Source organism: Hyperolius riggenbachi, chromosome 1, assembly GCF_040937935.1.
Source record: "Hyperolius riggenbachi isolate aHypRig1 chromosome 1, aHypRig1.pri, whole genome shotgun sequence".
Classification (NCBI taxonomy): Eukaryota; Metazoa; Chordata; class Amphibia; order Anura; family Hyperoliidae; genus Hyperolius; species Hyperolius riggenbachi.
In genome coordinates, this window is record NC_090646.1 from 193089335 (window position 1) to 193233513 (window position 144179).

The following is a 144179-nucleotide window of genomic DNA, read 5'->3' on the forward strand; positions in this document are numbered from 1 at the left end:
TAACGTCTTACTGTGAAAGCAGCCTAAGGGTAATATCCAGGCTATACAAAAAAAAATATCTACTTACCCAGGGCTTCCTCCAGCCCCTGGCAGCCGCTATGTCCCACGCCGCAGCTCCGCTCTCAGCCGCCGACCCGGGGTCGCCGCCGGTGCAGAGACTGACCTCGCCGGGTCGTCCTCTACTGTGCCGCTGTCAATCAAGTCCACGTTGTCCAGCCTGGGCAATACATTCCGTCAACGTGGACTTGATTGACAGCGGCGCTCGTGCAGGCGCAGTAGAGGTTGACCTTGCGAAGTTGACCTCTGCACCGGAGCGGACCGGGAGCCAGCGACTGGGAGCGGAGCTTCGGAGTGGGACATAGGAGGAAGCCCCGGGCAAGTAGATAATTGTTTTTTTTAATATAGCCTGGACATTACCTTTAAATGATTGTTACGTATAAAGCTTTACTTACCTGGGGCTTCTTCCAGCACCTAGAAGCCTGTGTGTCACAACAGATCCACAGAAAATGGAGACTGTATATTACACTACATGGTGAGTTTTTTCAAATTTAAAAGTGTGAATTAAAAGAAACCCAAATTGAAAAAAAGAAAGTTTCACTTACCTGGGGCTTCTACAAGCCTCCTGCAGCCACCCTGGGCCTGCTCTGTCACAGATTAATCCTCCAGTCCCGCTGCCACTTAGTTTCATTCTTGCTGACTGGCCAGTCGATGGCCACTGCACCTGTGCAGCCTTGGCCGTGCGCGTCCTCAATCGCCGGGAGCGTCCCAGCGCATGTGCAGTACAAGATTTTCGCAGTGGCCATCCACATGGCTGAGTCGGCAAGAAAGTGGCAGCGAGGGACCAGACACTCAATCTGTGACGGTGCAGGCACAGGACGGCTGCACTGGGCAGGTAAAAGCTCCAGGTAACTGAATTTTGTTTCAATTCAAGTTCCCTTTAATTCACACATTTCAATATGAAAAAAAAAACATGAAGGGGGGGGCGCAATTTCAGTACTTGCCATAGGCGCTATCTTCCCTAGATACGCCTCTGCACTGATCACAAGCTCCGCCCCCCGACTAGGAGCCATTTGCCTGCACTGCATCCGATGCAGAGAGGAGACCACATTAGCTTGAGGGTAGCTAAGAGCAGAGGAGGCCGGAGTAAACCTTTACCAAGAGCCAGCCTGCCTGGGAGGAGAGAGGGAGCACTTTCACTGGCGGATGAGAACTGCTGGAAGCTGGTAACTTGTGAAACATTCTAGTCTGCCTGCCTTGTGCTGCCAGTGTGTATATGTGATTAATATTGGCTGATAGGCACCTGCTGAAGGGGGGCTCTTGGTGCCCAGTTGCCCCCATTTTTTACTTTTCAATAAAAGTGCCCCAGTCCCGGCTGTAATAAGCTCTGCCCACCACTAGGAAGCTCCTCCTCCTTGACAGGTTGGCTTGACCTACCTTCTCCAGCACCCGCACTGGCCTCACCTTTCCTTCCCCCAACAGCACCTCTCCTGTAGTGATGGCACGAACTGTCCGCCAGCAAACGGTTCCTCATATAGCTACTTCTGTGTCGGCAAGTTGCGGCAGTAGTACGCTGGCCTGGCGACTCACCTCCTTAATTACGCGGCCAGAAGGGCTCTGTGCATTCCCACTACATAGTCGTGACTACGCACGACGCACAGAGCTCTCCCAGCCACTGGCACGCGATTAAGGGCCCGTGTCGCCAGGCCAATGAATCTGCATTACTGCCGCAACTTACATGCCCGAAAATGGCTAGTTTTTAAATGCTTGCGCCCTACTGCCGCAGCTCGTTCGCCCGCCCGGAAGTAGCTAGAGAGTGAACTGTTAGGTGGAGAACAGTTTGTGTCATCACTTACTCTCTTGTTCCCAGCAGCACCTATAGTGATCTCACCCAGTACCCACACCTAGCAACCACATGACGTGTGCACCCACATATGTACGTGCGCTAGTCAACACCCATATGACACCCAATACCCACCCATAGCCAGCACCCACATGACACCTTGTACTAGCACACAGATCCCACATGGTACTGAGCATCTGCACTCACCACTAGGCATGAGCTCTGCAGAGTTCCGGCCTTTGGATTCCTAATTTCAATTAAAACTTGTGGGCCACAAATTACTCTTGTCACCGCTTATACCTGATGCCCTCCATGTTGCGTTTCATCGAATTCTGTTTCTCCATTGCTTCCTCCTTAAAAACCCGGAAGGTGGAAGTAGTGGAGAGACGTGGAACGAGACATAGAGCGCACTGGCTATTGGTCGTTGACGAGGGTAAGTTGGCTGGCCCCCTGTTAGATTTTCCTGTTAGATTTTTTGTTATAATGCATAATTAGATTATTGGCTGTAGAGAATGGTCATTATCTCTGGTGCATTGTCTTCTGTTTATCTCCTGCTGAGTAGAACAATTCCTAATAGCTCGGCAGATAGATGCTAAAGGCTAGTAAACACGCTGAACTGCAGGGAACGAGGGGTCCGTCAGACCCTCCCGCTGGGTGGGCGTTCCAGCGACAGTAGAGCGTGTGTACAGTCTGTCTGCAGACTGATAAGGCTGTTTCTGAACCATCCGCTCAGCCTTATTCAAAACATTCAGCCCCCAAATCGCTGCAAAATTGCTTTTTGAAAACGGTTTTGCAGCACTTCTATACATAGCATTGAGCCCCCAAAATGCTGCATGTCATGCGATTGTGATTAACCCTAATCGCAGTCGCACTAGTGGGTTCCCCACTATTTAAATACATTGGCAAAGAGTTTTTTTTCTTTTAAATCGCCGGCGATCTAAAAACGCTGCCAAAATCGTGCAAGTGGGTCCTAGCCGGAAACATGGCCCAAAAGCCTTGCGCACAAACCTAATTTTCAATTAATCATTCGCCCTCTAATAGGATTAGCATTGTCCAAAGTTCTCATTGAGGTTTGGGAACACACTAGGCGATGCGTGAAGGGTTGCGTTTTGCTGCATATGAGTTAATGCGTTTTATTAGCGTTTTGAGTGCGTTTTAATTGCATTAGCGTTTGCATTTTGCACATGAGTTTTTCTTGCGTTTTACTTTGCTTACATAGAAAAGTGCGTAACTTTAACTGCGAGTGGTCCTGTGAAGTATTGTTACCGTGTTGCTTCACTTGCGGCTACCACGATGTTCATATATGTAGTTGTAACTATGTAAGTTAACATAGTAGCGGCTACAAGTGGAGTATTACGGTAACGATACTTCACAGGACCACCTGCAGTTAAAGTTACGCACGGTAGGCAAAGCGGGCGCTCCTTCACATTAAGCTGCTCAGCTATGGAGCACAGCTTGATGAATCAGGCCCAAGGGTACACAGAGTTTGTGCCAAAGTAAGTGCTTAGCTTCTGATTGGAGGAAGCTAGCGGAGGTGGGGATCGGCGGGAGGAGCCTGTAATGGAGGAGAACGATGATTGACAAGCAACAGGTAAATACAGGTCCTGTTAAGATTTAAAAATTCTGCCTCAGGTTCTCTTTAAAAATGGATTTTGAAAATCTAGTTCCACTTTCATGCTTTCCTCTGCACTGACTGATATAAGTGACGCGGTTGCTATGGGCAGCTTCCCTGCACTGGCTGATATAACTGATGCAGTTGCTATGGGCATCATCTCTGCCCTAGCACTGACTGATGTAACTGATGCGGTTGCTATGGGCAGTATCTCACCTTGCAGTTGCTGCACCGCCACTGCGCCACATGCATTATAACAATAATATTTATATAGCGCTTTTCTCCCTGGGGACTCAAAGCGCTGTCCTCAATATGATTACATAAAGTACCAGTATGAGCTGCTGGCCGGTGGGGAGAGCACACCTGTCCGCTCAGTGAGAGGGCCCTGCAGCCACACTACAGAGGCAGTATCAGGAAGCTTGGAAGGCTCCATTCACCTGTAGTGTTGGGGTTGGTGTGAGCAGCACAGGCAGCCTGCTGTGGACAGTAGTTCTTCCCTGCAGTGACCTGATGTACCCAGCAGTCACCTTGCTTTGATGATTAAACCCCCTATTGCACTGTGTTTACCTAAGCAGCCTGCCATGTGCAGCGCTGTCTACGGCCACCTGCATCCATTTACAGCAGCCCTGTCCCTTCCAGCAGCCTAACTACTGTATTCCTCACACTCACAATATACACAGGTTCTCACAGCCCTCCCATAGAACTGGCTCCTAACAGCATCTATTTACAGTACAGCAATAAGACATTCTATAGCGGCCACATGGGGGAGCTCCACACACAAGTGCAATGGACATTTTACAGTACCGGCCACAAGAGGGAGCTCTGCACACAATGCTGCCAGCTTACATACGGGCTCCTGGTTTCTGGCTGCTCCGTGATGCCTCCAGAGGGTAGATGGGATTCTCGTCCTCGTCGGGCTGTGCAGAGCGGAGACTCGTCCACCTCCTCCGGCTGTCGGTAGCTCGAGCGTGCTGTGTCCGCGGAGGTCTGTGTCCGGTTCTGCTGCTGATGTAGATGCCTCGCACTGGTGACGTAGGGTTGTGCATCTCGCTCACCTGGCTATATGTAATGTATCCAATAACATTGCGTACTATACTGTAATAGATATGTTATATACTAGGCATAGCATACAGTATGTTGTCAGTCTGTGTAAATGGCGAGCACAGCTTTTTATTAATTTCTGCAACTAGGTGTACTTTATGCTGCTACTGTGGACGTATCATTCTGCTGGACTATCCTTACACTGGTAACACAGTCCACTTCAGTTTATAGGAGGGCTGTAACTCTGAGCTCACCTCCATCTCCTCTGGGCTTTTATTTTCCCTGTTCCCTAGTTATCAATGCTGGTTCAGCTGTACCACACTGCAGCCCTCAGATCCCACTTGTATAGCTGCTGAAGCTGGCAAGTATGATGAGTTGTCCAGATGCTCACCGCTCCCCTTATTCTCGTTTCTGACACCTCGGGTACCTGTAATTGCCCTGTGGCCCCCGTCTTCCAGTCGGCTTGGTTGGGATCCAGTGCGACTGCGATGGCCGGGCTGTAGGTGTGGCCGAAAGCGCTCTGCGCATGTGTGTGACATCACGCACATGCGCAGAGAGCTTTCATCCATGGTTGCCCGGCCAGCACAGGTGCACTGGATGCAGACCAGAAGACGGGGGCCACAGGACAATTACAGGTACCCGAGGGGGCAGAAACAAGAACGTGGGGAGCGGTGAGCATCAGGACAGCTCACCATACATGCCAGCTCCTCCAGTTTCTCATCTTCTTTTGGGCTCTGGTATCCTTTAAGGCCTCCTTCACACTGGGAATCGCAAAATCACTAGCGTTTTGCAAAGTGATTTTTCCGCCATTTTTAACTGTACAGGAAAGCAATTCTGGCGCAATTGCATTTTGCGATTCTATAACATAGAAACATAATCACTCCAAAATTGTTAAAAAAAATGCTGCATGCAGTGCTTTTGTGACTTCATCAAATCGCTGGAGATCGCTTACACGTTACACTGCAGTATCGCTTTTCAAAATGCTAGCGATTGCCAGCAATTGAAAAAGCTGCTGAAATCGCTATTAATGCGCTCCAGTGTGAATGAGGCCTTACAGAGGCCTCCTGACCTGAATCTTGGGCCTGTCACCTGGTATACTGATGCGGCTCGATTGATAAGATCAGACAGGACGGATCTCCCCACGGCCGATTCCCTGCTCGCTCCCCGCAAGGGGACAATGGCAGGGAATTGAGCGGAAGATAAGCGGCGCGGGGACGAGCGGGAATTGATTCCAGCACATGCACGGCAAGCGGGGACGCGGAAGAGACGATCCGCCGGCTAATCGAGCCGCCGGATCGCCGCCTCATCTACACGTGTAGATGAGGCTTAAAAGCTGATGCAAAAGATATTACAATTAGGGTTGTGTTAATTTGCAAAGTTCAACTCACATCTGTAATAGTAGATATAAAAAAAACAGATGTTATAAAATTTGGCAATGTCTGTCAATCAGAGGATTGAATAAAAAAAGTCCCTCCCCCTCCACATAATCTAAAGGTTTGTGAAAAAGCTATTCTGCAGAAGCAAAACATTTACATGCCTCTGGGCTCCCACACTCCCCTCCTTTCTGTTGATGTACAGAGGAGCCCTGGCCAGTATGGTAGCATTTAGTTCTGCTCCACATGCACACGGTAATTCCCCTAACTCTTGCGCCTGGACACTATGATTTCCCATCAGAAATTGCGGCCCACAGGGGGAGGTTAGTGTGAGGCAGAGGAGAGGGGGAGGTTAGTGCGAGGCAGAGGAGGGGGGTTAGTATTAGTCATCAGAGAAGGGAGGTTAGTGTATGGCAGAATAGATGGGAAGCTTAGTGTTAAGCAGAGGAGGGGAGTTTAATGTTAGAAAGAGGAAGGGGGGTTTGTGTTAGACAGTGGAGAGGTTATGGTAAATGTTACGCAGCGGAGAGGGGAGAGGTTAGTGTTAGGCAGAGGAGAGGATGAGGTTAGTGTTAGGCAGAGCAGAGGGGAAGGCTAGTGTTAAGAAGAGGAGAGGTAGAGGTCAGTGTTAGGCAGTGGAGAGGTGAAACTTAGTGTTAGGCATTGGAGAAGGGGAGGTTAGTGTAAGGAAGAGGACAGGGGAGGTTAGTGTGAGGCATCAGAGATGCTGCATGACTCAGTGATGTGGGCCAGCACTAGGGCTGTACAAGAGGTCAATACTCCAGCAGCTCACCAGCATCACTCCTCTGTATGGACGGCACTGTGGGTGGGTAGTATCGAACTGTAATGTCAAATGAATATCACAGCTAGTTGTCACACACTCTTACATTTCAGTGGGAGGTAGGGTGTCTGGCTGTGTGTCCATGCCTCAGAAAAAATCCAGGAATCCAGGAGAAACTAACCGTGACAATAACCCACCTCTCGCTGGTACCCATGCACTCTCCAAAAGGCAATATGGCATATTGCAATGACATACACTAGTCCAGGAGAGATGAGAAGAGGATCTGTATTGTGAGTGTGGCAATGCTGGCCCACAGTAAAATCCTACTGGGTTTCACAAGCAGGGAACAGTGACTGTAATCAGTGGCGTAGCTACAAACCTCTGGGCCCCGATGCGGAATCTGGATGTGCCCCCCCCCCCACGGCAACAACAGCCCCCCCCTCCCCCGGCAACACCCGACGCACACACATATCAAAATCCCTATAGCCAGCTATAGGTCCCCCCAGTATAGGTAGCCAGGCATAGGTAAGCCAGTATAGTTGCCCCCGGTATAGGTGATAGGCAGGCGCCGTCGGTATAAGTTAGATAGATAGGTACCCCCAGTACAGGTTAGCTAGGTGGGTGCCTCTAATATAGGTAGCCACAATAGTTGCCCCCAGCGTAGGTTAGATAGGTAGGTGCCCCCAGTATAGGTTAGTTAGGTAGGTGCCTCCAATATAGGTAGCCAGTTTAGTTGCCACCTGTATAGGCTAGCTAGGTGCCCCCAATACAGGTTAGATAAGTAAGTGCCCCCCAGTATAGGTTAGATAGGTAGGTGCCCCCCAGTATAGGTTAGATAGGTAGGTGCCCCCCATTATAGGTTAGATTAGGTAGGTGCCCCCCAGGATAGATTAGGTAGCTGCCCCCAGGATAGATTAGGTAGGTTCCCCCCCAGTATAGGTTAGATTAGGTAGGTGCCCCCCAGTATAGGTTAGATTAGGTAGCTGCCCCCCAGGATAGATTAGGTAGCTGCCCCCGGGATAGATTAGGTAGGTGCCCCCCAGTATAGGTTAGATTAGGTAGCTGCCCCCCAGGATAGATTAGGTAGCTGCCCCCCAGGATAGATTAGGTAGCTGCCTCCCAGGATAGGTTAGATTAGGTAGCTGCCCCCCAGGATAGATTAGGTAGCTGCCCCCCAGGATAGGGTAGATAGGTAGGTGCCCCGTCCCCATAATGGAGGGGGGAGCCGCAGCCGCGGGGAGGGCAGCCCGACCTCTCCCTCCCTTCCTCTCCCCGCCCCCCCCCCCCCCCCCCTCAGATGCAGAGTGAGCGGCTCACGGAAGCGCTGTAGGCAGAACTCACCTCCGTCCCTGCGTTCCAATCGCCGCTGGTCTCCTCCCGCTCTGCATAGATGCTGTTACACACGCAGCTTCCTGTTTAGCCGGAAGCAGTGTGTATCAGCTTCTATGCAGAGCCAGAGAGGAGATCAGCGGCGATTGGAACGCAGGGAGGTGAGTTCTGCCTACAGCGCTTCCGTGAGCCGCTCACTCTGCATCTGAGGGGGGGGGGCCCGGGGAGAGGAAGGGGGGGGGAGGTCGGACTGCCCTCCCCGCGGCTGCGGCTCCCCCCCTACCAGCTGGCACGGGCTGCATGGCCCTCCAAACGGAGATGGGCCCCTCCCCGTCTCCTCAGGAGCCGGGCCCGGTCGCCAAGGCGACCGCTGCGACCGCGGGCCCTACGCCCTTGACTGTAATAGGAATGCTTAGAAACCATTTATGGCATACAGACAACCATGTCATTTTATTAGGCAGAACTTTAAACATTGTTATGACTTTGCTTTATGCTGAGTTGTTCTCTTTACATGACTTTAGTTCTGCTTTAATAACATTTATTTTTCAACAGTAATGTTTTGTAGAATCAGAAGCAGCAGATAAATGGGAGAAAAAGAAAAGAGAAAATCTGCGTTCTACTACAGTAAGTGCTATCAGTAGGTGCACAGCAAGTAAGGTGAGCAGCAGTTATAACTGGGCCCTTGAGTCACATGGCCCTGAGGGCAGCTGCAAACGTCTCTGTAGTTATTCTCTTGCTCAAGTGCTGTTTCTTGTTTGAGGTATGAGGGTGTCGCTCCACATCCTTGTGGACTTAGTTACATACTTCCTGACTGTGTTACATTTTATTGTCTAAATTATGTAATGGGAAATATAGCTCTCCTGTTATACATACAACTATGTTCAGCAATGTGTGCGTTCTTCAGCGAGCTTATTCATGAATCAGTGTGACGAGGGATGGATGCTTCGTCAGGGATTTAGTGCTTGACTACTAATTAACAGATGTGGTTTTCAACTGTAGTGCTATAGCTTTTCCCCATTCCCCCTATTGTTTGGATAAAACCACTGTATATTCCGGCGTATAAGACGACCCCCAACTTTTCCAGTTAAAATATACATTTTGGGATATACTCGCCCTATAAGACTACCCCTCTTGACTCTTGTTGTATACTGTACTGTATGTACTGGTGCTAAACTGTATAAAGAGGTACAGATACTGGTGCTGTACTGTATGTGGTACCCCGTATACAACAACCAACCAATCACGGCAAGCTATGTACTTCACCGGCAATTGGCTGGTTGTTGTATATGTTACGGCCAGAACCAGAAATCTGGCTGCTTCGGGTTCTGGACGGTCAAGACGCAAAGTGGCCATGCCTTTGCGGCCAATGTTAGAAATGAAAAGATTCCCGGCCACATAAGTGCATTTTGTGGTCTTCTCGCTGTGGCCAAATGTATCCAAGGGGGTTAATTTAGTTGATTTCTCCGGTGGCAATGTGATCACATGAAGCCGCCTCTTCGGCTCTGCCTCCTCCCCTCCCCCTCCCCTATGCAAGTTTGGCAGCCGGGGACACGCCTGTCCCCCAGAGTCGTTTGTAGTGGCAGGGAATCCTGCTGTTCCTTCCTGCAGAGCGTGTGCTGACAGAAGCCATGTCTGCAGCCTTCCCGCTCTGCTTTCCTGCCGCTACGAACGATCGGGGACGCAAGTCTCCTTGGCTCTCACAGCTGTATACGAGAGAGGCAGGGGGAGGAGGCACAGCCGAAGAGGAGTCTTCATGTTATCACATTGCCGCCGGAGGAATTGACTCCCTTGGATACATTTGGCCGCAGCGAGACAGCCACAAAATGCACTTATGCGTCCGGGAATCTTTTCATTTCTAACACTGGCCACAGGGGCACAGCCACTTCGCGTTTTGACCAGCCAGAACCTGAAGTGGCCAGACTTTGGGTTCTGGCCGTAACATATACAAAGCCTGCTTGGATTGGTCAGCTATCCCTGTCTCCAAGACTATCAGAGTGGTAGCGCAAACATGCCTCTTTCACTCGTCTGGACTGCCCTTGTGTACTATTACCTCCTTCTCTGCCTCTTAGATCTCGCACATGCGCGCTTGTGCCGCTTCACTGCAGTCCTCAGGAGTGAGATATGAGAGGCAGAGAAGGGGGTGCGGTAATGGGATACAAGGGCAGGCCAGACGGGTGAAAGAGGCGTGTTTTTCTGGGCACAGCGCCACTCTTTTTTTTTTTTTTTCCATCACTCGGACGCCTACAGCTTGCTCCACCCTTCACTTACAAATTCCCAGTGAGGTGCCCCCTCACCTCGTCATCGGGACCGCGCTAAGTCACTTCTTTCCAGGAATCCTGGTGAGTGAATTTTCTTCTACCATACTTGTACAGCACCGCCCTTGCTGCTTTCATACAGTTGCTGCAATACGGTGGGATGAGGCCGTGGATGTTTTTGAGCTCCCCCCACCGCATGTGGCAATCTCAGATTTTCCAGTCTGGCTCTGAAGTTTCAGCATCCACCCTATAAGACAACACATAGTGTATAAGATGACTCCCGACTTCTGAGAATATTCTGTAATTATTCTTAAAGAGTACCTCCAGTATGTCTTAGTGATGCATAATTGGGGGGAGGTGTCTCAGGGCCAATTACTTTTCTGATCAGATGTAATTCATTCAGTCAGGTAAGCGCTCCGCCCCGCTCGGAAATGCGGACGTGGTGGGTCCTGCCCACCCCATTTGCGTTGCCAATGCCGGCTGAAGTTTCTGAAGAGCTTCAGAAGACTTCAGAAACATGGCCACAACTGCATTGCAAAGGAGGGGAACGATGCGTCACCCGTGTAAGAATTAGAGCAAATCAGGTAAGTAATTACCCTGCCATCTCCCCAATTGTGCATCATAAGGACAGAGCTTGACATAACAGGCTCTTTAATGAAAGCATTTTTCTCAACCTGTAACTTTTCTCCCAACTCGCTTGCCTCCCCCCAACCTTCCTGACACCCAACCTTAACCTTCTCCCTTGACCTGACATGTTAACTTTACCTTCTCCTTAACCCTTTCCACTCGGAGTTCTTTCCTAAAGGAAGTCGTTTCTGCTCTGAGTTTTTTTTTTTTAAAGAAATGCGCTCTCCCTCTTTCTCTCTCTCATCTTAACATGGAACGTAACACCGTAACATGGTTTATCTTATTTTAAAGAACACATTATAACGTTTAATTTGATACCTTATTTGGACAGTTTGGCATCTTCTATTGGCTGGTAGCAGAGGAGAAAGCCAAGGTATGGTAAATTGGAAAAACAGTTTCCTGGGTGTAATCTGGGCCTGCGTGAGCAAGTTTCGCAATAATTGGTGGTTTTATGCACACCACCCAGGGTCTTACTGTCCCTACACACAATGCAGTCGTTGGTATTTCGATTGGGCAGATTAGCAATAAAATACTGGCTACTATTTACACCCTCCCCCAGTCCATCCCATAGGATGCTATTCATTCTGTGTGCAACTTTGCAGGCAATCTGCAAAAAAAAAGCTGCAATTTAATCAGCAAGGAATCTGCAGAAAGGAATCTGCAGATTCAAATCACGAACTATTTTTTATTTAGAAAAAAACACACACACAAAAAACAGCAAAGAAACTTGCTGCCGGCCGGGAACGCAGATTTCCGGTATGGGGCTGGGGGGCACTGACAGTGTTACATGCCCACTACAGTGGGTTACAAAAGTATTCGGCCCCCTTGAAGTTTTCCACATTTTGTCACATTACTGCCACAAACATGCATCAATTTTATTGGAATTCCACGTATTCCACGTGAAAGACCAATACAAAGTGGTGTACATGTGAGAAGTGGATCGAAAATCATGCATCATTCCAAACATTTTTTTACAAATAAATAACTGCAAAGTGGGGTGTGCGTAATTATTATGAGTCAATACTTTGTAGAACCACCTTTTGCTGCAATTACAGCTGCCAGCCTTTTAGGGTATGTCTCTACCAGCTTTGCACATCTAGTGATTTAAATCCTTGCCCATTCTTCTTTGCAAAACAGCTCCAGCTCAGTCAGATTAGATGGACAGCATTTGTGAACAGCAGTTTTCAGATCTTGCCAGATTCTCGATTGGATTTAGATCTGGACTTTGACTGGGACATTCTAACACATAGATATGTTTTGTTTTAAACCATTCCGTTGTTTAAACCATTCCATTGTTCCATTGTTGCCCTGGCTTTATGTTTAGGGTCATTGTCTTGCTGGAAGGTGAACCTCCGCCCCAGTCTCAAGTCTTTTGCAGTCTCCAAGAGGTTTTCTTCCAAGTTTGCCCTGTATTTGGCTCCATCCATCTTCCCATCAACTCTGACCAGCTTCCCTGTCCCTGCTGAAGAGATGCACCCCCCGAGCATGATGCTGCCACCACCATATTTGACAGTGGGGATGGTGTGTTCAGAGTGATGTGCAGTGTTAGTTTTTCGCTACACATAGCGTTTTGCATTTTGGCCAAAAAGTTCCATTTTGGTCTCATCTGACCAGAGCACCTTCTTCCACATCGTTGCTGTGTCCCCCACATGGCTTGTGGCAAACTGCAAACGGGATTTCTTATGCTTTCTGTTAACAATGCCTTTCTTCTTGCCACTCTTCCACAAAGGCCAACTTTGTACAGTGCATGACTAATAGTTGTGCTATGGACAGAGTCTCCCACCTGAGCTGTAGATCTCTGCAGCTCGTCCAGAGTCGCCATGAGCCTCTTGACTACATTTTTGATCAGCGCTCTCCTTGTTCGGCCTGTGAGTTTAGGTGTATGGCCTTGTCTTGGTAGGTTTTACAGTTGTGCCATACTCCTTCCATTTCTGAATGATCGCTTGAACAGTGCTCCGTGGGATATTCAAGGCTTTGGAAATCTTTTTGTAGCCTAAGCCTGCTTTAAATTTCTCAATAACTTGATCCCTGACCGGTCTTGTGTGTTCTTTGGACTTCACGGTGTTGTTGCTCCCAATATTCTCTTAGACCTCCTCTGAGGCCCTCACAGAGCAGCTGTATTTGTACTGACATTAGATTACACACAGGTGCACTCTATTTAGTCATTAGCACTCATCAGGCAATGTCTATAGGCAACTGACTGCACTCAGATCAAAGGGGGCCGAATAATTCTGCACACACCACTTTGCAGTTATTTATTTGTAAAAAATGTTTGGAATCATGTATGATTTTCGTTCCACTTCTCATGTGTGCACCACTTTGTGTTGGTCTTTCATGGGGAATTCCAATAAAATTGATTCATGTTTGTGGCAGTAATATGACAAAATGTGGAAAACTTCAAGGGGGCTGAATACTTTTGCAACCCACTGTAAAAGGTGCATAATGATCAGCGGTTTGCGGTAGTCCCGCATAGCGGGACATACGAGCGCATCGGGTTTTTGCGTATGATATCTAACCTTCTCTTTCTCCTTTATATTTAAACTCTTACTGACACTTAACCTTCTTACCTTAAAGCCTCTACACGGTACAATTTTCCATCAGATAGACCATAGTTTCTCAACGTGTGGTACGCGTACCCCAGGGGGTACTTCTGAGGGTTCCAGGGGGTACTCGGGCTTGATATACTTAACCAAGAATAACAAATTTAGAGTTTTAGAAAATGATAATTCTTATTTGAACAAAGCCAAGTTAGTATATTAGCTAATTATAAGCAATAGTAAAAGCTTGGAAATGGTTTAAAACCAATTATAATGTACTACGATTAAATATATATTTGTCAAGGGGTACTTGTGATAATGTTTACTATGCTAGGGGGTACTTCGTGAGTATATGGTTTTGAAAGGGGTACATACCAATAAAATGTTGAGAAACACTGAGATAGACGGATCTATTAGATAGAGCTAATAAGAAATTGCATCGTGAGTAGACGTCCAAATTGTTTCAGATCAATTTTGCGATAGATTTTGTTTTGATAAGTACCCAAAATCTATTGCAAAATCTAACGCAATCCGATTGGACCGGTTGGAAATTATCTAATAGATCCGATCTGATGGAAATTGGACTGTGTAGATGAGGCTTTAAAGCTAACCTCTCCTTCCCACATCTCTTCAACCAGGCAATATAAGACTAACCCCAAAGACAGATGAAGGGAAAATGAGGTCCTAGATAAGATACCAGCTTTGCCACCTAGCTATTTTAGTAAAGCCAGGTGGGGAAAGGGGTCACAGATGACAGCCAGGCCCGCAGACACACCCCAGATTTTAGGCATCTGCCTAGATTGTCTTGCGGACTGACTGTGCCTAATCGTGACTGATAACACTAACCAATATTTATCTTTCACCATCTTTAGTGCTGGAAGTTTCATCTATGTACTATAATAACTGAACCCAATTGCCAAAAATAGCCCCAGAGGCCAAAAGGGGCATTCTTCTATATAACTGCTGAACACTGGCTGCATAGCCATTGTGTCAGCACCAAAATCACTGACATCAATTTTAACTGAGGCTCAGTGTCCTCAAACAAATATCATTAATAACTGGCGGCCGTGTGTACTATCCTTCATGTTTCTGTACATTCCTGTGTACAATCGGTTTCCTGGCTGCAAGTGACATTCTCTCTGCAAGCACACTGCTGGAAATACAAAAGCATGAAGTTAACCCAGGGTGAGAATGATATGGAGGCTGCCATATTTATTTCCTTTAAAACAATACCAGTTGCCTGGCTCCCCTGCTGATCTATTTGGCTGCAGTAGTATCTGAATTACACTAGAAACAGGCATGCAGCTAATCTTGTCAGTTCTGACAATAATGTCAGAAACACCTGATCTGCTGCAAGCTTGTTCACGGTCTATGGAAGAAAGTATTATGCTGGGAATACATGGGTCGATCCAGCGGCCGATTAGCCGCCGGATCGACCCCAGTCGCGTCCCCGCTGATCGATTTCTGCTCGTCCCCCGCCGGCGCTCCTTATCAGCCGCTCGATTCCCTGCCATTGTCCACTGGTGGGGGTCGAGCAGCTTGATCGGACCAGCTGAATATTATCTACTGGCCGGATCAGCTGCTCGATACATGGTACAGAAACGTACCGTGTATCCCCAGCATTACAGGCAGAGGATCTTCAGGGGAGCCAGGCAACTGGTATTGCTTAAAAGGAAATAAATATGGCAGCCTCCATATCACTCTCACCTCGGGTTCACTTTAAATGCAGATGTAAATTAAGCCAAAGAGGTTTTTTTTTTTTTTTTTTTTAAAGTCTGTCCGATGCTGTTTATCCGTTATGTTTTCCAGTGTTCTCCCCTTCTCCTCAGTGTTTGCTTTGTAAAGGCTCCTATTTATCTAGGTCCTGCTACATCCAAAGATGAATAAGGTGGCTTCAGATGGACAGCTTTTCTGGTCTAAAGGTCAATTTATCACTCCTGTAGAGTAACTCCTTCAGTTCCCACGAGTGACAGAGATTCCTACAATTTAAAGCAATTCCCGAAATGGGCTGAAAAATAAGTTATCCTCATCTATGGAGAGGGAAGGTTCTGGATTCAGTAGAGTCCTCCCGGTTCTCCCCTAGTTCCATTGGCAGGCCCGGATGAAGTTCTTAGTCCAGCTTGGTCCTTCCAAAGATGAGTGGATTCATACTGCGCATGCGTGATTACAGGTTCGTGCATGCACAGTACGGATGCACCTGTCTATGAAAGCACTGCCAAGGATTCCTGAAGGTGCAGAAATTCAACGGAAGACAGCGGTGGAACGAGGGCACAGAGAGAAGACCAGGAAGGCTCTATGGCAGAGGTCCCCAAACTTTTTCGGTCAAGGGCCAGGTCAACATACTTCAGACTGCTGGGGGGCCGGATCATACATACAATTATGTTTAAAAACATTACATTGAATCTAGGTATTGATTACCCTAAATCATGCCTGGAGGTGAACTCCCAGCAGCAACCATTCAGTCATGAAGAACGTCTTTGTGCACCAATGAAGCATACCCTGGTGACAACATGCCATCCAGTTGGACAGCAGTGTCACCTGATGCAGAATTGGATTGAAAGCCAGCGAATGACTGCTCACTGGCTTCTACAGTATGTGGATGGGTGGTATCAGCGCTGCTATTCTATATGCGGGCCACTGATATTTAAAGGTGCAGTGGGCCACATCTATAAGTTTTGGTTTGGGGGGCCAGTGAAAAAGCCCGGGGGGCCGCATTTGGCCCACAGGCCTTAGTTTGAGGACCACTGCTCTATGGGATCAAGACCCTTCCCTCTAGATAGAGGAGTATCTACCTCTAACTTTTTTCAGCTCACTTCAGTAAAGTATTACTTTAATTACCTGTACTTACAAAATATCCAGGAATCACCTTCATTCCTTGGAATTGAAGACATGACTCTATGAGAGTGAGGCAATGACTTCTAGAATGGAATAAGGTGTGTAGGTGAGGCTACCTTCTTTTTCTGTCGATATTCAGTTTTAGCTAATCAGCTCAAAAATATCTACAAAAATGAGTGGGGTATAATGATACAGCAAGTGTGGATAGGAAGAGGGTGATGGAGCAGAGTGTTCTGTACCTGTAGTTTGGCACCCAGTATAACAAGTTAGAACTCTTTACTGAAAAAAATCATGCAACACCATCAGGAAGAGCAGCTGACTTAGAACAGAGCGAATACAGAATAAATACAGGAGATAACAAGCCCATACAGATTACCATCTTATTTTACACACAATGAAATTTTGAGGTTGTTTTACTATACTGCGGTTTAAGATAACTATGTTGTTAAACCTCTATCAGAGTGAAGACTTCACGAGTAGTGCAGACCAAGCCGTCTTAATCAGGAATCTCAGTCTCCAGGGACAGCTGAAAGAAGGTAAGGCAATGTCGCTCAATCCCAGGCGATTACTGCTGTGACACCCCTATGGCCCAATGCAATAATACTGGTGTAGTGTTCTGTCTCTTAGCAGAGTGTGTGCCCATGAGCACACTCCAGCATACCTGTACATCATGAAAGGCTGTGAACTACATGATTTATAATGATAGAAATAAAATGATGTATATCAGTGGAGTTAATTCATTCAGAAATCATACATGATTGTGTCCTTAATAGCAGAAGTAACTAAGATCATTTTTCTTGCACAGTACAATTAGATTCCCATTAGGGGCGGCCGCGTGAAATTATTAATTGAGATAGTGAAGATAATCTTATTTGTGTCTTTTGAAATCACTTTCAGCATGTGATGTGCTGGGATGTATGCTGGTAAGGGATACGGGGGATATAGGGACTGTCATGTAATTCCATGGGGTGATGCTTGCAATGATGCATGAGTTGATTCTCAGGGCACAGTAAGTTGAGTACCGTATATACTCGCAAGCAAGCCGAATTTTTGACCCCCCAAAAGTGGGCCAAAAGTTGGGCAGTCGGGTTGCTTGCGAGTCATGTTGATCTTCCCCCCCCCCCCCCTCCCCTGCGGCCGCCGCTGCTATTAGCTTACCCGGCTGCTTCCTCTATTCCCCTCTCCGTCTCCTGCACGGGGCGTATAAACAATTCACAGCAGCTCGCCCCACGTCGGCTGCTGTGAGATGATGGAGGAAGCTGTAGGGAGAGCGGTTCCCATAGTAATGGCGATACACATTGCCGCTACAGGAAGCCGCTCTCTCTACAGCTTCCTCCGTCATCACACAGCAGCCGCCGTGGGGCGAGCTGCGGTGAATTATTTACACGTCCCGTGCAGGAGACGGAGAGGGGAATATTGGAAGCCGCTGGGGAAAGGTAATAGCAGCGGTGGGTGGGAGGGCACTACCTACACATACTGGGGCGCTATACTGGGCACTATCTACCTATACTGGGCACTATACTAGCTATACTGGGGCACTTTACTAGCTATACTGAGCACCATACTAGCTATATACTGGGGCACTTTACTAGCTATACTGGGGCACTTTACTAGCTATACTGGGCACTATACTAGCTATACTGAGCACTTATACTAGCTATACTGGGCACTACACTAGCTATACTGGGCACTTTACTAGCCGTACTGGGCACTTTACTAGCCGTACTGGGCACTTTACTAGCCGTACTGGGCACTTTACTAGCTATGCTGGGCATTATACTAGCTATACTGGGCACTATACTAGCTATACTGGGACACACTGGGGGGAATCACGCGGCCAGCATTTCCTACCCCCGGCTTATATGAGGGTCAATCATTTTTCCTGGTTTTTCAGGTAAAAGTTGGGGGGTCGGCTTATATGTGGGTCGGCTAGCTTGCGAGTATATACGGTAATCTTTACGCTTCAACAAAAAGTATGTCCAATAAACAGAAATATTGTTTTGGGGTGGCCGATAAAGACCACCTTAGCTGGAAATACACACCGCGTGTATCCAGCGTGTGTACAGTGCTCGTCCCCCAACATGCCTAAGCGACCCTCCAGTGCATTGTTCTCCCCACTCACCCCACCGTCAGGAAGCCACTCCATCGTATACCGCACGTCATTCCTCCACCCACCTCCATAGTAACAGGAGCATTGCTAGCCTGAAGGCTAGTGATGCGTCTGTACAGCATAGAGCCCCGAACTGTCACCAGTGGGATTAATCCCGATCCCTGGTGAGCAACAGTCTTTAGAAGAAAATAAGGTGGTCCACACATTTGACGTATCTTGAAATCCACAAGGATCACATGTTTCAGAGATCTAGTCCTTAATCATAGTCTTTAAACAAACGCAGAACATTTATATTGTGCTTTTCTCCTGGCGGACTCAAAGCGCCAGAGCTGCAGCCTCTGGAACGCACTCTATAGGCAGTAGCAGTGTTAAGGTGGCCACTAACTGTCCAATTTCTAGTGAAAAATCATTCGAGCGATAAGAAATTCTGATCGGACGAAAAATCGTTCACTACACCATCAACTAACCAATCATCGCTTCCTATCTATCACAACCAACAAGAAAATCCAAATTTTGGTTCGACAAAAATTCAATTGGATGATTTTTTTAATAATCGTTCATTATTGATAGTTCCCATCAACTGAGATTACTTACAACCAATCCGATCAGAATTTCTGATCGCTCGAACGATATTTCGCTAAAAATTGGACCGTTAGTGGCCACCTTTAGGGAGACTTGCTCAGGGTTTCCTACTGAATAAGTGGTAGCAGAGCCGAGATTAGAACCCAGGTCTCCTGTATCAGAGGCAGAACCCTTAACCATTACACTATTCAGCATCTCTTCTCTCTTTAGAAGAGATGCCACATTTTAAGGGTAAAACACAATAATTAATATTTAATTAACATGCAAAGTACTTTAAGTATAAGAGGCTTAAGGTCTACAAAACTGCAGAGAACTTCCCTGGACATGAGTGGGGGAGGAAAACAGCCCATAGAAAGGGCCAAAGGATAGTGAGAATGGTAGACAAACACCAAAGACCTCTGCAAAACAGAGGCAAGGGGGAGTCCAGGGTCAGGGTTTATCAGTGTCTGATTACATCATCTGCCACTTTTAATGGCATAAGACACAGAAGGACTCCATGTTTGAAAGCAAAATAGAAGTATCCTAAGTTAGAATTTGCTCAAATGTATATTAACAAGCTTTTTGACAAATTACTTGAGTATTATGTTCACAAATGAAAAAAATAAGCTTTCAAAGACAAGAACATCATGCATACTGTGAACATGGAGGAAGCCTGGTTACATTGTGGAGCTGTTTTGCTGCATCTTGCACTGATTCTGTGGATGAGGGAAGAAGGAAACTGAAAGAATATAAAGACAATCTTCCATCAATCTTTTCCTTTACCTGTCTCATCTTCCATCTGCTTTCCTAAAATGAAAAACTGGCATGAATACTTTTTATTTTACAGACTCACCTGTGCTGTCTTCTATCTTCCCTTTCCTTTACTCAGTCTTCCATCTCATCTTCTGTCACCTTTCCTGAAATGAAACACTGACATGCAGACAATTTTTTGTCAGACTCACCTGTACTGCCTTTTAACATCCTCTGCTTTTAACCCAGTCTTCCACGCCGCCTTCTATCACATTACCTGAAAAGAAACACTGACATACAGATTTCTTTTCTCTCAAACCTACCTTTACCTACCTGTGCTGTCTTACATCAACTTTTTTGTTTACCCATCTTCTCTCTCATCTTTTATCACCTTTCCTGAAATGAAATAATGACATGCAAAGTATTTTTTCTCTCGCTTAGCGTCGCAGTCTTCCATCAATCTTTTACTTTACCTGTCTTCTATCTCAACATCCATCTCCTTTCCTGAAATGAGAAACTGATATGCAGACTTTTTCTTTTACAGACTCACCTGTGCTGTCTTCTATCTTCCCTTTCCTTTACCCAGCCTTCCATCTCAGCTTCTGTCACCTTTCCTGAAATGAAACACTGGCATGCAGACAATTTTTCTATCAGACTCACCTGTGCTTTATTCTAACATCCTCTGCTTTTATCTCAGTCTTCCACGCTTCCTTCTATCACATTTCCTGAAATGAAACATTGACATACAGATTTTTTTCTCTCTCAAACCTACCTTTACCTACCTCTGCTGTCCAACATCAACTTTTTCGTTTACCCAGTCTTCTCTCTCATCTTTTATCCCCTTTCCTGAAATGAAATAATGACATGCAAAGTATTTTTTCTCTCAGTTACCTTTGCAGTCCTCCATCAATCTTTTCCTTTACCTGTCTTCTATCTCAACATCCATCTCCTTTCCTGAAATAAGAAACTGACATGCAGACTTTTTCCTTTACAGACTCACATGTGTTGTCTTCTATCTTCCCTTTCCTTTACCCAGTCTTGCATCTCATCGTCTGTCACCTTTCCTGAAATGAGACACTGACATGCAGACAATTTTTCTATCAGACTCACCTGTGCTGTATTCTGACATCCTCTGCTTTTAACCCAGTCTTCAATGCCACCTTCTATCAACACATTTCCTGAAATAAAAAAAAATGACATGCAGACTATCTTTTACAGACTCACCTGTGCTGTCTTCTGTCTTTCCTTTACCCAGCCTTCCATCTCAGCTTCTGTCACCTTTACTGAAATGAGACACTGACATGCAGACAATTTTTCTATCAGACTCACCTGTGCTGTATTCTAACATCCTCTGCTTTTAACCCAGTCTTCCATGCCGCCTTCTATCACCTCCTTTCCTGAAATAAAAAGAATGACATGCAGACTTTCTTTAGCAGACTCACCTGTGCTGTCTTCAATCTTCCCTTTCCCTTACCCAGTCTTCCATCTCAGCTTCTGTCACCTTTTCTTGAAATGAGACACTGACATGCAGACAATTTTTCTATCAGACTCACCTGTGCAGTATTCTGACATCCTCTGCTTTTAACCCAGTCTTCCATGCCACCTTCTATCAACACATTTCCTGAAAAAAAAACTGACATGCAGACTTTTTCTTTTACAGACTCACCTGTGCTGTCTTCTGTCTTCTCTTTCCTTTACCCAGCCTTCCATCTCAGCTTCTGTCATCTTTCCTGAAATGAGACACTGACATGCAGACAATTTTTCTATCAGATTCACCTGTGCTGTATTCTGACATCCTCTGCTTTTAACCCAGTCTTCCATGCCACCTTCTATCAACACATTTCCTGAAATAAAAAAAAATGACATGCAGACTATCTTTTACAGACTCACCTGTGCTGTCTTCTGTCTTTCCTTTACCCAGCCTTCCATCTCAGCTTCCGTCACCTTTCCTGAAATGAGACACTGACATGCAGACAATTTTTCTATCAGACTCACCTGTGCTGTATTCTGACATCCTCTGCTTTTAACCCAGTCTTGTATGCCGCCTTCTATCAACTCCTTTCCTGAAATTAAAAGAAATGACATGCAGACTTTCTTTAACAGACTCACCTGTGCTGTCTTCTGTCTTTCCTTTACCCAGCCTTCCATCTCAGCTTCTGTCACTTTTCCTGAAATGAGGCACTGACATACAGACAATTTTTCCATCAGACTCACCTGTGCTGTATTCTGACATCCTCTGCTTTTAACCCAGTCTTCCATGCCGCCTTCTATCAACACATTTCCTGAAATTAAAAAAAAATGACATGCAGACTTTCTTTTATAGACTCACCTGTGCTGTCTTCAATCTTCCCTTTCCTTTACCCATCCTTCCATCTAAGCTTCTGTCACCTTTCCTGAAATGAGACACTGACATGCACACAATTTTTCTATCAGACTCACCTGTGCTGTATTCTGACATCCTCTGCTTTAAACCCAGTCTTCCATGCCGCCTTCTATCAACACATTTCCTGAAATAAAATGACATGCAGACTTTCTTTTATAGACTCACCGGTGCTGTCTTCAATCTTCCCTTTCCATTACCCAGCCTTCCATCTCAGCTTCTGTCACCTTTCCTGAAATGAGACACTGACATGCAGACAATTTTTCTATCAGACTCACCTGTGCTGTATTCTGACATCCTCTGCTTTAAACCCAGTCTTCCATGCCACCTTCTATCAACACATTTTCTGAAATAAAAAAAAATTACATGCAGACTTTCTTTTATAGACTCACCGGTGCTGTCTTCTATCTTCCCTTTCCTTTACCCAGCCTTCCATCTCAGCTTCTGTCACCTTTCCTGAAATGAGACACTGACATGCAGACGATTTTTCTATCAGACTCACCTGTGCAGTATTCTGACATCCTCTGCTTTTAACCTAGTCTTCCATGCCGCCTTCTATCAACTCCTTTCCTGAAATAAAAAGAAATGGCATGCAGACTATCTTTTACAGACTCATCTGTGCTGTCTTCTGTCTTTCCTTTACCCATCCTTCCATCTCAGCTTCTGTCACCTTTCCTGAAATGAGACACTGACATGCAGACAATTTTTCTATCAGACTCACCTGTGCTGTATTCTAACATCCTCTGCTTTTAACCCAGTCTTCCATGCCGCCTTCTATCAGTTCCTTTCCTGAAGTAAAAAAATGACATGCAGACTTTCTTTTATAGACTCACCTGTGCTGTCTTCAATCTTCCCTTTCCCTTACCAAGTCTTCCATCTCAGCTTCTGTCACCTTTCCTGAAATGAGACACTGACATGCAGACAATTTTTCTATCAGACTCACCTGTGCTGTATTCTGACACCCTCTGCTTTTAACCCAGTCTTCAATGCCACCTTCTATCAACACATTTCCTGAAATAAAAAAAATGACATGCAGACTTTCTTTTATAGACTCACCGGTGCTGTCTTTAATTCTCCCTTTCCTTTACCCATCCTTCCATCTCAGCTTCTGTCACCTTTCCTGAAATGAGACACTGACATGCAGACAATTTTTCTATCAGACTCACCTGTGCAGTATTCTGACATCCTCTGCTTTTAACCCAGTCTTCCATGCCGCCTTCTATCAACTCCTTTCCTGAAATTAAAAGAAATGACATGCAGACTATCTTTTACAGACTCACCTGTGCTGTCTTCTGTCTTTCCTTTACCCAGCCTTCCATCTCAGCTTCTGTCACTTTTCCTGAAATGAGACACTGACATACAGACAATTTTTCTATCAGACTCACCTGTGCTGTATTCTGACATCCTCTGCTTTTAACCCAGTCTTCCATGCCGCCTTCTATCAACACATTTCCTGAAATTAAAAAAAAAATGACATGCAGACTTTCTTTTATAGAATTACCTGTGCTGTCTTCTATCTTCCCTTTCCTTTACCCAGCCTTCCATCTCAGCTTCTGTCACTTTTCCTGAAATGAGACACTGACATGCAGACAATTTTTCTATCAGACTCACCTGTGCTGTATTCTAACATCCTCTGCTTTTAACCCAGTCTTCCATGCCGCCTTCTATCAACTCCTTTCCAGAAATTAAAAAAAAATGACATGCAGACTTTTTTTTATAGACTCACCTGTGCTGTCTTCTGTCTTTCCTTTACCCAGCCTTCCATTACAGCTTCTGTCACCTTTCCTAAAATGAGACACTGACATGCAGACAATTTTTCTATCAGACTCACCTGTGCAGTATTCTGACATCCTCTGCTTTTAACCCAGTCTTCCATGCCGCCTTCTATCAACTCCTTTCCTGAAATTAAAAGAAATGACATGCAGACTATCTTTTACAGACTCACCTGTGCTGTCTTCTGTCTTTCCTTTACCCAGCCTTCCATCTCAGTTTCTGTCACCTTTCCTGAAATGAGACACTGACATGCAGACAATTTTTCTATCAGACTCACCTGTGCTGTATTCTGAATCCTCTGCTGTTAACCCAGTCTTCCATGCCGCCTTCTATCACCTCCTTTCCTGAAATAAAAAAAAAATGACATGCAGACTTTCTTTTATAGACTCACCTGTGCTGTCTTCTATCTTCCCTTTCCTTTACCCAGCCTTCCGTCTCAGCTTCTGTCACCTTTCCTGAAATGAGACACTGACATGCACACAATTTTTCTATCAGATTCACCTGTGCTGTATTCTGACATCCTCTGCTTTAAACCCAGTCTTCCATGCCACCTTCTATCAACACATTTCCTGAAATAAAAAAAAAATGACATGCAGACTTTCTTTTATAGACTCACCGGTGCTGTCTTCTATCTTCCCTTTCCTTTACCCAGCCTTCCATCTCAGCTTCTGTCACCTTTCCTGAAATGAGACACTGACATGCAGACAATTTTTCTATCAGACTCACCTGTGCTGTATTCTGACATCCTCTGCTTTTAACCCAGTCTTCCATGCCGCCTTCTATCAACACATTTCCTGAAATTAAAAAAAAAAATGACATGCAGACTTTCTTTTATAGACTCACCGGTGCTGTCTTCAATCTCCCCTTTCCTTTACCCATCCTTCCATCTCAGCTTCTGTCACCTTTCCTGAAATGAGACACTGACATGCAGACAATTTTTCTATCAGACTCACCTGTGCTGTATTCTAACATCCTCTGCTTTTAACCCAGTCTTCCATGCCGCCTTCTATCACCTCCTTTCCTGAAATAAAAAAAAATGACATGCAGACTTTCTTTTATAGACTCACCTGTGCTGTCTTCAATCTTCCCTTTCCTTTACCCAGCCTTCCAGCTCAGCTTCTGTCACCTTTCCTGAAATGAGACACTGACATGCAGACAATTTTTCTATCAGACTCACCTGTGCTGTATTCTAACATCCTCTGCTTTTAACCCAGTCTTCCATGCCGCCTTCTATCAACTCCTTTCCAGAAATTAAAAAAAAATGACATGCAGACTTTTTTTTATAGACTCACCTGTGCTGTCTTCTGTCTTTCCTTTACCCAGCCTTCCATTACAGCTTCTGTCACCTTTCCTAAAATGAGACACTGACATGCAGACAATTTTTCTATCAGACTCACCTGTGCAGTATTCTGACATCCTCTGCTTTTAACCCAGTCTTCCATGCCGCCTTCTATCAACTCCTTTCCTGAAATTAAAAAAAAAATGACATGCAGACTTCCTTTAACAGACTCACCTGTGCTGTCTTCTATCTTCCCTTTCCTTTACCCAGCCTTCCGTCTCAGCTTCTGTCACCTTTCCTGAAATGAGACACTGACATGCACACAATTTTTCTATCAGATTCACCTGTGCTGTATTCTGACATCCTCTGCTTTAAACCTAGTCTTCCATGCCACCTTCTATCAACACATTTCCTGAAATAAAAAAAAAATGACATGCAGACTTTCTTTTATAGACTCACCGGTGCTGTCTTCTATCTTCCCTTTCCTTTACCCAGCCTTCCATCTCAGCTTCTGTCACCTTTCCTGAAATGAGACACTGACATGCAGACAATTTTTCTATCAGACTCACCTGTGCAGTATTCTGACATCCTCTGCTTTTAACCCAGTCTTCCATGCCACCTTCTATCAACTCCTTTCCTGAAATTAAAAGAAATGACATGCAGACTATCTTTTACAGACTCACCTGTGCTGTCTTCTGTCTTTCCTTTACCCAGCCTTCCATCTCAGCTTCTGTCACTTTTCCTGAAATGAGACACTGACATACAGACAATTTTTCTATCAGACTCACCTGTGCTGTATTCTGACATCCTCTGCTTTTAACCCAGTCTTCCATGCCGCCTTCTATCAACACATTTCCTGAAATTAAAAAAAAATGACATGCAGACTTTCTTTTATAGACTCACCGGTGCTGTCTTCAATCTTCCCTTTCCTTTACCCATCCTTCCATCTCAGCTTCTGTCACCTTTCCTGAAATGAGACACTGACATGCACACAATTTTTCTATCAGACTCACCTGTGCTGTATTCTGACATCCTCTGCTTTAAACCCAGTCTTCCATGCCGCCTTCTATCAACACATTTCCTGAAATAAAATGACATGCAGACTTTCTTTTATAGACTCAGCGGTGCTGTCTTCAATCTTCCCTTTCCCTTACCCAGCCTTCCATCTCAGCTTCTGTCACCTTTCCTGAAATGAGACACTGACATGCAGACAATTTTTCTATAAGACTCACCTGTGCTGTATTCTGACATCCTCTGCTTTTAACCCAGTCTTCCATGCCACCTTCTATCAACTCCTTTCCTGAAATTAAAAGAAATTACATGCAGACTCTCTTTTACAGACTCACCTGTGCTGTCTTCTGTCTTTCCTTTACCCAGCCTTCCATCTCAGCTTCTGTCACTTTTCCTGAAATGAGACACTGACATACAGACAATTTTTCTATCAGACTCACCTGTGCTGTATTCTAACATCCTCTGCTTTTAACCCAGTCTTCCATGCCGCCTTCTATCACCTCCTTTCCTGAAATAAAAAAAATGACATGCAGACTTTCTTTTATAGACTCACCTGTGCTGTCTTCTATCTTCCCTTTCCTTTACCCAGCCTTCCATCTCAGCTTCTGTCACCTTTCCTGAAATGAGACACTGACATGCAGACAATTTTTCTATCAGACTCACCTGTGCAGTATTCTGACATCCTCTGCTTTTAACCCAGTCTTCCATGCCGCCTTCTATCAACTCCTTTCCTGAAATTAAAAGAAATGACATGCAGACTATCTTTTACAGACTCACCTGTGCTGTCTTCTGTCTTTCCTTTACCCAGCCTTCCATCTCAGCTTCTGTCACTTTTCCTGAAATGAGACACTGACATACAGACAATTTTTCTATCAGACTCACCTGTGCTGTATTCTGACATCCTCTGCTTTTAACCCAGTCTTCCATGCCGCCTTCTATCAACTCCTTTCCTGAAATAAAAAAAAAATGACATGCAGATTTTCTTTAACAGACTCACCTGTGCTGTCTTCTATCTTCCCTTTCCTTTACCCAGCCTTCCATCTCAGTTTCTGTCACCTTTCCTGAAATGAGACACTGACATGCAGACAATTTTTCTATCAGACTCACCTGTGCTGTATTCTGAATCCTCTGCTGTTAACCCAGTCTTCCATGCCGCCTTCTATCACCTCCTTTCCTGAAATAAAAAAAAATGACATGCAGACTTTCTTTTATAGACTCACCTGTGCTGTCTTCTATCTTCCCTTTCCTTTACCCAGCCTTCCGTCTCAGCTTCTGTCACCTTTCCTGAAATGAGACACTGACATGCACACAATTTTTCTATCAGATTCACCTGTGCTGTATTCTGACATCCTCTGCTTTAAACCCAGTCTTCCATGCCACCTTATATCAACACATTTCCTGAAATAAAAAAAAAATGACATGCAGACTTTCTTTTATAGACTCACCGGTGCTGTCTTCTATCTTCCCTTTCCTTTACCCAGCCTTCCATCTCAGCTTCTGTCACCTTTCCTGAAATGAGACACTGACATGCAGACAATTTTTCTATCAGACTCACCTGTGCTGTATTCTGACATCCTCTGCTTTTAACCCAGTCTTCCATGCCGCCTTCTATCAACACATTTCCTGAAATTAAAAAAAAAAATGACATGCAGACTTTCTTTTATAGACTCACCTGTGCTGTCTTCAATCTTCCCTTTCCTTTACCCAGCCTTCCAGCTCAGCTTCAGTCACCTTTCCTGAAATGAGACACTGACATGCAGACAATTTTTCTATCAGACTCACCTGTGCTGTATTCTAACATCCTCTGCTTTTAACCCAGTCTTCCATGCCGCCTTCTATCAACTCCTTTCCAGAAATTAAAAAAAAATGACATGCAGACTTTTTTTTATAGACTCACCTGTGCTGTCTTCTGTCTTTCCTTTACCCAGCCTTCCATTACAGCTTCTGTCACCTTTCCTAAAATGAGACACTGACATGCAGACAATTTTTCTATCAGACTCACCTGTGCAGTATTCTGACATCCTCTGCTTTTAACCCAGTTTTCCATGCCGCCTTCTATCAACTCCTTTCCTGAAATTAAAAAAAAAATGACATGCAGACTTCCTTTAACAGACTCACCTGTGCTGTCTTCAATCTTCCCTTTCCTTTACCCATCCTTCCATCTCAGCTTCTGTCACCTTTCCTGAAATGAGACACTGACATGCAGACAATTTTTCTATCAGACTCACCTGTGCTGTATTCTGACATCCTCTGCTGTTAACCCAGTCTTCCATGCCGCCTTCTATCACCTCCTTTCCTGAAATAAAAAAAAATGACATGCAGACTTTCTTTTATAGACTCACCGGTGCTGTCTTCAATCTTCCCTTTCCTTTACCCAGCCTTCCGTCTCAGCTTCTGTCACCTTTCCTGAAATGAGACACTGACATGCACACAATTTTTCTATCAGATTCACCTGTGCTGTATTCTGACATCCTCTGCTTTAAACCTAGTCTTCCATGCCACCTTCTATCAACACATTTCCTGAAATAAAAAAAAAATGACATGCAGACTTTATTTTATAGACTCACCGGTGCTGTCTTCTATCTTCCCTTTCCTTTACCCAGCCTTCCATCTCAGCTTCTGTCACCTTTCCTGAAATGAGACACTGACATGCAGACAATTTTTCTATCAGACTCACCTGTGCAGTATTCTGACATCCTCTGCTTTTAACCCAGTCTTCCATGCCACCTTCTATCAACTCCTTTCCTGAAATTAAAAGAAATGACATGCAGACTATCTTTTACAGACTCACCTGTGCTGTCTTCTGTCTTTCCTTTACCCAGCCTTCCATCTCAGCTTCTGTCACTTTTCCTGAAATGAGACACTGACATACAGACAATTTTTCTATCAGACTCACCTGTGCTGTATTCTGACATCCTCTGCTTTTAACCCAGTCTTCCATGCCGCCTTCTATCAACACATTTCCTGAAATTAAAAAAAAATGACATGCAGACTTTCTTTTATAGACTCACCGGTGCTGTCTTCAATCTTCCCTTTCCTTTACCCATCCTTCCATCTCAGCTTCTGTCACCTTTCCTGAAATGAGACACTGACATGCACACAATTTTTCTATCAGACTCACCTGTGCTGTATTCTGACATCCTCTGCTTTAAACCCAGTCTTCCATGCCGCCTTCTATCAACACATTTCCTGAAATAAAATGACATGCAGACTTTCTTTTATAGACTCAGCGGTGCTGTCTTCAATCTTCCCTTTCCCTTACCCAGCCTTCCATCTCAGCTTCTGTCACCTTTCCTGAAATGAGACACTGACATGCAGACAATTTTTCTATAAGACTCACCTGTGCTGTATTCTGACATCCTCTGCTTTTAACCCAGTCTTCCATGCCACCTTCTATCAACTCCTTTCCTGAAATTAAAAGAAATTACATGCAGACTCTCTTTTACAGACTCACCTGTGCTGTCTTCTGTCTTTCCTTTACCCAGCCTTCCATCTCAGCTTCTGTCACTTTTCCTGAAATGAGACACTGACATGCAGACAATTTTTCTATCAGACTCACCTGTGCTGTATTCTAACATCCTCTGCTTTTAACCCAGTCTTCCATGCCGCCTTCTATCACCTCCTTTCCTGAAATAAAAAAAATGACATGCAGACTTTCTTTTATAGACTCACCTGTGCTGTCTTCTATCTTCCCTTTCCTTTACCCAGCCTTCCATCTCAGCTTCTGTCACCTTTCCTGAAATGAGACACTGACATGCAGACAATTTTTCTATCAGACTCACCTGTGCAGTATTCTGACATCCTCTGCTTTTAACCCAGTCTTCCATGCCGCCTTCTATCAACTCCTTTCCTGAAATTAAAAGAAATGACATGCAGACTATCTTTTACAGACTCACCTGTGCTGTCTTCTGTCTTTCCTTTACCCAGCCTTCCATCTCAGTTTCTGTCACCTTTCCTGAAATGAGACACTGACATGCAGACAATTTTTCTATCAGACTCACCTGTGCTGTATTCTGAATCCTCTGCTGTTAACCCAGTCTTCCATGCCGCCTTCTATCACCTCCTTTCCTGAAATAAAAAAAAATGACATGCAGACTTTCTTTTATAGACTCACCTGTGCTGTCTTCTATCTTCCCTTTCCTTTACCCAGCCTTCCGTCTCAGCTTCTGTCACCTTTCCTGAAATGAGACACTGACATGCACACAATTTTTCTATCAGATTCACCTGTGCTGTATTCTGACATCCTCTGCTTTAAACCCAGTCTTCCATGCCACCTTCTATCAACACATTTCCTGAAATAAAAAAAAAATGACATGCAGACTTTCTTTTATAGACTCACCGGTGCTGTCTTCTATCTTCCCTTTCCTTTACCCAGCCTTCCATCTCAGCTTCTGTCACCTTTCCTGAAATGAGACACTGACATGCAGACAATTTTTCTATCAGACTCACCTGTGCTGTATTCTGACATCCTCTGCTTTTAACCCAGTCTTCCATGCCGCCTTCTATCAACACATTTCCTGAAATTAAAAAAAAAATGACATGCAGACTTTCTTTTATAGACTCACCGGTGCTGTCTTCAATCTCCCCTTTCCTTTACCCAGCCTTCCATCTCAGCTTCTGTCACCTTTCCTGAAATGAGACACTGACATGCAGACAATTTTTCTATCAGACTCACCTGTGCTGTATTCTAACATCCTCTGCTTTTAACCCAGTCTTCCATGCCGCCTTCTATCAACTCCTTTCCAGAAATTAAAAAAAAATGACATGCAGACTTTTTTTTATAGACTCACCTGTGCTGTCTTCTGTCTTTCCTTTACCCAGCCTTCCATTACAGCTTCTGTCACCTTTCCTAAAATGAGACACTGACATGCAGACAATTTTTCTATCAGACTCACCTGTGCAGTATTCTGACATCCTCTGCTTTTAACCCAGTCTTCCATGCCGCCTTCTATCAACTCCTTTCCTGAAATTAAAAAAAAAATGACATGCAGACTTCCTTTAACAGACTCACCTGTGCTGTCTTCAATCTTCCCTTTCCTTTACCCATCCTTCCATCTCAGCTTCTGTCACCTTTCCTGAAATGAGACACTGACATGCAGACAATTTTTCTATCAGACTCACCTGTGCTGTATTCTGACATCCTCTGCTGTTAACCCAGTCTTCCATGCCGCCTTCTATCACCTCCTTTCCTGAAATAAAAAAAAATGACATGCAGACTTTCTTTTATAGACTCACCTGTGCTGTCTTCTATCTTCCCTTTCCTTTACCCAGCCTTCCGTCTCAGCTTCTGTCACCTTTCCTGAAATGAGACACTGACATGCACACAATTTTTCTATCAGATTCACCTGTGCTGTATTCTGACATCCTCTGCTTTAAACCTAGTCTTCCATGCCACCTTCTATCAACACATTTCCTGAAATAAAAAAAAAATGACATGCAGACTTTCTTTTATAGACTCACCGGTGCTGTCTTCTATCTTCCCTTTCCTTTACCCAGCCTTCCATCTCAGCTTCTGTCACCTTTCCTGAAATGAGACACTGACATGCAGACAATTTTTCTATCAGACTCACCTGTGCAGTATTCTGACATCCTCTGCTTTTAACCCAGTCTTCCATGCCACCTTCTATCAACTCCTTTCCTGAAATTAAAAGAAATGACATGCAGACTATCTTTTACAGACTCACCTGTGCTGTCTTCTGTCTTTCCTTTACCTAGCCTTCCATCTCAGCTTCTGTCACTTTTCCTGAAATGAGACACTGACATACAGACAATTTTTCTATCAGACTCACCTGTGCTGTATTCTGACATCCTCTGCTTTTAACCCAGTCTTCCATGCCGCCTTCTATCAACACATTTCCTGAAATTAAAAAAAAATGACATGCAGACTTTTTTTTATAGACTCACCGGTGCTGTCTTCAATCTTCCCTTTCCTTTACCCATCCTTCCATCTCAGCTTCTGTCACCTTTCCTGAAATGAGACACTGACATGCACACAATTTTTCTATCAGACTCACCTGTGCTGTATTCTGACATCCTCTGCTTTAAACCCAGTCTTCCATGCCGCCTTCTATCAACACATTTCCTGAAATAAAATGACATGCAGACTTTCTTTTATAGACTCAGCGGTGCTGTCTTCAATCTTCCCTTTCCCTTACCCAGCCTTCCATCTCAGCTTCTGTCACCTTTCCTGAAATGAGACACTGACATGCAGACAATTTTTCTATAAGACTCACCTGTGCTGTATTCTGACATCCTCTGCTTTTAACCCAGTCTTCCATGCCACCTTCTATCAACTCCTTTCCTGAAATTAAAAGAAATTACATGCAGACTATCTTTTACAGACTCACCTGTGCTGTCTTCTGTCTTTCCTTTACCCAGCCTTCCATCTCAGCTTCTGTCACTTTTCCTGAAATGAGACACTGACATACAGACAATTTTTCTATCAGACTCACCTGTGCTGTATTCTAAAATCCTCTGCTTTTAACCCAGTCTTCCATGCCGCCTTCTATCACCTCCTTTCCTGAAATAAAAAAATGACATGCAGACTTTCTTTTATAGACTCACCTGTGCTGTCTTCAATCTTCCATTTCCCTTACCCAGTCTTCCATCTCAGCTTCTGTCACCTTTCCTGAAATGAGACACTGACATGCAGACAATTTTTCTATCAGACTCACCTGTGCTGTATTCTGACATCCTCTGCTTTTAACCTAGTCTTCCATGCCGCCTTCTATCAACACATTTCCTGAAATTAAAAAAAAAATGACATGCAGACTTTCTTTTATAGAATTACCTGTGCTGTCTTCTATCTTCCCTTTCCTTTACCCTGCCTTCCATCTCAGCTTCTGTCACTTTTCCTGAAATGAGACACTGACATGCAGACACTTTTTCTATCAGACTCACCTGTGCTGTATTCTAACATCCTCTGCTTTTAACCCAGTCTTCCATGCCGCCTTCTATCACCTCCTTTCCTGAAATTAAAAAAAAAAAATGACATGCAGACTTCCTTTAACAGACTCACCTGTACTGTCTTCAATCTTCCCTTTCCCTTACCCAGTCTTCCATCTCAGCTTCTGTCACCTTTCCTGAAATGAGACACTGACATGCAGACAATTTTTCTATCAGACTCACCTGTGCTGTATTCTGACATCCTCTGCTTTTAACCCAGTCTTCCATGCCGCCTTCTATCAACACATTTCCTGAAATTAAAAAAAAAATGACATACAGACTTTCTTTTATAGAATTACCTGTGCTGTCTTCTATCTTCCCTTTCCTTTACCCAGCCTTCCATCTCAGCTTCTGTCACTTTTCCTGAAATGAGACACTGACATGCAGACAATTTTTCTATCAGACTCACCTGTGCTGTATTCTAACATCCTCTGCTTTTAACCCAGTCTTCCATGCCGCCTTCTATTAACTCCTTTCCTGAAATAAAAAAAAAATGACATGCAGACTTACTTTAGCAGACTCACCTGTGCTGTCTTCAATCTTCCCTTTCCCTTACCCAGCCTTCCATCTCAGCTTCTGTCACCTTTCCTGAAATGAGACACTGACATGCAGACAATTTTTCTATAAGACTCACCTGTGCTGTATTCTGACATCCTCTGCTTTTAACCCAGTCTTCCATGCCACCTTCTATCAACACATTTCCTGAAATAAAAAAAATGACATGCAGACTTTCTTTTATAGACTCACCGGTGCTGTCTTCTATGTTCCCTTTCCTTTACCCAGCCTTCCATCTCATCTTCTGTCACCTTTCCTGAAATGAGACACTGACATGCAGACGATTTTTCTATCAGACTCACCTGTGCAGTATTCTGACATCCTCTGCTTTTAACCCAGTCTTCCATGCCGCCTTCTATCAACTCCTTTCCTGAAATTAAAAGAAATGACATGCAGACTATCTTTTACAGACTCACCTGTGCTGTCTTCTGTCTTTCCTTTACCCAGCCTTCCATCTCAGCTTCTGTCACTTTTCCTGAAATGAGACACTGACATACAGACAATTTTTCTATCAGACACACCTGTGCTGTATTCTGACATCCTCTGCTTTTAACTACAATCAGAGAAAGAACATGTGTGCATCAACCAAGTGAACCTGACAAATCTGGCTTTGCAAATTTGGCCTATTGGCTAATCACGAGACATTGCTCATGCAAATAAACATTTGCTTTCGCATGCCTAAATATGCAGGGTCAAAACCAAAAACCGCAAAACAATCGCCCTGCGGGAATTAGTTCATGCTATACAGCACTATCCAGGGGCGCCACGAGGAGGCTTCCCATTGCCCCCATACAACCGGGGGGCCGCGGGGGTCCCAGGCACTCTCACCGCCTGGAACCCACACAGCGGCACCCCGGAGGCGGAGGCTGGGGGGTGCAAGCGATCTCCCCAGCGTGGCCAGCGCCGGGAAGAGCCGCCCGCACACACCTCCCAAGATTAAAAACAGGCACTTACCTCAACGTCCATTGCGTTCTGCTGTATGCGCATAACCTGGGCGCGACACATAAGGGGCGGACAGGCGCAAATAGCCTGCTCCAGGGCTCTCACCTCCTAAAACAAGCCACTCACTGCCTGCCCTCAGAAAAAAGAAATGCAATGCTAACTACAATCAGAGAAAGAACATGTGTGCATCAACCAAGTGAACCTGACAAATCTGGCTTTGCAAATTTGGCCTATTGGCTAATCACGAGACATTGCTCATGCAAATAAGCATTTGCTTTCGCATGCCTAAATATGCAGGGTCAAAACCAAAAACCGCAAAACAATCGCCCTGCGGGAATTAGTTCATGCTATACAGCACTATCCAGGGGCGCCACGAGGAGGCTTCCCATTGCCCCCATACAACCGGGGGGCCGCGGGGGTCCCAGGCACTCTCACCGCCTGGAACCCACACAGCGGCATGAGCAATGTCTCGTGATTAGCCAATAGGCCAAATTTGCAAAGCCAGATTTGTCAGGTTCACTTGGTTGATGCACACATGCTTTTTCTCTGATTATAGTTAGCATTGCATTTCTTTCTTCTGAGGGCAGGTAGTGAGTGGCTTGTTTTAGGAGGTGAGAGCCCTGGAGCAGGCTATTTGCGCCTGTCCGCCCCTTATGTGTCGCGCCCAGGTTATGCGCATATAGCAGAACGCAATGGACGTTGAGGTAAGTGCCTGTTTTTAATCCTGGGAGGTGTGTGCGGGCGGCTCTTCCCGGCGCTGGCCACGCTGGGGAGATCGCCTGCACCCCCTGGCCTCCACCTCCGGGGTGCCGCTGTGTGGGTTCCAGGCGGTGAGAGTGCCTGGGACCCCCGCGGCCCCCCGGTTGTATGGGGGCAATGGGAAGCCTCCTCGTGGCGCCCCTGGATAGTGCTGTATAGCATGAACTAATTCCCGCAGGGCGATTGTTTTGCGGTTTTTGGTTTTGACCCTGCATATTTAGGCATGCGAAAGCAAATGCTTATTTGCATAAGCAATGTCTCGTGATTAGCCAATAGGCCAAATTTGCAAAGCCAGATTTGTCAGGTTCACTTGGTTGATGCACACATGCTTTTTCTCTGATTATAGTTAGCATTGCATTTCTTTCTTCTGAGGGCAGGTAGTGAGTGGCTTGTTTTAGGAGGTGAGAGCCCTGGAGCAGGCTATTTGCGCCTGTCCGCCCCTTATGTGTCGCGCCCAGGTTATGCGCATATAGCAGAACGCAATGGACGTTGAGGTAAGTGCCTGTTTTTAATCCTGGGAGGTGTGTGCGGGCGGCTCTTCCCGGCGCTGGCCACGCTGGGGAGATCGCCTGCACCCCCTGGCCTCCACCTCCGGGGTGCCGCTGTGTGGGTTCCAGGCGGTGAGAGTGCCTGGGACCCCCGCGGCCCCCCGGTTGTATGGGGGCAATGGGAAGCCTCCTCGTGGCGCCCCTGGATAGTGCTGTATAGCATGAACTAATTCCCGCAGGGCGATTGTTTTGCGGTTTTTGGTTTTGACCCTGCATATTTAGGCATGCGAAAGCAAATGCTTATTTGCATGAGCAATGTCTCGTGATTAGCCAATAGGCCAAATTTGCAAAGCCAGATTTGTCAGGTTCACTTGGTTGATGCACACATGCTTTTTCTCTGATTATAGTTAGCATTGCATTTCTTTCTTCTGAGGGCAGGTAGTGAGTGGCTTGTTTTAGGAGGTGAGAGCCCTGGAGCAGGCTATTTGCGCCTGTCCGCCCCTTATGTGTCGCGCCCAGGTTATGCGCATATAGCAGAACGCAATGGACGTTGAGGTAAGTGCCTGTTTTTAATCCTGGGAGGTGTGTGCGGGCGGCTCTTCCCGGCGCTGGCCACGCTGGGGAGATCGCCTGCACCCCCTGGCCTCCACCTCCGGGGTGCCGCTGTGTGGGTTCCAGGCGGTGAGAGTGCCTGGGACCCCCGCGGCCCCCCGGTTGTATGGGGGCAATGGGAAGCCTCCTCGTGGCGCCCCTGGATAGTGCTGTATAGCATGAACTAATTCCCGCAGGGCGATTGTTTTGCGGTTTTTGGTTTTGACCCTGCATATTTAGGCATGCGAAAGCAAATGCTTATTTGCATGAGCAATGTCTCGTGATTAGCCAATAGGCCAAATTTGCAAAGCCAGATTTGTCAGGTTCACTTGGTTGATGCACACATGCTTTTTCTCTGATTATAGTTAGCATTGCATTTCTTTCTTCTGAGGGCAGGTAGTGAGTGGCTTGTTTTAGGAGGTGAGAGCCCTGGAGCAGGCTATTTGCGCCTGTCCGCCCCTTATGTGTTGCGCCCAGGTTATGCGCATATAGCAGAACGCAATGGACGTTGAGGTAAGTGCCTGTTTTTAATCCTGGGAGGTGTGTGCGGGCGGCTCTTCCCGGCGCTGGCCACGCTGGGGAGATCGCCTGCACCCCCTGGCCTCCACCTCCGGGGTGCCGCTGTGTGGGTTCCAGGCGGTGAGAGTGCCTGGGACCCCCGCGGCCCCCCGGTTGTATGGGGGCAATGGGAAGCCTCCTCGTGGCGCCCCTGGATAGTGCTGTATAGCATGAACTAATTCCCGCAGGGCGATTGTTTTGCGGTTTTTGGTTTTGACCCTGCATATTTAGGCATGCGAAAGCAAATGCTTATTTGCATGAGCAATGTCTCGTGATTAGCCAATAGGCCAAATTTGCAAAGCCAGATTTGTCAGGTTCACTTGGTTGATGCACACATGCTTTTTCTCTGATTATAGTTAGCATTGCATTTCTTTCTTCTGAGGGCAGGTAGTGAGTGGCTTGTTTTAGGAGGTGAGAGCCCTGGAGCAGGCTATTTGCGCCTGTCCGCCCCTTATGTGTCGCGCCCAGGTTATGCGCATATAGCAGAACGCAATGGACGTTGAGGTAAGTGCCTGTTTTTAATCCTGGGAGGTGTGTGCGGGCGGCTCTTCCCGGCGCTGGCCACGCTGGGGAGATCGCCTGCACCCCCTGGCCTCCACCTCCGGGGTGCCGCTGTGTGGGTTCCAGGCGGTGAGAGTGCCTGGGACCCCCGCGGCCCCCCGGTTGTATGGGGGGCAATGGGAAGCCTCCTCGTGGCGCCCCTGGATAGTGCTGTATAGCATGAACTAATTCCCGCAGGGCGATTGTTTTGCGGTTTTTGGTTTTGACCCTGCATATTTAGGCATGCGAAAGCAAATGCTTATTTGCATGAGCAATGTCTCGTGATTAGCCAATAGGCCAAATTTGCAAAGCCAGATTTGTCAGGTTCACTTGGTTGATGCACACATGCTTTTTCTCTGATTATAGTTAGCATTGCATTTCTTTCTTCTGAGGGCAGGTAGTGAGTGGCTTGTTTTAGGAGGTGAGAGCCCTGGAGCAGGCTATTTGCGCCTGTCCGCCCCTTATGTGTCGCGCCCAGGTTATGCGCATATAGCAGAACGCAATGGACGTTGAGGTAAGTGCCTGTTTTTAATCCTGGGAGGTGTGTGCGGGCGGCTCTTCCCGGCGCTGGCCACGCTGGGGAGATCGCCTGCACCCCCTGGCCTCCACCTCCGGGGTGCCGCTGTGTGGGTTCCAGGCGGTGAGAGTGCCTGGGACCCCCGCGGCCCCCCGGTTGTATGGGGGCAATGGGAAGCCTCCTCGTGGCGCCCCTGGATAGTGCTGTATAGCATGAACTAATTCCCGCAGGGCGATTGTTTTGCGGTTTTTGGTTTTGACCCTGCATATTTAGGCATCCGAAAGCAAATGCTTATTTGCATGAGCAATGTCTCGTGATTAGCCAATAGGCCAAATTTGCAAAGCCAGATTTGTCAGGTTCACTTGGTTGATGCACACATGCTTTTTCTCTGATTATAGTTAGCATTGCATTTCTTTCTTCTGAGGGCAGGTAGTGAGTGGCTTGTTTTAGGAGGTGAGAGCCCTGGAGCAGGCTATTTGCGCCTGTCCGCCCCTTATGTGTCGCGCCCAGGTTATGCGCATATAGCAGAACGCAATGGACGTTGAGGTAAGTGCCTGTTTTTAATCCTGGGAGGTGTGTGCGGGCGGCTCTTCCCGGCGCTGGCCACGCTGGGGAGATCGCCTGCACCCCCTGGCCTCCACCTCCGGGGTGCCGCTGTGTGGGTTCCAGGCGGTGAGAGTGCCTGGGACCCCCGCGGCCCCCCGGTTGTATGGGGGCAATGGGAAGCCTCCTCGTGGCGCCCCTGGATAGTGCTGTATAGCATGAACTAATTCCCGCAGGGCGATTGTTTTGCGGTTTTTGGTTTTGACCCTGCATATTTAGGCATGCGAAAGCAAATGCTTATTTGCATGAGCAATGTCTCGTGATTAGCCAATAGGCCAAATTTGCAAAGCCAGATTTGTCAGGTTCACTTGGTTGATGCACACATGCTTTTTCTCTGATTATAGTTATCCTCTGCTTTTAACCCAGTCTTCCATGCCGCCTTCTATCACTTCCTTTCCTGAAGTAAAAAAATGACATGCAGACTTTCTTTTATAGACTCATCTGTGCTGTCTTCAATCTTCTCTTTCCCTTACCCAGTCTTCCATCTCAGCTTCTGTCACCTTTCCTGAAATGAGACACTGACATGCAGACAATTTTTCTATCAGACTCACCTGTGCTGTATTCTAACATCCTCTGCTTTTAACCCAGTCTTCCATGCCGCCTTCTATCAACTCCTTTCCTGAAATTAAAAGAAATGACATGCAGACTATCTTTTACAGACTCACCTGTGCTGTCTTCTGTCTTTCCTTTACCCAGCCTTCCATCTCAGCTTCTGTCACTTTTCCTGAAATGAGACACTGACATGCAGACAATTTTTCTATCAGACTCACCTGTGCTGTATTCTAACATCCTCTGCTTTTAACACAGTCTTCCATGCCGCCTTCTATTAACTCCTTTCCTGAAATAAAAAAAAAATGACATGCAGACTTTCTTTAGCAGACTCACCTGTGCTGTCTTCAATCTTCCCTTTCCCTTACCCAGTCTTCCATCTCAGCTTCTGTCACCTTTCCTGAAATGAGACACTGACATGCAGACAATTTTTCTATCAGACTCACCTCTGCTATATTCTGACATCCTCTGCTTTTAACCCAGTCTTCCATGCCGCCTTCTATCAACACATTTCCTGAAATTAAAAAAAAAAAATGACATGCAGACTTTCTTTTATAGACTCACCGGTGCTGTCTTCAATCTCCCCTTTCCTTTACCCATCCTTCCATCTCAGCTTCTGTCACCTTTCCTGAAATGAGACACTGACATGCAGACAATTTTTCTATCAGACTCACCTGTGCTGTATTCTAACATCCTCTGCTTTTAACCCAGTCTTCCATGCCGCCTTCTATCAACTCCTTTCCTGAAATAAAAAAAAAATGACATGCAGACTTTCTTTTACAGACTCACCTGTGCTGTCTTCTATCTTCCCTTTCCTTTACCCAGCCTTCCATCTCAGCTTCTGTCACCTTTCCTGAAATGAGACACTGACATGCAGACAATTTTTCTATCAGACTCACCTGTGCTGTATTCTAACATCCTCTGCTTTTAACCCAGTCTTCCATGCCGCCTTCTATCAACACATTTCCTGAAATTAAAAAAAAAAAATGACATGCAGACTTTCTTTAACAGACTCACCTGTGCTGTCTTCTGTCTTCCCTTTCCTTTACCCAGCCTTCCATCTCAGCTTCTGTCACCTTTCCTGAAATGAGACACTGACATGCAGACAATTTTTCTATCAGACTCACCTGTGCTGTATTCTGACATCCTCTGCTTTTAACCCAGTCTTCCATGCCGCCTTCTATCAACACATTTCATGAAATAAAAAAAAAAATGACATGCAGACTTTCTTTAACAGACTCACTTGTGCTGTCTTCTGTCTTTCCTTTACCCAGCCTTCCATCTCAGCTTCTGTCACTTTTCCTGAAATGAGACACTGACATGCAGACAATTTTTCTATCAGACTCACCTGTGCTGTATTCTAACATCCTCTGCTTTTAACACAGTCTTCCATGCCGCCTTCTATTAACTCCTTTCCTGAAATAAAAAAAAAATGACATGCAGACTTTCTTTAGCAGACTCACCTGTGCTGTCTTCAATTTTCCCTTTCCCTTACCCAGTCTTCCATCTCAGCTTCTGTCACCTTTCCTGAAATGAGACACTGACATGCAGACAATTTTTCTATCAGACTCACCTCTGCTATATTCTGACATCCTCTGCTTTTAACCCAGTCTTCCATGCCGCCTTCTATCAACACATTTCCTGAAATTAAAAAAAAAAAATGACATGCAGACTTTCTTTTATAGACTCACCGGTGCTGTCTTCAATCTCCCCTTTCCTTTACCCATCCTTCCATCTCAGCTTCTGTCACCTTTCCTGAAATGAGACACTGACATGCAGACAATTTTTCTATCAGACTCACCTGTGCTGTATTCTAACATCCTCTGCTTTTAACCCAGTCTTCCATGCCGCCTTCTATCAACTCCTTTCCTGAAATAAAAAAAAAATGACATGCAGACTTTCTTTTACAGACTCACCTGTGCTGTCTTCTATCTTCCCTTTCCTTTACCCAGCCTTCCATCTCAGCTTCTGTCACCTTTCCTGAAATGAGACACTGACATGCAGACAATTTTTCTATCAGACTCACCTGTGCTGTATTCTAACATCCTCTGCTTTTAACCCAGTCTTCCATGCCGCCTTCTATCAACACATTTCCTGAAATTAAAAAAAAAAAATGACATGCAGACTTTCTTTAACAGACTCACCTGTGCTGTCTTCTGTCTTCCCTTTCCTTTACCCAGCCTTCCATCTCAGCTTCTGTCACCTTTCCTGAAATGAGACACTGACATGCAGACAATTTTTCTATCAGACTCACCTGTGCTGTATTCTGACATCCTCTGCTTTTAACCCAGTCTTCCATGCCGCCTTCTATCAACACATTTCATGAAATAAAAAAAAAATGACATGCAGACTTTCTTTAACAGACTCACTTGTGCTGTCTTCTGTCTTCCCTTTACTCAGCCTTCCATCTCAGCTTCTGTCACCTTTCCTGAAATGAGACACTGACATGCAGACAATTTTTCTATCAGACTCACCTGTGCTGTATTCTGACATCCTCTGCTTTTAACCCAGTCTTCTATGCCGCCTTCTATCAACACATTTCCTGAAATAAAAAAAAATGACATGCAGTCTTTCTTTTATAGACTCACCGGTGCTGTCTTCAATCTTCCCTTTCCTTTACCCAGCCTTCCATCTCAGCTTCTGTCACCTTTCCTGAAATGAGACACTGACATGCAGACAATTTTTCTATCAGACTCACCTGTGCTGTATTCTGACATCCTCTGCTTTTAACCCAGTCTAGAACGCTGATTAAAACTAGCATTTTTGCCTAGTTAGAGTAGGACTCACCAGATCGGGGACACTTTGGCGCAGCTGGTGAGCTTAACCACTTATTGACCAGCGCTGTTTTGTGTGATCTGTGCTTGGTGGGCTCTTCAGCCCCCAGCACAGATCAGGTGGCAGGCAGGGCGATCAGACTGCCCCCCCCCCTTTTTTTATACTAGGGGGATGTCCTGTTGGGGGGGGGGGTCTGATCGCCGCCGCCGCCTAGTTGTGCCTAGCGGGGGAGGGTCTCAAAGCCCCCCTCCGCATTGATATTCCCCCTCCCACTCCTTCCCTCCCTCCCCTTCTCAATAGTGGCGGTACAGGACGGTGATCCGTCCTGTACCGCCTCAGATAGGCTTCAGCCTATCAGATGGCGGCGATCCCCGGCCAATCAGAGGCCGGGGTTTGCCAATCTCCTTTACCATTTAGCCTACGAGCCGCGATCGGAGGCTCGCAGACTGTTAACGAAACCCCGCTCCGTGAACTGACAGGAAACTTCGAGCGGTCTTTTCCATGGAAACACAGGTGGGACCGGCGACTGGTCGTTAAGTGGTTAAACGCATTAAAGCGTAACCAAGAGCCCCTGTCACTGTTTTCCTGTTGTGTGCTGCAGCCCCTCTGTATTTATATATTTCTTATGGAGACTGGGGTTCTCCAGTGCTGCGTGCATGCTTTGCATAGTATTGTCTAAAATTTGGTTTGTGCTGCTCATCCCCTGACATATATTTTCCCCTGTGAGCGTGCATAGCCACGCCTACCTCTAGCACAGTTAAGCATATAAATGAGCGGAGCTCATAGTTTAGTTAGTAGCTAGTAGAAGGTGAGGTGTTTTTAATTTCATTTCTCCCATTTAGTTGACCTTTGGGCTTTTGGTATGGTTCCCACTAGAACGCTGATTAAAACTAGCATTTTTGCCTGGTAAGAGTAGGACTCACCAGATCGGGGACACTTTGGCGCAGTTGGTGAGCTTAAACGCGTTAAAGCGTAACCAAGAGCCCCTGTCACTGTTTTCCTGTTGTGTGCTGCAGCCCCTCTGTATTTTTATATTTCTTATGGAGATTGGGGTTCTCCAGTGCTGCGTGCATGCTTTGCATAGTATTGCATCAAATTTGGTTTGTGCTGCTCATCCCCTGACATATAATATTTTCCCCTGTGAGCGTGCATAGCCACGCCCACCTCTAGCACAGTTAAGCATATAAATGAGCGGAGCTTATAGTTTAGTTAGTAGCTAGTAGAAGGTGAGGTGTTTTTAATTTCATTTCTCCCATTTAGTTGACCCTTGGGCTTTTGGTATGGTTCCCACTAGAACGCAGATTAAAACTAGCATTTTTGCCTGGTTAGAGTAGGACTCACCAGATCGGGGACACTTTGGCGCAGTTGTGAGCTTAAACGCATCAAGCCCTACATCAAGTGCTTCAAAGCCCCTACACAATCATAAGGTGCTATGTGCATTTAAATATAAAGGAAGTAATCCAATAGAGGCTAATAGTGTGCAATAAACAGCTAATTCTTTATACGATTAAAGAGACACTGAAGAGAAAAAAAAAATTATGATATTATGATTTGTATGTGTAGTACAGATAAGAAATAAAACATTAAGATCAGATACATCAGTCTAATTGTTTCCAGTACAGGAAGAGTTGAGAAACTCCAGTTGTTATCTCTATGCAAACAAGCCATTAAGCTCTCCGACTAAGTTAGTCGTGGAGAGGGCTGTTATCTGACTTTTATTATCTCAACTGTAAGTGAACTGTTTACTTTTTCTCTGCTAGAGGAGAGATCATTAGTTCACAGACTGCTCTGAAAGAATCATTTTGAATGCTGAGTGTTGTGTAATCTGCACATATTATAGAATAATGCGATGTTAGAAAAAACACTATATACCTGAAAATAAAAGTATGAGAATATTTTCTTTGCTGCTAATCTTCTAGAAATTATTCATAGTACACAACCAATTCATTATATCATATTTTTTTTTTCACTTCAGTGTCTCTTTAAGGCCTGGAACCCACTACAAATCGCAAAGCACTATCACAATCGCTAGCGTTTCCAATGAGCAATTTACAAGCGATTTATTGAGTGTTTTCGGGCAACTTTGGTAGCGATTTTAAAGTGCAAGCTTTTTGCCAGCGATTTTGATAGCAATTTGCGATTAGCGATTTTTAATTCTGATTGGTCCTTTCAAATTATTATAATCTCTTTTACAGTTTGCAGTAATTTAAAATCACATACAGATCACTATGTGTAGCGATTCATGAGCGATTTGTCAGCGCTTCAATACTTTACCTTGAAGCACAAACGCTCCCAAAATGCTGCATGTCCAGCGGATGTGGAATTTGTTACAATTATTTCAATTGGCAGAGCATTTAGGGAAATTGCTAGCGATTTAGAGCGCTCCCTAAACGCTCAGAAAAGCGCTATAACGGGTTCCAGCCTTAAAAGTGCATACACACTTAACAACTGATATCGCCCGTCAGGAATTGGGACCCGACCCCCTTGGACCACATTGCTGGGCTGGCCTGTACAGACTCGTATGGGCTGTGTAGCTGATAACGCGTTCTGTTGCTATGGGGGGGGGGGGGCGTCAGAGGGACAACAGATCGGTGCATGTGTAGACGGGCGGGTTAGCTGCATGTCGCTTGGCCAAGTTGATCCACAAGACGTATAACCTGCAGCGCGGCCATCGCCGGTTGGGAGCCTCGTACGTACGCCTGACCGGTGTGTGTGTATGTGGGTCAGGTGTGTATACGAGGCTTAAAGTGAATGGCTAGAAACAATAAATAGCACATGAGTACAGAGACAGGCAAAAACAGCACAGGGTTCTCATTAGCTTCCTGTCGCGATCTGAGTTTTTGACTCCTGCAGGGAGACACGAAGACGCGGCGGTAATCAACCCTGGATGCCGCATGTAGCACCCAGGGTCGCCTGGAACAACGGGGAAAATCAGGATCGGAATGCTGCACTTAGCGCAAACGTCGGTCAAAGCCCCATGGAAGTGCACCCATTTACTTAATTTGGGAGAGTTTAACGACTAGTCTCAGACGCTGGCGGTAAACGCCCACCAAGCGTACGCAAGAACCAGCCCTATAGCTGCATACACTTTCATACAAAATTTGCTTAGACCTGTATTATTTCCCTGAATTGTTTGTAGCTCACCGACCACCTCTAATTTACAGCTATTCTACATGTAGAAATCCCTCTAATGGGTTCTCTACATTTACCCCAGGGGGTATTTTACTAGGCCTCAGGGGGTACTTAAACTTGTCATAGTTAATCAATATACTCTTATAGGACCACTATAGTGAAAAAAAAGTATGCCGCTACAGGCCTGAGACACACTGCAGAGTGCTTTGCTGACCTTTGGCGCTCTGTCTATTTTTTAAAAAAAACTGCTCCCATTGATTTAAAATTGTGGCAATGACTGCGATTTAAAAAAAAAACAAAAAAACATTGCTGCATTTTTGCTGTGATTCTTATGCAAGTTAATGGGACATTTTTTAAAAACACAGACGCAGCGCTGACAGTCAGCAAAGTGCTTTGCAGTGTGTCTCAGGCCAAAGTCTGACAGAACCAACAGTCTTTGGACTAGTCCATCTCCTCATGGTAGATTTTCAGGGTTTTCTTTGTTTTTAAAAGCATTTCATGAACAGCAGTTGCTAAGTCTATCTGCCAAATGATTAAGATGCCAGCCTCCCTATTCACTTGCATGCTATTTTGGCAGCGGGATGGAGTAACTGCCATTCTGAGAATGCTTTTAAAAACAAAGAAAACCCTGACAATCCCTCATAAGGAGATGGACTAGGCAATATTAATGAAAGATACCATATATGTTGCATAATGTGAAGAAACACTCATAATCCATTACTGACCGACAGTGTGCCTACCTAATACAGGTTTCATACACTGGTGGTCATGTCACTGACGGCCACCAGGTGGCGCTCGGTAGAGGAAGCTGGCTGACATGCGCACTGCTGACCCATCGTTCCTTCGTGAGATGCCTGTAGCAAGTAGGCGGCTCTTGTCTGGTCCGGAATGTATGTGGGCTGTGGGCGGGGCACTCCGAAAACACCTCCTGCTCTTCTCCTGGTACCGCCGCTAGTCCGTCCGCAGCAGATGTTGATGCGCTTCCTGCAGTGCGGGTGATGATGCAAGTGATGTGCGGGAGACCATGATGCGGGTGGTGATGTGCGGGTGATGATGTGCGGGAGACCATGATGCGGGTGATGATGTGCGGGGGACGATGCGAGTGATGTGCGGGGGACGCGCGGCATCCCATCACATGCCCAAAGTGCTATAAACTCACATATACTTGTTATTTGGCTGCATTAGTTACTGTATCTCTGCCACCTCCAGATACCTGCAATCTCCGCTCACACATAAGAGCACCTGTCATGTCTGCATGAACCTGGCCTGTCATTTCTTTCTACTGCAGCTGCAGCGGATCTTCTTTCCCTGGCTAATTAGTGTGTTGCTGTTACACTCTATGCTAATGAATGATTGTATTATTAACCACTTCACCACTGAGGGGTTTTACCCCCTGAGCACCAGAGCAATTTTCACCTTTCAGCGCTCCTTCCATTCATTTGTCTATAACTTTATTATTACTTATCGCAATGAAATGAACTATATCTTGTTTTTTTCGCCACCAATTAGGCTTTCTTTAGGTGGGACATTATGCCAAGAATTATTTTTTTCTAAATGTGTTTTAACCTCCTTGGCGGTATGAAAAATACCGCCAGGAGGGAGCGCAGCAGTTTTTAAAAAAAAAATTTTTTTTTAATCATGTAGCGAGCCGAGGGCTCGCTACATGATAGCCGCTGCTGAGCGGCATCCCCCCGCCCGCTTCGATCGCCTTCGGCGATCTCCGATCAGGAAATCCCGTTCATAGAACGGGATTTCCTGGAGGGCTTCCCCCGTCGCCATGGCGACGGGGCGGGATGACGTCACTGACGTCGGGACGTCATTGGGAGTCCCGGGCCACCCCTCGGCGCTGCCTGGCACTGATTGGCCAGGCAGCGCTGGGGGGGGGGGGGGGGCGCGCCGCAGCAAATAGCGGCGATCGGGCGGGGGCCGGCGGCGATCAGAGTGCTGGCGCAGCTAGCAAAGTGCTAGCTGCGTCCAGCAAAAAAAAAATTATGAAAATCGGCCCAGCAGGGCCTGAGCGGCACCCTCCGGCGGCTTACCCAGTGTCCAGCACGGGGTTACCGCTAAGGAGGTTAATGGGAAAATAGGAAAAATGTGGGGAAAAAAATAATTATTTTTCAGTTTTCGGCCATTATAGTTTTTAAATAATGCATGCTACTGTAATTAAAACCCTTGAAACGTATTTGCCCTTTTGTCCCGGTTATAAAACCATTTAAATTATGTCTCTATCACAATGTTTGGCGCCAATATTTTATTTGGAAATAAAGGTGCATTTTTTTCAGTTTTGCGTCCATCCCTAATTACAAGCCCATAGTTTATAAAGTAACAGTGTTATACCCTCTTGACATAAATATTTAAAAAGTTCAGTCCCTAAGGTAACTATTTATGTATTTTTTTTAATTGTAAATTTTTTAATTTTTTTTTAATTACAAAAAAAAAAAAAAATGGGGAGTGTGGGAGGTAATGAGTTAATTTTATGTGTAAAAGTCATTTATTTGTATGTGAAAAATGTGTAGGGTGTAGTTTACTATTTGGCCACAAGATGGCCACAGTAACTTTTTGTTTTAATGCGACCTCCAAGCTTCCTTCCGGAAGCTTGGAGGAAGAATAAGGAGGCTGGACACGTGAGTTTTTTCTCACAATGATCGCGCTGCCCATAGGAGAGCAGCTGATCATTGCGGGGCTTAGATCAACGAACGGGAATGGATTTTCCCGTTCATTGATCTCTGGGCGAGCGGGCGGCGGCGGTTTTACTAGCGGCGGGCGGCGTGTTTACGAGCGGGAGCGCGGGCAGCGTCGGGAACGCGGAAAGTACGTGTTTCTCCGTCCCTGGTTTTTAAAGGATGGAAAAGGGGGCGGAGAAATACGTACGCGCGGGGGTAAAGTGGTTAAAGTGTATTTTGAATACCTAGTAACACTTTCAGTTGCGGTTGCTATGGGCAGCATCTCTCCTTTCATTTCTTGCACCGCAGCATACATCATGTCATGTTCCTGTTAGGGGGGGTGACACCCGATGCAGAGGGTTTTCGTCCACGGGGTGAAAGGGGGCGGAGCCACGCGTGACCACAGGGGTGTAACTACGGGCAACAGCGTGAAGGGGGCGGGGCTTCGTGGGGCTGTCTGATTAAGCTCCACCTCCTGCCTGATTAAGCCCCGCCTCCAACCAGAAGCTCTGAACTTTCCCGGGACACCTAATGGAGAGATGGTCTTGACAGGGCTTCCAGAGATGCCCACCAAGTGCTAGGAGCTGTGTGGGAGCAGAGCAGGTAAGATCCTGTACCTGTGTCCCTGACAGCAGCACCCAGAGGCCTCTCTCACCCTCCACTAGCAACCATTGACCTTTTTCACCATCCACTTGCACCTAATGACCCCTCCCACCCTACAGCAGTGACTTCTTCCTCCCTCCATTACCACTCAGCGACTTCTCCCACCCTCTACCAGTGACCACTAAGGTATTGCCCTGCATGTAATAAAAGCACCTGGAAAAAAGGCTGCAGGGTATTCCCACCAGGGCTGTGGAATCTGAGCTGGAGTCGAGAGCAATTTTTGAGTATTTGGAGTCGATGGTCTTATAAACGGAGGAGTCAGACTCGAATGATTTTTTTTACACACTCCATGGCCCTGCAGGGGCTGTAAGCGAACTGGTTTTTCTCCCATTGTCATTCATCATTATTGACCCGCGCATGCGAAACCGCATACTTAAACACGTGTAAACTCAAACTGCACATAAAATTGTTACAGAGGCGGCCTTTTTATTTTCGCCTCTGGGGGGAAGTGAATTTCGCCTGAAATGGAAACTGGCCCATTGAAATACACTGCTATTGGAATTCGCATACAGATAATAAATGTGAATTTCGCCATAGTGGAAAGTCAGTCAAGAGTTGAAGCATTTTGGAGTATCTGGGATCGGAGGTTTCATAAACGGAAAAGTTGAATGATTTTTTACCGACTCCACAGCCGTGATTACTGCTAGTATAATATTGATAAAATGACCCAATATTTTACAACTTTTTCTTCTGCTACCATTTGCAGTAGTGCCCCTGTTCCATGTGCAGCCCTGTATGCAGCCATTCCATTAAAGTGTACCCGAGCCGAGGTTTGGGTACAAAATCACATACTTAAGTAGCCTCTGGATCCCGATAAAGCTTCCCTCGCTGCCCTCTGGTCCCCTGTCGCTAAGTGAGGACACTTTAAGGATTTACCGACAAGGGCTTGTCTGTAATCTGACCAGGTCCGCGCACCTCTTCTGGCACAAGCGAGACCATACTGCACCTGCGTAATATGCTGGAGCTGCTCGTGCACGAGTGACTCCATGCTACTACGCAGGAGTGATCAGATGGAGAGTCCACCAGCGGCAACAGGAGACCAGAGGACAGTGAGGGGTAGCCTCAATATAATCCAGAGGCTTCCCACTGCATAAGTAAGTAGATGTTTGAACCTGAGCTTCAGCTTGGGTTCCCTTTAACCTTCCTGGCTAAGCCGCGCAGGAGGATTTTTCAGGCCCTGCTGGGCCGATTTGCAAATTTTTTTTTGCTACACGCAGCTATCACTTTGCTAGCTGCGTGTGCACTCCGATCGCCGCCGGTACCCGCTGATTCGCCGCGTCGCCCCCCCCCCCCCCCTTTCCCAGACCCCATGCGCTGCCTGGCCAATTAGTGCCAGGCAGCGCTGAGGGGTGGATCGGGATTCCCTTTGATGTCAGTGACGTCATCCCGCCCATCGCCATGGCGACGGGGGAAGCCCTAACGGGATTTCCAAACGGGCTTTATCGCCGGAAGGCGATCGGAGCGGGTGGAGGGATGCCGCTGCACAGCGGCTATCATGTAGCGAGCCCTAGGCTTGCTACGTGATTTAAAAAAATTAAAAAAAGCTGCACTTCCTCCTAGCGGTTTTTAACCTGCTGGGCGTTTCAATTCCCATGGCTGCGGGAGGGTTTTTTTTCGCCTGATTTTTTTTCCTTATGTAGCTAGCCTAGCGCTAGCTACATGATTCTCCCCTTCCTCCTCTCTTCCTCCCACCCTTCTGATCGCCGCTGGCGATCACGCCCATAAGGAAATCCCGTTCTGAACGGGATTTCCTTTAGGGCTTCTCCCGTCGCCATGGCGACAAACGGAGTGACGTTGTGACGTCACTGGGACTCCCGATCCACCCCAAAGCGCAGCCTGGCGGCGATTGGCCAGGCTGCGCACGGGGTCTGCGGGGGGGGGCTCTCTTTCGCGTCGGGTATTGGCGGCGGCGATCGGGACAAACACGCAGCTTGCAAAGTGCTAGCTGCGTGTTAAAAAAAAAATATAAAAATCGGCCCAGCGGGGCCTGAGCGGTGCCCTCTAGCGTCTCTGGAAGAGCTCAACTCGTCCAGAACGCTAGGGAGGTTAATAGACCGCTAGGAGGGTTAAACTCATCTGATTCCCTAATTTTTAGTAGGGATAATGCATGTGATGCAAGATGATTCATGAGTTACAAATAATTCCGAATTGATGCCATGGCTGCCGTGAATGATGTTAATGTACTTGGCTCAGGATGGCTCTTGCTGTCACCGAGGTGCACATTGAGCACAAGCTCCGTCCCCCGACTAGGAGCCATTTGCCTGCACTGCATCCGATGCAGAGAGGAGACCACATTATCTTGAGGGCAGCTAAGAGCAGAGGAGGCTGGAGTAAACCTTTACCAAGAGCCAGCCTGCCTGGGAGGAGAGAGGAAGCACTTTCACTGGCGGATGAGAACTGCTGGAAGCTGGTAACTTGTGAAACATGCTAGTCTGCCTGCCTTGTGCTGCCAGTGTGTATATGTGATTAATATTGGCTGACAGGCACCTGCGGAAGGGGGGGGGGGGGCTCTTGGTGCCCAGTTGCCCCCATTTTTTACTTTTCAATAAAAGTGCCCCATTCCCGGCTGCAATAAGCTCTGCCCACCACTAGGAAGCTCCTCCTCCTTGACAGATTGGCTTGACCTACCTTCTCCAGCACCCGCACGGGCCTCACCTTTCCTTCCCCCAACAGCATCTCTCCTGTAGTGATGGCACAAACTGTCCGTCAGCAAACTGTTCCTCATATAGCTACTTCTGTGTGGGCAAGTTGCGGCAGTAGTACGCTGGCCTGGCGACTCACCTCCTTAATTACGCGGCCAGAAGGGCTCTGTGCATTCCCACTACATAGTCGTTTCTACGCACAGAGCTCTCCCAGCCACTGGCACGCGATTAAGGGCGTGTGTCGCCAGGCCAATGCCTGTGCATTACTGCCGCAACTTGCACGCCCGAAAATAGCTAGTTTTTAAATGCTTGCACACTACTGCCGCAGCTCGCTCGCCCGCCCGGAAGTAGCTAGAGAGTGAACTGTTAGGTGGAGAACAAGTTGTGTCCTCACCGGTCTGGGGGATGGCTAAGATGAGGTCACATTTAACTCTTTCCTGGTCAGTATTAAAGGGCCGGATGAGCTGTCAGAGCTCACTCTGATTCCTGCTCTGCTTCCTACTTTCATGCTATCTAGATGCTGACTGGGACCTCTAAGTATTTCCATTCTTTATGTAATCTGATCTAATGTATGCTGTACATAGGTAGTCTAGAGTAACGTAGTCTAGAAAGAAGGTAACTGACTAACATTCAGGAGGAAGGTTAGTCAAGAGCTGTAACGCTAAGAACTTAAACATGAGTATCTGCTTTGCTAGGATATGATGAACTGTATCTGTCTATCTGTGTAGTGAATAAACTCCTTAGATATTAAAGAAGCCTGAGAAAAGTCTATCTCCTGCTTGCTGTGTTGAGAGTCAAGTTATCTCACAGTCTGTGAGATGCAACTATAAGAAGTTGCTGGTGTCGAAACAGTTAAGGCGATTTATAACGAGGTCAGTAGCACCTCACCCACTATCTAAGCTGTGGCTATAAACTGCTTCATACCTTCAAAGCGACCCAGAGACGTGGGCTGTGCATTCCTGTCTACCCAGTTCACCGAAGAAAAAAACATACCTCACACAGCTAATCAGTGCTATTCACCCTACAAACTGCTAAAGACACACAGCTTGAAACTTGAACTGCGTCTCTCTCTGCGGCAGCCATGGCATCAATTCGGAATTATTTGTAACTCATGAATCAGCTTGCATCACATGGATTATCCCTACTAAAAATTAGGGAATCAGATGAGTTTAACCCTCCTGGCGGTCTATTAACCTCCCTAGCGTTCTGGACGAGCTGAGCTTGTCCAGAGACATTAGAGGGCACCGCTCAGGCCCCGCTGGGCCGATTTTGATTTTTTTTTTTTCAAACACTAGCACTTTGCTAGCTGCGTGTTTGTCCCGATCGCCGCCGCCAATACCCGACGCAAAAGAGAGCCCCCCCGCAGACCCCGTGCGCAGCCTGGCCAATCGCCGCCAGGCTGCGCTTTGGGGTGGATCGGGAGTCCCAGTGACGTCACGACGTTCATTACGCGACCAGAAGGGCTCTGTGCATTCCCACTACATAGTCGTGACTCCGCACAGAGCTCTCCCAGCCACTGGCACGCGATTAAGGGCGCGTGTCGCCAGGCCAATGCCTGTGCATTACTGCCGCAACTTACACGCCCGAAAATAGCTAGTTTTTAAATTCTTGCGCACTACTGCCGCAGCTCGCTCGCCCGCCCGGAAGTAGCTAGAGAGTGAACTGTTAGGTGGAGAACAGTTTGTGTCATCACTTACTCTCTTGTTCCCAGCAGCACCTATAGTGATCTCACCCAGTACCCACACCTAGCAACCACATGACGTGTGCACCCACATATGTACGTGCGCTAGTCAACACCCATATGACACCCAATACCCACCCATAGCCAGCACCCACATGACACCTTGTACTAGCACACAGATCCCACATGGTACTGAGCATCTGCACTCACCACTAGGCATGAGCTCTGCAGAGTTCTGGCCCTTGGATTCCTAATTTCAATTAAAACTTGTGGGCCACAAATTACTCTTGTCACCGCTTATACCTGATGCCCTCCATGTTGCGTTTCATCGAATTCTGTTTCTCCATTGCTTCCTCCTTCAAACCCGGAAGGTGGAAGTAGTGGAGAGACGTGGAACGAGACATAGAGCGCACTGGCTATTGGTCGGTGACGAGGGTAAGTTGGCTGCCCCCTGCCGCGGGCCCACAAGTTTTACTCTGAATGCCGGAGCTCTGCGGAGCTCATCCCCACTCAGCACCAACGTGACAAACAGTACCCCCTAGCCAGTACCCACCTTAGTGTGTGTGTGTGTGTATATATATATATATATATATATATATATATATATATTTATATATTATATACACACACACAGTATATGTACTGTACAGTCACAATCAGATATGTATTTCTGACTTTAAAAATACGGGGACTGCTTTCTTGGAGCAGCACAAGTAACTTTTTTGATTGGTTCATTTCATTTTTGTGGACTAAGCACAGCTATTACTGTTTATATAAATTATTTATGATCACCATTATCTGAAATATAGAACATTTTATCATATTTTCTGTTTTAATTACAGTTTAAATTCATTAGGAGTCGGAGTCAGTGCATTTTCTCCCGACTCCGACTCCAGGTACCCAAAAATTTGCCCTGACTCCAACTCCACAGTCCTGCTTTCAATTTTGATTGGCCAATCACTGACCCATTTTATCACCACCATGTGGTATGAGTTTCAACAGATATTGAATTCTATGAACAGATTGTGTATGGTAAAATTGGTGAGTGATTTGCCAATCATAATTGAAAGAGTGTACCTGGCTTCAGCTTACATTTATGCATTATCCAGTTCAGCCTTCAGTCGTTTTCACTTTATGCATCCGAGCAATGTTCACCTCCCATTCATTAGCCTATAACTTTATCACTACTTATCACAATGAACTGATCTATATCTTGTTTTTTCCGCCACCAATTAGGCTTTCTTTGGGGGGTACATTTTGCTAAGAGCTACCTTACTGTAAATGCATTTTAACAGTAAGAATAAGAAAAAAAATGAAAAAATTAATTTGTCAGTTTTCGGCCATTATAGTTTTAAAATAAAACATGCCTCCATAATTAAAACCCACGTATTGTATTTGCCCATATGGCACGGTTATTTCACTGTTTAAATTATGTCCCTATCACAATGTATCGCGACAATGTTTTATTTGGAAATAAAAGAGCATTTTTTCCGTTTTGCATCCATCACTGTTTACAAGCTTATAAAAAAAAAAAATAGAGAAATATTTCATCTTTACATAGATATTTAAAAAGTTTTAAACCCTTAGGTAAATATTTATGTGGTTTTTGTTTTTTTTATAGTAATGTTTTTTTTTTTTTTTTTATTAAACATTTTATGTGGGCATTTTTGGGAGGGTGGGATATAAATAGTGTTTTATTGGGGGAAATATTTGTGTATTGTAATGGTTTTTTACTTTTACTTGTAGTTTTACTTTTTGGCCACAAGATGGCAATCTTGAGTTTGTTTACATGACGTCACTCTAAGCGTACAATGTACGCTTAGAGGGACAGAGCTTCAGAAAAAGCGTAGCTTCCGAGAGAAGCTGTCGCTTTTTCAGCAGGGGAGAGGAATCGGTGATTGGGCACCATAGCCCGATACATTGATTCCTGGGCTACCGAATTCGCGGTCGGGAGTGCGCGTGCATGCGCGCGATCGGCCGCAGGAGCGCGTGGACGCGTACGTGGCCTCCTGGACGTAGGTACTACGTCCTGGAGGCATAAATGGTTATAACTGCTGCATGCAATGTATTTGTCCATACAAAAGTGCATGAAAATGCGCAGCATCTGGAAGAGAGAGCACAGAACAACTGATCAGTTAAAGCGTGTCAGTTGTGATCACCTGCCAGTGTAAACCCAGCCATAAAGTGACCCTAATGCTGGGCATACATGGCCTCGATTATGCGCCGGATCAAGCCGCAGGCTCGATTCCGGCGCATCCCTGCTCATCCCCGCCGGCGCCTGGATCGATCCCCGCTCGTCCCCGCGGGCGCTCCTTATCTTCCGCTCGATTCCCCACTATTGTCCATGAGCAGGGTATCGATCCGGCGGGTCATCGGACCTGTCGGAAATGATCAATCGAGCCATCACCGGCTCGATTGATAAGGAGCAAACGAGCCGTGTATGCCCAGCATAATGCTGGGAATACACCATACAATTTTCTGTAATTGTGGGCATACACGGCGAGGTACGCTGTTATCAATCGAGCCGCTGATGGCTCGATTGATAATATCCGACAGGTCCGATGACCTGCCGGATGGATTCCCCGCTCAATCCGCGGTGGGAGTCGATCCGGCGGCTAATCGCCCGCCGGATCGACCTGTGTATGCCCAGCATTAGATTTTTCTGTTAGATTTTCTGTTATAATGCTTAATTAGATTATTGTCTGTAGAGAATGGTCATTATCTCTGGTGCATTGTCTTCTGTTTATCTCCTGCTGAACAATGCCTAATGCTGCTGCGCTTTTACTCCTCACAGACACATCCAGTAATAACACATGTAGGGGGAGAAGAAAAGAGAACCAAAACATAGGGTGTATGCTCAATTCACCTTTGGTGCCAAACGCACACGCTTCCAGAGGTAGTGAATAAGCCCCCAGCCGGGATAACCACCACCGCTTCCTATAGAGTGGTGCTTACCCTCAGTATTCTTGTAAACAAGCCCAGCCTTTGGCAGCCATTGCCTATGCAATAAACATCCTAGAGCCGATGTAAAAATAAACCATAGCGTAATTCCGTTTATTAAGACAGTAAAACCCTGCTAACAATTCTGCTTACAATGTAAACACTTGGACATGAGCATATTATAGTCATATACTGCACCGGATCATCAGCGCGTCCGCCGGCCAAGTGTAGCTGCTAACCTCGCTCCTTCCCAAGTATGCGTGCATGCGTACATCCAGGCTCCGCCCTACGTGTTTCATCACTGGGCGTGACTCATCAGGGGCTGGACGTACGTACGCTATCACCACATATTTATACACAACATGACGCGTGCACTCCCGATAGATGGGCAGTGTTCACTTACGTCATGTACCTCATACATATTCATAGCTCCATGTAGCACACCCACCCCGCCGCGCACGTAAGGCGCAATGACTGCATGGATAAAAACGGCCTGTTAGACCATACTTAAACCTAGATAACAGGTATGAATAGGCATTAAAAAGTAAAATAAATACAGTAAAAAAAATAATAAATAAGATCTATATAATATAAGAGGGGTGCTAAAAATAAACTACATATTCAAATGACAGAATTCATACCTATAATGGGATAACTTAAGAACTTGTCATATTGTGCTGCGAGATAAACCCTTACTGGGTACCATTTCTAAATGGATCATGTGGCTGCAGTGATGATGTAGCAACACCCAATACTGCGCACCACATACAGAGAGGATTCCCATAACATGTATACGGCAGTGATTATGTAGCAACACCCAATACCGCTACGTACACATGCCAATACAACCACTTATATTGTACTGAATGGATAATCTATATAGCTATACAATATCATATGTACTAAATCAATAATATAGGAACCACAACCCATTGCACTAGAACTCCGATCGACAAATCGAAACAATCATATTCCAACATGTTAACCCCCCACCCTCTTTCCCCTATACTCCTCCACCTATGCCCCCCTCAGGCTAGACCATATAACGATTGTGTAATTATTTACATGGTCAGCGCACAGGATGCGAGCTGACACTGCGGAAATCCTCCACAAGCGTATAATCGGAGAGAACCCAGCAATGGTGCTATGCACCTGTAGAGGGGAATTCCTGCCGGCAGATGGAGCTGTGGAGAACAGAGGAACAACCCCTCTGTACTGCCACAGATGCCAGATAGGAATTGTACGAGGGAAAGCAATGCAGGGCAAGATAGCCCTTAACCACTTCACCCCTGAGGGGTTTTACCCCCTGAGCACCAGAGCAATTTTCACCTTTCAGCGCTCCTTCCATTCATTCGTCTATAACTTTATCATTACTTATCGCAATGAAATTAACTATATCTTGTTTTTACCGCCACCAATTAGGATTTCTTTAAGTGGGACATTGTGCCAAGAATTATTTTATTCTAAATGTGTTTTAATGGGAAAATAGGAAAAATGTGGGAAAAAATTAATTATTTTTCAGTTTTCGGCCATTATAGTTTTTAAATAATGCATGCTACTGTAATTAAAACCCATGAAATGTATTGCCCTTTTGTCCCGGTTTTAAAACCGTTTAAATTATGTCCCTATCACAATGTTTGGCGCCAATATTTTATTTGGAAATAAAGGTGCATTTTTTTCAGTTTTGCGTCCATCCCTAATTACAAGCCCATAGTTTATAAATTAACAGTGTTGTACCCTCTTGACATAAATATTTAAAAAGTTCAGTCCCTAAGGTAACTATTTATGTATTTTTTTTTAATTGTAAATTTTTTAATTTTTTTTAATTACAAAAAAAAAAAAAAAAAAAAAATGGGGAGTGTGGGAGGTAATGAGTTAATTTTTTGTGTAACACTAATTTATTTCTATGTAAAAAATGCTTAGGGTGTAGTTTTACTATTTGGCCACAAGATGGCACCAGAAACTTTTTGTTTAATGCGACCTCCAAGCGTCCTTCCGGACGCTTGGAGGAAGTACAAGGAGGCTGACAAGTTGCGGTTTTTTTCACAATGATTGCGCTGCCCATCGGAGAGCAGCGGATCATTGTGGGGCTTAGATCAACGAACGGGAATGGATTTTCCCGTTCATTGATCTCCGGGCGAGCGGGCGGCGGCGTGTTTACTAGCGACGGGCGGCGTGTTTACGAGCGGGAGCGCGGAACGTACGGATTTCTCCGTCCCTGGGGGTTAAAGGATGGAAAAAGGGACGGAGAAATTCGTACGGGCGGGGGTAAAGTGGTTAAAGAGAGAGAGCACAGAGACAGGATGTATGTGTGTCCACCAATCTAGTCGCCACCCAGCGACGATGAACACACAACAGTGAAGACTAAGTGGGAAAGCAATCGCAAGAGATGGCGATTGCTAACAGCGACACAAGACTGAATAAGCACAGAGAAGGAATGTATGTATGTCCACCAATCTAGTCGCCAAGCAGCGACAGCGAACACACAACAGCGGAAACCAAGTGAGAACGCAATCGCAAGAAATAACAATTGCCAACAGGGAAACAAGACTGAACTAGACAGAGCACAAGTATAAAGACAGAGCACAGGGACAGAATGAATGTGTGTCCACCAATCTAGTCGCCACCCAGCGACGGTGAACACGCATCAGCAGAAACAAAGTATGAATGCAATCGCCAGACTGGTGATTGCCAACAGACACAAGACTGAGCAGGACAGAGCATGAGAGTAGCAAAAGGCACAGCAAACAACAATAATAAGAACATCAAGGAAAACAGCAAACGCTAGCTAAACGCGAACACCGCACTCATTCACAACAGCAAACGCGTTTAAGCACGATCACCGCGCGTTAGGCGCCCAGTGATAAGCGTGCCACCCTAACTAACCAAAGTACACAAACACGAAATAGAGAACGCGAACGCTTGCTAAACGGATACCTCACCGAGCCTACAGCAAGCGTTCGTACCAGACAAGACAGACAGATGGGGCTAACAGTAGCAACCGCTGCTCTGGCTAGCACCCCTAAGGCAGAATTTAGAAGGAACCACCGCTAGAGCGGATGCGATCCAGACAGACAAACAGATGGGGCTACCAGTAGCAACCGCTGCTCTGGTTCGCACCCCTAAGGCAGAATACAGAAGGAAGCACTGCCACTACCACTAGGGCGAATGCAATCCAGACAGATGGAGCAGCCAGCAGCAACCGCAGCTCTGGCCTACACTCCCAGACAGAACAATTTCCTGTCGACCGCCGCTGGCGACAAGACAATCGAGGCAGAGAAACAGAACAAGGCAATACAAGTAATACAACCTGACTGCACTAGAAGGGATGCCTAGTGCAGTCCCAAGGAATACTCTAAGATAATCTTTAGCAAACAATAGCAAGGCTGACACTCCAGGAGTGTTTAGCAGAAACAAACCATCATGACCAGCAAAGGATCCTGGGAGAACATGGTATTTATACTGCAAGCCTTCAAATGAGGCAGCTAGGCAATTTGCATGACAAGTGTATGCAAATTCCTCAGTGGCAGAGCAAGTCTGATACTTGCAAAGTGAAGACAGGTCTCTTTTCCAGAGACCTGCAGCCCTCAGACTTAAGGAATGGTCAAACAGCTGTCTGCCTGTGCAGACAGCTGAGCGGATCATTACAGACCACCTCTAATTCCAACATGTTACCTAAGGGATAAGGCTCATCTCTGCTAAATCTACCCACCACTAAAGTCTGATGCTAATCATTATTAATGAAGCAATTAATGTCGACCTCGATATTCAGTCCCTCTGGTGTGAGGGTGCGCAACACATAAATCCATTTAGTTTCCATTCTACACAACTCACGGAATCTATTTGCGCCCCTCCATGAGGGTACCAGTTTGTCAATCGCACAAAATTGTATATGGGTTGGGTCACATGCATGCATCTGCTTGAAATGAGCTGATACACTATGGTAGTGGGAAAAAATATGATATTAAATCATTTATGACATGTGGTTCCCATCATGTGGTCTACTTAATATGGTGCAGTTGTGGTTTCCGATATGTCGGACGCACCACCAGACCGCTCAAGAAACGTATCTCAGAGCATATATATAAAATCGGGAAGGGTCATGAGGACCATAGTGTATCTGCTCATTTCAAGCAGATGCATGCATGTGACCCAACCCATATGCAATTTTGTGCGATTGACAAACTGGTACCCTCATGGAGGGGCGCAAATAGATTCCGTGAGTTGTGTAGAATGGAAGCTAAATGGATTTATGTGTTGCGCACCCTCACACCAGAGGGACTGAATATTGAGGTGGACATTAATTGCTTCATTAATAATGATTAGCATCAGACTTTAGTGGTGGGTAGATTTAGCAGAGATGAGCCTTATCCCTTAGGTAACATGTTGGAATTAGAGGTGGTCTAGCCTGAGGGGGGCATAGGTGGAGGAGTATAGGGGAAAGAGGGTGGGGGGTTACCATGTTGGAATATGATTGTTTCGATTTGTCAATCGGAGTCCTAGTGCAATGGGTTTTGGTTCCTATATTATTGATTTAGTACATATGATATTGTATAGCTATATAGATTATCCAATCAGTACAATATAAGTGGTTGTACTGGCATGTGTACTTAGCTGTATTGGGTGTTGCTACATCATCACTGCCGTATACATGTTATGGGAATCCTCTCTGTATGTGGTGCACAGTATTGGGTGTTGCTACATCATCACTGCAGCCACATGATCCATTTAGAAATGGTACCCAGTAAGGGTCTATCTCGCAGCACAATATGACAAGTTCTTAAAGGATACCACAACTGACATGTGGCATAATGAGATAGACATGGGTATGTACAGTGCCTAGCACACAAATAACTATGCTGTGTTCCTTTTTTTCTTTCTCTGCCTGAAAGAGGTAAATATCAGGTATGTAAGTGGCTGACTCAGTCCTGACTCAAGACAGGAAGTGACTACAGTGTGACCTTCACTGATAAGAAATTCCAACTATAAAACACTTTCCTAGAAGAAAATGGCTTCTGAGAGCAAGAAAGTGATAAAAAAGGGGGAAATTCTTATCAGTGAGGGTCACACTGTAGTCACTTCCTGTCTGAGTCAGGACTGAGTCAGCCACTTACATACCTGATATTTACCTCTTTCAGGCAGAGAAAGAAAAAAAGGAACACAGCATAGTTATTTGTGTGCTAGGCACTGTACATACCCATGTCTATCTCATCATGTCACATGTCAGTTGTGGTATCCTTTAAGTTATCCCATTATAGGTATGAATTCTGTCATTTGAATATGTAGTTTATTTTTAGCACCCCTCTTATACTATATAGATCTTATTCTTATTTATTTATTATTTTTTTTACTGTATTTATTTTACTTTTTAATGCCTATTAATACCTGTTATCTATGTCTAACCTTCCTGGCGGTAAGCCCGAGCTGAGCTCGAGCTATGCCACGCAGGAGGATTTCTCAGGCCCTGCTGGGCCGATTTGCTCATTTATTTATTTTTTTGCAACAGGCAGCTGGCACTTTGCATTCCGATCGCCGCCGCTCCGCGCTCGATCATCGCTGTTCGCCGCGCCGTGCTCCCCCCCCCCCAATCAGTGCCAGGCAGCGCTGAGGGGTGGATCGGGACTCCCTTAAATCGCATGACATCCATGAACGGGATTTCCTGATCAAAGATCGCCGGAGGCGATCAAAGCGGGCGGGGGGATGCCGCTGTACGGCGGCTATCATGTAGGCTCGCTACATGATTTAAAAAAATAAAAATAGTGCTGCGCTGCCCACTGGCGGTTTCTAATAGACCACCAGGGAGGTTAAGTATGGTCTAACAGACCGTTTTTATCCATGCAGTCATTGCGCCTTACGTGCGCGGCGGGGTGGGTGTGCTACATGGAGCTATGAATATGTATGAGGTACATGACGTAAGTGAACACTGCCCATCTATGGGGAGTGCACACGTCATGTTGTGTACAAATAGCATACGTACGTCCAGCCCCTGATGAGTCACGCCCAGTGACGAAACGCGTAGGGCGGAGCCTGGACGTACGCATGCACGCATACTTGGGAAGGAGCGAGGTTAGCAGCTACACTTGGCCCGGCGGACGCGCTGATGAGCCGGTGCAGTATATGACTATAATATGCTCATGTCCAAGTGTTTACATTGTAAGCCGAATTGTTAGCAGGGTTTTACTGTCTTAATAAACGGAATTACGCTATGGTTTATTTTTATATCGGCGCTAGGATGTTTATTGCATAGGCAATGGCTGCCAAAGGCTGGGCTTGTTTACAAGAATACTGAGGGTAAGCGCCACTCTATAGGAAGCGTGGTGGTTATCCCGGCTGGGGGCTTATTCACTACCTCTGGAAGCGTGTGCGTTTGGCACCAAGGGTGAATTGAGCATACGTTACACTCTATGTTTTGGTTCTCTTTTCTTCTCCCTCTACATGTGTTATTACTGGATGTGTCTGTGAGGAGTAAAAGCGCAACAGCATTGGACGTATAAAGTTTGGACTGCCTGTACAGAGGACACTGCTTACAGCTCGGATAATTATCAAGTACTTTTATTACATTGAGCGCAGCGATACTACTGCATTTATTGATGTAACTGATGCGGTTGTTATGGGCAGCATCTCACCTTGCAGTTGCTGCACCGCCACTTCGCCACATGCATTATGTTCTAATTAGATTACCTAAAGTACCAGTATGTTCTCAATAGATTACATTAAGTACCAGTATGAGCTGCAGGCCGGTGGGAAGAGCACACCTGTTTTTTAACTCAAACCACACTGGTCCTTTCTATCCTGGTTCATTTTCCTTCATATGAACATTTTAACATTAGTAATATATCAATTTAAAGGATGGGAATAATGTTTAGAGTCAATCAAATAATTTTTTTAGTAGATAAATAAATATATTCACCTAGAAAGAGGGACAAAGCCCTGAAAGAGGGACAGATGCGGGAGAAAGAGGGACAGGGCTCCCAAAGAGGGACTGTCCCTCCGAAAGAGGGACACTTGGGAGCTATGGTGTCGGGGTTGGTGTGAGCAGCACAGGCCGGAGCAGTGCTTTTCAGCGCTGCTAGATTTGGGCGCAGCCAGCGCCGCCATAGACTGTAATGGGAATCAGTCTATAGCGGCGCTCAGTGAGGAAGGTCGGCTCCGTCAGAAGACGGAGCCGAAGTTGCTTAAAAAACACAATAATTCGGCCTCCAGCAATCGCTGGAAGCCGAATTATTTCATTCCCCCACTATCCATGTCGGCCTGGAGGGGGAATAGTAATTAAAACGCCCCGGACTTGTGCAGAAGCAGGACCAGCCATTTAACAGCTGGATCCTGCGCCCAAGTCTACCAGCGCCGTATTCAAATGTACGCGCACAGGCAGCCTGCTGTGGATAGTAGTTCTTCCCTGCAGTGACCTGATGTACCCAGCAGTCACCTTGCTTTGATGATTAACCACTTTACCCCCGCGCGTACGTATTTCTCCGCCCCTTTTTCCATCCTTTAAAAACCAGGGACGGAGAAACACGTACTTTCCGCGTTCCCGACGCTGCCCGCGCTCCCGCTCGTAAACACGCCGCCCGCCGCTAGTAAAACCGCCGCCGCCCGCTCGCCCAGAGATCAATGAACGGGAAAATCCATTCCCGTTCGTTGATCTAAGCCCCGCAATGATCAGCTGCTCTCCTATGGGCAGCGCGATCATTGTGAGAAAAAACTCACGCGTCCATGCTCATTATACTTCCTCCAAGCTTCCAGAAGGAAGCTTGGAGGTCGCATTAAAACAAAAAGTTACTGTGGCCATCTTGTGGCCAAATAGTAAACTACACCCTACACATTTTTCACATACAAATAAATGACTTTTACACATAAAATTAACTCATTACCTCCCACACTCCCCATTTTTTTTTTTTTTGTAATTAAAAAAAAATTAAAAAATTTACAATTAAAAAAATACATAAATAGTTACCTTAGGGACTGAACTTTTTAAATATTTATGTCAAGAGGGTATAACACTGTTACTTTATAAACTATGGGCTTGTAATTAGGGATGGACGCAAAACTGAAAAAAATGCACCTTTATTTCCAAATAAAATATTGGCGCCAAACATTGTGATAGGGACATAATTTAAATGGTTTTATAACCGGGACAAAAGGGCAAATACGTTTCATGGGTTTTAATTACAGTAGCATGCATTATTTAAAAACTATAATGGCCGAAAACTGAAAAATAATTATTTTTTTCCCCACATTTTTCCTATTTTCCCATTTAAACACATTTAGAAAAAAATAATTCTTGGCATAATGTCCCACCTAAAGAAAGCCTAATTGGTGGCGAAAAAAAACAAGATATAGTTAATTTCATTGCGATAAGTAATAATAAAGTTATAGACGAATGAATGGAAGGAGCGCTGAAAGGTGAAAATTGCTCTGGTGCTCAGGGGGTAAAACCCCTCAGTGGTGAAGTGGTTAAACCCCCTATTGCACTGTGTTTACCTAAGCAGCCTGCCATGTGCAGCAGCAGCGCCCCTGATCACGTGCAGCTCTGTCTGCAGCCACCTGCATCCATTTACAGCAGCCCTGTCTCCTCCAGCAGCCTAACTACTGTATTCCCCACACTCAAAATACACACAGGTTCTCACAGCCCTAACATAGAACTGGCTCCTAACAACATCTATTTACTGTACAGCAATAAGAAATTCTATAGCGGCTACACGGGGGCGCTCCACACACAAGTGCAATGGACATTTTACAGTACCGGCCACAAGAGGGAGCTCCGCACACAATGCTGCCAGCTTACATACGGGCTCCTGGTTCCTGGCTGTTCCATGCGATGCCTAATACAGAGCTCCTAATCGCTAGAGGACGACACCCAATCAGGATCCTCCGTGCGTGCCCGAAGGGGTGGAACAAGCTGTGAGGGACTCGGCTATTGGCTGGATGCTGAAAGCAGGTGTGTGAGTGGTCCCTGTGCTGAGCAGTGGGCAGCTTCCGGTACACGCTGGATGTGGTTGGCTGGAAGCGACAGTCATACGTGGTGATAGCGGTCGTGTTCAGGTACGTTCTCGGGAGCTGGTGTCCTATATGCTTACGTCATGATCCGTGTGCTGTCGTGATCCCTCTGGTAGCAGCTGCTGCCGGAGCCAGAGCGGCTAGTATATGTCAGTCTTCTCTTCTGTCATTCCGCACCGCCAGTGCTGTTGTTTCTGTAATCACTGCCTGTAGTTCCCATGTTTAGGACGTCCTCAAGTTATTTTCTTTTCTCTGAAAGTATTGCCGGTGTCCAGTTTCCTATTCTGGGGAAATTATTGGTACTGCATAAATATTCTTGTCATTTAATGCCAGCTAAGAATTTACAAATTTGACAATAAGCCAAAATAGCTCTTGATTGCAACACTGACAAAACACTGCCCAGAAACTCTCCTTGTTGCTGGAGGAAGTAGATGCACAGGGCAGGCTTTATTATCATTTTCCACACAATAAGGAGATTGTGCTCACGTTCTTAAGAATAAATACATTGTATGTATTCTTAAGCGGTTGCTTTATTGTGTGTTTTTATATGCGTTCGCTGATTTTCCTACACCTTTCCTAGCTGTACTGCGCACGGCCTGCGCTGACATGCACCTTCTCATAGACATTCATTGGCCACGCGGTCAGGGGGCGTTTTGAAAAACCGCAGGCGGCGAAAAAAAGCCGAAAACGCCTGCAATGTGAGCAAGCTCTATGGCCTAGTGCACACCAGAGCGGTTCGGCAGCGTTTTTCGATCCGATTGCGGATGTGGAAACTTGGTTAATGTATTTCAATGGGCTGGTGCACACCAGAGCGGGAGGCGTTTTGCAGAAACGCATACTCCCGGGCTGCTGCAGATTTTGGATTGCGGAGGCGTTTCTGCCTCCAATGTAAAGACTAGAAAAACGCAAACCGCTCTGAAAAACGGCAGTTCAGAGCGGTTTTGCAGGCGTTTTTGTTACAGAAGCTGTTCAGTAACAGCTTTACTGTAACAATATATGAAATCTACACCAAAAACCCTTCACAAAACCGCAAAATGCTAGCTGAAACGCTACAGAAAAAAAGAAAAAGCGTTTCAAAATCTGCTAGCATTTTGTGGATCTGCTACCGGGTTTTGGTGTGCACCAGGCCTAAAAGTGATCATTCACATTTCCTTGCACCAATAAATGCTACCTTTAGCACAAAATCGCCCAAAAATTTCTAAGCGCTTAGTGATTGAGATTTTGCAGAAAAAAATTGCAATCGCTAAGTACTTGGTGATTGAGATTTTGCTGAAGAGTCATAATCGCTAAGCGTGTAGATATGCATTTTGTGTTTCCGGAGATTTTGCTGAAACATAGCAATTAAAGTGGACCCAAATTAAAAATACAAGGGTTGAGAAATAAAATCTATTTTCTAAATTTAAAATAATAAATAGCAGCCTTTTTTCAGCTGCATGATGACAAATATATAACATTTTATATTTATTGGAGGAACCCCTCCCTCCCTTCCTTTCATATTGCCCGGGACAGAATCCGGCAAAATGCTGGAGTAGTTGGTGTTTCGGCAAAGGAGGAATTGCTAATGGCTGCTCCCTGTTTAACCCTGGTTATGAAAAGAGAAGGGTGAAAAGCATGCACTGAAATGCTCATAGGCTTGAAGGAGTGTTTATTTATATTTGTATGTGCCAGTGGTGCAACTAAATATTTTGAATTAAAAACATTTTTGGGTACTTATCCGTTAGCCGGGCGCATCCGGCAGGTGGCGCTAATTACTATTCCCCCTCCAGGCCGCCATGGATAGTAGGGAAAGACGTAACTCTGGTGGAGTTTTGTCGCCACCTGCCGGATGCGCCCGGCTAACGGACAAGTACCCATTTTTGGTTTGGGTCCGGTTTAATAAACGCTTAGTGATTGCAATTTTTCATCATATTTTTAAATGAAACAGCCCTAAGTTGAGAATGATCACTGTTGCTATTTCAGTGATCATTTACAAACAGGTATTGCACCTGTAAATGCCACTGTTACAGCTGTTGTGCAAGTGCACAGCAGTCTATTAAACCAGAGTGTGCATATCCATGCCCCTGGAAGCTAAAGTGAAGTTTTTATTGGGTATAGGTAATGCATACCAGGGGTTGTGAAGTTGTTATTCCTATTCTTTTAATGATGTGAATATTGACTCCTGCTGGGTCCCCTATTTTCTACAAATGGAAGCGCCCATTTGTCTATGGGGGTTCCCGTTGGGTTCTCTAAAGTAGACTAGCCCTGTATGGTTGAGGTGACCCACTGGAAGATCTCATAAGGAAGCTCCAGTAACGTGATTGGTTGCTGTGTCAACAGTTCTCCAATGACTGCACTTTTTGGAAATTTTAGGTTTCAGATAGGTAGTAGGTAGTAAGTAATAACTACGGCCCACACTATTTGGCCAATTACAGGGGTTGGACAAAATAATGGAAACACCTTGAAAATCAACAAAATATATTTTAATATGGTGTAGGTCCACCTTTTGCGGCAATTACGGCCTCAGTTCTCCGAGGTATTGATTCATACAAATTGTGAATTGTTTTCAAAGGAATTTTAGCCCATTCTTCAGTTAAACACCCTCCAGTAGAGAGACGATGTCGGCAGAAATCGACTTCTTACTTGAATCTCTAAAAACAACAATGCAGTGGCTGGATAGTGTAATGGTTAAGGGCTCTGCCTCTGACACAGGAGACCTGGGTTCAAATCTCGGCTCTGCCTGTTCAGTAAGCCTGCACCTATTTCAGTAAGGAGTTTCTTGGGCCAGTCTCCTTAACACTGCTACTGCCTACTGAGTGCGCTCTAGTGGCTGCCTCGCAAGCGCTTTGAGTCAGACAGTAGAAAGGCAGTACAAATACTGCTATTGTTATAAGTGCTCAATAATGTTGAGGTCTCGGGATTGTGGTGGCCAGATGAGATGCTCAACTTCATTAGAATGTTCCTCGTGCCATTCTTTAACAATTCTAGCTGTATGGATTGAGGCATTATCATCTTGAAAGATGGCATTCCCCTCCGGAAACAGTTCTTGAACCATAGGATGAACTTGGTCGCCCAAAATTCTTAAATATTCACGGCTGTTAATTCTTTCATGAAGGGAAATCATTGGCCCGGCGGATTTCCAAGAAATGGCACCCCAGATCATCCCAGAACCCCCGCCATGTTTTACGGTTGGGAGAAGGCAGCCTGGATAAAATGTTTCTTTCGGCTGTCTCCAAACGTACACTGGGCCGGAGGTCAGAAATAAGGTAAACGATAATTCGTCAGAGAAAATCAAATTTTTCCACTGCTCGAGGGAGCAATTCAGATGGTTTTTACACCACTCTAAACGTTTTGAAACATTTTGTCTTTGAGAGCAGAGGTTTTCTAATTGCAGTTCTTCCGTGGAATCAAGATTTGTGCAGCTCCCGACGAACAGATTTTGTGGAAACTGGGTTCTGTAGGTGTTCATTCAGCTCTGCAGTGATTTTAGGAGCCGTGGTCTTGCAAGCTTTTCTAACAATTCGATTTCGAGTCCGATGGTCTCTCTGAGACAACTTCGACTTTTGGCCACAACTGTGCTTTGCTGAGGACGTTTTTTCCTTCTCTTTCAAAGGCAGTCATTACTTTTGAGACAGTACCTCTTGAAATACCAAGCAATTCGGGCAGTTTCTGTTGCAGTAGTACCTGCACCAACAATTTGGCCTCTTTGAAAGTCTGAGAGATCTGCCATTTTTATAAATTATAACCAACTTTTGTTTAAATATCTGTAAAAAAGAAAAAATTATTTTACTTAAACATATCAAATAACAAAAATAATAAACATATAGACATATGTCAAGTTTTGATTGCTTAAAGAGACTCTGTAACAACAAAAACCTTCCCTGGGGGGTACTCACCTCGGGTGGGGGAAGCCTCCGGATACTAATGAGGCTTCCCACGCCGTCCTCTGTCCCACGGGTGTCTTGCTGCAGCCCTCCGAACAGCCGGCGACAGAGCCAACTGTAGCTTCAATATTTACCTTTGCTGGCTCCAGCGGGGGCGCTGTGGCTGCTTTCGGCACGGAAATAGACGGAAATACCCGATCTCCGTCGGGTCCGCTCTACTGCGCAGGCGCCGGAAACTTGCGCCTGCGCAGTAGAGCAGACCCGACGGCGATAGGGTATTTCCGTCTATTTCCGTGCCGAAAGCAGCCACAGCGCCCCCGCTGGAGCCAGCAAAGGTAAATATTGACGTCACCGCTGCACGGAGGGCTGCAGCGAGACCCCTGACGGATGGAGGACGGCGTGGGAAGCCTCATTAGGATCCGGAGGCTTCCCCCACCCGAGGTGAGTACCCCCAAGGGGACGTTTTGTCGTTACAGTTCCTCTTTAAGGTGTGTGCACACGCACTACCGCCGGCAACGACTGGTCCGCCAGACCCTCCTACTGGGTGGACGGTCAGCCAACAGTAGCGCGTGTGTACGCGCTGAACGATCCGCTGAGCGGAACAACCTTATCAGTCTGCCAACAGCGCATATACACGCACTACTGTTGGCTGAACGTCCGACAGCGGAAGGGTCTGACGGACCCATCATTGCCGGATGTAGTGCGTGTGTACGCACCTTTTAAAATATGTTCAAAGAATATGATGCCAAAATGTTAGGTGTTTCCATTATTTTGTCCAGCCCCTGTACAATGCTTCAAGTTGTAGAGGGTCCTGAGATTGGAAACCTGTTTCCAGTCAATCACCTCAACTATTCTAGCTCTGTGTTTACTGCATACCCAAATGACTATGAGGGTGAAGAAAATAAAACCAGGGCTGTGGAGTCGGAGTCGTGGAGTCGGAGTCGTGGAGTCGGGCAATTTTGGGTGCCTGGAGTCGGAGTCGGAGTCGGGAAAAAATGCACCGACTCCGACTCCTAATGAATTTGTAACTGTAATTAAAATAGAAAATATGATAAAATGTTCTATTTCTCAGATAATAGTCATTAAAAATAATGTATATATACAGTAATAGCTTAGTCCACAAAAATGAAATAAACCAATCAAAATTAGTTACTTGTGCTGCTGCAATAAAGCAGTCCCCGTATTTTTAAGGTCAGATATACATATCTGATTGTGACTGTATATATGATGTGTACACAGGAATCTCTTATATATACTAAATAACATCTATGCTGTAAGAATAAAGCCTGATGTGTAGCTGTGTCACTAATAGAGATGGTCAATGACATGGAAATAATTCTGCATTGATGCTGATTTATGCAAATGTATGCACTCCCTTTGCTGATGAAATCAAATAATGTGATATGTTATTAAAATTTGGTTTGGTGACTACAAATTAGAGGGTAACTGAGACGGATGAAAAGTAAAGTTTTATACATACCTGGGGCTTCCTCCAGCCCCCTTCAGGCTAATCAGTCCCTCTCTGTCCTCCACCACCCGGATCTTCTGCTATGAGTCCTGGTAATTCAGCCAGTCAGCGATGTCCGGCCGCATGCCGCTCCCACAGCCAGGAACATTCTGCACCTGCGCAATAGTGCTGCACAGGTGTAGTATGCTCCTGGCGGCGGAGTGTGTGCATGCGCACTACGCCTGACTGGCTCAAGTACCTGGACTCCTAGCAGAAGATCCAGGTGGTGGAGTAGGACAACGAGGGACTGATTATCCTGAAGGGGGCTGGAGGAAGCCCCAGGTATGTATAAAACTTTAATTTCATCTGTCTCAGGTTTACTTTGTTACAAAGTAGTACTATACTCTACATATGCACTCCCCACAGAGCTGCAGGGAATCCACTGAGAATGCTGTGCACATTGAACACAGAGGTGTTGTCTGTTTACAATCTCCTCATTCCCCTGCAGAGTACCTGCACATCATTCTTACATGTACCCACACTTACATTGCCTAGGGCCTGATAGATGTTCTTTGTTCCGGTTTGTACCTTTTACAAGTACTCTTACCAAGCACTAGTTTTAGTCTAAAGGGAATAAATATAGTAGTCTACATATCCTTCTCACTTCAGTTGTCTTGTAAAATTCCTAAGCGTTGGCAGTTAAGAGACGAATTTCATGTTACATACTTTTAATCAACAAAAATGTAATATGCAAATTAGAGGAGTCGGAGTCGTGGAGTCGGAGTCGGTGGAATCCTAAACTGAGGAGTCGGAGTCGGAGTCGGTGGATTTTTGGACCGACTCCACAGCCCTGAATAAAACATTAGTGCCTGTTTAAAATCTTCCGCTGACAGCGACATGCACTTGGATTAGTCAGGGGACCACTACTGTTTTTATTCTTGGTGGGAACTAATGCTGGGTACACACTATTAGATTTTCTGGCCAATTTACTGTCAGATCGATTATCTCTATGTCCAATTTGCTTTCCAATCGGACAAGTTGGAAATAACCGATCTGACAGTAAATCGGCCAGAAAACCTCATATTGTGTACCCAGCATTAGAGCTGTAAGAGGTGATCAATTGAAGTGAATGGGGCTTCTGAACACCTCCTTTAGGGTATGTACTATGCCCTGTTCCTAGTGCTAAGTTTTTATATATATATATATATATATATATATATATATATATATATATATATATATATATATCTATATATATATATATATATCTATATCCTTCAAAAAGAGCCCATCAGGTTTTTTTTTTTCCACGTACACTGCTACACCCCCCCCCCCCCCCCTCCCCCAATCCAGCATACAGTGAGTACTGTTGAGTGATAAGAGATTGAATGATAATGTGCAGATTATCCTAAAACATTTTATTAGTGCCAAGTGTTGACTAATTAACATGGATGGAAAGCAGTGCCACAATAAGCATGCCAAAATCGGTCCATTGTATCAATCGCACATGCTGGGAAATCTCTGGCTGATGTGGTGGTAATGGCGTGCAATATCTGGGCAAGTGATATACGCAATAGAACCCCACGTGCATCACGTGCTATATCCCCGCAGTGAGTGGTCGGGCAAATGTGGAAGCAGGTGGACACTAGTGGCAGGCAGCCAGATAGGTGAGATAGTTTAATGGATGGGAATTGGGGGGGGGGGGGGGGCACATATGTTATATGGGGGGACAGCCACGGATGCAGTGAGGCAATGTCACGAGACCGATTCTTAAAAGATTCCTGATGAAAAATCTGGTGTATGGGCAGCCAACAGATCTCTCTGTTCAGATCAAAGATAGGTTTGTCTCTTGGTTGAGCAGCAAGGAGAACTCCAGCGCATACCACTAAAGGCTCATACACACATCAGACCATAGTCTTTTGAAAATGAAAGATCACAGACCAATTTTACCACCCTTCATGTAGTATGAGAGCCATACTCTACACAGTCTTTTCTATGGAGCTGAACTCCACATCAAAAAAAAATCTTTGCAAGATGCTGCACACACAGATGCTGTACAGACACAAAAGATCAGTATCTGCAAAAGATCTGTTCTTGCCAAAAATCTGTTCCTGCAAATTGCAATGATAGTCTATGAGATCTGCAGATCATCATACACACATGATTTAACTGACATTCATCTGCAGATCAAGCAATCATCTGCAGATCTGAAAATCCATCCTGGTGGATCTGATCTGCAGATGAATGTCAGTTAAATCATGTGTGTATGATGATCTGCAGATCTCATAGACTATCATTGCAATTTGCAGGAATGGATTTTTGGCAGGAACAGATCTTTTGCAGATACTGATCTTTTGTGTCTGTACAGCATCTGTGTGTGCAGCATCATGCAAAGATTTTTTTCTGATGGGGAGTTCAGCTCCATAGAATAGACTGTGTAGAGTATGGCTCTCATACTACATGAAGGGTGGTAAGATTGGTCTGTGATCTTTCATTTTCAAAAGACTATGGTCTGATGTGTGTATGTGGCCTAAGGCTGCAGCTGAAATGACCACCAGCTCAGTGTGTAGCACCTATATAGACTTTCTGCACACTTCGCATTCAATTCAGATGCAAATAATATGCAAATCTGCTACTACTTATCATGCAAACAGGAAGCTCAGGAGGAGGGGCTGGGAGCAGCTAACCTGACAGTTACATAGTTACAAAGTTAAGGAAAGGTGGGGGGGAGAGGCTGCGCATCCCTAAACACATGTTGCAATTGAATGGTTAATCGCACAGGCATGCACCGCCTCTGCCAGACTGAAAAATGCATGCCCTGCATCCAAGACAAGTGCTAACATTTATTAAACTAGGAGGTACCTTAGCTTCCAATATGGTTTGCATGCAAAGTATATTATACTAGACACTTGCACCACGGTGAGGCAGACCTGCTCTACCAAATGTAAATTACACATTTTTTTTGCATAGCTGCTCCTGAGGTTTTAAATTTAGGTTAGGTCACTTGCCCGGAGGTCTGCCTCACTGTGGCGCAAGTGTCTAGTATAATATACTTTGCATGCAAACCATATTGGAAGCTAAAGTACCTCCTAGTTTAATAAATGTTAGCACTTGTCTTGGATGCAGGGCATGCATTTTTCAGTCTGGCAGAGGCGGTGTATGCCTGTGCGATTAACCATTCAATTGCAACATGTGTTTAGGGATGAACAGCCCCCCCCCCCCCCCCACCTTTCCTTGTCTCTTGGTTGATCTGCCCATGCACCCCAAAGGGACCTTTAACCCTGGATTGAACTTCAGCCCAATCAGTAGCTGATACTCCCTTCCCCCTGAGAACTGTTTATCTTTTCTCGAATAGATCAGGGACATATCTCTGTATGGCTGATATTGTGGTGAAAACCCTCCCACAATGTGATTCCATAGCCCTGACCGTTTCATGTCCGTGAACCTTTTTTTATGGGAAATAACGGCTGTTTCCAACTGACAAGCAAGCATCATCTCCCCCTGTGCATAGAACTCTCAGTAATGAACATTCCACACAGATCCCCTGGCAGAACTAAAGCTGTAGCCACAAGTGATACATTTCAGAATGTAAATCAGGGAGAGGAAATATTTTATACAACGGGGCAAACACTGACTAAATCATCTAAATTAATATTGTAAAAAAAAACAAAACAATTTTATGCATTATTTTCATTACATTTCCTTTTAAAGTGAAACTGAAGCGGCAAAAAAACTTGTGATATAATGAATTGTACGTGTAGTATGGATATTAATAGACCATTAAAGAAAATAGTCTCATTTTTATTTATTTTTTTCAGATATACAGCTTTTTTTTTTGCTTTTTTTTTTTTTTTTTTATAACATTGCATCATTTTGTCATATTTGCAATTTAGAAACCATACACTGTATTGTAAACTTTAACACAGAGCAGAGCTAATGACTCTTTGAACTTCCAAATGACAAGCAAGCATCATCTCCCCCTGTGCATAGAACTCTCAGTAATAACATTCCACACAGATCCCCTGGCAGAACTAAAGCTGTGGCCACCAGTGATACATTTCAGAATGTAAATCAGGGAGAGGAAATATTTTATACACGGTGCAAACACTGACTAAATCATCTATAAATTAGTATTGTAGGAGAAAAGAAAAATCATTTTATGCATTATTTTCACTACAGTTCCTCTTTAAAGTGACACTGAAGTGACAAAAAAATAATATATAATGAATTGCCCCTTTGAACTTCCCTGCAGTAAAATCTTTTCTAAATCTGTCTCTGTTTCTTTGATGTATAAATGCTCCAGAAAATAGTCCTGTAGCCGACCCAAGTCTGGTCAGAGAGCTCAGAGAACCTCTTTTGCATAGATAACTGAAGTTTCTTAACTCTTCCTGTATTGGAATCAATAGGATAATTAGTTCTTTGCTAGTACTACACATCCAATGCATTATATCATATGTTTATTTTCGCTTTAGGTTTGCTCGAAGTGTTTCCTGTTTTGGTTGCTATCCTTTCCAGTTAAGATTATATTGATTAAATGAAATGAAGCTCTAATATCTCTTATCTTTGACAGAGTGTTTAAAAAAAATGCCCAAAAAGAAGACTGGTGCCCGGAAGAAGGCAGAAAGCCGCAAAGAAAGGGAAAAGCAGCTACGAGCTGCCCGGGGCACTGTAGATCTTGCCAAACATCCCTGTAATTCTTCTATGGTAATCTTGCAGATTTGTATTGACTTTATCATTAAAGCTCTATTAAAAGCAGGAATCTCTCCCAAATCCTTCTGTGTTACAGGAGCTGAACGTTGGCCTGCATGGGATGCAGCAATACACACAGCTTATTAAGGAAACCTGAAGTATCTATTAAAAAATGTTTCACTTACCTGGTGCTTCTGCCAGCTCCTTGCTGCCGTCCTGTGCCCGCGCTTGTCCTCAGCGATCCTCCGGCCCCCCGCTGTGGCTCACTTTCGCGTTTGATGACTGAGCCTGTCACCAGCCACTGCGCCTGCGTAGCCCTGGTTGCACACATCCTCGTTTGCGAACGAGGACACGCTCGGCCAGGGCCACGCAGGTGCAGTGGACATCGACTTGCAAGTCAGCGAAAGAGAAAGTGAGCAGCTGTGGGGTACCGGAGGATAGTTGAGGACAAGCGCGGGACGGGGCGGCTGCAGAGATCTGGCAGAAGCCCCAGGTAAGTGGAACTTTTTTTTTTATAGATACTTCAGGTTTCCTTTAAGAAAAGGTCTTGGTCGGTTAAAGCACACCTGAACTGAGAGGGATATGGAGGCTGACATTTACTTCCTTTTAAACAATGCAAATTGCCTGGCTGTCTTGCTGATCCTCTGCCTTTAATACTTCCAGCCATGGACCATGAACAAGCATGCAGGTGTTTGACTGAAGTTTGACTTGATTAGCCACATGCTTGTTTCAGGTGTGTGATTTAGACTACAGTGACCAGATTTTTGTAGGCTTAAAGGGGAACTGAAGAGAGAGGTATATGGAGGCTGTCATGTTTATTTCCTTTTAATCAATACCAGTTGCCTGGCATCCCTGCTGATCTATTTCTCTGCAGTAGTATCTGATTAAAACCAGAAACAAGCATGCAGCTAATCTTGTCAGATCAGACTTATAAGTCTGAACCACTGAAACACCTGATCTGCTGCCTGCTTGTTCAGGGGCTGTGGCTAATAGTATTAGAGGCAGAGGATCAGCAGGGCTGCCAGGCAACTGGTATTGTCTAAAAGGAAATAAACATGATAGCCTCCATATACCTCTCTCTTCAGTTCCCCTTTAACCTGGGACGGGGGGGGGCGAAAAATGGGGGGCTGCCGGGCCGGAAAATGTGGTGGCTGGAAAAATGGGCATGGCCATGACATTCTATGGGCGGAGCTAACATAATGATGTAACAGCGAGGCATAAGAAAGCAGTGTTTACGCCATGATGTGGTCAAACGAGGATTCGCATCATGGGTGTGCAGAAACTGTGTGATGCTATTTAATAGTATACCGTAACCCCAAAGCAGCAAACATAGCCAACTATGACCATTAAATAATAAATGCAGCAACAGTTACCCCAGACACCACAAAATAAACACAATGGGCAACATGTCAGCACAAAATAAACGTATTGCAGGCAACATGTCAGCACAAAATAAACGCAATGGGGGCAAACATGTCAGCACAAAATAAACGCAATGGGGGCAAACATGTCAGCACAAAATAAACGCAATGGGGGCAAACATGTCAGTACAAAATAAACGCAATGGGGGCAACATTTCAGCACAAAATAAACGCATTGCGGGCAACATATCAGCAACGCAATGGGGGCAAACATGTGAGCACAAAATAAATGCAATGGGGGCAGACGTCCGCACAAAATAAACGTCAATGGGAGCAAACATGTTGGCACAAAATAAACGCCAATGGGGGCACATTTCACCTAGGGAAAAAAAGCATTTACTCACCTGACAGAAGTCCCCCTCACGCAGCCGGCCTCTGGTGTGTGTGCAGCTCCCCCGGACGATCCTCCTCCAATCTCCCGTGCTCACAGGCAGAGCAGGGCTACGGCAAGATGGCATCCGGAGGCGGAGCCCTTTACTGGAGACACAAATAGTCTCCAGTTCAGGGCTCCGCCTCCGGGTGCCATCTTCCCGTAGCCCTGCTCTGCCTGTGCCTGCCGGAGGAGGACAATGCAGGCTGCTGGAGCGAGGCTGCGGGGAATGAACTAGCGCAGCGTCTATGAGACACTGCGGCTAGTTCATCCAGTACGGTGGCCAGAGTCCCGGGGCCGGGACGTCCCTCTGCTAAAAGCGGTACGTTTCCCTGGGACCTCATGCAGCCTGGGACAGCGCCCCCCGAAGGCAGGACGCGTCCCGGGTAAAGTGGGACGTATGGTCACCGTATTTAGACACTACTGCAGCCTAAGGCCTAGCTCACAGTGCTCATTTACGTTGCAGACTAATTCTGCATGCCAACTCATTGCCCATACAGTTCTACAGGGCTGTTCACAGTACTGGGTTGTAACTGATCATGTTATTCTAACTTGCTGCATGCAGGCTTTGTATTAAAGTCTATGTCCAATCTCCATTGCAATTTGCACTCATAACATGTACATTATGCAACTGACCAGTGGTGTTTAGCAAGATTTCGGATATCCGAACTACCCAGATAATCTGAACTTTTTCCACTATCCGAACATTGAATAGCAATTCGGATATTTTGTAAAATCCGAATAGACTATCCGAGCAAACTGGCATTTCACATCTGAAATCCGGGCAGATAGTTAGTTCAGATATCCGACCAGAAGTCAAAATCACCTTTAAAGGATACCACAGCCCACAGGCTGTGGTAAAATAACTGCAGCATGGTGTAGGGAAAAAAAGGACATACTCATCGCTCCCCTCGCTCCCTGCCGTCGGGTCCCGCTCGTCTGCTACAGCTCCCGGTACCGGCCGACTCTTCTGACCCCTGACCCGGACATACTGCTCTGCGCATGCGCAGTATGTCCAATCATCTTCCCTTCTGCCGTCACATGATAACGGCAGAAGATCGGACACTCCCCCGCCTCCTCCCTGCCCAGCGTGTGCGCTCCACTAATAAAGCTAGCGTGACATGCTAGCTGGAGTCACGCTGGGAGCGGCGATTTGGAGAGAGAGCGGAGGGGGAGTGAGTTGGGATAAACAGGAAACGGGCACTTTCATAATAAGCGGTGAGTATGTCCTTTTTTTTTTCCTACACCATGCTGCAGTTATTTTACCACAGCTTGTGGGCTGTGGTATCCTTTAATGGCAAAAATTCCTGAGAGAGAGACCTCCGAAAGGGATTTTGGCCATTTGAAGAGACTTTTGGAAGCATTTTAAGCCATTTTCAGGTCACTTCCGGTTTTCTGTCCAGATATCCGAATCCGGGCGGATACTGAGGTCGGATATCCGGTTCGGATCTGGATTAGAAAATTTTGAACTCGGATATCCGACCCGGATCAGATATCTGGGTATCCGGATCCGAATTAGATCCAGATAGTGAAAAGTGGTATCCGAGCAGCACTGCAACTGACCACCATTAATCTAGCCAAAAAGATCAGCAGGACTGCCAGGCAACTTGTATTTAAAAGGAAATACATATGGCAGCTTCAATATCCTCTTCAGTTCTGGTGTCCTTTAAGGTGTTTCACAAATGGTGCAGTAAGATTGGGGCAGGTCTTCACCTGTTTTCTGAAATCAGATGAGGCTTCCTCTTCCACGCTTTCAAAAGGTATCTTGGGTGTATATACAGTGGTGTGAAAAACTATTTGCCCCCTTCCTGATTTCTTATTCTTTTGCATGTTTGTCACACTTAAATGTTTCTGCTCATCAAAAACCGTTAACTATTAGTCAAAGATAACATAATTGAACACAAAATGCAGTTTTAAATGATGATTTTTATTATTTAGTGAGAAAAAAAAACTCCAAATCTACATGGCCCTGTGTGAAAAAGTGATTGCCCCCCTTGTTGAAAAATAACTTAACTGTGGTTTATCACACCTGAGTTCAATTTCTGTAGGCACTCCCAGGCCTGATTACTGCCACACCTGTTTCAATCAAGAAATCACTTAAATAGGAGCTATCTGACACAGAGAAGTAGACCAAAAGCACCTCAAAAGCTAGACCTCATGCCAAGATCCAAAGAAATTCAGGAACAAATGAGAACAAAGTACTGTAATGGAGATCTATCAGTCTGGTAAAGGTTATAAAGCCATTTCTAAAGCTTTGGGACTCCAGCGAACCACAGTGAGAGCCATTATCCACAAATGGCAAAAACATGGAACAGTGATGAACCTTCCCAGGAGTGGCTGGCCGACCAAAATTACCCCAAGAACGCAGAGAAAACTCATCCGAGAGGCCACAAAAGACCCCAGGACAACATCTAAAGAACTGCAGGCCTTACTTGCCTCAATTAAGGTCATTGTTCACGACTCCACCATAAGAAAGAGACTGGGCAAAAACGGTCTGCATGGCAGATATCCAAGGCGCAAACCACTTTTAAGCAAAAAGAACATTAAGGCTCGTCTCAATTTTGCTAAAAAAAATCTCAATGATTGGCAAGGCTTTTGGGAAAATACCTTGTGGACCGGCGAGACAAAAGTTGTACTTTTTGGAAGGTGCGTGTCCCGTTACATCTGGCGTAGAAGTAACACAGCATTTCAGCAAAAGAACATCATACCAACAGTAAAATATGGTGGTGGAAGTGTGATGGTCTGGGGTTGTTTTGTTGCTTCAGGACCTGGAAGGCTTGCTGTGATAGAGGGAACCATGAATTCTACTGTCTACCAAAAAATCCTGAAGGAGAATATCCGGCCATCTGTTCGTCAACTCAAGCTGAAGCGATCTTGGGTGCTGCAGCAGCACAATGACCCAAAACACACCAGCAAATCCACCTCTGAATGGCTGAAGAAAAACAAAATGAAGACTTTGAAGTGGCCTAGTCAAAGTCCTGACCTGAATCCTATTGAGATGTTGTGGCATGACTTTAAAAAGGCGGTTCATGCTAGAAAACCCTCAAACAAAGCTGAATTACAACAATTCTGCAAAGATGAGTGGGCCAAAATTCCTCCAGAGCGCTGTAACAGACTCATTGCAAGTTATCGCAAACGCTTGATTGCAGTTATTGCTGCTAAGGGTGGCCCAACCAGTTATTAGGTTCAGGGGGCAATTTCTTTTTCACACAGGGTCATGTAGGTTTTGAGTTATTTTTCTCACTAAATAATAAAAACCATCATTTAAAACTGCATTTTGTGTTCAATTATGTTATCTTTAACTAATAGTTAACGGTTTTTGATGAGCAGAAACATTTAAGTGTGACAAACATGCAAAAGAATAAGAAATCAGGAAGGGGGCAAATAGTTTTTCACACCACTGTATTTAATTTGATTGAGTGACTGTAAATAGACTATTCATGACTCTTAATATTCTAACGCGTTGCTGAGCCTATTGCATAGTGTGGAATGTAAAATTTACCTGAAGATTTGCAACCTTCTGCCCATTTTTTAAAATATACGTTTTTTAATTCCTGTCATTATACAGTTGCTTTAAAAACCCTCTTGGCGGTCTATTAAAAACCGCCAGGGGGCAGCGCAGCAGTTGTTTTTGTTTTTTTTCAATAATGTAGCGAGCCTAGGGCTTGCTACATGATAGCCGCTGTGCAGCGGCATCCCCCCACCTGCTCCAATCGCCTCCGGCGATCTGCGATTCAAATAACGGGATTTCCTGGAGGGCTTTTCCCATCGCCATGGTTGACGGTCGTGATGACGTCATCGATGTCGTGACTTCATCGGGAGTCCTGATCCACCCCTCAGCGCTGCCTGGCTGCGCGGCGGGGTCTGGGGGCGGCTGCGCGGCGGGGTCTGCGCAAAGTGCTAGCTGCTTGTAGCACAAAAAAAATAAATTATGCAAATCGGCCCAGCAGGCCCTGAGAAATCCTCCTGCGCGGCTTAGCTTACGGCTTACCCCGAACTACGTTCGGGGTTACCTCCAGGAGGGTTACCAACTACCGTATAATAATAATCGCCCTCTGCTATATTTCCTAGACAGCTTATAATATTTGAAGCTCAATTAAACCCAAAATTGAAGCAAGCAATTATTGAAGGAAATCTTGCTAATCATTTATTAGTATTACATTTGGAAATTAGCTTTGCTAATTAAATAGCACATTATGCAGCGTTGACTTCCTGCAGCAGTGGCCCTATCCATACAGGCTAAAAGCACACCTGAAGTGAACAGGGTATGGAGGCTGACATACTTCTTTCCTTTTAAAATTAACCCGAGGTAAAAATAAACCGATTGTATTTATCCTCCTACTCCTTAAAATGATCTTTTTTTTTTTTTTTTTTTTTTTTTTAGATATCCCATGGTTTTATTTTATAGTTAAATATTTACAAAGTAGATTGAATGTTTTGTTGTCTCTGCTCAGTCAGTAGCAGCAGCCTAATAGGTGTCCCAGGCCATATGCAATTCACTTTTTCACCTGTGTTTTCTCCTAGGTGATATTTTTAAACTTGTCAATAAAAGCCTTTTAAGCCCCCAGAAGGCAAGAAAATGATTAAAATAATTTTGATAGTACTTTTTCACCAACTTTTTGGTACTTTTTTAGTTGAAAAGTGCTGGAAAGTTATTTAACCACTTCCCGACCGCCTAACGCACAGAGGCGGCCGGGAAGTGGAGCCCTTAAGGACCGGCTCACCCACAGAGGCGGCGGTCCATTTAAGGGCATGGGCGGAGCGATCGCGTCATCCGTGACGCGATCCTCCGCCGGCGCCTGTCGCCGCAACATCCCGCCGGCTATACGGAAGCGCCGGCGGGATGTTAACCCCGCGATCGCCGCATACAAAGTGTATAATACACTTTGTAAGGTTTACAAAGTGTAGTATACAGGCTGCCTCCTGCCCTGGTGGTCCCAGTGTCCGAGGGACCACCAGGGCAGGCTGCAGCCACCCTAGTCTGCACCCAAGCACACTGATTTCTCCCCCCCCTGCCCCAGATCGCCCACAGCACCCATCAGACCCCCCCCTGCCCACCCCCCAGAACCCTGTTTGCACCCAATCACCCCCCTAATCACCCATCAATCACTCCCTGTCACTATCTGTCAACGCTATTTTTTTTTTATTCCCCCCCCCCAGACCACCCCCCCCTGTTTACTGTATGCATCTATCCCCCTGATCACCTGTCAATCACCCCCTGTCACTGCCACCCATCAATCAGCCCCTAACCTGCCCCTTGCGGGCAATCTGATCACCCCCCCACACCAATAGATCGCCCACAGATCCGACATCAGATCACCTCCCAAATCCATTGTTTACATCTATTCTCTCCTCTAAACACCCACTAATCACCCATCAATCACCCCCTATCACCACCTGTCACTTTTACCTATCAGATCAGACCCTAATCTGCCCCTTGCGGGCACCCAATCACCCGCCCACACGCTCAGATTGCCCTCTGACCCCCCCTTATCAATTCACCAGTGCATTAATTACATCTGTTCTTCCCTGTAATAACCCACTGATCACCTGTCAATCACCTGCCAATCACCTATCACCCATCAATCACCCCTGTCACTGCCACCCAACAATCAGCCCCTAACCTGCCCCTTGCGGGCAATCTGATCACCCACCCACACCAATAGATCGCCCGCAGATCCGACATCAGATCACCACCCAAGCGCAGCGTTTACATCTATTCTCTCCTCTAAACACCCACTAATTACCCATCAATCACCCATCAATCACCCCCTATCACCACCTGTCACTGTTACCCATCAGATCAGACCCTAATCTGCCCCTTGCGGGCACCCAATCGCCCGCCTACACTCTCAGATTGCCCTCAGACCCCCCCTTATCAATTCGCCAGTGCAATATTTACATCTGTTCTCCCCTGTAATAACCCACTGATTACCTGTCAATCACCCATCAATCACCCCCTGTCACTGCCACCCATCAATCACCCGCTGTCACTGCCACCCATCAATCAGCCCCTAACCTGCCCCTTGCGGGCAAACTGATCACCCACCCACACCAATAGATCGCCCGCAGATCCGACATCAGATCACCACCCAAGCGCAGTGTTTCCATCTATTCTCTACCCTAAACACCCACTAATTACCCATCAATCACCCCCTGTCACTGCTACCTATCAGATTAGACCCCTATCTGCCCCTAGGGCACTCAATCACCCGCCCACACCCTCAGAATGCCCTCAGACCCCAGCCCTGATCACCTCGCCAGTGCATTGCTTGCATCTATTCCCCCCTCTAATCACACCTTGAGACACCCATCAATCACCTCCTGTCACCCCCTAGCACACCTACCCATCAGATCAGGCCCCAATTTGCCCCGTGTGGGCTCCTGATCACTCGGCCAAACCCTCAGACCCCCTTCCGATCACCTCCCCAGTGCATTGATTGCATCTATTTTCCCCTCTAACCACCCCCTGAGACACCCATCAATCACCTCCTGTCACCCCCCTAGCACTCCTATCCATCAGATCAGGCCCAATACAACCTGTCATCTAAAAGGCCACCCTGCTTATGACCGGTTCCACAAAATTCGCCCCCTCATAGACCACCTGTCATCAAAATTTGCAGATGCTTATACCCCTGAACAGTCATTTTGAGACATTTGGTTTCCAGACTACTCACGGTTTTGGGCCCGTAAAATGCCAGGGCGGTATAGGAACCCCACAAGTGACCCCATTTTAGAAAAAAAAGACACCCCAAGGTATTCTGTTAGGTGTATGACGAGTTCATAGAAGATTTTATTTTTTGTCAAAAGTTAGCGGAAATTAATTTTTATTGGTTTTTTTTCACAAAGTGTCATTTTCCACTAACTTGTGACAAAAAAAATAAAATCTTCTATGAACTCGCCATACACCTAACGGAATACCTTGGGGTGTCTTCTTTCTAAAATGGGGTCACTTGTGGGGTTCCTATACTGCCCTGGCATTTTAGGGGCCCTAAACCGCGAGGAGTAGTCTAGAAAACAAATGCTTCAAAATGACCTGTGAATAGGACGTTGGGCCCCTTAGCGCACCTAGGCTGCAAAAAAGTGTCACACATGTGGTACCGCCGTACTCAGGAAAAGTAGTATAATGTGTTTTGGGGTGTATTTTTACACATACCCATGCTGGGTGGGAGAAATTTCTATGTAAATGGACAATTGTGTGTAAAAAAATCAAACAATTGTCATTTACAGAGATATTTCTCCCACTTAGCATGGGTATGTGTAAAAATACACCCCAAAACGCATTATACTACTTCTCCTGAGTACAGCGGTACCACATGTGTGGCACTTTTTTACACCCTAAGTACGCTAAGTGGCCCAAAGTCCAATGAGTACCTTTAGGATTTCACAGGTCATTTTGCGACATTTGGTTTCAAGACTACTCCTCACGGTTTAGGGCCCCTAAAATGCCAGGGCAGTATAGGAACCCCACAAATGACCCCATTCTAGAAAGAAGACACCCAAAGGTATTCCGTTAGGTGTATGACGAGTTCATAGAAGATTTTATTTTTTGTCAAAAGTTAGCGGAAATTGATTTTAATTGTGTTTTTTCACAAAGTGTCATTTTCCGCTAACTTGTGACAAAAAATAAAATCTTCTATGTACTCGCAATACTACTAACGGGATACCTTGGGGTGTCTTCTTTCTAAAATGGGGTCATTTGTGGGGTTCCTATACTGCCCTGGCATTTTAGGGGCCCTAAACCGTGAGGAGTAGTCTTGAAACGAAATTTCTCAAAATGACCTGTGAAATCCTAAAGGTACTCATTGGACTTTGGGCCCTTTAGCGCAGTTAGGGTGCAAAAAAGTGCCACACATGTGGTATCGCCGTACTCAGAAGAAGTAGTATAATGTGTTTTGTGGTGTATTTTTACACATACCCATGCTGAGTGGGAGAAATATCTCTGTAAATGGACAATTGTGTGTAAAAAAAATTAACAAATTGTCATTTACAGAGATATTTCTCCCACCCAGCATGGGTATGTGTAAAAATACACCCCAAAACACATTATACTACTTCTCCTGAGTACGGCAATACCACATGTGTGGCACTTTTTTGCAGCCTAACTGCGCTAAGGGGTCCAAAGTCCAATGAGCACCTTTAGGCTTTACAGGGGTGCTTACAATTTAGCACCCCCCAAAATGTCAGGACAGTAAACACACCCCACAAATGATCCCATTTTGGAAAGTAGACCCTTCAAGGTATTCAGAGAGGGGCATGGTGAGTCCGTGGCAGATTTCATTTTTTTTGTCGCTAGTTAGAAGAAATGGAATTTTTTTTTTTTTTTTTTTTCTCTCACAAAGTGTCATTTTCCGCTTACTTGTGACAAAAAATAATATCTTCTATGAACTCACTATGCCTCTCAGTGAATACTTTGGGATGTCTTCTTTCCAAAATGGGGTCATTTGGGGGGTATTTATACTATCCTGGAATTCTAGCCCCTCATGAAACATGACAGGGGGTCAGAAAAGTCAGAGATGCTTGAAAATGGGAAAATTCACTTTTTGCACCATAGTTTGTAAACGCTATAACTTTTACCCAAACCAATAAATATACACTGAATGGGTTTTTTTTTTAATCAAAAACATGTTTGTCCACATTTTTCGCGCTGCATGTATACAGAAATTTTACTTTATTTGAAAAATGTCAGCACAGAAAGTTAAAAAAATCATTTTTTTGCCAAAATTCATGTCTTTTTTGATGAATATAATAAAAAGTAAAAATCGCAGGAGCAATCAAATAGCACCAAAAGAAAGCTTTATTAGTGACAAGAAAAGGAGCCAAAATTCATTTAGGTGGTAGGTTGTATGAGCGAGCAATAAACCGTGAAAGCTGCAGTGGTCTGAATGGAAAAAAAGTGGCCGGTCCTTAAGGGGTAGAAAGCCCTAGGTCCTCAAGTGGTTAAAATCAAAGATGAAAAATTATCTCCTAGGTGAAAACTCAGGTGAAAAAGAGAATTGCATATGGCCCCCAGTGTTAGAAAAGGGTCAATTGTGCATGTATTTTATCTCCCTTTACTCTCAGTTGTATTCTGCCAAGAAAACTTTGTTCAGGGTCAATGGCTAAATATATTAGAGGCAGATGATCCACAGGACTTCCAGGTAACTGGTATTCTCTACAAGGAAATAAATGTCAACCTCTAAAATCCCTTTTCACGTTTGGTGTGCTTCAGGACCTCTCTTGTCTCTAACATCTTTTGTAACATACAGAAGTACAGTTGCTCACAATCTTCTTGTGACTACGTGAACCACCCACCTACTCATGTAGATACAGGGTTTCTACTGTAATGTGGGATTCTGGGAAATGTAGTCTAGCATCTGCTGTTACTACTTTGGATGCTATGTGGTCATACCTGGCTTACTAGCTGAATTCTGTGAGGAGAGGAAGCAAACAGTACTAAACTGGAAAGCATGTTTGGCCCATGAAAAATACATTTTATCCACCATCTATACAGTCTGTATAATGAGTTATCATCTTGATTACCATTAGAATTTGCCTTGTTCAAGTTTGTGTGATTGAGATTTTATATGGCACTACTTGCAGACAGCAGCGCTCTTATATTTATTTGCATTTTCTAGAGACGTCCTCTTGTCTCTACTAGCAGTTCTGGAAGAACAAGTCAGCAGTGGCAGCGCCTGTATTCCTCTCTTCAAAGTTGCCTATTACCTCCTAGAGGTTAAATGGCTTCTGAATTGCTATGATAATTCATCCACTTACTCATCAGACTCAACCATGTGTTTTGTGTCCGCTTTTGAATTAGTTCTGCTGTGAGATCTCTTAAACATGCCTCAAGAGGTCACTCTTGAGCTGCGGCTGACTGCTCTACCATTCCAATTCTGTTTTAGTGAACAGACACTTCTAAAAAAATATGCCATGGTGGCATTTAGAAGAAAAATAACAATGGTCCATGGAGAAAGAACAAGTCAATGTTTCCTAGACAGACTGAATCGATCCAAGTTTTTGTTGCTTTGCTTTTTCCTTTATGAGGCATCCACAATATATAATGAATGCTTTGCCGTCTTCATACCTATTGTTCCCCTGACTGCCATAATGTGTCATCTGTCCTCTGGGTGCTCGTTATGAGCAGGTGTAAAAAGATAGAACTCTGAGAGTCGCTAGAAATAATTTACCAAGAGCTGCCACACATTTACATTTCCTACCAATGATGGGCATAGACTTGCCTGCTAAGCGCATACGTTGAAGCGCAATAATCTTCACTGCGGGAGTCATTCTTCTTGTAGAACGTAAAGCGATGCTTAAGTAAGCACTGTTGGGACTTTGCTATGTAAATGCTTGTTGTGTTCTGACAGACACTCTTCTCTTTGTTTTTATAGGAATGTGACAAATGCCAAAGGTACGTTGTGACTTTTTATTAGCATTCTCTTCCCCGTTGCTGTTTTTCAAACAGCTTGTCAATATTTTTTTTTTTTTTTTTTTTTTTTTTTAAAGCTGGCTAATGTTTGTTTTTCTTTATGTGTGGATGAAGGCGACAGAAGAACAGAGCTTTCTGCTATTTCTGCAGTTCTGTACAGAAGCTCCCCATGTGTGCTCACTGTGGTAAGTGCAGCCCTGACTTCATGCCTATTCTGTTTATGTAGAAGCCAAACCTCAGGCACATGCAGAACATGATCAGTTTTCTCACTTGCGTATTCAATGAAGGAGCATTAACAGCATTTTACATACAGCTCATACAAGTACCTGTTTCTGTAATCATTCATGTTATTACTTTCAGTATGCACAAATATGGGATGGTTGCACTGTCACACAGATAAATAAAAAAAAATACTGCTTTGAGACCATCCACCCTTATATGAATAGGAAAGCTTATAAAAGTTTAGTATGCATCAACAGTTGCAGTGTATGTAGTAAAATCCTTTAGGCACCGTTCACATCTGAGCGTTTTGCCTGCGATTTCTGCAAACCGCTCAAGCGCTAGCGCTTTTTAAAGCGCTAGTGCCATAATACTCTATGGGCCTGTTCTCACTTGGGCGATTTGCGTTAATCGCCCGCGATTACCGCATTTCGCCAAACGCAAATTTGTATCCTGCACCATTTTCAGGCAATTTTCCAGCGATCGCGTTTAGTGCTATCGAAGCGGTAATTCCGATTGTGAAAAATTGGCACGTGTGAATGGCGATTTTTTTTTTTCGCGTTAATCGCTAGAGCAATACGCTAGCAAAAGCACTAGTGTTTCGCATTTTGCAAGAGTGAATGGGGCCTTAGACCTCTTTTTCTCGGGCGGCTGAAATACACAGTCTGTTAGCTGTTCCTTTGCACTGGCTGATACTTGTAGGTGCTCAGCACTGGTAGCGGCAAACTGGCCACAGCATTGAGTCAAATCTTAGCGCAGCTGTGTTGGCATTCAGATGTGTCATGATGCTTTTGTATTTATTTTGCTAGCAGGTAACATTATAGTCCAATATAAGCTGGGTGGCTGGAAAAAGTGCCCCAAAAGTGGGGGTCTTGGCTTGTGTACCACCACCAACCCCCCCCCCCCCCCCCCTCCCTCCCCCCGCCATAGGCACAGCAGAGCTCAGTGGTGACAGCTGTGTCTATCTCCCTCACCATATGTGGACTTGCATGCAGATTCTCAGTGCAGGCTGTGTGCCGTGCAACCCCCCCCCTCCGTGACAGAGAGCATGCCGATTGGCAGAGTGAGGTGGGGCCTAGCGGTGCTGCTCTCACCTGATGACTGCTGCTGCCCGGGCCTCCGCCTCTATTCGGCTTCTCTTCTGTTTCTCCTCTTCTCTCCTCCTCTTCTGCCTCTTTGTCCCACTCTCCCCCTCTATCTGCTGCCCAGAGCTTGGGTCTCTGCAGCATGCTGCCAGGAACCCTCGTGGCGGCACGCTGTCGCCAGACAAGACCCGAGCAGCTGACAGCGGGGGGTGCTATACAAGAAGGCGGAAGAGCGGGAACAGAGACCCAGCTTGGTCAGGGTTACTGTGAATGTGCAAGCCCATCTGTGGGCCTTCTCCCTCATTATTTTGGGAACTGAGCACGATTGAGGTGGTGTGCGTACAGGACCACACATGTGCAGTAGCTCCCAACCAAGCCATGTCAGAGATTTTTCTCAGTGTGACACTGGCAAACGGGAGGGGATCTCCAAGAAACTGGGGGGCCTCAGACTACAGGTGCTGGAAGGAGCTCCAGGCAGCCCTATTTCTAGGATCGAGCGAGGCTAGTGTCCGTCTGGAGTACAGTGATAGAGATGGGAGCCGCGGCCACATTGGAGCTCCCCCATCCATGGCAGATTAAGTGTGGCAGTAGACTCGTAGGAACAGCTCCCTGTTACAAGCGACAATTACTTGCCACTGGTCTCCTCTGTCTGCATAGCCGCTTTTACTCTCACTACTTCCTGGTAATCCCTGCGGCTGAGTCCCAATGTGGCCGTAGCTTCCCCCTCCATTACCTATACTGGGGGCACCAATGCCTGGCTACCCTATACTGGGGGCACCAATGCCTGGCTACCTCTACTGGGGACACCTGTGCCTGGCTAACCTGTACTGGGGGACACCTGTGCCTGGCTAACCTGTACTGGGGGGCACCTGTGCCTGGCTAACCTGTACTGGGGGGCACCTGTGCCTGGCTAACCTGTACTGGGGGGCACCTGTGCCTGGCTAACCTGTACTGGGGGGCACCTGTGCCTGGCTAACCTGTACTGGGGGGCACCTGTGCCTGGCTAACCTGTACTGGGGGGCACCTGTGCCTGGCTAACCTGTACTGGGGGGCACCTGTGCCTGGCTAACCTGTACTGGGGGGCACCTGTGCCTGGCTAACCTGTACTGGGGGGCACCTGTGCCTGGCTAACCTGTACTGGGGGGCACCTGTGCCTGGCTAACCTGTACTGGGGGGCACCTGTGCCTGGCTAACCTGTACTGGGGGGCACCTGTGCCTGGCTAACCTGTATTGGGGGGCACCTGTGCCTGGCTAACCTGTATTGGGGGGCACCTGTGCCTGGCTAACCTGTACTGGGGGGCACCTGTGCCTGGCTAACCTGTACTGGGGGGCACCTGTACCGGGAGCACCTGTGCCTGGCTACCTATACTGGGGGGCTAAATACCACATTGCAAATAATGTTCGTGAGACGGAGGGGGTGGGGGGCAATTTTAACAACCCTGTCCTGGGTGCAATTTAGCCTAGAAACTGCACTGGCTCCAGGTAAGTAAAAGTATTTTATTTTTATTTTATTTTTTTTATTTTTTTTGTCCCAATACAGGTGTGCTTTAAAGTAAACCTGTGAGTTTTGCAAAGGGCAAGGACTGACCCTTCTGTCGGCAGAGGGAAGACTCTAGACTCCCCAGAGGATTGCCCTGTCTCTCTACATCAGGCTGTTTCAGTGCTGAGACCCCCGAAGTGTGGCTGTACTGCAACTGCGGCTTGTGCATGCGGGCTTCAGTGGAAAATGCCAAGCACCATCGGCTCTGTACTACTGCGCATTCATGAGCCATTGACAAGGGCTTGGGGAGGGTTTCGCGGAGGGGACGCAGCTGGAATAGGATGGGGGAAGCCTCTGGATTATTCAGAGGCTACCTCTATTGAGGTGAATACCCATTTTTACCCCTACAGACATTGTCTCGCTACATGAAAAAGAAAAAAAACGTATTTGCTGCCCCCTGGCGGATTTTAATAAACCGCCAGGGAGGTTAAGGGATTTTGAAGCGTGCACTGATTTAGTAAATTTGACAAACAGCTTTGTCCTTGCTACCAAAATGCCTTATTCTGGCAGAACTTTGCTTAAAGCGGAATATAACCCTGCATTTCAACTTTGCTCTAAAACATTATTTACAGTATATTATATGCAACCAGCATTTTTTTTTTACTAGACCAGCATTGGAAGGGTTACACAGAGCTTTAAAGTTCCTGGAGATTTCTGCAGACACATCGGAAGCTGACATAGATACATTTTGTTTACATAAATGTATCTAAGTGTTGAATGTGACTCATCTCTCTCACTGAGAAGGAGCTGGAGAACAGCCAAAGAGTGTGTAACATTTCTCAATAGATACATATAACTAAATAGAATGTAACAATCTGAACTTCTGCATATCTCTCCACGGAACTTTAAACCTCTATGTTTAACCCTTCCAATGCTGGTGGGGGGGGGTGTAAAAAAAAAAAAAAATCCGATCCCAAATGCGAATCCCCCTAGCAGGGAATGGATTGGCAAGAGTGATTTGGATGTGTTCTCGCATTACAAGAAGTACTGGCATCGTGTCTACATGAAAAGGCCGATCTTTTTGCACTTTGACCGGCAATATAAATTTGCAGGCCATCATAGGACCAAAATACTTGGATATGCAAAGCGGCTATACAAAAATAATTGTAAGACGCAATAACAATTATTTGACTCCAAAGTATACTTGCTGATGGAGAAGATTTAATTTGTGTTAGGGCATATACTGTAAATCATGCTGTCTTTTTCAATGCAGGTTTCTCAATTTATTTTCCTTTAATTACCCTGGATTCGTAGGCTACCGGTACATCCCTTGTTCTGTGTTAAGGTGCGTACACATATCTAATTTTGATTGGCCAATCACTGACCAATTTTACCACCGCCTTGTAATATGAGGGCCAACAGACTTTAAATAGTATGAACAGATGGTGTAGGCAAGCTCTCATTTCGCGTGGCATGGAAGTGGTAAGTTTGGGTGATCATTAACCAGTCAAAATTGGATGTGTGTACCAGACTTTCGATTCACTGTTTTGTACACTGAATTCTACTTAGATTTTGCTTTGTTGACTTTTTTTATTGCTCTTTTACAGGAAAAACCAAGTGTATGATGAAATCTTCAGATTGTGTAATTAGACATCCTGGTGTTTATAGCACTGGTATGGCAATGGTGGTAAGTGCCAACATCCACAAAACACAATTGATTTATTGTTAAGGTGGCCATGATCTGATTTTATGTCAATCCGATAAAAAATATCAGATTTCCCAAAAAATCGAAAACCGATCGGATTTCCCATTTTTAATTTGATAAAAGTTGATCAGGAATGGTGGATTTTTCTGATCATATTTAAGAAAATTGTACGGTGTGTGTGTGGTCAATATATATATATATATATATATATATATATATATATATATATATATATATATATATATATATATATATATATATATCTCTAAACAATTTTCTCAGTTTCCAATAATTTTTGTCATAATTGTGTGTGGTGCATTGGTCAGATTTTTGAAATGTTACAATCAGTCAGAAAAATTGATTGCTATTCTTAAATTGAACAGATATTTTAAAAAAAAATGTATGGTGTGTGGCTACCTTTAGATTGAGCCTATGCAAATAATACTGGACAAAAAAATGGTACTGGTACAGCAGTCCAGAGGGATCACCAGTTTCATCAGCTAGAAAAGAACTCTAGACATAGTAATTTGTGAAATACTGTATTTTTCAGACTATAAGACGCACTTTTTCTCCCTCAAAATTAGGGGCGTCCTATAGTCCAAATGTAAAGCCTCTAAGTGCTCAAATCTTACTGATCCAGCCGCCAATCCCCTCCTCCACTGTTAAAATCCTGCTGCTATTTCAGATAGGAAGTCAGATTCCTAATTCCGGCAGCAGGCTCTGCCCCTCCCAGCGCCTTTTGCTGCATGTAATATTGTCCTCCTGCTACTGCTCCTAGCGTAACCATACTCCACACAGGTCCCGGGTAAGCTCCAGGCTGCCTGCAGCTTCCTCTAGCCTCTCTCTCTCTCTCTCTCTCTCTCTCTCTCTCTCTCTCTCTCTCTCTCTCTCTCTCTCTCTCTCTCTCTCAGAGAGATAGACCACACACAGATTGTATACAGCACAGAGCGCAGCATCCTGTTAAAACCAGTCTAGCTGTCCTTGTTACGCAGACAGCTCTTAGCTGTAACAAGCTTTGCTGGCATTTTGAGGTCAAAACGGCAGGATCCTTAACTACTTTAGGACCGCAGTGATTGAAATATACGCCCTGTTTTGGTGGCTACCTGGCTGGCAGGGCGTAGATTTCAATCGACCGATGGTGCACGTTCTCGACGCTTTCGTCTCTCCCGATAATCTCGCCGATGTTTCCCCACCGCAGGTCATTCATTCTGCCGTCTCTATAATGGCAGAGCCCTGTGAGCAGGTCAGGAGTCGATTTCATTGGCTCCTGATGCTGTCTATCAACCTTAGCTGCTCCCATTGGCTTACAAGCCAATGAAAGTGGCTCCAGACCGGCTCACAGGAACTCTGCCATCATAGAGACGGCAGAGTGGGTGGCCCAGGTTCCCGATGTGCGGCTATTCGTCTGTTTACTGCCGATTCTGGTACCAGCGGTCTCTGGCCCTTAATGGAGTGATCCAAGCTGTAAAAAAAAAAAAAAAAAAAAAGTTTACTTGCCTGGGGCGTCCTCCAGCCCGTGACAGCCGTCCTGTACCCTCGCCGCAGCTCCGGTGGCTACCGGTCTTCTCCACTGGCACAGCCGACCTGGCCAGGTCTGTTTCCGGGTCTGCTTCTTCTGCGCTCCACCGCGCAGGTCATGTGGTCTCTTTGACGTCATCGGGACCGCACTGCGCAGGCGCTAGAACTAGGGCGCAGGACGGCCGCCACGGGCTGGAGGAAGACCCAGGTAAGTGGATCCTTTTTTGTTTTTTTGGGTGTATCCTTTAAGGGGGCAGAGACTGCTGGTACTTAAGTGGTTAAACTCCCATGGCATCAGACAGCAAGATCGGCAGTAACACCAGCAATGACCGCAAAGATCAGATTGCAGCTAAGAGCTGTCTGTGAAGCTAGACTGGCTTTAACAGGACGTTGTGCTCTGTGCTGTATACAGTCTGTCTGTATGCTTTATCTGCCTGGTCCTGCTGTGCTTTCTCTGTCGCAGGCTCTGCTTCAGCCCAATGCAGCTTAGCCACTACTACTAGCCTGTCTGCCTAGTGCTTCAGGCTTAACAGTGGCAGTTGCAGAGTAGTCATTGTAGCTGCAGGGGTTAGTGTAGTGTAGCTGGGAATGGGAGCAGAAAGGGTTAGATGAGTGCATTGTAGCATAGCTGTTGGGCATCAGGAGTTTGCATAGTGTAGTGTCGTTGGTGGGCATCGGGGGTTAGCATAGTGCAGTGGTGTGTAATTGGTGAGACATCAAGAGTTAGCATAGTGTAGTATAATTGGTGGGGCATCAGGGGATAGCATAGTGTAGTGCAGTGTAATTGGTGGGGCATCAGGTGTTAGCATAGTGTAGTGCAGTGTAATTGGTGGGGCATCAGGGGTTAGCATAGTGTAGTGCAGTGTAATTGGGGGGGGGGGGGGGGGGACATCAGGGGTTAGCGTAGTGTAGAGTTATTGGTGGGGCATCTGGGGTTAGTGTTACTGGGCAAAGTAGATGGAGACAGCATGGGGGGAGAATGTCCACAAGACGCCCTTGCACTATAGACACACCAGGTTTAGTATTTTTTTTCACCGTGATTTTTTGCCCTCTAAACCTAGGTGTGTCTTATAGTCCGCAAAAATACAGTAACCACTACACTACAAACTTCAAAGTGCATCTTTTGGAAGCACAGGTCCTAATTTGAGATAAGTTGATGTGTTTCTCATCAGTTAACCCCAATCATTGCAATTAGTTCCAAAGTTGATGGTTGAAGATGTAGGTGGCATGGAAGAGGCATGGCATAGTCTGCAAAGGGCATGGTTGGTCCTCTGAACCAGGAAGTCCGGCCAGACATGAAGACTTTTTGGGGCTCATCCGTATCTCCACCATTTAGCAGCCTGTGCTTGAGGTGGCAAAGCTCTGTAGTAGCCAAGTAGGTTAAGGTTAATATCACAATGTGATGCAAAGATGTTTCTATGGTATTCTCATATTGGCTGCGGTGGGTCCCATCTGAGGAATGCACAGCATACTGTGCGTTTACCGGAAAACGTGCATTTACAGTTGCAGTTAAGCATCCTTTCGTTGTACTGTATATGCTTCACTGTATGGTTGCACTGCTCATCTAACGTGCAATGCAACTTTTTGGTACCGTTGCTTTGAGACGGTAATGGGTGTACAGTGTGGAAAGACCGTAAAGAGGAACGCCAATGAATATAACTTCATGAATAAATTGTTTTTTTTTTTACAATATTCTCTTATAAATTATTTATTCATTGTTTACTTGTGAAAATCTTACCTATTCCTGATTTACATTTTTAAATGAATCTCAGGCGGTGACATTTTTTACTGGTGGTTAATGTGAATGGCTCATTACAGGTCTGGCTTCCCAGGGTGACATCTGGGAGGGGTTGTGGTTTTCGCGGTTTCCCTCCATTTCCTAGAGATTGAACTGTCATGGCTGTTATAGCCACAGAGGTTCTCAGAATGCAGCAGAGCGAAGTCCGTCCCAGGATATAGAAAGAGCCAAAAGCTTTTATGTAGGCAATCGGGTGCAATATAAAATTGCTTCTCTGCAGCAGAGAAGCTCGACACTGTACAGCAGACTCTGTGTCTCTCTCTCTCTCTCTCTCTCTCTCTCTCTCTCTCTCTCTCTCTCTCTCTCTCCTCTCTCTCGTGCATATTTAACCAGATCACAAATCCACAATATAAATTGTATACATGTCCATCAATAGTCACCTCCATACATAAAGTGCCACATGCAGAACTAAAGATGAAAGTGCAATCAGATTAATAAAAAAAAAACTGTGCCAGATCCCGTGCGCGAGCACAGTAACAAGTGAAATGGAGCCGTACATAAGCAGACAACCAAAGCAGTGCTGAAGGTGAACAATGAAGTGTGCACTTGTACTCCTCCTGTGTTGCAGTGCCATGTAGAAGACTGGGGACATTAGAAGTATATGCTGCAACACAGCCGCGGGAAGTGCTGGAGGGAATGGGCTAAGGACACAATCGCAGCCCTCATTCGCTTCCTGTGAACAGCCATGAGGGGCCACAGAGACTGACACTGCTCACATTGTGGCTGGCCAGAGCGGTACGCTAACAGTGCAGCACCAGCCAGTCACAACCTGAGATCACAGTGTCAATCTCTGTGGCTTCACTACTTTAAGCATCCAACCGCAATCTACCCAGCTGGCAGATCACGATTGTTGCAATAGGCACCCATGCTGTACAGGAAAGGAAAGTCTGGAAATAGTTTGATCAATTTCTTAAATCAGCTGCTAGTGTGCAAATAGGTAGGTTCACATGTGTGAAGTACTGTATGTGCGCTTTTAATGTGGTTGTCTTATCTTACCACAAGGTGGTGCAATAAGCACAAGTATGTTTGGTAAAGCTAAAGCAGAAATGATGTATATAGTGTGTGTGTGTGTATATGTTACGGCCAGAACCCGAAGTTTGGCCAGAACTAGAAGTGGCCCGGCCACTTCGGGTTCTGGCCGGCCAATGCGCGAACTGGCCGCTGCGCTGCGGCCAATGTGAGAAATGAAACATAAAATGCCCATAAGAGAAGGGGAGAGAGAGGCGGGGGGGGGGGGGGGGGGGTGGGAAGAGAGAGGCAGAGGAAAAAGCCGGGCGGCTTAATGCCATTGAATAAAGTAAAGATGTGTGATACATTTTGCCCGCTGCGCTGCGGCCACAACATCACATTAACCTTACAGGAATTGTTTCATTTCTCACATTGGCCGCAGCGCAGCGGCCAGTTCGCGCATTGGCCGGCCAGAACCCGAAGTGGCCGGCCACTTCTACTTCTGGCCAAACTTCGGGTTCTGGCCGTAACACATATACTGTTTAGTGTCTGAAAAGGAGCCTATTAAATCACACATAAAGACCCTTTTTTGGCGCAACACAAATAGCCTGCTTGCATGTAACTAACGATACTAAATTCTAAGCTAGGCTACGCTGATTCCAAAAGATACTTTCAATGTTTCTTTGAAATTCGAGTTCACCATTAACCTCGGTGACTGGAGTAGGCGGCTACCAACCTGAATTCTGACATCCAATGTATAGTTTAGGGCAGGGGATACATTATTTATTTATTTTCTTATAATATTGTAATATTCCCTGTGGGTACCCTACTGATTGCATGCCTAGCATGCTGTTATTGAAAAAACATTAGAATCATCACAAAAGGGTCTCATTTTCACTTATGGTAAGCATACTTTTCAGTACCTTATCTGCATTTAGATTGTAAGCTTGCAAGGGCAGTACTCTCTCACCTTTTGTCATGGAATTTATTACACATTCATATTTGTCACTGCCTGCCCAGTATTTAGTACCGATTCTGAATGCGGTATATTTGTGTACAACGTTATCTGTTTTATTATGCACCCCATGTTTGTTTCTTACTTTGTACAGTGCCATGGAATAAGTTGGCGCTTTATAAATCAATAATAATAATTTGCTCCGATAATTCACCATGTAAGTTATCCGGGTAGTTGTGTTCTCTATTCAGACCTTTCTGTTTTGTTTCCAGGGCGCTATTTGTGATTTCTGCGAGGCCTGGGTGTGTCACGGCAGGAAGTGTCTGAGTGTCCATGCTTGCAGCTGTCCCCTCGCTTCAGCGGAATGTATTGAATGTGAACGAGCAGTCTGGGACCATGGTGTGTCATATCATTATTGAATCATAAGGGGTGACTTTCAACTGCCAATTACTTACAGTGTGGGAGTTTCTCTGCCAATCTGAATAGTATTTTGATGTTAAGAATCTTCAACCACATATACATGTACTACTGCACAGAACTATTCCAGGAACAAGAGCACTACGGGGAAGGGGGGGGGGGGGGGGGGTGTGCACGTGGCACAGCTGCGCATGCACAGAAGAGCACGGCTGGCTAGTCTACCTGGAAGGATTCTAAAAGAGGATTTTTAAAAGGCTTCAGGCGAAGTTCACAGTGGGACGTTAAAGTTGCACGTTAAAACAAAGGAAACCTAAGATGGCTTGAATTGCTGCATTTGTACTTACCGTTAGCTTCCTCAAGCCCCATGAGGTGCATGGGGTCCTTCACCATCCTCCCTAGCAGCTCCGTTCTTTTTATTAGACATTTATGTAAAGCAGTATCAGCTTAGCTAAAACGCAGCATTCCCGCAGCAAAACGGGGTAATTAAACCCCCCCCCCCCCCCAAATCCCCGGGGCAAAATTCGGGGAGTGCTTCCGTGTAGAGGCAGAGCTTTATGCTGTAGCTCTACCTCTACTTGCATCAATCCCCGCTCATCGCCGACTCTCCCCCGCCCCTCTGTCTTCTATAACTGAGAGAGGCGGAGATTGACACGAATGGAGGCAGAGCTACAGTGCTAAGCTCTGCCTCCCCAGGCAGCAAAATCCACGGCCTGGAAAGTCGTGGAATTTTGCCCCGGTGTTTGGGGAGGTTTACCTCGTTCTGCCGAATGGGAATGCAGCATTTTAGCTAGGCTGATACTGCTTTACATAAATGTCTAATAAAAAGATTTTTAAAAGGCTTCAGGCTAAGTTCACAGTGGGACATTAAAGTTGCACGTTAAAACAACATTTAACGCAGAATAACGCACTGCAATGAAAAAAAATCAATGCCCCGTTCACAGTGCACACGTTGCGTTGGTGTCTTACGCTGCATGTTAAGTGAAAGTACTGCATGCAGTGCATTATACATGTTATTAGCTGCGTTTAGACTTTTCACATGCTCAGTAATGACTTGGAAGCATACCTTTAATTGCCTGTATTCTCTACTGTATCTACTGTATGCGATGGTAATGCAGCGTTGCAACTTTTTTGGCACGTTACGTTGTAAGTTTGCGTTGCGACTTTAACGTTGCATCAAAACGCACCGTCCCACTGTGAATCTAGCCTCAGACTCTCTTTAAAGTGAACCTAAAGTCAAGTAAAAAAAAATGAGATTAACTCACCTGGGGCTTCCCTCAGCCCCCTGCAGCCAATCGGTGCCCTCGCAGCCCCGCTCCGATGGTCCAGGACTCGCCGGCGAACCCTTCTTTTTTGCCCATCACCGGCCGACAGGCATGGGAACGCGAGTGATTGTTCGCGTTCCCAGCCTGTATATCGCCCCCTATGCTGCTATTGCGGCCAGGAGGCCAATCAATACTTACCCGGAGCTTACTCCAGCCCCATAAGCACGTGTGAGTCCCTCGCGGTCCTCCTGCGGTCTGCTGTTCAGCCACTATCCGCCCCGGTAACAGGCTCAGTCCCTCAGGACCTCCCATACATGTGCAGAAGGCCACGACTGACGAGACTGAGCCTGTTACCGGGGCTGATCGTGACTGAACGGCAGAACCCTGGGAGGACGGCAAGGGACCCAGAGGTGCTTATGCGGACTGGAGGAAGTCCGGGGTAAGTATTGATTCTTCAGCTCTGGTTTACTTTAAAGGAATAAACGTAATGCATACGTTTTTGCGCGTTAGTGATGCAACGCGTAAAAATTTACGCATTGCACCACTAACACGTAAAAATGTATGCGTTAATGTTCCTGCACCAGCGGGAATGCGTAAAAATGTACGCAATTCGGCCCGTCGACCCTGAGGTCAGCAAAAACGAAACTAGCTGGCGGCAGGGGACTGAACAGCAGCAGTGAGTGACTACTAGGGCACAGGTTGGTTGCATTGGGCTGGTAGAAGCCCCAGGTAAGTGTTTTTTGCCTGACGATTCCTTTAACCACTTGCCGACCGCCTACTTCATATTGGCGGCGGCAAAGGGTCAGCCCCAGGACCACGTAACGCAGAATGGCATCAGGTCCTGGGGCACTGTTTTGCCGGGGATCGCGCGGTGGTATGCGCGCGCATCCGCTGGCAATAGGCTCCGCCCACCCGTGACGTCAACCCGCCGGCCAATCGGAAGCGCCGGCGGGTTGTTAACCCGACGATCACCGGATAGGAAGCGTATAATACGCTTTGTAATGTTTACAAAGTGTATTATACAGGCTGCCTCCTACCCTGGTGGTCCCAGTGTCCGAGGGACCACCAGGGCAGGCTGCAGCCACCCTAGTCTGCACCCAAACACACTGATCTGCCCCCTGATCGCCCACAGCACCCCTTAGAACCCCCCCCCAGACCACTGTTTGCACACAATCAACCCCCTAATCACCCATCAATCACTCCCTGTCACTATCTGTCAACGCAATTTATTTATTTTTAGTCCCTAAACTGCCCCCTGGGTACTCCTGATCACCCCCTCCCCCCGTGTGTACTGTATGCATCTATCCCCCCTGATCACCTATCAATCACCCCCTGTCACTGCCACCTATCAATCAGCCCCTAACCTGCCCCTTGCGGGCAATCTGATCGCCCACCCACACCAACAGATCGCCCGCAGATCCGACATCAGATCACCTCCCAAGTGCAGTGTTTACATCTGTTCTCTAACCTAAACACCCACTAATTACCCATCAATCACCCCCTATCACCACCTGTCACTGTTAGCCATCAGATTAGACCCTAATCTGCCCCTTGTGGGCACCCAATCACCCGCCCACATGCTCAGATTGCCCTCAGACCCCTCCTTATCAATTCACCAGTGCATTATTTACATCCGTTCTTCCCTGTAATAACCCACTGATCACCTGTCAATCACCCCCTGTCACTGCCACCCATCAATCACTCCCTGTCACTGCCACCCATCAATCAGCCCCTAACCTGCCCCTTGCGGGCAATCTGATCACCCACCCAAACCAATAGATCGCCCGCAGATCCGACATCAGATCACCTCCCAAGTGCAGTGTTTACATCTGTTCTCTCCTGTAAACACCCACTAATTACCCATCAATCACCCCCTATCACCACCTGTCACTGTTACCCATCAGAATAGACCCTAATCTGCCCCTTGCGGGCACCCAATCACCCGCCCCACACGCTTAGATTGCCCTCAGACCCCCCCCCCCCTTATCAATTCGCCAGTGCAATATTTACATCTGTTCTTCCCTGTAATAACCCACTGATCACCTGTCAATCACCTATTAATCACCCATCAATCACCCCCATTCACTGCCACCCATCAATCACCCCCTGTCACTGCCACCCATCAATCAGCCCCTAACCTGCCCCTTGCGGGCAATCTGATCACCCACCCACACCATCAGATTGCCCCAGACCTACCCTCAGATCACCTCCAAAGTGCATTGTTTACATCTGTTCTGCCATCTGATCACCCATCAATCAGCCCCTGTTACTGCTACTCATCAGATTAGACCCCTATCTGCCCCTAGGGCACCCAATCATCCGCCCACACCCTCAGAACGCCCTCAGACCTCAGCCCTGATCACCTCGCCAGTGCATTGCTTGCATCTATTCCCCCCACTAATCACACCTTGAGACACCCATCAATGACCTCCTGTCACCCCCTGACACACCTACTCATCAAATCAGGCCCTAATTTGCCCCGTGTGGGCTCCTGATCACTCGGCCAAACCCTCAGATCCCCCTCAGACCCCCTTCCGATCACCTCCCCAGTGCATTGATTGCATCTATTTTCCCCTCTAACCACCCCCCGAGACACCCATCAATCACCTCCTGTCACCCCCCTAGCACTCCTATCCATCAGATCAGGCCCAATACAACCTGTCATGTAAGAGGCCACCCTGCTTATGACCGGTTCCACAAAATTCGCCCCCTCATAGACCACCTGCCATCAAAATTTTCAGATGCTTATACCCCTGAACAGTCATTTTAGGACATTTGGTTTCCAGACTACTCACGGTTTTGGGCCCGTAAAATACCAGGGCAGTATAGGAACTCCACAAGTGACCCCTTTTTAGAAAAAAGACACCCAAGGTATTCTGTTAGTTGTATGAAGCGTTCATAGAAGATTTTATTTTTTGTCAAAAGTTAGCGGAAATTGATTTTTATTGTTTTTTCACAAAGTTTCATTTTTCACTAACTAAAATAAGATCTTCACTAACTAAAATAAGATCTTCTATGAACTCACCATACACCTAACGGAATACCTTGGGGTGTCTTCTTTCTAAAATGGGGTCACTTGTGGCGTTCCTATACTGCCCTGGCATTTTAGGGTCCCTAAACTGTGAGGAGTAGTCTAGAAAACAAATGCCTCAAAATGACCTGTGAATAGGACGTTGGGCCACTTAGCACACCTAGGCTGCAAAAAAGTGTCACACATGTCGTAATGCCGTACTCAGGAGAAGTAGTATAATGTGTTTTGGGGTGTATTTTTACACATACCCATGCTGGGTGGGAGAAATCTCTCTGTAAATGGACAATTGTGTGTAAAAAATAATCTAATATATGTCATTTACAGAGATATTTCTCCCACCCAGCATGGGTATATGTAAAAATACACCAGTACAAATTTCATCCAACTCCAACTTCGACTCCTCAGATTATGAAACCTCCAACTCCGGGGTACCCAAAAATTGCTTAGACTCCAACTCCACAGCCCTGGCAAAACGCATTCCTCTAAGTCTCCATTGAAATACATTATGTGTGTTTTGCATACATTTTTGAAAATAATGCAGTAAGTTGTGCATTTTCAAAAAGTCGCACTGTAAAATGCATATATATGTGTCTTTACATGCCGGCTATAGACTTTCATTAGCAGCATCACTAGCGTTTTCCGCAATGCTAGTGTTTCTGCCTTATGGTGTTACTGGGCGGCGTAGGGCTGCGACATGTTGAGCCGAGCTCAGATTTCACTCCGGGAGGGGGCTGCCTGTCTAGCACCGTTATCGGGGTGCTAACAAGTGCCCAGCTGGTGTAGCAGAGCAGCTGATAGGCGGTGACTTCACTATTTGTCAGCTGCCCATGTGAAAGGGCCCAAACACAGCTGCTGGGCATCTGGAAGCTGTTGGAATCTGCTTTTGTTAGTCCGAAAAGCCTCATCTACACGCGTAGATGAGGCTGCGATCCGGCGGCTCGATTAGCCGCCGGATCGCCTCTTCCGCGTACCCGCCGCGTCCCCGCTCACCGCGCGTGCGCCGCATTCAATTCCTCGCTCGTCCCCGCCGGCGCGCCGCTTATCTTCCGCTCGATTCCCTGCCATTGTCCCCTCGTGGGGAGCGAGCAGGGAATTGGCGGAAGCAAGATCCGTCCTGTTGGATCTTATCAATCGAGCCGCATCAGCGGCTCGATTGATAAGGAGCATCGCGGCCGCATCTACGTGTGTAGATGCGGCTTTCATTCTGCTTCCTCGGAGGACTGATTAGCATAGTAGTGTACTCATCACTATAGAAGAGTTAGAAAATATAAACTGGTTCAAACATGTTTGCTTTGAATTTAAATCATTTCCTTATCCATGCAGAAGATATTTTGTTTGAAGCCTGGATTTTACAGTTTAGTGAGGAAGGATAGTACCTGCTTATTGGATTTTGGAGAAATTCTCTCCAACTGGTACATAAACAGCTGTAACTATCCTCGCTCTGTCTACCGTTTCGGATATCCCAGTCATGGTGGCCTAATGGATTCTAGACCAGCAGTGAAAAGATTAATAAGGCATTTTGCTAAAGTACAGGTGAGCAGAACTTTAGCTAATGGCTTTTGCCAGCTCTGCTCTTAAATTCTGTGAGGTAAAATGTTATGAGTAGCTTGTAAAGTACATAGTGCAGCTGGAAAATAGCACTCGCTCTCTATGGACATCTTCCATTGTTAATTTTTTCTTTCAAAAGCGGGTGGTTGCTTTGCGAATTGACTTGTTCTTCAATTCCTAGTCAGCACTTTTCTGACAAAAATGTTGTTGCAGATTAGAAACATAACAGTTGTACGCTGGAGAGCAGAAATCCTTTCCTCAGCTCTGCCTGCTGCTTTTAAAGATACAGCTGCTTTTTAAAACTCTAAGGCTTATAGATTTAGCTTGCAATGTGATTATACATTTTTGTTCTGCAATTCTTAGAGTGAAAATCCAGCTCCAGCCAAAGTAATGCTGAGCAGAAAATTCCTCTAAGCGTGCAATGCTTCACTGGCCCGGGAAGTGAAAAAGTACTAATGTACAATGACCAACTCAGAATTAATGTATATTCATTGACTGTTAGTGGTTTTCATTTTCTCGATTGTATCCACTTGTCAGTGGATATATGATGTTAAAGGGAATGTCCAAGCTATTATTAAAAAAAAAAAAAAAAAAAAAAAAATCTACTTACCTGAGGGTTCCTCCAGCCCCTTGCAGGCGACATGTTCTATGCCGCAGCTCAGCTCTCAGCCTCCGGCCCGAAGATACCTGCGCAGTACACTCCAGACAACGTAGGCTTGACAGCAACGCAGTAGGTGCACCGCCGGGGACCCCGGGCTGGAGATGCGGCGTGTCAGCTGCAAGGGGCTACAGGAAGCCCCGGGCAGGAGGATTTTTGTAATAGCGCGGACATACCCTTTAAAGGATCACTATAGCGATTAAGATTTAAAATACTTGTTAACACATACAAATAAGTATGTTTCCTCCTGAGCTGTAAATTGTTTTCTTATGTTGATGTCACAGTAGTGAGTAGAAATGTGAAGGAACGGACAGGTTTTTGACTAGTCCATCTCCTCATGGGGGATTCACAGCATTTTATTTATTCTTAACAAAAGCCCTCCCTAGGAAGGATCTATACAAAGATGCAGGCCACCCCTCCTACCTGTTTGGACACTATTCTTGCAATTGGACTGAGCAACTGCCATTCAATAAGTGCTTTTGAAAATAAAGAATTTCAGATTTCTACTACTGTACCCACTATAAGTGACAGCAACATAGAAAAGTTATTTATAGCACATTTTACTCAAGGGGAGATTTTATTTTTGTGTTTTTTGTTTCAATATCAATTTATTGAAAGTGCAAATGAGAAACAAATGTTGAATTAGTATTTGAACAGATGCACCAGAAATAGAGTAACCTATTTAAAAACAGTTTAAGAAGGGAGGTAGTGACTCAAAACAGTCAATTATCAGCAGAAAAATCTTTATTCGTAACTCCAAAATTTGCAATGCATTTCACAGGTCTGTGCCTGCTTCATCAGGCTATCACAGGAGTAACTGGACAGGAGTTGCTGGATGAGATTCTAATAACAGTTACTCCTGTTATAGCTGATGAAGGTATTTTTGCAGAAAATTTTAAGAGATCCAGTGACTCATACGTGTTTAAAAGTGTATAAGCCCGTGCCATCATATGTCTTTTGGGGTTTGTGTTTCTGCACATTAGGGCAATGGGTGGTAGCATGGGCATCAGGGAGTATGTTATCTTGAAGCTCGAGACATAAAATGTCTCATTTGAAAGCAGGGCAGTGGAGTCGGAGTCGGGGCAATTTTGGGCATCCGGAGTTGGAGTTGTTGATTTCATAAACTGAGGAGTCTGAGTTTTGTGATTTTTGTACAAAATCCACAGCCCTGTTAAGTATATTAGACTAAGGAGTCAGAGTCGGAGCCATTTTGGGTACCCGGAGTTGGAGTCGGAGTTGTGGTTTCAGAAACTGAGGAGTTGGAGTCGGAAGATTTTTGTAACGACTCCACAGCCCTGTTTGAAAGAACTGCCATTGAGGGATCGGCAGAGGTGCTGTAAAGGTTTTGATCTGTTCTGTTCATAATTCTTTTCACTCTCTATTCCTCCCAGAAATCTACCGCTCTCGGGTCTGAATCTAACTGCCAGCCATTAAAACCACTTGAGGACCATGGGTTTAAACCCCCCAACGACCAGACCATTTTTTACAAAATGGGCCACTACAGCTTTAAGGCCTCGCTGCAGGGTCACACAACTCAGTACACAAGTGATTCCCCCCCTCCCCCCACCCCCTTTCTATGATCGCTCCTTTTTTATACAATTTTTTTTCTTTTTGTAATTCTCCCTCCCTCCCCCCGCCAGCCAATCAGCGTGATCGGCTGTCATAGGCTTCAGCACTGTCATGTCTCCCAGGGGGACAGCTGTGTGACAGCACTGCCATAGATCGCAGCGCTGTACGGCTATAATAGACGGCGGTTTCGGCTGATGGCGGAGCTCCGTCATTCATGCGGAGATGCGTGCGCAATCTCCTGCAAGTCCCCGCCCCAGGACTTGACCCCAATTGGCGTTAGGCGGTCCTGAGGCTGCCGCCTTGGTCACGCCCATTGGCGTTAGGATGTCCCCAGAAGGTTAAGAAAGCCTTTTTTGAGGCCAGGGCTGTACCATGTGCTGCGGTGAGTTGTTATGGTTACATTCAGCTGAAATCTGCAGAGGCTCTCCTGGTCACATGACTGTATGTACAGCGCAGTTGGAAATTCTTCTCCTTGCAGACTACCTATGGGTCCGATTTCTCAAAACCAGCACATTGAAAATTGAAGCAAAGTAGGAGCAGTAGCTAGATAAAATATTTGTGATTTGTCACTCAGAGTAGATCTACCACATTTGTACCATTTTTGCACCCTTGTTTTTGCTTAATCTGCCCACAGTATATTGGGCAACTGTCCATTCTGTCGCAGCACATACAAATGCATTGTACCCACTGATCACCAAATGGTTTTCATTGCATAAATGCTTTATTAGAATTCTCATATACTAGGTTTCAGTTAATTCATGTATGCTTACTTCTGTGTTTGTTGTGTTGTGCAGGTGGCAGAATATTCAGCTGCTCCTTCTGTTACAACTTCCTGTGCGAGGATGACCAGTTTGAACACCAGGCAAGCTGTCAGGTCTTAGAGGCAGAAACCTTTAAATGTAAGTCTGTTGTAGACAATAAAGACAGACAGGGTAGTCAGTGGATTTTCAAACACTTTAGAGTAGATAGACAGGTTTGTTCAGAATGTTTGATTCCCAGTAGATGTCATTAATCTTAAAATTATATCAATGTGCACAAAGCCCACAATAAAAACACTTTAACAATGTGACATGAAAAGGGTCTGAGAACATAGCATACAGGTTTGTGATGTGTGTGGTAAGAATGTCCCTATGTTTTTTTGTTATTTATTGATGTAGATATAATTTATTTTTAACAGGTGCTTCCTGCAATCGTCTTGGGCAGCATTCATGCCTACGTTGCAAGGTAAGACTGAGATTTTTTTTTTCTTTATGTTCATTGAAAAAAAAAAAAACCTAAATCAATGTTTACGGTAAACACTTTTTTTTAATTTACCATTCACTTATGCAGGGAAATCAAGAAACATTTACACTTTTTTACAAATTCTGCTTGTAAATAAGATCTTTCCCAGGGAAATCAGTATACCAGCCAGTCAATAAGCCAAGTTTAAGAAGTCTAAACATACACAGTAAAGTGTCAAACCATATATCATATACATTTTATGAATCAGAACTGCATACTCAGCAGTGTTCCCCAACTCTGTACTCAAGGCCCACCAACAGTGCATGTTTGTGGAAATCCACAGAGGTATTTCTGCTGGAACGCTAATTACCTCACCTTTAATTATGTGTGGTTACCTGCAAAACATGTACTGTTGGTGGTAGGCTTCGAGGACAGGGTTGGAGAACTCTGGTGTACTTGACCTGAATAGGACAGACTTTGGTACACCTGTGTTAACGTGGACTTGCACCTGCTAGTTTAATTACACATCACTTACAGATGTACCTGCAGTTGGATCACCAAAGGTAACCTAGGTACCTGCCTAGAGCCTGACAAACTCTGTACATATCCTTCCCAGGGCTGTACTTTAGCAGCATATTTTGCATGCTACCTGAGTACTCGGCAATAAGATACACAGGAGCTTCCCTCTGCCTTCCATCACCTCTTTACTGCTGCTCTATATTGCACTATAAAGTTAAGCTATATCCTCTTTCATGTTGGCAGTGATTGCCTTGGAAAGCCTAGGCCCTTTAGGGCAGCACCATCTTCCTTTCCAATAGTTCTTGAGTTTGTTCCCAAAAGCTAATACCGTCTTCATATTACTGACCTTTGGAAATGAAGAAATGCCTTGCATTTTGCATCCTTTCAATCGGTCATAGAAAATCAATCGGTGTAGTAAAAATAGGAGTAACTAAGAAGTTGGTGTTTGAGTCAAAGGATTTATGTGTTGGTTCCACAGCCCTTATCCTCCTTACAGCACTTATTTTCAAAAACAAATCTATAGAGAGCTACCAAAACTCTTCTTTATCTGATGCTTTTAGGAGGAGTATAGCCACACTCCCTTCTGCCCTCTACACCATTTTTTAGCTCTACATTGGAGCAGAGGCTGGCTGTAATTATGCGGTTAGATAGGTAGCATGCCACATATCTGTGCACCTGACTTGAAACAAGTGCTACTTACCGCAGAGTGACCTATCACCGCTCCCAATAACCTCATTTTAGTAAACAAGCCCTATATGGAGTTTGATAAATCCTGTACCAAATACAGCCTTTTAGTGAACTTTATCCGCGTCAGGTTTGACACAATATCACTTTAATTTTCTTTTGCATATGCCATGGCCCGGATAAATCCTTCACTAAAATCTGATGTATTGGCAGAGTAGGAAATGCCATTTTTTTTTGTCTTGTATCAAGGGTGTCATCCTTCATTGCTTAACTGAGGAACTTATCTGAATGATGACTGCAAAAGCACATCACTCAGGGGCTGCATATTTTCTCAGAGATCATTGAGTCGTTCATTCATAGGTGAAGGTGAAATAAATGGAGTTTGCATGTCTAAAAACAATCTAGTCAACCCATATAATTCTGCCTTGACAAATTATGGTAATGTTTCTGTAAAATCATTTTTGATTTGAATTGTATATTTTTACTTGTGTGTTCCATTTTTCTGTTCTTGTATTACATATCAGATATTTTTTCAGGGCTGTGGAGTGCAATTTTGGGTGCCTGGAGTTGGGAAAAAATGCTCCGACTCCTAATGAATTTGTAACTGTAATTAAAATAGAAAATATGATAATGTTCTATTTCTCAGATAATAGTCATTAAAAATAATGTATATATACAGTAATAGCTGTGCTCAGTCCACAAAAATGAAATAAACCAATCAAAATTAGTTACTTGTGCTGCTTCAATAAAGCAGTCCCCGTATTTTTAAAGTCAGATATACACATCTGATTGGGACTGTACAGTATATATGATGTCTACACAGGAATCTCTCATATATACTAAATAACATCTATGCTGTAAGTATAAAGCCTGATGTGTAGCCACTACACATGTGTGTCACTAATAGAGATGGTCAATGAGATGGAAATAATTCTGTGTTGATGCTGGTTTATGCAAATTTATGCACTCTCTTTGCTCATGAAATCAAATAATTTGATATGTTGTTAAAATTTGGTTTGGTGACTACAAATTAAAGGGTATCTGAGACGGATTAAAAGAAGAGTGTTATACATACCTGGGGCTTCTTCCAACCCCCTTCAGGCTAATCAGTCCCTCGCTGTCCTCCTTCACCACCTGGAACTCCTCCTTATCCCCAGGCAATTCAGCCAGTCAGAGCAGTTTGGCTACGTGCCGCTTCCACAGCCAGGAGCATTCTGCACCTGCGCAATAGTGCTGTGCAGGTATAGTACGTCCCGGCGGCGGAGTGTGTGCATGCGCACTACACCAGACTGACTCAAGTACCTGGACTCATAGCAGAAGATCCAGGTGGCAAAGGAGGACAGCGAGGGACTGATTAGCCTGAAGGGGGCTGGAGGAAGCCCCAGGTATGTATAAAACTTTAATTTCATCTGTCTCAGGTTAATTTGGTACAAAGTAGTACTATACTCTACATATGCACTCCCCACAGAGCTGCAGGGAATCCACTGAGAATGTTGTGCACATTGAACAGAGAGGTGTCTGTCACCCATAAACCTTGTTCAGATTGTGCATGAAGAATGTGTAATAGAGGAAGAATCTCCTCATTCCCCTGCAGAGTACCTGCACATCACTCTTACATGTACCCACAGTTACATTGCCTAGGGCCTGATAGATGTTTTTTGTTCTGGTCTGTACCTTTTACAAGTACTCTTACCAAGGACTAGTTTTAGTCTAAAGGGAATAAATATAGTAGTCTACATATCCTTCTCACTTCAGTTGTCTTGTAAAATTCCTAAGCGTTGGCAGTTAAGAGACGAATTTCACGTTACATACTGTTAATCAACAAAATTGTAATCTGCAAATTAGAGGAGTCTGAGTCGAGGAGTCGGTGGAATCCTAAACTGAGGAGTCAGTGGATTTTTGGACCGACTCCACAGCCCTGAATTTTTTTGTAGCCAATAGAGAAGGGTCTATACTTACCATAACTAATAGCCCACCCTAAGTCGAATTATAACAAATAACTTTAGGGCTAGTGCAGTATGTATGACCTTGCCTGTCTAACCTCTTTAGAACTCAGTGTAATTTGACCTTCTTAAAACAGAAGGTATTTGCTAGAATTCCGCTTTAAGTGAGCGGTTGTGGTCTTCCACAATGCATGACTGCTGACTATGAAAATGATCTCTTTATGCCCCTGAAGCCAGGCTTACATCTAGAACTGCTGTGGTGTATAGCAAGCCTATAGCTTCTAAAATTTACAGACCCACATCAACCCAACATGCAGACATCCTGTTTCGGACTGTCGGTCCTCCTCAGTGCATGGCAGGGATCGATATGGCTCTATGGGATAGGATTCTGGTGTTTCTCTTTAGAACTGTGATTTTTCACAGTGTAATAGTATGTAGTTAAAGAGCAGCTGAACTCCTTAGTTGGTTGATACTTTTAAAGTACATAAATAGTCAGTCAAGCATTTTGGATGCAAGGGTTGTGTCCACATCCGATCAGAGGAATCCTTTAAAGGGGATCAGAGATGAAAAACTAACTATAACAAGTAACTTGTCTATATATCTTATCTAAAGTTTAGATAGTTTACACAGCAAATCTGGCTGCAAACCGCTTCATAAGTTTGATTATTTATTCATGTGATACAATGAGGGCAGCCATGTTCTGTTTGTTACATTGTCACAGGCTGAGGGCTGGAGATGCTATCAGCTTGCCTGTGTGTAAATTCAGTCCCCTCTCCTCCTCCTCCCTTCTCCCCTCTGCCTCTGAAATCAATGGCTAGTAACCTCCTCCTCCTCCTGCCCAGACTGAGCTTCCATAAGCCCTTGCTACAGTGCCAAGGCACAAAAGGAGCTGTGGGCGAGGCTTGTTTAGTTTATAGGGAATTAAAGTATTAAAACAAAATAAAACAAAGTTTTTGGCTTGAGGAATGCCCTATAAACTATATGAAAGGAACACAATTATGCAATGAGTAAAAGTTCATCTCGGATCCTCTTTAATGGTGGTGGTTTTGACACCTCAAGGAGTGCAGCTTCACAGCAGTGCACTCAGGGCTGAATTTGTACTTTTCTCCACCCAAGGCCCACTGTCACCAACCGCCCCCCCAACCAACAAGCTTCTATGCATTTGGTATGTGCAGCTTGTTAGCATGCGCATGCCCAGTGCACAGGAGCGTGAGCATCAAGCCGTCCCAACTGGATCTCTGTCAGAATATGTAAACTAAAGATGTGAAGCTTTACTCAATTAGACTTCTTACAGTCCCTAGAAGTCTATCTGCTCCAGTGCTACAGTTTCACTGTCCTATGCCGCTGTCCCCGCTGTAAGATCGCTAACCACTCCCCTCCTCCCCCCCCCCCCCCCCCCCCATGGGTCGCAAACTTGTGCACATGCACGCCTATTGTAATCATGCTCCCATAGCTGGGAGCATTCTGTGCTTGCACGGTTCGCAAAAATGTAAACTGAGAAAGCGCAAAACTCATCTATTCATGGGAGCACGATCACAAGAGCCACGGGTCCACACATGCACAGAAGCCCACAACGCATCTGGGGGTGAGCGATCTTACAGATGGGACAGCAGCAGCCTGCAGGACAGTGGAACTTCAGCAATGGGACAGATAGATTTCTAAGGGACCCAGGTAAGTAAAGTTTCACTTCTTTATTTTAAAGTAGCCATACCTGGGGGCTTCTTACCAATACCCATAAGGTAGATGGCTCCTCTGTTTTGCTTTGCTTGGGGCCCCTCTGTTGCTGCACTGGGACCCCTTTAATGCTCCATCCAGCAAATGTTCTGTCCTCTCCATGGTGTGATGTGAAATCATGCTCGCAACTAGGGATACATATTACATTTGGTACATCTGTTCTGAATGCTTTAAAATAGAACTCAAATTTAACTTGATGCGCACTGCAGAGGGTCAGTTAACTTACCCTTGTCTCCACCTCTGTGCACTGTCCTCCACATAGCATTTCAGCTCTCCAGCTACTCCATTGTTCACAGCTGGAAGTAGAAGGAGAGCAAAAATGCAACGTCGAATGCAGCACACAGAGGTGGTGACAAAGACAAGTTAACCAACCCTCCGCTGTGTACATCAGGTTCAATATGAGTTCTGTTCAGAACCAATGAGAACAGCGGTACCAATTGAAACACTCATCCCTATTCCCAGAAAAAAAAGTGGCACCTCCATCAGCTGGTGTGAATTTAAAGTAAACTTACCTTACCTGAGGCTTCTTTCAGACCCTCATAGCCTTACAAGTCCCTTGGTTCCTGCCTGGTCCATTCTGTTTTGTCACTCTCCGCCTAAAAGATCACAAGTCGTGGGCTACTGCGCATGTGTGGGCCAGGTCACACATTTCCTTGATCGTGCTCCCTTGGCTAGGAGCATTCTATTCATGCGCAGAATGCACCCAGTGGCAGGAGCACAATTAAGGAGGTACACAGCCTGGGCCACGCATGTGCAGTAGCTCACTACTGGTCTAATGGGCAAGCTTTCGGAAGGAGACAGCGACACTACACAGAGGAAAACTAGGGACCTGTAAGGCTATGAGGGGATGGAGGAACTCCAGGTAGGTAAAATACAAAACTTTTTCCAGTCTAAGGGACATTTTAAAGGAAACCGTTTTATACTTGGGGCTTCCTCCAGCCCCCTGTAGTCCGTCCGCTTGATCGCCGCTCTCCTGATCGCCTCCATTCTTCCACAGAGGAGTCCGCGATCCAGCCCAGTCACATGGCAGAGTGGAAGGGCCACAGTTAGAAAGCCTGTGACTTGGAGACTTGCGCACAAGCATAGTTACAGTCTTAATGAACCGTGCTTGCGCCGGACGCTCCATGCCATCGATTGGTTGAGGACTCATGGCAAAACTACACATGCGCAGTTAAGTGCGACTGAGCAAGACAGAGAGACAGAGGATGGGGACTGGTAAGAAGCCCCCCATATAATTTCATTTTAAAATAACATTTAGTTTCTAAAGGGTGGAGCCTTGTGGTGTTTATATGCAGGAAATGTTAAGTTGACTTACTTTCGTTTATAGCAGCCTGAAGGAGGAGACACCCTGAAGACTGTGCATAGCAGATAAACTTCTTTTAGCACGAAATGGGGTCAGTGCTTGTGCACTGGGGCTCTCTTATTAATCCACCATCAGCCCCAGCGGCACCGCAAGACCTCCCCATACACTTCACACTCCTGGCTTAGGCTGAAGTCACGTGGCATAGTATCATCACGTTGATTGACAGCGGAGCCGGGCTGAGAGATGCGCCCGCTGCCTGTCAGTAGAAGCTGTGCTGCAAATAAGGGGGTTGCTGAGCTTGGTTTCAACTCCAGGTATGTCACCTGGTCTGCCGGTGCACAATCCCTCTGCGGATCACCACTCCGCCACAGCAGATACAAATAGAAATGAAGGGGGCACTCAACTGGCGTATAAACTTGCGTTTATCAAATTAGTAGCAAACACGACATGTTTCGGGGTTTCCCCCTTCCTCAAGTGTACATGAAGCTGTGCTGCCTGGGACTTCGAAACGAGAGTCTGCCTGTTGGCTGCTGCAGGCTCGCTCTCACTCGGCAGCAGCCTCACTCCACCGAAGAATGTCCTTAGTCCTCTCTTCCTCGTAGCCGGCAACTGCGGCCGCCCCTTCCTGACCTGCTGTGAGTCACAGGCAGACAGCCACAGAGCAAAGCGGGGCGGGCGGCTGCAGACTTGTGGAGCCGAAACGCGCGGCTCAGACAGTAGTCGCTTCACATGGAGGGTGACAGATACTGTTAACCTGTCACCCGCCCCACAGTATATGGCTAATTTCGTCTCCCTAGTCCTGTGCCTTGGAGGCCTGCCCACAAATCCGGCCCTAAGTGCACTGGTAATCTTCTGCTAATCAACTCTCAATTCACCACCCTCATACAGTCTCTTTGCAATGAGAGTCCCATATAATACTAGTCTCTGATCCTGGAACTTGGACTTTCTCTGTGCAGCTCTGGTGGAGGGATAACTGTGGCGCACTAAGGAGATGGTCTTTGCAGCTACCCTTGTGTTATTTCCATATATTCATTGTTTGCTTCTTTGAGATTGACCTGTGGAGGTGAAGTTATTATTACACAGGAGCTGCACAAAGTCCACAATCCCAGATCTTGGGCTAACTCCTCCGTGACTAGTTATATACAGGGCTCTAATTGCACAGATAATGGTGAGTGTTATTTGTAATCATAAAGTACCAGTACCTTTTCTAGCAACCATAAACTTCTCCATGATTTTGGGAATAATTAAAAGTGCCCCTGAAGGGGAAAAAAAACACCCCAATTTGGGTATTTACCTTAGGAGAGATTCTCCAGAGGCTTCTTCCGTCATAGTCCTCCATGCTCTTCCAGCGCTGAGACCCCCGCAAACCCGTTGACAAGGGCTTGTCGCTGCAGACCACTCCCACCTGCACGCTATCATTGAGCCAAACGGGCTCTGCTTTTTCTGCCATTCCAGAGCAGTGGCATTGTGCTACTGCACGGATGCAAGCCCCCTGCGCAGTGCGGGTGAGATTAGTGGAACTTTGGGGGTCCCAGTGCTGGAACAGAGGATCGGAGAGTGATGGGGGAAACAGAAAAGCAGCAGAGAAGCAGTCGAGGCACCATCCACAGTTCTTTAGAGTATTTATTATCCAACCATCACCAGCACAGACAATTAAAAGCAGCACAAGTGTGACGGCCTAACAGCCGGTTTGCAGCACTTCTGCTTCCTCAGAGACCGATAGTCACAATGTACGATGGGGGAAACCTCTGGAGGAGGAGGATGGGACAACACTGAAGATATGCCGTTATTTTACCATCTAAAGTAGGCAATGTGCAGCTTGTATAACAGTAAAAATTTGTTGTCCCATCAAAATAACTCAACACTCAGCCATTAATGTCTAAACCGCTGTCAATAAAAGTGAGTACACCGCTTACTGAAGGATGTAACCCTTTTCCAATCCACTGTCATACTTGCTCCAACAGTGGGTTGTTCTCCCCAGCCTCTGATGTCGGACATAGTCCAACAGAGAGCATTTGGGCTGCCACTGGCCATGCCACCGCCGCATCTAATCCAGCACAGCATCAGGCCTCATGACCCAAGTGCCATATTAAGTCTGACACTTGGATCTCTTCCAGCACCACCCTGCACCATGTCCTCAACAGTACACAGTTGCACTCTGTCTTCAGAATCTTCACCAATCTCTTAGACCAGTGTTCCCCAACCCTGTCCTCAAGGCCCACCAACAGTACATGTTTTAAGAATATCCTCAGAGGTCTGCTGAGAAACTAATTGCCTCACCTGTACTTGTGTGTGGTTTTCTGCAAAACATGCGCTGTTGGTGGGCCTTGATGACAGGGTTGGGGAATTGTACCTTAGACCATTCAAAGATACACTTTAGGTAAACAAAGTTTCCAAATAAAGTACAAACACCATTTATGTGGGGGTACATACACCACTAGATGCAGTGCACAGCAGGGGTGTAAAGCCCGTCACCTCCTATCTCAGGCACTCCCCCCAACCTGTACCTGCTCACCAGCGATAAGGAGATTCAACTCCTCAGACTCTCCATAGTTCTCCTGTTGATGGAGCTTTGTTTAGTACCACCACCGGGGCTTCATTTAAAGATTATTCTGCAGAGAACTCAAAAAAGCACCAGGATGTGTAAAATGGCAGATTTACCAGACACAAAAACACAGGCGAGAGCTAACGAATGTAATGCAGATAGTCAAGCTTGGATGTATACCTCAGGTCTGCAACAAAGCCTGGGTATTCTCATCACTGCTTTTTACCTGATATTTCCCGATGAGAAATGAGCCCCCAGAACAGCCCACACGCTCTCCTGTGAGCAGCAGTCATTCAGCATTCTAATTCAAGCGGAACTTAGGAGTCGCACCTCTGCCCCCTGCTTTCCTCATTCATTCCACTGGATAAATTGGCTGTCAGTAATGACTCCTGCATTCTGCTGGAATTAAGATAAGCAGAACTAGCTATTCTTTTTTTGTTTTGTTTGTTAGAAAAACATTTTGAAAGCTTGGTTTATAGAGATGATCAATATGTTCATTTTCTGAGTTTGCATGTAAGTAACATGCCACCTGGAACTGAGCCCAAGTCAGTAGCTACTGTGTCTTGTTTGACCCAGTTCTATGCTATATGCGTGCTAACTTGGAAAATTAGCGTATTATTGATCCTTTACTGTCTTAAAGTGTACCAGAGCTGACCTAAAAAGAAAATTTGATACTCACCCGCGGCTTCCTCCTGCAGCATAAACCTGGGAGTCCCACGTCGTCCTCCCGCGGTCTGCCTTTCCACTGCGATCAACCTCGGTAATAGGCTTTGTCGGGTCCAGTCTGGCTCTTCTGTGCATGCGCGGACCTCCCGCGCATGCGCAGTAGTCCTGGACTGATGCGACTGAGCCTATTACCGGGGCTGATCACTCTCAACACCCCTAGAATCCAATATGTGCTCTGACATAATTTACTCCTATAGACACTGGGTGCCAAGTGATCTGAACATCCTTGTACCTTTTACATACCAGTCACTGTTCTGTCCCGGCTGAAATCACATTTGATAGGCTTTCATTCAACTCAACAGCACCAGCTAGTGGCTGGAGGGAGCTGTGGTCAGATTTAGAATGTGGGGAGGATTATAACTGCAGTTTTTGCAGTATTGTTGTTTGTATACCAAGTGGGGAAATGTTGTTTCTTTTTAGTTTCTTTTTTTTTTAGTTCTTTGAAAACACAAAAAAAGTATTGCGTTTAGTTAGGCTGTAGTTTTATTATTGCCAACTAGTGATAAAAAAGTTTATTTCTAGTCCACAAAGGCTTTATTCACTGGATAATAACTTGGTTTTATTTTGCCAGGCATGTTTCTGTGATGATCATGCTCGAAGCAAAGTGTTCAAGACAGAGAAGGGCAAGGAGCCCCCCTGCCCTAAATGTGGCCATGAGACTCAACAAACAAAGAATTTGAGCATGTCTAGTAAGTGTGTTTTATCTTGTTATTTTTATCTGCACAACTTACAAGGCTAGAGCATTATGGCAGTTTTTCAGTATGTAGTATGTATCTTTGTATGTATCCTCGAGGATTATGCAAATGTGTATAGTAAGCTTCAGTCAGCAGTTTCTGTAAAGGCTTTACTAAATGCTAGAGGAAGAGCATGCAAAGCTATGGTGAGATTGTGAAATCCTCTACTAAAGCAGTCTTTTGTTGTCTCTGTAGCACGCACGCTCAAGTTTGGTAGGCAGACTGGAGGTGATGATGACGATGACAATGGTGCTTCTGGCTATGACAATTACTGGAAGAATCTGGCATCAGGTAACACCAGTACATATTATGATGAGGAAGAGGAGGATGAAGAAGAGGATGATGATGAAGAAGATGATGAGGAGGGAGAAGAGGAAGGAGAAAAGGACTCTGACACAGAGGCCTCAGAACCATTCAGTCATTTAAACCTGGGCAGAACATACGCCAGCGGCTATGCTCACTATGAAGAGGCTCAAGACTGAGCCATGTATATGTTGTACAATGTAATCAGTGTGGTAGCTTTTACTGGTTTCCAGGTTACCTTTGATTGAAACTGCAGTGCCTCATACGGGCTAACATGAGATTTTGTAGCTGTGACATGTCACTAATGCCTGGTACACAAAGGCTTTATGGCCAACCTTTTGGGTAATGAATCTTTCTGTTGATTTCCTCATTAGTAAGGGCCTGAGCCCACTTGCGCAGTTGTGTCCGCCTTTCAGCAAAACATCAATGTTACAGATGCTGAAAACAAACACAACTGCGTTAGTGGGGCTCAAGCCCTAAGTGATCAGATGGGAATGCCAAACTAACGTACACATGTGTACAGTGGCTCTCCATCTGATCATCTGTTCCCAGCAAGCTCCATATAGTGTTCAGTTACACTGATTGGTCATTTGCAAAGACTCAAGCTCTATTATGAGCAGGAACGTTAAATAATTACAGACACATCAAATCCTTATTGACCGAGAAACTCATTTTTTTTTTCCTCAGTTGTTTCTGAGCAGCTGGTAGAATAATTCACGCTCAATTGATGGCCAAGCTTATCGTTTTGATTGTATCTTTCATTAAACTGGAATAAATGTATGCTTGTATGTACCAGCGCATAGCACTTGCTGCTGTTATCTAATGCATCTGCAAACTGGTAGATCACATAAGAGTGACTTGTTGCTCTATATTCATGTATTGTGGCCAGCTACAAAGAATATTGTGTGCTACAGCCCTTACCGTACATTTGTGATCAATATGAGTTAACCAGCAATGAAATAAATCTTTTACCTCTATAACTGAAATGAGAAGTATAGCATTCTTTATATGTAAGGATTTCAATGAGGTTTGCTTATTGATAATTCAGCTTTAAAGAGACTCTGTAACGAAAAAAAAACAACCCTCTGTGGAATACTTACCTCGGGAGGGGGAAGCCTTAGGGTCCCAACGAGGCTTTCCCATCCTCTGAATCTCGGAGGAATCCAGCGCTGCCTCGACAAGGCTTGACAAGCTGTGATATATTTACTTACCGCGATCCTGCGCATGCGCACTAACGGCTCTTCGTGCGTGTTAAGGTGAAAATAGCTGAGCCCGATCCTATCCGCTCTACTGCGCAGGCATAAATCCGCAACTAGAGCGGATCGATTGGATTCGGCTATTTTTGCCTTAGCCCGAAGAAAGAACGGCTAATGCGCCTGCGCAGGATCTCAGTAGGTAAATACTACCGAGTCCCGATACTCGAATGGAGGGACGGGGAAGCCTTGTTGGGATCCAGAGGCTTCCCCCTCCAAAGGGAAGTATCCCCAGAGGGTTTTTTTTTTACATTACAGATTCACTTTATGTGAGCATCTGTGATTTCCCAGGATGCATCTCTCCTGAATATGCAAATCAACTCTTTATGCCCCTGAAAGCAAGGTTGCACATTGAGAACCGCTGGTGTAATGTGAGCCTTTAGCTAATACATATTACAGAGCCACATCAGCCAACAAATTTCATTTATAGTCTAAAGCAGAGGTCCCCAACCTGGGGGCCGCGGCCCCCTGGTGGTCCGTGGGCACATTTCTGGGGGGCCGCGGCGGATCTGGCCTTTCTTCCCCCCCCCCCCCCCCCCGCGCGGCTGCCGTTTCTGTTATCTTAAGGGCGGTGGCCGCTTCCTCCCTTATATTCCCCAGAGCCCCTCTCCTTCCTATCTCGTGCAGCAGCGCTTCCATTGCGGCTGCTGTAAGGAGGGAAGGGGGCGGGGCAGCGGATCCCATGGTAACGGTGATCGCCGCTACAGGAAGCCGCTGCCCTGCTTCCTTCCCTTCTTTACAGCAGCTGCGCGGGAAGCGTTGCTGTATTACGAGATGCTTCAACAGAGGAGAGGAGCGCCTGGGGAATATAAGGAAGGAAGCGACCGCCCGCTCATAAGGTAACGGGAGCGGCGGCCGCGGGGTGGAGAGGGCACCTAGCCTAGCTACACTGGGGCACTATGCTGGGGTAACTACTGGCTACACTGAGCTAACTGTACTGGCGACACTGGGGCAGTTATACGGGGCTAACTGTACTTGCTATACGGGGCTAACTGTACTTGCTATACGGGGCTAACTGTACTTGCTATACTGGGCTAACTGTACTTGCTATACTGGGGTAACTACTGGCTATACTGGGCTAACTGTACTTGCTATACTGAGCTACCTGTACTTGCTATACTGGGCTAACTATACTTGCTATACTGTGGTAACTGTACTAGCTATACTGGGGTAACTATACTTGCTATACTGGGCTAACTATACTTGCTATACTGGGCTAACTGTACTTGCTATACTGAGCTAACTGTACTTGCTATACTGGGCTAACTATACTTGCTATACTGTGGTAACTGTACTTGCTATACTGGGCTAACTATACTTGCTATACTGGGCTAACTGTACTTGCTATACTGGGCTAACTGTACTTGCTATACTGGGCTAACTGTACTTGCTATACTGAGCTAACTGTACTTGCTATACTGTGGTAACTACTGGCTACACTGGGCTAACTGTACTTGCTATACTGGGCTAACTATACTTGCTATACTGGGCTAACTATACTTGCTATACTGGGCTAACTATACTAGCTATACTGGGCTAACTGTACTAGCTATACTGGGCTAACTGTACTAGCTATACTGGGCTAACTGTACTAGCTATACTGGGGTAACTGCCGCCGCCACTAGCCACGCCCCTCCAACCCCCCCTCCCCCGGGGGGGCTCCGGAGAAAATTTCGGTCGGGACAGTGGGCCCTGGGCTCAAAAAGGTTGGGGACCCCTGGTCTAAAGCATTAAACACAGCATAAAAATGACAGCCAAAACCATCTGTTTTTCAAGGGTTAGTACTCGTGCTTTACATTTTATTTAGTTGCTAATTTATAAGTCTGCCTTTGCATACCAGAATTATCAGGTTGTGCTGGTAGTGCCTACACTGTGTAAACAAGGCAAACATGTTTCTGTTGTATCCATGGGGGGGTCTGTGGAGCAGAGAACTAATTACTTCTAGGAGTACATCTGATTTTTCCTGCAGCAGGCAATGATATCAGTCAGCTTCAGTGATGTGCAAATATGCATTCAAAAGACATCAGAGCAGTCTCATAGTGATTCATATTTTTTATTGTGTTTAATGATTTAAAAGGAAACCATTTTTATGATAATACCACTGTAAGTCCATTTTACTAACTATGTATTGCACGACTAAGCATATGTCTTCATTTCCTAGCAACATTTTATCTATTGGGAAACTATTCCAACTCTTGTTTCATGGCCAAATGCATAGTTTGGGAATTTTACCTCAGTCTCTCTGCCAGAAACCAAGGACACCATTTTTAAGAAATTGGGAAGTGTACAATAACATAACTGAGACTGTAACTAAAATTGAGTGAACAAAATGTCCCTATGTAAATATTTGTTCAACAGGAAATATGCAGACAAAAAGTATCATAAACTGCTGGTAGGGGTTTTGTTACTCAGCTGCTGGATCATCATCATTTAGGGCCTGAGCCCACTAACGCAGTTGTGCGCAGTTGTATCCGCTGCTGCCCGCTTTTCAGCATCTGTAACATTGATGTGTTGCTGAAAAGCAGACACAATTGCATTAGTTGGCTCAGGCCCTTAGTGATTCTGATCAACCCTGGCAAATTTCCTGGTAAATGGACTTTTACATAACAGCATAGCTATCTCTCTATGCTAAGGCCAGGGTCACACTTAGCAGAATTGCATGCTTTTTCTACTATGTAGTATGGGAAAACCGCATGCGATTCTGCTAAGTGTGACCCTATCCTCAGTGACACAAAATTACAGCGATTTGGTTTTTGTGATTCACATTTAGTCGCCTGCAGTCGCCCCCAAAATGCTGCACACAGTATGTTTGCAATTTATGCAAATCGCAAATGCTTGTGAGTGAGAATGATCCCATAGGGATACATTAGTAACAGCGCTTTGCTAATGGACGATCAGCAAAGCGCTGAAAAGTGCCCCAGTGTGAACCAGCCCTTACATTATGCTTTCAAAAAGTTTTGCTTTGACTTCCAGTATAAAGGACACCTTAGCCCTTACTAAATTCTGAAATTGACACACCAGAGGGCATGCAGGCAGGCCAGCCACATCTTCGGTATACATAATGGGCATACTCATGCACTCCCGTGGACATACTGACACGGACATACTGACACACACACACACACACACACACACACACACACACACACAGCGTCAATTTCAGAATTTAGTAAGTGCTAAGCTTTCCTTCAAAGCAGTGTTCCCCAACCCTGTTCTCAAGGCCCACCAACAGTGCATGTTTTGTGGAAATCCCCAGAGGTAGTTAATCAGCTGTGCTGAGACCCTAATTATCTCATCGGTGAATGTTTGTGGTTTTCTGCAAGGGCCCTATTCCATTGGCAGAAGGGATGTGATGCAACTATTGCATCACTTCCTCTCCCGTTTGTATCCCTTCCTCATCTCCCGATGCAGAAGTGTGTAGGAGGAGAAGGTGGGCGGATGCGGCCGTGCGAGAATCTGCAGCAAGCTGAAGATCCTCTGATCTCTCCACACCACTCCGCATAACCAGCACACAGTACCGCCGCGGTGCAATGCATCTAGCTGCATCATACCGCATGTAATGGAAACAGGCCTCAAAACGAACTGTTGGTGGGCCTTGAGGATAGGATTTGGGAACTCTGCTTTAAAGAACACCTGAAGTGAGAGGAATATGGAGGCTGCCACATTTTTAAACAATTCATACAGTGGGATGCGAAATTTTGGGCAACGTTGTTAATTATCATGATTTTCCTGTATAAATCGTTAGTTGTTACGATAAAAAGTCATTTAAATATATCATGGAGACACACACAGGGATATTTGAGAAGTGAAATGAAGTTTATTGGATTTACAGAAAGTGCGCAATAATTGTTTAAAATTAGGCAATGTCATTTTATAGATTCCAAAACCTTTAGAACTAATTATTGGAACTCAAATTGGCTTGGTAAGCTCGGTGACCCCTGACCTACATAGACAGGTGAATCCAATTATAAGAAAGAGTATTTAAAGCAGACCCAAACAAAACCTTTTTTGTAATTCAAAATACTTATTTGCACTATTCTGACATATACAAAGATAAATAAACACTCATTCAAGCCTATGAGCATTTCAGTGCATGCTTTTCACCCTTCTCTTTTTATAACTAGAGTTATACAGGTGGCAGCCATTAGCAATTCCTCCTTTGATGGACACCATCTACTCCAACAGTTTGCTGGAATCTGTCCCGGCAATGTGAAAGGAAGGGAGGGGTTTCTCCACTAAATGTAAAATATTTTGTATTTGTCATCATGCAGCTGAAAAAGGCTGCTATTTATTATTATAAGTTAGAAAATAGATTTTATTTTTAATTTGGGTCCACTTTAAGGGGGTCAATTGCCAGTTTCTCTCCTCTTAAATTTCTCTGAAGAGTAGCAACACGGGGTCTCAAAACAACTGTCAAATTACCTGAAGACAAAGATTGTTCACCATAATGGTTTAGGGGAAGGATAAAGAAAGCAGTCTCAGAGATTTCAGCTGTCTTGTTTCCACAGTTAGGAACATATTGAGGTAATGGAAGACCACAGGCTCAGTTCAAGTTAAGGCTCGAAGTGGCAGACCAAGAAAAATCTCGGATAAACAGAAGCGACGAATGGTGAGAACAGTTAGAGTCAACCCACAGACCTGCAACAAAGACCTATAACCTCATCTTGCTGCAGATGGAGTCACTGTGCATCGTTCAACCATTCGGTGCACTTTAGACAAGGAGATGCTGTATGAAGAGGAATCCTTTTCTCCGCCCTCAGCACAAACGGAGCCGCTTGAGGTTTGCTAAAGCACATTTGGACAAGCCAGTTTAATTTTGGAATAAAATCATGTGGACTGCTGAAACTAAAATTTAGTTATTTGGGCATAACCAGAGGCGTTATGCATGAAGGAAAAACACAGCATTTCAAGAAAAACACCTGCTACCTACAGTAAAATGTGGTGGTTCTATCATGCTGTGGAGCTGTGTGGCCAGCGCAGGGACTGGGAATCTTGTCAAAGTTGAGTTACGCATGGTTTCCACTTAGTATCAGCAGATTCTGGAGACCAATGTCCAGGAATCGGTGACAAAGCTGAAGCTGCGCTGGGGCTGAATCTTTCAACAAGACAACGACCCTAATCGCTGCTCAAAAATCCACTAAGGCATTCATGCAGAGGAACAAGTACAACATCCTGGAATGGCCATCTCAGTCCCCAGACCTGAATATAATTGAAAATCTGAAAATTGGAACCTACAGGAAACGTTAGGAGGCTGTAATTTCTGCAAAAGGAGGATCTACTAAATATTGATTTCATTTCTTTTTTGTGGTGCTCAAATGTATGCACCTGCCTAATGTTGTTTAACCACTTAAGCCCAACTGGATGAACATTCTCGTCCAGTTGGGCTGCACGCACTCTCGTGGGCCACGCGCGCTCCCGCCGCCGGCCGTTAGCCCAGTGATCAATGAAAGGGATTATAGCTCCCTTTCATTGATCGAAGCCCCACGCAGAAAAGCCGACAGCATCTCATCAGATGCTGCGGTTTTTCTGAGTTTCAAAAAGTTTCCCGTCTTCATTCTTCTTCCTGGAAGCTTACGATCACGCTTCCAGGACTTTTTCACTGTGGCCATCTTGTGGCCAAATAGTAAAACTACACACACATCCATTTTTTTTTAATAAATAAATACATTTTTATTTTTTTTACATTTATAATTCGCTGTTTACCTCCGACACCAAAAATTACGCACATACATTTTTTGAAAGCAAAAAAAATTTAAAAATGCACCTTTATTTCCAAATAAAATATCGGCACTATACATTGTGATAGGGACATAATTTAACCACTTGCCGACCAGTGGCTTTCTGGCTGATCTGTGCTGCGTAGGCTCTCCAGCCCGCAGCACAGATCAGCAAGCAGCCAGGGCGATCAGACTTACCCCCTTTTTTCCCCACTAGGGGGATGTCCTGCTGGGGGGGTCTGATCGCCGCCGGCTCTCTGCGCTTTGCGGGGGGGGCTCTTCAAAGCCCCCTTCCGCAGCGTTTTCAGGGCTCCCTCCCTCTCCCTTCCCCTCTGAGCTGCGCAGGACGGATATCCGTCCTGCGCATTGTAGGATAGGCTTCAGCCTATCAAATGACGGCGATCCCCGGCCAATCAGAGGCCGGGGATCGCCGACATGGAAAGGCGATCCCCGGCCAATCAGAGGCCGGGGATCGCCGACATGGAAAGGCCGCTCGAACGAGCGGCTGTTTCCATGGAAACTTGCAGACGACCAGTTTACGCCAATCGGCGTTAGCTGGTCGTCAAGAGGTTAAATGGTGTAATAAGCATGACAAAGGGGCAAATATAATACATGGGTTTTAATTGGGGTAGCATGTATTAATTTCAAACTATAATGGCCAAAAACTGAGAAATATTTTTTTTTCCATTTCTTTCTTAATATTCCTGTTAAAATGGATTTAGAATAAAAGAATTATTGGCAAAATGTATCTATCACCCAAAGAAAGCTTAAAGGGGAACTTCAGCCTAAACAAAAATACTGTCATTAAGTTACATTAGTTATGTTAATTGGAATACATAGGTAATATACTTTTTTACCCACCCTGTTTTAAAAGAACAGGCAAATGTTTGTGATTCATGGGGGCTGCCATCTTTTTGGCTGAAAGGAGGTGACAAGGAGCAGGAGGCACAGTTCCAACTGTCCTGTGTCCTGATAACCCCTCCCAGCTGCACACGCTAGGCTTCAAATGTCAAATTCAAAATGTAAAAAAAAAAAATTTGCACCAAAACAGCAGAACGAGAGCAACAACATCAGAAATCCCATCATGCTTTGCACAGCATCAGGGGAAAAAAGCCCAGGCAGTTTTCTTCTGTGCAGCTAAAAATGAGGCTTGGATAAGAGAAACTAAGTTCTGATGCTGTGAAACTGTTAAAGAAACACCAGGCCTTTTCAGTGCTGCTGAGTCGATTTTTAGTCCGGAGGTTCACTAATTGGTGGCGGGAAATAAACAAGATATAGACCAATTTATTGTGATGAGTAGTGATAAAGTTATTGGAAAATGAATGGGAGGTGAAAGTTGCTCAGATGCAAAAAAAAATAAACAACCCTTCGGGCTTAAGTGGTTAAACAATTATTGTCCACTTTCTGTAAATCCAATAAACTTCATTTCACTTCTCAAATATCACTGTGTGTGTCTCATATATGATATAGTTAACTGACATTTTTTATCGTAACAACCAACGATTCACACAGGAAAATCCTGACGATTAATAAGGTTGCCCAAACTTTCGCACCCCACTGTATTACCTGGCTGTCCTGCTGATCCTCTGCCTCTAATACTTTTAGCCATAGACCCTGAAAAAGCATGCAGCAGATTAGGTTTCAGGTGGATGATTCAGACTCTAAGGGCTCTTTTCCACTATGAAATGCGATCGCAATCGTGTTTCAATTTCTACATTGCGATTGAACTACTATACTCCATATATTAGAGCTCAATCGCAGCAGGACGACGATTGCGCTTGGACCAAAATCGCATTGCAATCGGATCGCACTAATGAAAATTGCTGCTGCCGTTTCCATCAGTTTAACTTCTTGCTGACCACTCCACGCCAATTGGCATGAACACGGCGGCAGCCCAAGGGCTGCCCCACGCCGATTGGCATGAATGGCTTCCTATGGGACTAGCAGGACATCGTGCATGCAGATGCGTTCTAAGGCAGGCTGTACTGAGGACAGCCGTGTGACACGGCTGCCCCCCTGGGGGACACAGAAGCAATTGGCAGTGATAGGCTGGCTGTGAAGGGATGGAGGGAAAAATAATTAGAAAATACACTTTTTTTTTTTTTATATAAAAGAAAATAAACATTGTGGGAGCAATCAGCCCCCACTAACAAAAAGCTTTGTTGGTGGGGAGAAAAGGGGAGGGATCACTTGTGTACTGACATGTGCGGCCCTGCAGCTAGGCCTTAAAGCTGCAATGACCCTTTTAGTAAAAAATGGCCTGATCACTAGAGAGGTTTAGCACAGCGGTCCTTAAGTGGTTAATGTACCTTGTGTTTTGCAATCGGAATCAAATTGCAAATCGCAGGGTGCTGGAAAAAGGCCCTAATGGTGCATGAAAGATCAGCGGGATGCCAGGCAAATGGTATTTTTTTAAAAAAAGGAAACAAATATGGCAGCCTCCCTATCACTCTCCCTTTCATTCTAGTTTAACTGGTACCTTGCTCTGCTTTAGAGAAAAGGATAGAACAATTAGATGCTAATTATTTTAAGTTTATGCAAATTGTATGCTAATTTAATGCAGGTTGGAATGGAAACAATCACATGTAGCAGCTTTGTGCTTAGTTCTAAGCTGCATAAATTTACATAACAAAAACTGCATCAACTCATAAATACTATGTACCTCTCTGACCATCTCTGTTGATAGATGGTGCTCTATTGACTGGTCTAGAGCAACAGTGTGTTTGGCATTGCTGTACGGTTCCCACAAGCAGTACAGGGCTATGGTAGGACATGATTGTTTTACTGGCAGGTGATAATATTCAGTCCACTTTGATGAGAAGTTCTTGGCTGAAGCCTGGTTCGTGTGAATCACTTAGGCAGCTTGGAGCAGCAATTGCCGCATATTTCATTGCAGGGAACCATGCCTCTTATTTCAAGGGTTACGACTGCATTTAGATTGGATCAATAAAATAATGGTAATCCAGATAATAGAATTACTTTGCCTTTTTTCACACCATCGGTGTCAAGTACCTTTTAACAGTCCATCACTTCTAATTTCTGCAGTAAATGCCTAAAAGTCTGAAGCACAGTTGCACGAATGACGGATAGAGCATGAGCAGGTATAAGGAACATGTTGTACAAGGATGCGCTTTTTGGGGTGTGATATATAAACAATCCTGTACTTTTACTGCTGAAGCATACAGGAAAGCTTTGTTAGATCACAATGCGCTGTTTACGGTAACAAGCAGAATATTTGCAAGACAGTCCAGCGTGAGGCCTGGAACCCACTAGCAGGCTGTTACTAAGCAGTTGTGATTTGAAAAGCTCTTGCTAATGTAATGCTATAGGTGTTATGCCACTTGAGCGATGTGATTTTATATAAATCCCCCATAGCACTGCATTAGCAAGAGCTTTTTCATATCACAAGCACCTAGAAAAGGCTGCTAGTGGGTTTGAGCTCTGAAGGTGTAAAATACTCCCACATGGCCATTGAGAAGAACAGCTACATCCTGCATGGAGTGCTTTCCTGTCAGGCTTACATATATGGGAAACCCAATCCATTCTAATTCATATTGTGCTATAAAGCACCCAGAGCCTCACTCATTTAAAAGGAACCCGAGGTGTGAGACCTATGGATACTGCCATATTTATTTCCTTTTAAACTATACCAGTTGCCTGGCAGTCCTGCTGTTCTTTATGGTTAATAGTGTCTGAATTACACACCTGAAACAAGCATGCAGCTTGTCAAACATCTGATCTGCATGCTTGTTCAGGGTCTATGGCTTAAAGTAGTAAAGGCAGAGCATCATCAGGACAGCCAGGCAATGTGCATTATTATACTAGTGACTTAGCCCGTCTGTCACTACCGCCGCACGCATGTGCGCACACGACGCCCGCCACGTGTCCCTGTGACGCACGCACACACGCCCACCCCTTCTGGTCCCGTCCTCCGGCACCGTCGCCAGTGTCTCTGCGTCTTGTCCTTGCACATGCGCAGTGCTAAAAAGCACTGGCACAGGGACAAACACTGACGCAGAGACGCTTGCCAATTATATATAGAGATCCCTTTTAAAGAACAGTGGTGAGTGTTCATTTGTAGTCTCCTGTCCATTTTTTTTTTTTAATTGACTGAACCTTTTAATGCCTGTTTGCCTGCCTTTTTCATGTTCTCTTTCCTCTGTACTCTTCTGAGTTTATCATTCATATTAGTATATTTTGGATTTACATTAATCTGACATTTTCTACAGTGTTTTATAGCATACATCGTCATGCTGCTAACTGACCCTCACAGGAGCTCTCAATCTAATCCTTCCTATAGTTTAGGGCCAATCACATTTCAGTATGTTTTGGCTGGGATGAAGCCTATGTAAACATGTCCTGGTCAGGATTTAACCATGGAATTCTAGCAATGTAAGGCAAGAGTGCTGTGGAAAGGCAATGTTGCTTACCAGGTTTATAACCTAAAAAAAGCCAGTGAAAAATGTTGGGTGAAAGTGTATCAGGTTTGTGAGTCTAAGGTAGACTTTAGAACATGAAGAGCTTGTCAATACTTTCAGTCACCAGTATGCCAAAATAGCTGGAACGGGTGTTTAGCTGGACAGAGAGAGCTATCTTGACAATTCTGTGAAAGTCTGTAATTGTTGTCAGATGGTGCTGCTCTCTTGGGTGCCACTCTAGGTGGTAGGTAATCTGCAGTAGACAGTGGGTTGCAGGGGATGGGTGAAATTTTTGTTTAGGGGAAGGCTAATTGACTTATCTGTATGTTTTTGGCATGTGGGAGGAAACCACAGTGCCAAGAGGAAACCCACCCAGACACAAGGAGAACATAAAAACCCTGTGCAGATAGTGCCCTGGCTGGGATTCAAACTGGGGACCCAACTCTACAAGAAGAGAGTGTTAACCACTTAACGACCGCCCACTGCACAGGGGTGGCCGGAAAGTGGATCCCACAAGGACCGCCGCATGCACAGAAGCGGCGGTCCTTGTACGGGCATGGGCGGAGGATCGCGTCATCCGTGACGCGATTCTCCGCCGGGGACTTAGACTCCAGTCCCCGGCCAATTAGCAGCGCCGGCGGGCGGAGGAAATCCGCAATCAAGCGAAATTAAGTGTATAAAGCACTTTGCTAGGTAAACAAAGTGCTTTATACACGCTTCCTCCTCGCCTCGTGGTCTCATTGTTCCAGAGACCACCAGCGAGGAGGAAGCAGTAGTAAGTATACACCACACATTTTTTTATTTTACCCACAGCCCCCCTGATCTCCCACCCCAGCCTTCAGACCCCCCCTGCCCACCCCCCGGAACACTGTTTGCACCCAATCACCCCCCTAATCACCCATCTGTCACGATCTGTAAACACTATTCTTTTTTTTATGCCCTAAACTGCCCCCTGATCACCCCCCCCCCCCTCAGATTCTCCCCAGACCCCCCCCCCCCTCGTGTACTGTATGCCTCTATCCCCCCTGTAATAACCCACTGATCACCTGTCAATCACCCATCAATAACCCCATGTCACTGCCACCCATCAATCAGCCCCTAACCTGCCCCTTGCGGGCAATCTGATCACCCACCCACACCAATAGATCGCCCACAGATCCGACGTTGGATCACCTCCCAAGTGCATTGTTTACATCTGTTCTCTACCCTAAACACCCACTAATTACCCATCAATCACCCCCTATCACCACCTGTCACTGTTACCCATCAGATCAGACCCTAATCTGTCCCTTGCGGGCACCCAATCATCCGCCTACACGCTCAGATTGCCCTCAGACCCCCCCCCCCCCCTTATCAATTCGCCAGTGCATTATTTACATCTGTTCTTCCCTGTAATAACCCACTGATCACCTGCCAATCACCCATCAATCACACCCCGTCACTGCCAGCCATCAATCACCCCCTGTCACTGCCACCCATCAATCAGCCCCTAACCTGCCCCTTGCGGGCAATCTGATCACCCACCCACACCAATAGATCGCCCGCAGTTCCGACGTCAGATCACCTCCCAAGTGCATTGTTTACATCTGTTCTCTACCCTAAACACCCACTAATTACCCATCAATCACCCCCTGTTACTGCTACCCATCAGATTAGACCCCTATCTGCCCCTAGGGCACTCAATCACCCGCCCACACCCTCAGAACGCCCTCAGACCCCAGCCCTGATCACCTCGCCAGTGCATTGCTTGCATCTATTCCCCCCTCTAATCACACCTTGAGACACCCATCAATCGCCTCCTGTCACCCCCTAGCACACCTACCCATCAGATCAGGCCCTAATTTGCCCCGTGTGGGCTCCTGATCACTCGGCCAAACCCTCAGATCCCCCTCAGACCCCCTTCCGATCACCTCCCCAGTGCATTGATTGCATCTATTTTCCCCTCTAACCACCCCCTGAGACACTCATCAATCACCTCCTGTCACCCCCCTAGCACTCCTATCCATCAGATCAGGCCCAATACAACCTGTCATCTAAAAGGCCACCCTGCTTATGACCGGTTCCACAAAATTTGTCCCCTCATAGACCACCTGTCATCAAAATTCGCAGGTGCTTATACCCCTGAACAGTCATTTTGAGACATTTGGTTTCCAGACTACTCACGGTTTTGGGCCCGTAAAATGCCAGGGCGGTATAGGAACCCCACAAGTGACCCCATTTTAGAAAAAAGACACCCCAAGGTATTTTGTTAGGTGTATGATCAGTTCATAGAAGATTTTATCTTTTGTCAAAAGTTAGCAGAAATGGTTGAATTGGTTTTTTTTCAATCTATGAACTCGCCATACACCTAACAGAATACCTTGGGGTGTCTTCTTTCTAAAATGGGGTCACTTGTGGGGTTCCTATACTGCCCTGGCATTTTAGGGGCCCAAAACCGTGAGGAGTAGTCTAGAAAACAAATGCCTCAAAATGACCTGTAAATAGGACGTTGGGCCCCTTAGCGCACCTAGGCTGCAAAAAAGTGCCACACAAGTGGTATCGCCTACTCAGGAGAAGTAGTATAATGTGTTTTTTTACACATACCCATGCTGGGTGGGAGAAATCTCTCTGTAAATGGACAATTGTGTGTAAAAAAAAATCAAACAATTGTCATTTACAGAGATATTTCTCCCACCCAGCATGGGTATGTGTAAAACTACACCACAAAACACTTTATACTACTTCTCCTGAGTACGGCGGTACCACATGTGTGGCACTTTTTTACACCCTAAGTGCGCTAAGGGGCCCAAAGTCCAATGAGTACCTTTAGGATTTCACAGGTCATTTTGCGACATTTGGTTTCAAGACTACTCATCACGGTTTAGGGCCCCTAAAATGCCAGGGCAGTATAGGAACCCCACAAATGACCCCATTCTAGAAAGAAGACACCCAAAGGTATTCCGTTAGGAGTATGGTGAGTTCATAGAAGATTTTATTTTTTGTCACAAGTTAGCGGAAATTGACGCTTTGTGAAAAAAAAACAATTAAAATCAATTTCCGCTAACTTGTGACAAAAAATAAAATCTTCTATGAACTCACCATACTCCTAACGGAATACCTTTGGGTGTCTTCTTTCTAAAATGGGGTCATTAGTGGGGTTCCTATACTGCCCTGGCATTTTAGGGGCCCTAAACCGTGAGGAGTAGTCTTGAAACAAAAATGACCTGTGAAATCCTAAAGGTACTCATTGGACTTTGGGCCCCTTAGCGCAGTTAGTGTGCAAAAAGTGCCACACATGTGGTATCGCCGTACTCAGGAGAAGTAGTATAATGTGTTTTGGTGTGTATTTTTACACATACCCATGCTGAGTGGGAGAAATATCTCTGTAAATGGACAATTGTGTGTAAAAAAAAAAAAAATCAAACCATTGTCATTTACAGAGATATTTCTCACACCCAGCATGGGTATGTGTAAAAATACACCCCAAAACACATTATACTACTTCTCCTGAGTACGGCAATACCACATGTGTGGCACTTTTTTGCACCCTAACTGCGCTAAGGGGCCCAAAGTCCAATGAGCACCTTTAGGCTTTACAAGGGTGCTTACAATTAGGCACCCCCCAAAATGCCAGGACAGTAAACACCCCACAAATTACCCCATTTTGGAAAGTAGACACTTCAAGGTATTCAGAGAGGAGCATAGTGAGTCCGTGGCAGATTTCATTTTTTTTTTTGTCACAAGTTAGCAGAAATGGAAACTTTTTTTTTTTTTTCTTGTCACAAACTGTAATTTTCCGCTAACTTGTGACAAAAAATAATATCTTCTATGAATTCACTATGCCTCTCAGTGAATACTTTGGGATGTCTTCTTTCCAAAATGGGGTCATGTTTCATGAGGGGCTAGAATTCCAGGATATACTATCCTGGAATTCTAGCCCCTCATGAAACATGACAAGTGGTCAGAAAAGTCAGAGATGCTTGAAAATGGGAAAATTCACTTTTTGCACCATAGTTTGTAAACGCTATAACTTTTACCCAAACCAATAAATATAGGCTGAATGGGTTTTTTTTTAATCAAAAACATGTTTGTCCACATTTTTCATGCTGCATTTATACAGAAATTTTACTTTATTTGAAAAATGTCAGCACAGAAAGTTAAAAAAAATAATTTTTTTGACAAAATTCATGTCTTTTTTGATGAATATAATAAAAAGTAAAAATCGCAGCAGCAATCAATTAGCACCAAAGGAAAGCTGTATTAGTGACAAGAAAAGGAGGTAAAATTCATTTAGGTGGTAGGTTGTATGAGCGAGCAATAAACCGTGAAAGCTGCAGTGGTCTGAATGGAAAAAAAGGGTCTGGTCCTTAAGGGGGGTAAAGCCTACGGTCCTCAAGTGGTTAAAGGGAAGGTCCAAGCAAAATTAAAAAACGAGTTTTACTTACCTGGGGCTTCTACTAGCCCCATGCAGCCATCCTGTGCCCTCGTAGTCACTCACTGCTGCTCCAGTTCCCCGCTGGCAGCTTGCCGACCTCGGAGGTCGGCCGGACGCATTGCGTACATTTTTACGCATTCCCGCTAGTGCAGGAACATTAACACATACATTTTTACGCATTACTGGTTCAATGCGTAAAAATTTACGCATTGAACCAGTAACACGTAAAAATGTATGTTTGTTCCAGCACTAGCGGGAATGCGTAAAAATGTACGCAATGCGGCCCGCCGACCTCCGAGGTCGGCTAGCTGCCAGCTGGGGACTGGAGCAGCAGTGAGTGACTGCGAGGGCACAGGATGGCTGCAGGGGGGCTGGCAGAAGCCCCAGATAAGTGAAACTAATTTTTTTTATTTTGCTTGGTCCTTCCCTTTAAGCACTTGCTGCTCATAAACTTAAAGAGGAACTTAAGCCTAAACAAACATACTGTCGTTAAGTTACATTAGTTATGTTAATTAAAATAGATAGGTAATATAATCTCTTACCCACCCTGTTTTAAAAGAACAGGCAAATGTTTGATATCATGAGGGCAGCCATCTTTTTTGGTTGAAAGGAGGTGACGGAGCATGAGACACAGTTCCAGCTGTCCTGTGTGCTGATCACCCCTCCCAGTTGCTAGGCAACGTAAATAACAACATAGGAAATACCATCATGCTTTGCACAGCATCTTTGATGGGTGGAGCTTAGCTAAAAATGATGCTTTGGTAAGAAAAACAAAGTTCTGATGCTGTGAAACTGTTAAAGAAACACCAAGCCTTTTCAGTTCTGCTGAGCAGATTTTTAGTCCGGAGGTTCACTTTAAGAAGGTTTTGTAAGAGGCAAAAGCAATGTGGTGTACACTGTAAGGAACTAATGGAAGAAGACATGAGGAAAATAAAATGTTAATGCTTAAATCAGGGGTGTAACTAGAAACCACTGGGCCCCCTGCGTATTTGGATGGGGCCCCCTTCCCTCATCGCTTTCTGCACAGGTAAACCGAGAACCAATGTTAATCAATTGGCTAGTGCACAATTGAATGTGTTTTTCCCATGCAAATAAAAGCAGACAGCAGTGAAGTACTGCAGGCATTTTTTCTCAAATTAGCTTCTGTTATAAAACGTGCATGTTTTCACACATACAGACACACATGGTATGCAGAAAATGCATACAGAAGACTGACAGACCTCAGCTTATTACAATCACTCTGTCCATCTCTGATGGAACAGAACTGGCTCTGCAGACTGCTCCAGCATAACTACAGTACAGAGCACTTGGGGAGGGGGTGGTTGGGCTGGGGGCAGCCCACTGTACACAAGATACTGCTGCACACTGAATAGGGGCTGTCTACAAATCTTTGTCTACAAAACTTTGTATGATTTATCTGTGGTTGAGCAGATGCAGACATTAGAAAAATTGTGCAGAGAGCAAAAATATTTTTCTCTCCATTTCCTTAGTTGTCAGTATCTCAGGACAGGGAGAAGAAACGTCTCCCCCCACAGGACCCCCTGCAGCAGCATCACTTGCAGGGTCTATTGTTACGCCCCTGGCTTAAATCTTATTTCCATCCATTGCTGCAATAGGCCAAGTGGGGAGGGCTTCTGGAGATGAGTGTGTGAGACTGGAGACAATGAAGCTTGTTGTGGCTGTTAGCTTCAGGGGTCATATTTCCTGAGTAGATGAGGAGAATCAGCAAAAAGGGCAACGTTGGTATGAGCGATCTCATCCCATGACTCCCTGAAGCTGAATTGTTACAAGGATTGCATAAGTAAAACAGTTATCCTGTGCAATAAATTAGTTCAGCACTTCAATATAACAAGAACTCTGGTCATTGTGGGGGCTGCTTCCTTTTATCTCTAGTTGTTTGTACATGGCTTCAAAAGTCCTTCCTACTAAACCCTTATGGCCCATACTCACGGGCTACAATTGTCCCTTGTCGCTAGCACACGGGAGCGTGTGCGCAACAGTTCGGCGACAGCTCGTCGCCAGGTCCCTCCGCATACACAGGCGGAATAGGGATGAGTGATGCGACGGAAGCTCAGTGAATTTGCTATTGGTTGTTGTCGCTAGTCCGCATACACAAGTGGACTAGCGACAGTTGCGGCGGCAACTGTCGCTAGGCGATTGACTGCGCCAAATCGCCTGGCGACAGCAGCGACAAGCGACGCTTCGGGGCGTGCGCGCCATACTCACGGGCGACCTGTCGCCGCAACACGCGCGCACCACGTGGTTGTGGCGACAATTGTAGCCCGTGAGTATGGGCCATTAAAGTGGATCCGAGATGAAAAACTAACTATAACAAGTAACCTGTCTATGTATCTTATCTATCTTATCTCCTCCTCCCCTCTGCCTCTGAAATCTCTGGCTAGTAATACCTCCTCCCCCTGCTCCTGCCCAGACTGAGCTCCCATGAGCTTGTTTAGTTTATAGGGAATTAGAGTATTAAAACAAAAAAGTATTTGGCTTGAGGAATGCCCTATAAACTATAGGAAAGGAACACAATTATGCAATGAGTAAAAGTTCATCTCGGATCCACTTTGGAACTCACAGTCTGCCACTGTAGCTGCCTAAGGTAGCTGCTCTGCTGTCCCCCATAAAAAAAAGCACCAGGCTAGCGACACACAGATTGGCGCTAGCCTGTTATTTACCTCTGCCTGTCATTCCCCTGCCGTTCTCCTGCCTCCTGTTTAGCGCGGCTTCCTGCCTGTTTCCCTTCCCTCCCCGCCTCAGCAAGCCGATTGGAGGAAGCTTACCGGGGGGTGGGGGGGTATTGGTTGGGATTGGAGGACCGCTTGTAGGACACAGAGGCTGGTCATTGTATACAGAATGTGCCTCGGTGTCCTAATATGAATGTGCCTCGGGTTCTCTTTAAGACTGTTTATGAAATGAAACTGATCAAGCAAGACTCTAGATTTTATGAGTTGGGCAAGGATGAGGTGTGGTGGGCGGATTAGTGACTGACTGCTCTTTTGGGCATGCAGCTGTACAGCAGAATCCCTGTATTCAGTAATCAACTATATCTGATGTTCATTTGCTGGGATCTGAGGACTGCGTTTACTATATTGGTTTATTATAACGAGATTCTACTGTACTATGTTAGTGGGTGCTGTAGTTTGATATTCCCAATATGTCCTCTCTTTAACTAGCTGGAATACATTTAGTATAGTGCTCTGCATGCACTACGCAGTTCATGAGAATTTGGTGGGCTGTAGAGGGTAGAGTGCAGCAGGGACATCTTGTACCATCAAGCAAACTATTCATGATAATATTCTTGAGCTGCCTTATCATTGTTTTAATTAGTGAAGCGTATGAATTACACAGGTTCTGTTGCTGAGTGAAGCCAGGCAAGGCACTAAGAAAATCCAATTAAGCACACATCTTTTACAGCTTGGATATGCCAGTAATTAAATGGATGTGTTCAGTTGATAAACCTGCTTTAGAGTAGAAGTGACATAAGGATAAGTATATAATGCACTTATGAACAATATGAAATGTCAATAATAATTATTCCATGTGAATTGATGAGCTTATAACCCTTCTCAGGGTTATATACTGTATATACATTTAGTTTGTAATGCCACTTTATTGATGTGTCATTGCTGCAGATAGTTCACTAGTTACACAATCTGTGCAGTAGTGTATGTGGACAGCTTATCTCCCTAAACAACAACCAAGATCTTGTATGTGCCAATTTATTAAAGGGACATTCCCCCTTTTTTTTTTAAGTTTATTAAAAATCTACTAGGTATTGCTAGGACTCATGGCTAATATGTCAGTTTGTCTGCAAAACACAGTTATTCCACGAAGTTTGAAACAAACTAACATAAGGCCCCTTACCCACATAACGCGATTTCAAGAGTACAACGTTATGTGACCTGCAGGGACATCAGAAATGCATAGATTGCGCGGTCTGATGTCCCCATCCATGCGTTGCGTGGAATCATGACACGGTTGTCTATGAAAATATGCAAAACATTGCGATTCCATCCATTGTAATGTATGGAATCGCAATCACATTGCCAAAAAACGTATCGTAATGAAAGTGTGTTTGTCGTTTTCTGATGTTTTCAAGTGGGAAAGAGGTCTTAGACTATCACTTCCTACAACAATCACCGGTTAAGTGCTTGTTAGCACTCGGCACTTCCTGTAGAGGTGACCCTCCTATGGTCGCAGCCATGCTGAGATACACAAAAGGTGTTCATATCTGGCAGACGGGCTGCTGAACTGCCAGACAAGTGTACAGTTCAGCCACCCATCTGAAAGAGGCCTATAGGTGGTTGTATTGCCTATGAGAGGTTGATGTGAGGTGCAAATACTTCTGGCTTGCATGCAAATTTAGTGTTTATAAAGTGCTGACATCTTCTGCAGCGCTGTACAGAGTATAGGTAGCCAGAACCTCTCCCCCCGCTATAGGTAGCCAGAACCCCCCCTTCCCCAGTACAGGTAGCCAGAAACCTCTCCCCAGTATAGTTAGACAGAACCTTTCCCCTCCTCCCCGTGTAGGTAGCCAGGGAGCCCTCCCCCCGTATAGGTAGCCATAAACATCCCCCCAATGTAGGTAGTATAGGTAGCCAAAGCCCCCCACCACCCCCCACACACACTATAGGTAGCCAGAGAGCCCTACCAATATAGGAGGCTGAAAACAACCCCCCAATAAAGGTAGCCAGTGCCCCCCACACACACAGACACTATAGGTAGCCAGAAACATCTTCTCAGTATAGGTAGCCAGAATCTTCCCCCTTTCTCCTTCCCCGTATTGGTAGCCACCACACACACACAGAGAGCAAGAGAGCCACACCAGTAAATATAGCCAGAACCCCCCCCCCCCCCCCAGTATAGGTGGCCAGAACCTCCCCCACCCCCACTATGGGTAGCCAGAGACCCCCACCAGTATAGGTAGCCAGAAGCATCTCCCGTCCTCCATATAGGTAGCCAGAGAGCCTGCCCCAGTGTAGGTAGACAGAAAGGGCAGAAGTAGCTCACCTCTCCAGGATTCACACATGGCCCACCTTCTTTCTCCTAGGCCTCTGTCTCTGTGGTGCCAACGCTGTCTGTGATCGTGTAGGCATCACGTGAGCACTGGCGGCGCTGTTGACACCACAGAGACGGGAGGCCTAGGAGGAAGAAGAGGCAGTGTGTGGATCCTGAAGAGGTGAGTTAATTTCACCCCTGCATGGATGGAACGGACATCGCATGTCGTAAATCATTACTTACAGCACAGGATTTGATTTGTGGAAATAAAGGGTATGTTTCAAATTTTTTGAATCCGGAATCTTTGTAAAAATTAATTGTTCCATTTCTAGTATATAGCTTTCTTGCAGCGCACAAACCTCTCCTTTTCATCAGTAAACTGTCACGTCAAACATACAAAATTGGCAGTGGTTTTCCTCTCCTGTATGCAAAAATTAGAAAACCAATGAAAAAGTGCCCGTATGTTATTTAATAAATATTCAAATGCAAGTCTGAACCTGGGGACTGCTTTATTTTATATACTATTTTGAGTAAATTTGCTTGAAAATTTAAATTATCGTCTCATCCATCTGGAGTTGTGAACTCTAGATGCCACTTCACACAATGTTAAACCCCTTGCTCATCTTTTCCGCATTTCTCACCTTCCTTCCCACTACCTGCCCTGTACCTTTCATTTCCCTTACCAATCACACTCTTATTCACGTCTTAAGCCTGGCACACGCTGGCAGATTGCCATCCGACATGCCCTAATGATAGATCCCTTTCTGATTGACATCTAATCAGAGAGAGATGCCACACACTGCAAATAGAGTGCAGTTTATTAAAGTTAGGGCTGGCTTTTGCACTTGGGTCTGGTTTGTTGGGTTCAACATAATTGAACAAGAGCATAAGCGGGCATGGAGTTAAATGCAGATTACATACTTGTTTAATATATACCAAGACATCAAACCAAAATTTTACTATTGACGGGCAAGAGTAAAGACAATGGAACAGATCTGCATTCTGCAGGGAGCATTGGGACATCTCGGAGAGTAATGCGCAGGAGGGGTTTGGTATTTTATATTGAAGGCAAATTTAGCCCTATGGATCAATTTAAGTTGTGATTCCCTCCAAGTTTCCCCTGGTACTATGTTATGGACTATTCTGTATCCCTCCATTCTTTTCTCTTCAAGGTTTTCACTTGGTATGTCTTTTTTCCACTTAGAAAGGTTATTGTGTGCTTTGATCTCCAAGTTAATTTCTTGTAATCTAGCGTGGATTTCAGATAAAGATAGCTGGGAGAGATAAGGAGAAATTAACTTATCAAAGGAGTCCAAGTTAGCTATCATTGATACGTCTTTTATTTTACTTTGTATATATGATTGTAGTTGTCCAAAGTACAAGAAATGGCCCATAGGTATACCATATTTAGCTCTAATCTCGTGAAATGTCAAAAGCCTCCCCCTGCGCAGGTCACAAAGCTGTCCCAGACACTCAACACCTTTTTCCTTCCAAGCTAGGAAACCCCCATGAGCCAAGCTAGCTGGAAAGCTCGGAAGACCCCATAGTGGCGTATATTTAGAGATTTGCTGAGGAACGTAAAACATTTTCCTATTGGTTCTCTAGGCCGTCACTGTATCTTTAATAACTCTACTTTTTTTGAGTTGGGGCATGTACTTTTGTGTCGTATGAAGAAGACCAGGCAGCGACCATGGATCAGAGAAAGATGCCTCTTAAGAATAGTTTGAGTGTTAACTGGTTTTATTCAGCCAGTCTCTGATATGTCTAGCCAGGCATGCCAAGTTGTAGCGGTGGATGTCTGGAACTGCAAGCCCCCCCCCCCCCCCACCCCCCCCATTTTCTAGGAAGTGTCAATTTAGAGAGTGCTATCCTTGGTTTTTTGTTTCTCCACAAAAATCTATTCAGGGTCCTATTTATGTCTTGTACATCTGTGTGCTTCAACAGCAAAGGGATGGTCTGCAAGGGATATAACAATCTGCCAAAGGTGACTGATTTAATTAGAGCAGCTCTTCCCGGAAGATTAATTGGTAGATTCTCCCAGCTGATTAACTGGCGTTTTAAGTCTGTAATCAATGGAACGTAATTCAGGGAGTATAACATGTTCGGGTCTTTGTGTATCTTAACCCTCCTGGCGGCATAAAAAATTCCGCCAGGAGGCAGCGCAGCAGTTTTTTTTTTTTTTAAATCATGCCCAGGGGCATCCCCCCGCCCTCTTTGATCGCCTTCGGCGATCTCCGATCAGGAAATCCCGTTCAAAGAACGGGATTTCCTAGAGGGCTTCCCCCGTCACCATGGCGACGGGGTGGGATGACGTCAGCGACGTCGTGACATCATTGGGAGTCCTGGCCCACCCCTCAGCGCTGCCTGGCACTGATTGGCCAGGCAGCGCAGGGGGTCTGGAGGGGGGGGGGGGGTGGCACAGCGCGACGGATAGCGGCGATAAAGCGCGGGGCGGCGGCGATCGGTATGCTGACGCAGCTAGCAAAGTGCTAGCTGCGTCCAGCAAAAAAAAAAAATTACGCGAATCGGCCCAGCAGAGCCTGAGAAAACCTCCTACGTGGCTTACCCCGAACTAAGTTCGGGGTTACCGCCAGGAAGGTTAATGCCTAGATATGTGATCACTGAACTAACCTTGACAGGGAGATGAGACAAAGTGTGTTTGGGTGCACAGGGGGAAAGATATAATAGTTCACATTTGGATATATTAACTTTCAACGCACTAAATGATCCCACTTCTTGAATAATTTCAAAAACTTCCTCAAGTTGGGATTCTGGATTTTTCAAAAATAATAAAATATCATCAGCGAATATGGCCTGAGAGATCACCGCATCCCCTATTTCCATCCCACATATATTCCCATTTAACATCTGAGTCAGAGGCTCCAACGCTAGGTTGAACAATAAGGGAGATAAGGGGCAGCCTTGCCTAGTTCCCTTTTCGAGCGCAATTTCCTCAGAAAGGAAACCCGGGGTATATATCCGCGCCCTGGGGTTGGTGTGCATTGCTTTAATTAGTCTTCTAATACCCCCTTGTATATTCATTTTATCTAAAATTTTCTCCATCCAGCCCCAATTAACATTGTCAAAAGCCTTTTCGGCATTAATCAGCAGTAGCGCATAGGTGTTACATGATTTGGGATAGGCTCTTACATGGTCCTGGGCTATCAATACTTTCCGGATATTAGCTATGGCAGATCGTTGTCGCACAAACCCCACCTGGTTAGGGCTCACCAATATGGGAAGTAAGTCTGCCAGCCTGTCAGCCATTATTTTTGATAGGATCTTGAGGTCTTGGTTTATTAAAGAGATGGGTCGGTAGGATCTTGGATCTAGGAAATCCTTGCCTTGTTTTGGGATCAGTTTAATATAGGCCATGTTCGCTGACGATGGGTATTGCCCTAGTTGCCCTAGTTCTAGAATATTGTTAAACAGAGAGGCAAGGTATGGTGCCAATTATTGTTTCAGAATTTTATACAATTCAGGGGTGAGTCCATCTGGACCTGGAGCTTTTTTATTTGACAAAGATTTAATTGTGCCTTTGACTTCTTCTGGGGTGATGGTCGCATTTAAGAAAGATAGATCTTCTTCCGACAGAGTCGGTATAAATAGCTTATCAATCCAAGGAGTGGTAGAGATCTCTGAATTATGGTTGTGGGTTTGTTTGTATAAGATTTTGTAAAAGTTACTAAAGGCTGTATTTATTGATTTGGGGTCATTTAGGATCTGACCTGAGGGAGATCTAAGGCTAGTAATAACCGTAGTCATTTGGGGAGGTCTTGCCATTCTCGACAGGAGACTCCCCATTTCATTCCCAAATTTATAGTAATATAGGTCCCTATAAGATTTTAGATATCTTTCTCTGATCTTATAGTCTGTATCAGATTTGTTTCTTGCTGCCAACCATTGCAAGCGTGATTCCAGGGTAGAGTTACTGAGAAATTTCTTATGGGCATATCGTAATTCATCCATGGACGAGATATATGATTCGTGGGACTTCTTTCTTTTGCCTGCGACATAACTAATTATTCTTCCTCAAAGTGTGGGTTTGGTTGCTTCCCAAAATAAAAAGATATCCTTGGTATGCAAAGTGTTATCATCTTTGTACTCCTACCACCACTGCAACAACAGTTGAGCGAAGCCTCGTCCTCATATAGATATGATGGGAAACGCCAGGTGATATCAGTGCCCCTAGGAATTATAGGAGAGAATTGTATGAGGGTATGATCTGATATTACTAGATCCAGAATTTCTGCCTGTGTTACTTGTGACAATACTGAGGGCGTAACAAAGAGATAGTCTAAGCGAGACCAAACATCATGAGGATTAGAGTGAAAAGTGAACTCTTCACTGTCTGGGTGTAAAGCTCTCCAACTGTCACATAGGGGTGTGGATGCTATATAATCGTTCAAGATTTGTGATTTAGTGATAGTGAGCTTGCTTGCTGGCGCTCTCTTGGATCTATCCTCGTATGTGTTCATAATAGCGTTAAAATCCCCCCTTGAATTATTTTAACATCTCCCAGCAGTAGCACCTCTTTTTTAACCTCATTATAGAAGGACTTATCCTCCTTGTTTGGAGCATATACATTAAAGAGAACCAATTCCTCCCCAGCCAAACGCAACCTGATCCATATCCACCGTCTCCTGTCATCAGAATTGTGATTCACAATTTGTCCCTGCAGAGATTTATGCAGTAGGATTAACACTCCGGCTTTGCGTCCCTGAGCTGGAGAGCCAAAGACTTGTCCCACCCAAGATTTGGCCATGTATTTAAACTGGTCCTGTGTTAAATGACATTCTTGAAGCATTGCTATGTCTTTTTTTACCTTTTTAACCACCTGAGCGGTCTGGACGAGCTCAGCTCGTCCAACACCGCCGGAGGTCGCCGCTCAGGCCCTGCTGGGCCGATTTTCATCAAATAAAAAGCAGCACACGCAGCCGGCACTTTGCCAGCCGCGTGTGCTGCCTGATCGCCGCCGCTCTGCGGCGATCCGCCGCGAGCAGCGGCGAAAGAGGGTCCCCCCAGCCGCCTGAGCCCAGCGTAGCCGGAACAAAAAGTTCCGGCCAGCGCTAAGGGCTGGATCGGAGGCGGCTGACGTCAGGACGTCGGCTGACGTCGATGACGTCACTCCGCTCGTCGCTATGGCGACGATATAAGCAAAACAAGGAAGGCCGCTCATTGCGGCCTTCCTTGTTTATTCTGGGCGCCGGAGGCGATCGGAAGATCGCCTCCGGAGCGCCCTCTAGTGGGCTTTCATGCAGCCAACTTTCAGTTGGCTGCATGAAATAGTTTTTTTTTTATTTAAAAAAAACCCTCCCGCAGCCACCCTGGCGATTTAATCAGAACGCCAGGGTGGTTAAGGTGGCGAAAAGCGCAAGCCCTTAACATTCCACGATGTAATTTTCAGCGTCATGGGGATAGTGTGCCATGGATCAGGCTGAATGACAATCTACACATTACAAATGATTTAAAAGTACTCTCATTTACGAGATGACAGAACCCTCCCAAAGTTTCCCTCCCCCCTTCCCTAAACCCCTCCCCACTTGGCAGAAATTTACAATTAGGAGCTAAACTACTCCTTAGTTTCACCATCAGATATAGTGTCCGTGCCAGTAGAGGAAAAGAAAAAACTAACAAAAGAACGAAAAAGAGACAGAAGCAACAAAAAGCCTAGCTACGTGACTCCACTTCTACCCTGGACGTCATCTTCTCACGTTTGCTCCAAGCCGGTACTCCAACCAATGTCATATCCTTAGCTGTAGGTGATATAAGAGAGCTCACACTTCGAAACAAGATGAAACTTTTCAACAGAGAAAAATTCTGAACTGTATGGAAAAAAAGAGTCATTATGACTTCTGAACTCAAAAGGGTGAGCAAACTGCAGTATGGCAGCGCCGCCTGCCTATTAGATTTAAACAGTGCAGAAAAGGAGATTCACAGTTTCAGTCTGGATTAGCATTATCCTTTCGCAGAAAAGTAAGGGCCTCAGTAACTGAATTGAATACATGGGTTTCGTCGGTATCATCTGTTACTCTCAAGATAGCAGGATACTGTAATGCAAATTTCCATTTTTTTTTTCAATACATAGCGCGCATGCTGGATTGAAAGCCTGATGTTTCTTAGAGACTCCAGCTGAATAGTCATTAAAGATTCGAATCTGTGTGTTTTGATGCACCAAGGGGTGGTCTAACTCCCTGTATGATTGTAGCAGGTCATTTCTTTCTGTGAAATCTAGATCTCTAGCAAGAACTAGGCGTGGAGGACGCTTGTCTGAGGGGGATCGTGGGGGTCCCACTCTGTGGGCTCGTACCACTTTACATCCTCTCTTAAAGCCCAGCATTTTAGGGAGTGTAGATGCACAGAAATCTCGCAGAGCTTGGGCTGTCATGGACTCAGGGAGACCCACCACTCTCAGATTGTTGCGTCGTGAGCGATTTTCCAAATCTTGCAACTTTTCCTGCATCTGCTTGTGTTCCGCTTTCATCTTCTTATTTCCCTTCTCCTCTTTAATTCTATCATCTTCTATCTTTTGTATGCGGGCCTCAGCTCGATCTAAACGCTGATCATGGGACTGTAGTTTAAATTTAATCTCCCTTAATGACTGGTCTATGGCTGCCTGTATGACTGTCTGCAGCT

General features: G+C 45.4%; 1 protein-coding gene across 2 annotated transcripts; it reads left to right on the forward strand.

The window, feature by feature from the left end:
• The first annotated feature begins 8585 nt into the window (after positions 1-8585).
• Positions 8586-117723, forward strand: ZNF330 (zinc finger protein 330). 2 transcript variants are annotated; one of them, XM_068279443.1, is made up of 11 exons: positions 8586-8600; positions 16691-16766; positions 74512-74645; positions 86795-86814; positions 86947-87017; positions 91224-91303; positions 96813-96939; positions 105820-105924; positions 106203-106249; positions 116272-116389; positions 116630-117723. In XM_068279443.1, the coding sequence occupies exons 3-11, from the start codon at positions 74526-74528 to the stop codon at positions 116914-116916; spliced, it is 975 nt and encodes a 324-aa protein (XP_068135544.1). In that variant the 5' UTR covers positions 8586-8600; positions 16691-16766; positions 74512-74525; the 3' UTR covers positions 116917-117723. The 2 variants fall into 2 exon arrangements, with proteins under 2 accessions (XP_068135544.1, XP_068135535.1); XM_068279434.1 differs by lacking the exons at positions 8586-8600; positions 16691-16766 and adding an exon at positions 64579-64679.
• The last annotated feature ends 26456 nt before the right edge of the window (positions 117724-144179 follow it).

Coding starts and splice junctions, on each gene's coding strand:
- ZNF330 (XM_068279443.1), top strand. CDS start 74,526: ATGCCCAAAAAGAAGACTGGTGCCCGGAAGAAGGCAGAAAGCCGCAAA. Junction 87,018..91,223: donor CCCCATGTGTGCTCACTGTG/GTAAGTGCAGCC, acceptor GCTCTTTTACAG/GAAAAACCAAGTGTATGATG. Junction 106,250..116,271: donor ATTCATGCCTACGTTGCAAG/GTAAGACTGAGA, acceptor TTATTTTGCCAG/GCATGTTTCTGTGATGATCA.